Genomic DNA, 144179 nt, shown 5'->3' with positions numbered 1-144179 from the left:
AAGACTACAAAATAGGGCTGTGGGTGTAACTCGGAGGTAGAATGCCCCTGGGTTCCATCCCCGGTACCGCAAAAAAAAAAAAAAAAAAAAAGTTTCAAAGCAAAGGAAACAAGGGCATAAATAAAAGTTTTATACCTGGGGCTCTTTGCTTTACCAGTTCTCCCCATAAACTCCTTTCCTGGAGTGAGTTTCCTTTAAAACTAAAGAGACAAAAATAGAGAGCCATAAAGCACTGTACAAACCCGGCACTTTGTGTCTTGCCGTGAAAAGCGGACCTCCCTCCAATCGGATGTATTTGCCACCAGGCAACATGGAGGCTGGGCCCAGGCCAGCCCTTGGAGGTGCCGGTTGCCACATCTCAGGGGCTAAGCGCTAGCACCGGGAAGCCCCCGCGCTGTGGTACCGGCCTCCGAGTGTGCACCTGGCTGTCCTCCACCACCGACGCCCGGGCCCTGTGTGTCTTATGGGAGGGTGACACCCAAGTGCACCAGACATTTCTGGGGGATGCGTGGTTTTGCACACACGGGGGTGATGTGCCCTGTGTTCGTTCCACTTCTACTCCAATGGTACCCAACATCGCACTGGCCTTCGGGGTCTGTAACAGAGCATGTATGGAGCCCTGTGATGAACGAGGTATGTGGTCACCTAAGATCTCATCCAAGCCTCGAGAAACTTCCTGTGCAGGGAGGATGGAATTTAAAAACTGGTCTTACAAGGTTGCTGAGATGGTTCTACAATCCTCCTGTCTCAGCCTCCAAAGTACTGGGATAACAGGCATGAGCTGCCAGGCGAAATTATGAAATTCTAAGGACTTGACTCAAAGGAAAATACTAACTTCTCCAATCTTCAAAGATCTGTGTTTTGTTATAAAAAAAAAATCAAAAGAATGGCACCGGATGTGGTGGCACATGCTTGTAATCCCAGCATTTGGGAGGCTGAGACAGGAGGGTCACGGTTTGCAGACAGCCTCGGCTATTTAGTGAGGCCCTTTGCAACTCAGTGTTTCAAAATAAATGAGAAATAGGGTTGGGAGTGTTATTCAGAAGTTGAGATGAAGACCCAGGGAGGGAAGGTGGGCGGCCCAAAGCCGGGCAGCTGGAACCCTCTAGAATGGCTGCTCTCTTTCACACACCCACACACACACACCTGTGGCCGTTCTGCCTCGGTCCATGTGTCCCCTGAGAAACATCTATGCTGAGCCTGACTGATCCTGATGGCAACAGGTTGTTTCAAAAACATTCAGAAACCAGGTATGGTGATACACACCTGGATACAATCCCACTGCTTGGAGGCTAAAAGAGGATGGCAAGTTTGAAAGCAGCCTCAGCAGGTTAACAAGATCTTAGCAACCTAGCAAGACTCCGTTTCAAGATAAAAAATAAAAAAAAATTAGCTGGGCATGGTGGCTCACACTTGTAATCCCAGCATTGGGGGGGCAGAGACCAGAGGATGGCAGTTTTTGGACAGCCTCAGCTACTTAGTGAGGCTCTTCACAACTCAATGAGACCCTGTTTCAAAAATAAAGAGCCTAAAAAAAAAAAAATAGGTCTGGGGATGTAGCTCAGAGGTACAATGCCCATGGATTTCATCCCAAAATATTTATTTCATGCAAAATAAATAAATAAATAATAAAAAATAAAAAAAGGGCCAAGATGTAGCTCTGAGGTAGAATGTCCCTGGGTCCAATCCCCAATACCACACAAAAAAATTTTTTTCAGAAGATTTGATTCCAAATATTTTTGTTTGTTTGTTATTGTTGTTGGTAGGGGGATGGACTGGGCGCTTCATAACTTCAAACCTTCATGTACAAAAGGGAATCCATGAGGCTACCGTGAAGATTAATTGAAATCACTGGTCAACGGCAAACAGCAAGTGCTCAGTAGCTGTCATTCTTCTGTTCCACCCCGAGTCCACACGGAAACACTTGGCCTCTGATCTGTCTCAACGCTGCCCATCTGCAGGCCTCAGTTCAAGGGTACCTCTTACAAGAGGCCTTCCTTCCCTGAGCACCGCTGCAGCCCTGGCCACGTGACCTCGCTGGTCTTTATTGGCTGTGTGGGTTTTGGGTTAATAACTAAACTTGAGGGATGACATCTTTTCCTAGATGTCACCTCAATCATGGCTCATGGCTGGGTTTGTAAGTGCTTAATAAACACATGGTTCAACCTTCCCCTTTTCTTGTCCCTATTGCGTTTCCTGTTTCCAGGAGTACATCAGCACCCTCCCACCCCTGCACCTTGGTGTTTACTGGACACAGGAATGAGTTATGGAGAGGTTCTCGCAGGCACAGTGGCGGACACCTGAAATATCAGCTACTCCGGAGGTTGAAACAGGAGGATTGCAAGTTCAAGGCCAGTCTGGACAACTCAGGGAGACCCTGTCTTCAAATTAAATATAAAAAGGGCTGGGAATGGCGTTCAGGAGCAGAGCACCCCTAGGCTTAATCCCCAGTGCCGCCACCACCCAAAAAAGAGGGATTCTTAGACCTTGGAGCTTTCCAAAAAGATATGCTCAAGTCCTAACTTCCAGCAGCCCCAAATATGCTCTCATTTGGAAGCTGGGTCCTTGCACATGCCATTAGTTGCAATGCGGTCATCCTGGAGCAGTGTGGTCCCGTGTGACCAGAGTCCTGATAGCAAGAGGAGACTCCCGAGACACAGACACCCCAGAGCAAGAGACGGCCATGTGACAGCAGAGATTGAAGCCCAGGGACATCAAAGACGATCTGCACACATCAGCAGCCAGCGGAAGGGATGTGACGCATCCTCTCCCGATCCTTCACAGGGAGCGTGGCCCTGCCAACGCCTCGATCTTGGGCTTCTGGCCTTCAGAAGTGAGAGAGAATTCATTTCTGTCTTAGGCAACGGTACTTGGTGACGGCAGCCCTGGGACTTTGATGCACTGCTATAGGAGGCGGCTTCTGAGATGGTTTTCCCTAAGATCTCGTCTCTCCAGCTCCGGGAGAAATGGTGCCAGGACAGATGACAAACAGGCAGAACAAAAGAAAGATGACAGGCAGAACTAGGGCAGTGGGTTGGAGAAGTGACAGGGGGCCAGACGAGCCGTTGAGGCCCCAGCTCAGAGCGCCAGATGCAAACGGTCAGGCCGCGGAGTTTGACTGCATCAGAAGAGCCGGGCCCTAAAAATAGTCCATTGTGCTGCAGGAAGCTCACTCTGGACCAGGCTCCGAGGGGCTGGGGGTCAAGCCCCAGAATGAGCTGTTCCCATGGCAACGGGGGCCACCTCTGTCCCCCCAGTCATCTAAATGAGGTAGCCAGTGACCCTGGCACCCGGAGCCCAGGTAGACTCCACGCCCCAGCTCCTTCCGAGCCTGGGAGCACAGGGAGCCTTCAGATGGAGCAGCAGGGCCGTCCAGTCAGCGGGAAGGGGCGCCACGCGGCTGACCTTTCCACAACCACAGATCGCAGCTCTCGCCGCTGCTGGGATTCACATAATTGCAGTCTGTGCACAAAGAAAGATGCCAGCTCCAGGAGACGGGAAAGGACTTCAGTGAGTGGCGCCCAGTGTGCTGGGGCAGGGCAGGGGTTCTTGCCCTCACCAGCAGGGCTGGCCCTCCGCCCAGCTGTCTTCGTGATGAACATGAAAGCACCAACTCAATTATCTCAAAAGCCTTTTCCGCCTCAATTTTCTCTCGCTACGGGGACCTCGCACCCTGCCAGGGGCCTTGAACTCTCTTGCCTCCTCCCCGCTTCCAGCCCTGCATCCGTGCGCTCTAGACCTCCCATCCCAGAGTCCATGGTCAATAGTGACCACGCCCCCCGCCCCATCCCAGGCTCCACTCTGCTGAGCAACAGCCAGAAACCCCCCAAGCTCACCCACTGTTGAGAGGCGCTATGCGGAACACTCTCGTTAAGGTTTTGCAATTAAGGAGGAGGCAGGATGCTTTTGTTCTTCGTGGAATTCCTAGCCCCAACCACAGATCCGGGCAGCTCTAAGTTCTTGGGAACTGTTGGTTGAATGAAGGAACTGCTAATCAGTCACTTCAGCAATGGACAAGTCAAGAAAAGGGGATGCCTCTGAGGCTCCGATTTATTTTTGTACTTGGGTTGGAACCCAGAGACATTCTACCTCCAAGATATATCCCTAGCCCTCTCTCTTTTTCTTTTTTTATTTTTTTTTTATATTTTGAAACCAGATCTCGCTAAGTTGCTGAGGGCCTCACTCAGTGGCTGTGACTGGTCTCGAATCCGTGATCCTCCTGACTCAGCCTCTCAGGTACTGGGATTATTAGTGTATACCCACCACGCCCAATGCATGCTAATTCTTAATTCCCAAGAGTTCCCACCGTCTCGGCAATAGAAGGACGCTGGCCCAGCTCCCCCAAACAAGCTGCAAGACGTGTGGCTGCAGGCAATGCATATTTTCTCAACTGTCTGGGGCTAAATATAAAATAGCAAAAAATAAAAGGGGGATGGGGAAGGGAAGCAAGGACATCAAGAGACTCACCAAGACTGAAAGTCAAAGGAGACTCCATCACCGACTTGTGTTTGGCAATAGCAGGATACTCGTAAAGGAAATTAAAAGTAAGCTTTCTTGAAGGAGAAGAGAGGGGGATAAAAAAAACTCTTAATTGGTTCCCTCTGCTCCAGGGTCCTGGCACCTGCCCTCTTTCTGCACCCAGAAAAGTCGTAGGAGGTCAGGGGAGGGACTGATCTACAAAAACCCTTCCAGGCAGTCTGGATACGCAAACACACACATCTAGCATGTGTGATTCAGAACACACAGAATGTCAATATTGACAGGCCAGCGCTAGGATCCATCCTCCCATCCTGCAGTCACGTGGAAAGACAACTTGCGGGCAAGCTCGATGGCTTGTGCTATGCAGTGATGAGCCGTGAAGTGAGAGCGAAGAATTTGTTACTGACAATAAGGTGTCGGCGTGTATGCATGGCTTATTAACTGTATAAATCAGAGAGCATTCAGAGCTGTCTCTGGAAGGACGTCAGTCTCCATCCCATGCGCTCCCAGCTGCCTGGACACAGGAGAGTCAGGGGTGGGGTCAGCAGGCGGGACGCTGAGAATCTCACGCATGACCCACAGGAGGGAGCAGCCCCTGGCTGGACTCAGCCATGAGTGCATGGTAGAAAAATGTCCACACTCCCTGCTCTAAAACGTGGTCCCCAAAAAGCCGGGCCTGGTGGCACACGCTTGTAATCCCAGCATTCGAGAGGCTGAGACAGGAGGATCTCGGTTTGCATACAGCCTCAGCTACTTGGTGAGGTCCCTTGCAACTCAGTAAGACCCTGTTTCAAAACAAAGAATAAAAACATTGGGCTGGGAATGTCGCTCGGAGGTAGAATGCCCCTGGGTTCCATCCCTACTACCCCAAAATAATAAATAAATAATAAATAAATAAATAAATAAAGTAGCCTCCAGAAGCAGACAGAGTTAGAGGCACTCTGAGGTAGGGTCTGGCTCCTGAGGAAGCAGCAGCGTTGATTGAGTCTCTACCCGGGGCCTCTGCTGGTGCAATCAGATGTCCACACGTGAAGGCAGGCAGGCAGGCAGGCAGGCAGGACCAGAGGGTGAGAGAGACACAGAGAGAGAGGTTGCCTAGGCTCCCTGGCCTTTACAGAGTCTTTTTGCCCTTGGAAACTTCCCTCTGATCTCCCAATAAATTCACTTTTATTTTCCTTTTTGCTTAAATCTCATTAGGATCCTGACCTATAGGCAAAAAAGCTTCAACCAAGGCCTACTCCTAGGCTGACCAGCTGCAGGCTAAGGACAGGGCGGCACAGGGACGTCGTAGGGCAGCCACGGGACGTAGGGAGGATGCATGGAGCCAGCCGCGCTGCTCAGTGGCTTGCTACCTCTGTATCTGGAGAGGCCCCGGGGGCTGACCCATTTCTGTTCCAGATGGAACCGTTTTGATGGCTTTGTTTCTAAAACCCGCCAGGTTACAGCACAAGGCACCTACAGGAAGTGGAGCCTGGACGGTGTCTAGCTATTCACACATTCTCTCTTCATCCATTATAAGGTTTAGGGAAATCCCAATGAGAAATTATTTTCTGCACAGGGCGAGGGGAGCCCAAGCGAAAGGCTGCCACATTGCACAATCCAGGAGGTGCCAGGAGGTGCCAGGGTCTGTGTGGAAGATGTCCCGGGTTTACAGAGTGCTGGGTGCAGCCCAGAGGCTGGCTCTTCCTGTAAGCTCATGAGGACTCCTTACTGGAGTCCCTACTCCACTGAGGCTAGGTCCCTAGGGAATGAGGTGGGGGAAGACGCAGGTGCTGACCACGGTGGGTCCCAATGGAGGGGATCGGCTATTACTAGGTCCTTGCCAATGGACAAAGGTAAGATACAAGAAGACTTTTCACAGCACAAGTCGCCATCATCAGCCTTTGGAAATCAAAGTGGTCAAGTTTAGAGAAAGCCCTTTCTCTAAACAGCAACACAATTTTATTTCCTCAATGATGTCCGGAATGCTACTAACACAATATCTTTCTATGTCATAAAATTTGCCACCCTTTCTCAAAATGTAAGTTCTAGGTCTGGGGATACAGCTCGGTGGCAGAGCACTCGCCCCAGCATGGGTGAGTGTCGGGGCCCGCTCGGCTAGATGGGGATGGGGTGGTGGCTCAAGATGGCGCCTAGGCATGTTGCCAAGTCACGAGGCTCACGAGGCTGGCGGTGCCCCGAGCCTGCGCAGTGAGCCCTATCAGGCGCCCTACGGATGATCAGTGACGCAGCGCCTCGTGCTACCACCAGCCCGCCTATGAGAGGGTTAGAAATGCGCATGCCCTAGCTGTGGGAAGCTTGGGGTTGGTGGAGTGATGAGGGAGGGGTTATGAGACTGATATATATTTGCCTACTGTGAGCATTGAAGAGAAAGCATTAAAGAGGAAGCATCATCAACAGACTCAGCGTTTGTGTCTTCTTTCCCGGGGCTCTGCAGGTCAGAGCCTTAGGGACGGGACAGGTGAGACCCTAGGTTCAATCTCCGGTGACACTCACGCTCCCAAAGACAGGGAAGTTTGACTCAGGGCTCAGCTGTAAGGTATCAGTCATTCTAGTCTTGATCTAAGTTGGTTTCTTACCTCCAACAGCATCTGAGAATGGATTAACAGAGAATGTGTGTTTTTGCAAAGAAAAAAGAGTATTTAAAACCAGAGGGGAACACTTCAGGACAGCCAACAATAATGCAAAAAGTAATACTAGCATTTTTTAATTTTGTTTATTTATTTATTTTGTGTGAAGTGGGAGGAGTACTGGGGATAGAACCCAGGAACATTCTGCCTCTGAGCTACACACCCCAGCCCTATTTTTTTTTAATTTTGATTTTTGAAACAGTGTCTTACTAAGTTATAGAGGGCCTCACTAACTTGGTGAGGCTGGCCTTGAACCTGCATTCCTCCTATATCAGTCTCTCAAGTACTGAAATTACAAGCATGCACCACTACACCTGGTTGATATTAGTATTTTTGTGTGTGTGTGGTACTGGGGTTCCTGGAAGCCCTTCTAACTCCGGGCTACACTCCCAGACCTATTTTATATTTTTTATTTGGAAACAGGGTCTCTTAAGCCACCAGAGGCTGGCTCCGAACCAGCGCGATCCTCCTGTCTCCGCCTCCCAAGCGCGGGGATTACAAGCGGGCGCCACCACGCCCGGCTGATATTAGTAATTTTTAAGCATCTACCGGATCAGCTACTTTTAACTCAGTTGTTTGATTTAATTTTAAAAGTAACTTTATCAGAAAATTATTATCTTTTCCTTTCTAAAGATGAAAAACCAAATTCGCAGAACCTGAATTCAATACCCAGCAAAAGTATCTTCTAAGAACGAGATGATTTAATGACAGATTCTTTTAAACAAAACCAGGCATTTTGTCACCAATGAACTCTTGCTAAAGAAAAATCTACAGTTTGTACATTAGTCAGAATAAAAATAATCCCAAGTACAAGGTCAGATATGAAAATAATGAAAAGTAAAAAACATGATAAATATATAAAAATGTGTTATATTTTTGTTATTAAAAAACATATCTAGAGTTTTAGAAAGACAAAAGTTAATATGTGCTGATGGCTCAGGCCTGTAATCCCACTACTTGGTAGGCTAAGACAGGAGGATTGCAGGTTCCAGACAGCCTCAGCAACTCAGTGAGACCTTTTATTTCAAAACAAAAAATAAAGAGGGCTGGGAGTGTAGCTTGGAGATAGAATGCCTGTGGGTTCAGTCCCCAGTATGTATCAAAGTTAATCACCAATCAAGCATGGGATCGAGGGAAGGGGAGGGAATGGGATGGGAATTGGACAAAGGCTAATTGGGTGATGTGTGCTTGTATATCCTCACAAGTCTTGTATTCCATTGTGATGTATGACTACCATGCACCAATAAAAAAACATATATTTTAAAAAATAAGAAAAAAAAGCCACTCCTAAAGAGAAGCAGGGTGGGAGATAACAATGCTTATTCTAAAGTTCTAGTAAGCAAGACAATATGGTATAAATTCAGACACAGAAAAAAGGATACATTACAGTACTTTGGCTGATGGCCCAGGTGGCACGGTTAATCAGGAGAAAGATGGAACCAATGTTGCTGAGACAGTTGACTTTCCAAACAAAAGAAGAAGTTGAATCCCTATCTCATGTCATATATAAAAATTAGCTCCAGCCTGGCATGGTGACTCACACCTGTAATTCCAGTATTTGGGAAGCTGAGACTGGAGGACTGTAGGTTCAAGACCAGCCTCAGCAACCTAGTGGGACCCTGTTTCAAAAAATAAAAAATAGGCCGGGCATGGTGGCACACGCTTGTAATCCCCGCGCTTGGGAGGCTGAGACAGGAGGATCGCGCAGGTTCGAAGCCAGCCTCAGCTACTGAATGAGGCTCTCAGCAACTTAGTGAGACCCTGTTTCCAAACAAAATATAAAATGGGTCTGGGAGTATAGCTCGGAGGTAGAAAGCCTCTGGGTTCCACCCCCAGTACCACCAAAAAAAATTTTAATTTAATTTAATTTAATTTAAAAAATAAAAAATAGGGCTGAATGTGTAGCTTAGAGGTAGAATGCCCCCAGCTCAACTCTCAGTGCCGAAAAGGGAAGGGGGTTGGAGTATATTTAGCTAAGAGGTAGAATGCCCCTGGGTTCACCCTCCAGAACCCCCCCCCCCCCACACACACACACGCACACACACATTAGCTCAAGATGCATTCAAGACTCAAATACCCAAGCTGAAACTTCCTTTTAGTAGAAAGCACAACTGACTATATGTTGTACATGGCAGGGGAGAGATTTCTTAAATAGGACCTCAAAACATATTAAGTATGCCGGGCGTGGTGGCGCACGCTTGTAATCCCTGCACTTGTGAGGTGGAGACAGGAGGATCGCGCTGGTTTGAAGCCAGCCTCGCTGGCTTAAGAGACCCTGTTTCCAAATAAAAATATAAAATAGGTGTGGGAGTGTAGCCCAGAGGTAGAAGGGCTTCCAGGAACCCCAGTACCACAAAAGAAAAAATAAGTATGAAATATTGAAAATTATGCTAAAATGAAGACCTTTTTATCAAAATTCTCTAAAATGAAATATATAAGTTAGAGATTAGAGGAAACTAATTTAAAACATATAAATGACAAAAGATTAGTGTTGTAATATGTGGAGATTCAATAAATTGCTAGAAAAAGCACAAACGACCCAAGAAGAAAAATTGACAAAGATATAAAAAGAAAATACATTCAAGGCCAAAAAAAGAAACCATATAAAGAGATATTTAAGCCAGTGCAGTGACGCACAGTTGCAATCCCTGCTACTCAGGAGGCTGAGACAGGAGGATTGCAGGTTTGAGGCCAGTCCCAGCAACCTAGAGTGGTCCTCAGCAACTCAGCAAGACCCGTTTCAAAATAAAAAGGGCTGGGGTGTAGAGGTACAACACCCCCGAGCTCAATCTCCAGTACTAAGCGAAAAAGAACAAACGCGACAGACAGACAGACAGAAATGTTTAATGGCTCCAGAAGTCAGGGAAATGCGAGTCAAACCCACTCAAGAGATTTTACATCCAATTGGCAAAATTTCAGGCTGCCACGGCCAAGTGCAGTTGGGCTGCGTTGTTGAACCTCTCACGCTCCGCAGGTGGGAATCTAAGTTGGTGCCGCCGCCCTGTCAAACCGTTTGCCTTCATCTTGTGAAATGAACATTTGCATATCTGAAAGGCAACAGCAAACGTGTTCCGCGATAGACACTGTGAGATGATGTCAGCGCACCGTTCACAGGAGCGCAGGCCTGGCGGCGCCAGGGCTCGTCAACAGGAGGAGCAGCTGGGAAGTGCCCCGCTGTGATGGCGGCGACACCCAAACCCGCTGGCTGCGGGGGCTTCTTTCTGAGAAGCTGAAGAAGGTTCTAGAGATGGATGGTGACATTTTTGTACAACAGTGTGAATGCCACTGGCGCTTAAAAACAATCCAAATGGTGGCACTTATGTATTTCTTAACACAGCCCCCAAAATCAAAAAATCAAAAGCAAATCGTGTCAAACTTGATAATATAAATAAAGGTCATCATAATATTAAGTTGCAAAGAGAAAGGCTTTTTCAAAGATGCAATCCCAGGACTTGGGAGGCCGACACAGAAGGATTGCGGGTTCAAAGTCAGCCTCAGCGACTTAGGACTTGAGATTCTGTTTCAAAACAAAGAATTAAAAAAAAAAAATAGGGCTGGGAGTGTAGCTTGGAGGTAGGATGCCTCTGGATTCCATCTCCAGTCACACACACACACACACACACACACACACACACACACACAATGGCATATCTTAGTTTTGAGTTTTTCTTGTTTTGGTACTGGGGAATGAAAAAAGGGGCATTAACCTCTGAGCCACACCTCCAGTCCTTTTATTTTTCATTTGAAAGCAGAGTCTCGCTAGGTTGCTGACTGTCCTCAAACCTGCGATCCTCCTGTCTCAGCCTCCCAAGTACTGGGATTACAGTTGTGCGCCACCATGTGCAACCTTGATATAGTTTAAACAACTAAACTTTTTAAATACATTTTTTGGAGCTGGGCGTGGTGGCGCACGCTTGTAATCCCCGCGCTTGGGAGGCTGAGACAGGAGGATCGCGCAGGTTCGAACCCAGCCTCAGCTACTTAGTGAGGCTCTCAGCAACTTAGTGAGACCCTGTTTCCAAATAAAGTACAAAATAGGTCTGGGAGTGTAGCCCGGAGGTAGAAAAGCCCCTGGGTTCCATCCCCTGTACCACACACACACAAGAAGACTTTAAATACACTTTTTTTAGGAGTACTGGGGGATTGAATGCAGAGGCATTCTACATCTAAGCTACACTCCCAGCCTTTGTATTTCTACTTTTATTTTACTTTTATTTCTTTGTGGTACTGGGGATAGAACCCAGGGACATTCTACCTCCGAGCTATACCCCTAGTTCTATATTTTATTTTTTATATTGAAACAGAGTCTCACTGAGTTGTAGAGGGTCTCACTAAGTAGCTGAGGCTGTCCTCAAACCTGCCATCCTCCTGTCTCAGACTCCCAAGTGCTGGGATTACAAGTGTGCACCACCACACCCAGCTTTTATTTTTATTTTGAAATGGGATCTCGCTAAATTGCTGAGTCTGGCCTCAGAACTGTGATCCTCCTGTGTTGGCCTCCTAAGTACAGGTATGCACCGCCATGCTCAGCTTTAAATACATTTTTTGAGAAAATATATAAATATGATACAGCGGTATAATTAAGAGAACAAGAGGATGATGCTTAGTAAGCCCAGGACAGGTTCTCCACTCGGGGTCGAGCTTAATACGTGCAGCCATTAGGGTGGTGGAGTTAGGTGGTGAAGTTACAGATTTTAATTTTAATTAAAAATTTAAAATTAATTAATTAAAATTAATTTTAATTAAAATTAAAAATTTTATGTAATTTTATTATATTTAAAATAAATTAATAAACAAGAAGAAAAGACAACATGTAAAGAAGAATGACCGGAAGGGAGGAGGGCTGCGCGTGGGCCAAGTGTCATGAAGTACTCATTTTGATTAACACAGTTCTGGTCACCCGGAGTCTGTTTAGAAAATGCTAAATTGAACAACATATTGTTCAGCACTATGTGTACAAGTGAAAGTTATTTGTAAAAAGTAAAAGCCAGATGGATGCGAAGGTCAGGGGAGAGGCTGCCCTGTGCCCAGAAGGGAGGCATGTTTGGGTCTTCCGATGTCCTGGCACCGAATTTTTTCTAAATCAGCCGTGAGCGCATATCTGTGCACTCTTTATTACTCCTAACGCACACACATACTTTATGTGCACTCACTTGTGTGTATGATTTATTTCACAATTAGAGAGCAAAAAAAGAAGAAATGGGGCATAAATTAATTACATGGAAAACAAAGAAACCGAAGAGAGAATTTTTAGTATTCCCTAAAAAACACAAATAACCAATGCTCTGACAAATTTGATCAGAAACAAATTGGGAAGGCACATATATTCAGAATGAAAGCGAGGGTGTGACTGCAGAGACAGTTTGGGTTTCTTAACCCTTAAGGAATCCTATGAACCATCCTACGCTAATAAACCTGAGAGCAGACAAAATAAGTCACACCCCAGAAAAATGTGGAACCTAATATTAAAAGGGGACTTTTTCCAGCTCAGCTTCAGCCAGGGATCCAGAGACCAAGAACAAGACAAGTCGCTAGATGTTTCTCCATCCCTAAACAAGATGCCGAGCCTACTTGAAGAAACCACTTCTGCCCACACTGGCCAGCTCCTAGGTCCACCACTTAAAGGGTGCAAAATGGGAGCAGAGTGGGAAAAAGGAAAATGACCCCAAACCCAGGGATAGGGGACAGAGGAGGGGCACGCAGGGAGCTTGGCGCCCATGAAGGCTTGCCTGTGCCCAAAGACCTAAGGCAATCCGCAGTGTGGAGAGCGAGGGGACAGGGCTGTCTTAGTGGCTGCCGAACTCTTAATGACAGCAGGCCAGAGGGCAGGAGGGACGGGGACATGGGGATGGGACCAATCAGAGAGGGTCTGATAGAGAAGACCAGACCTGATGGCTCACTGGAGTCCAGACATCACCAGGCAGTCCATGCCAAACAGGGAAGGCCAGCGTCAGACCTCCACAAGCCTAGCTAGCACCAGCCCTCATACGTGCATGCATCTTATGGGACTGTTCCCCTAGCTGGGCACAGTGGTGCATGCCTGTAATCCCAGTCCTTGGGAGGCTGAGACAAGAGGATTGCAGGTTCAAGGCCAGCCTCAGCAACTTGGCAAGGCTCTCAGCAACCTATCACGATCTTGTTTCAAAAGAACAAAATTAAAAGGACTGGGAGTAGAGCTCTGAGGTAGAATGCCCATAGCTTCAATCCCCAATACTGAAGAAAGAGGGAGAGATAAGGAGGGAGGGAGGGAGGGAAAAAGGAAGGAAGGAAGGAAAGAATTTTTTAAAAGGAATGTACCCTTTCCCTTGCAATATAAAACAATTGATCTATCCTAGTCAAGTAATATCCCAGAAAGGCAAAAAAGCTTTACCTGCAGAAAAACAACTACTATAATTCACCAAAGTAAAAAACAAAGAGAAACTTTATTTTAAAAACTTTTAGAGAAACTAGGGATGTGTTTCAGTGGTAGAGAACTTGCCTGGCATGTACAAGACCACAGAGTCAATATCCAGTACCATAAAAATAAAATAAAATAAAAACTTCTTTTGGGACCAGATGTGGTGGCCCACATCCATGGTCTCAGCACTGGGGAGGCTGAGACAAAAGAGTGGCTTGATCTCACCAGTTTCAGATTAACCTGGGCAACATGGAGAGACTCCATTTCATAAACAAAATAAACAAACAAAAAAACACCTTTTTTGCGAGGTGTGGTGGCGCATACTTGTAATCCCAGCATTTGGGAGGCTGAGACAGGAGGATCGCAGTTCACAGATAGCCTCAGCTTCTTAGTGAGGCCCTTTGTAACTCAGTGAGACCCTGTTTCAAAATAAAGAATAAAAAATTGGGCTGGAGGTGTAGCTCAGAAGTATTGGGTTCCATCCCCAGTACCGCAAAAAAAAAAAGACTTTTTGATAAAATTTACATGGATTCATATTTAATTCAAATCTTCTTACTAAAAACAACCCCACCCTAAAAAATATTAAAGAACTAGGGATACTGGATCCTTTCTTAACCTGATAAATGCTATCTTCAAAAATTATTGCCGGAGCCTGGCGTGGCGGCACACTTGTAATCCCAGCACTCGAGAGGCTGAGACAGGAGGATTGCGGTTCCTGGCCAGCCTCAGCTACTTAGTGAGGCCCTCCACAACTTAGTGAGACCCTGTTTCAAAATAAAGAATAAAAAATAGGGCAGAGAGTATAGCTCGGAGGTCAAATGCCCCTGGGTTATATCCCTAGATCCTGAAAAAAAAATTTATTTCAGCATATAATATACAAACTGGTGAAACACTAGACATATTTTCTTTAAAATGAGAACTCATGTTATCTAGAATTAAACTTAACCAAAAAAAAAAAAAATGCACAGACCTTTATAAGGAGAAAAAAGTAAAACTACTGAAAGACATAAAAGAAAAATACTAAGGTATATCATATCTACAATTGGGAAGAGTTCATATCTTAAAAATTATAGTCACCAAAGTATGTCTATGAATTCAATTTCATTCCCACCCAAATTTTAGATAAGTTTTTATAGAACCTGATAGATTGATCTTAAAATTAATACAGAAGGAAAGAGGGCCAAGAAAATTCAAGGAGATTTTGAAATAAAAGAACCAAAATTATAAATTTATTATAATTAAAATGATGAAATTACTCCATGAATAGACAAATAAACCATGAAATTGAATATAAAGTTCAGAAATAAGCCTGCAGACATAGCTAATATATACAACAGAGGTTGAATTACAAATCAATGTTTTGAAATATAATTTAAGTAATGAATATAAATAATGAAGAAGTGAATTATCCTGTAAGTAGTCATTAAAAATTGGCTAATCAGCTGCATGTAGGGTACATGCCTGTAATCCCAGTTCTTGGGAGGCTGAGACAAGAGGATCACAGGCTTGAGGACAGCCTCAGCACTCTAACTAGATTCTCAATGAACTAATGAGTCTCTGTTTCAAAATAAAATGTAGCCGGGCGTGGTGGTGCACGCTTGTAATCCCCTTGCTTGGGAGGCGGAGACAAGAGGATCGCGCAGGGTTGAAGCCAGCCGCGCTGGCTTAAGAGACCCTGCTTCCAAAAAAAAATTATAAAAATAGGTCTGTGAGTGTAGCCCGGAGGTAGAAGGGTTTCCAGGAACCCCAAAATATAAGATACCACCAAAAAATAAATAAATAAATAAATACCACCTAAATAAATAAATAAATAAAATGTAAAATAGGGGTAGAGACGTAGCTCAGAGGTAGAATACCCCTGGGTTCATTAACAAAAAACTGATGAACCATTTGAAAATAAAGATAAAATTAGGTCTTTTATCACACTGGACACACACACACACACACACACACACAATATCCGGGGAGATTAAAGATCTAACTGTAAAAACAAAAATACAGTAACTGCCAACTATAAAGGGAAAGAAATTGGAGTGTTGGAATATACTGAAACTTAAAACGTCTGCCTGACAAAGATTTTTGTAAATGAAATGGAAAAGATAAGGCACAGATTGAGCATAGATATTTTAACTACCAAAGGATTAGTATCAAAAATATATGACAAACTACAAAAAATCAGCCAGAAAAAATGCAACTCAGGAGGCGGAGACCCGAGGATTGTGGACAGCCTCAGCTACTTAGGGAAGCACTTTGCAATTCATTGAGACCCTGTTTCAAAAACAAAAGGACTAAAAAAAATAGGGCTGGGGGTGTAGCCTGCAGGTACAATGCCCCTGGGTTCCATCCCAAGTATCACTCACACACACACACACACACACACACACACACACACACACACACAGCAACTCAACAGAGGGCTGGGCAAGGCAGATGAACAGGCAATTAATTTGCAACGAAAGAAAAGTGGTGGCAAAAGATCATGTAAAATGGGCGCCACCTCACAGGAAACACAGCTTCCGTTTCACAACAATCAGATGGGCAAAACTGCAGATTAGATAACAGGCTTGAAAGCGGCTTGGTGGGAGAGTGTGGTGGGAGTCGCTCTGAGCAGGAACTTGAGAATATCTAGTAGGTTTGTAGATGTGGAGACCTCATATTGTAGCAAAACCAATCCTAAATAACCACACTAAAGACGGATTCTCACATACACGCAGTGACCGGTGCAGAGCCGTTCGCTGCAACCCTGCTTATACTGGAAAGAAAGCGGGGAACATCATTAGAGCAGAAATCTAAAATCTGGTTGATTCACGCAGCCTAAGAGTATGCACGGTTGAGATGAATCGGGTGAGCACCCATTACCTCTCAGGTGCACGGACGATGCTGTGCTCTGCAGCGTCTACCCCTTCTGTCCTCGGGCTCTACGCCGTCCCCTCCGCTCCGCCCATGCACTGCCATCATTTTTGCTTGGATGGTATAACAGATTCAGATCCCGCCTCTCTACTCCACGTGGGCCCCTGGGAGCCATCCAGCAGTCAACAGGATCTTTCCAAAGTTATGTGTCAGCCAAGATCCCCGGCCTGCTTGGAACCCTCCCATGACCGTCTATGGCTTACAAGACAAAACCCAAATGCTTTAACAGAGTTTATCAAAGCCCCGCTTTTCACCCAACAACACTTCCACCCAGCTTTATGGGATCATCTGTGGTCTACCAGTCAGGCCAGATGCTCAGCCGACATGCCTGGACCCATGCTGGACCAGGAAGAGTGATCTTTCTTTCTTTCTTTCTTTCTTCCCTTCTTTTTTTTTTTTTGGTGGTGGTGATATTGGGGGATTGATCCCAGAGGCATTCTACCTCTGAGCAATACCCTCAGCTCTGTTTTATTTTTTTATTTTGAAACAGGGCCTCTCTCAATTGCTGAGACTGTCCATGAACCTGCGATCCTCCTGTCTCAGCCTCCCAAGTAGTGGGCTTACCGGTGTGCTCCACCACACCTGGTGATGGGTTTTCCTCTTCTCAGCCCCTTCTCACCCAGATTTATCCACCCGTCAAAGTGGGCCATCGTGGCAAGTGTCCACACTCGCCTCCCAAGGCCTGGTTCTAGCATCGCTAGGAAGAATTCACAAAGTGCCTGCACACGACCACACCACACTCCTCCCTCTTCCTATGCCTCTGTTTTATCCTGGAGTCCAGCCAGCCACTGCTCCAAGTATCACACCAGGTCCTCTTCTGTTAGAACCAGGGAAAGCAGCTTTCCACTCAGAGCCGAAGGCCGCCCCGCACAACAGTCCTCGTTCCCCAGCCTTTCCTGTGGGCCAGTGCACGCCGAGGGCGCTCCAGCTGGGCGGGGGCTGCTCCTATCACCCTGTCCAATTGCATCGCCTTCCCTCCTCTGTCCTCCATCCTCGTCAAGACCACACTCTGGGACCAGCTCGGCAGACTCACCAGTGGAGCCCAAAGATACATCGTGTGAGAGATTCCGCAGGAGAGAGCTGCGCCCAGGCCCCCCAGGAGGAGCCGATGAACACAGGCTCCAAGCTGGGCTCCTGGTCCTCCTTCACTTCCCCCTGCACGTGGCACAGAGGACCTCAGAGGAGGAGGAGGCGGACAAGGTGCCATCGCGGAGGACAGAGGGAAAACACGAGGTTGGACAACCGCCGGGGAAAAAAGAGCCATGTCCGATGCTCCAGAATGTTCTCACAGGTGAGCCTGTCCAAAGACAGCACAAGACAGCCTTGGAGGCCATGAATCAGGAATGGGATCGTCACGCCAAGCCCCAACCAAGAGGCTTCAGGGCTATATCCTATGGGACTACTTTTCTTTTAATCAACAACTCCTTTCTGTCCTATAAGTAGAGTCTTTGTGCCTGGCGAGCATCTTACCACGTTGGCCTGTGCGCTTGCAGGTTGGAGCGGCGGAGAGCCTGCAGAGTAGAAGGAAAGGAATCTGGACATCCCAGGAGAGGAGAGGGAGGGCTAGTAAAGTGTGGAGCATCGGTCAGGGAGGAAGGCGAGGACCAGAAAGCCCCTGCGTGCCCGGCAGTACTCACGGGGCGCCTTCCCAAGCGGCCACGGAGTCGCCCACACGGGGCTCCTCGGGTGCCTGTGTTTCTTGGGGTGGAGAGAGCAAAGTGCTGATTTCAACTCTGGGCCATGAGGGGTGGAGAAAGAGAGGGTTCCTTGTCTGCACCTTGAGAGTATGGGGCTGCTCTGTGCATAGCAAAACTCTGCAGGAACAACGGGGCTTTGGATTAGAGGTTCAGGACCTTCTGGTATAGATCTTAAGCATGCCCAACTGACATCTGACGAGGGGTGTTCAGCATCTAATAAACTTAGAGAAAACTGTCCACCTTTCCAAAGCTCGCCGAAGCTCTCTAGCATTTCACTCCCCCCGCAGCAAATGAATGAGTGCACACGTCTACAGCCCCCACGGGTAGTGTTTAACACTTTTTCCTTGTATTCAACCACAGACCATAACCACCCAGAGTTGGAAGTATTCACAGAGAATACCCAGGTGCGAACCCACTTACAGACAGGAAAACTGAGGCACAGAAAGGGGAAACGACTTTCTTGAGACCACATAGTCAATGACTATACAGCTCAATTCATGTTTCTTCTTTCTTGCTTTCTCTTTTTCTTTATTTTTCTTTCTTTTTTTTTCATACTGGGGATTAAACCTAGAGGTGTTGGCCGGGCATGGTGGTGCACACTTATAATCCCAGCATTTGGGAGGCTGAGACAGGAGGATCGCAGGTTCATGGCCAGCCTCAGCTATTTAATGAGGCCCTCTGCAACTCAGTGAGACCCTGTTTCAAAATAAAGAATAAGCCGGGCGTGGTGGTGCACGCTTGTAATCCCCGCGCTTGGGAGGCTGAGACAGGAGGATCTCACAGGTCCGAAGCCAGCCTCAGCTACTTAGGCTCTCAGCAACTTAGTGAGACCCTGTTTCCGAATAAAATATAAAAAAGGTCTGGGAGTATAGCCCAGAGGTAGAAAGCCTTGGGGTTCCACCCCCAGTACCACCAAAATAAAAATAATAAAAATTAAAATTAAAAAAAAAGAATAAAAAAAGTAGGGCTGGAGGTCTCAGGGATAGAATGCCCCTGGTTCTATCCCCAGTACTGCAAAAATAAAAAAATAAATAAACAAACAAACTCAGGGGTGTTCTAGCCCCAAGCTATGCTCCCATCCCTATTTTTTTAATACTTTATTTTGAAACAGGGTCTCATTAAGTGAGCCTGCGATCCCCGTCTCAGTCCCCCAAGTTCTAGGATGACAAGCATGCGCCACCACATTCAGCTCCACTGCACATTTCCTAACCTCGGGTCTCAGTGTTTCCCCCACAGCGCTGGATTGCTGCAAGTTAGGCCCAGACCAGTGTGGGTGTGAGGACATTTCCCCTGAGCATCCTGCAAGTCAGAAAGGGAGACAAGGTGGCCTTGTTTTCTAAGTGACTCTCCCAGGGCTCAGAGCTCCAAGCAAACACATTCCTGAATCTTTGCCACCACATTTAACGCCAGACTAGAAAAGTTATAAATGGGCTTTTTCTCTCTACAGATAAGAGCCCCACAGAATGTTAAGTCTGCAAGAGAGGAGAGACCAGCGGGTGTTTCCCTGCCCAGACTCCCAGCAGCCTAAATCCGAATTCGCTGCCAGGCACCTTTGAAGTCACACAGGCAGATGATAGGCAAGCGACTTCATGAACAACTTCAACAAACACTGAAAATATCTTAAAATCTTTTCTACTTCTTTACCAGAGAAAAACAAGGGTAGGTATTAAATGAACTACCGTAGATGTTTTGCAAAAAATTAATTTATTCAACTCACGGGGCACCCTTCTTCAAGAATGGCAGAATGCTGGGGACTGAGGGTATAGTTCAGTGTCAGAGTGCCTGCCTGGCACGCGTGCGGCTCTGGGTTCCATCCTCAGCACTGCAAAAAAAAAAAAAGGCAGTGGCTCATGCCTGTAATCCCAATACATGGGAGGCTGAGATAAGAGGATTGCAGGTTCAAGGCCAGCCTCAGCAATTTGGCGAGGGCCTCAGAAACCTAGTGAGACCCCATTTCAAAGTAAAGGATAAAATAGGGCTGGGGGTGTAGCTCAGAGGTAGAATACCCCTGGGTTCAATACCCTGTACCAAAAAATCCTTCACCGCTAATCTGTCTGCCCCCTGCTCTCTGAGGTCCTTGAAGGCAAGGATGAGGTGGGCCTCTCTGGGGTTCTGGGCTTGGACAGACCATGCTCGGCTCCAAGAAGGATCTCCACAGACAAATGTTAGATGATTTAAAAGTCAAACCGCCAGGCGTGGTGGCACACGCTTGTAATCCCAGCATTCGGGAGGCTGAGACAGGAGGATCGCGGTTCGCAGACAGCCTCAGCTACTTTTCGAGGCCCTCTGCAACTCAGTGAGACCCTGTTTCAAAATAAAGAATAAAAAGTAGGGCTGGGGGTGTAACTTGGAGGTAGAATGCCCCTGGGTTTCATCCCCAGTACTGCAAAAAATAAAAATAAATAAATAAATAAATAAAAGTCAAGCTGGAGCCAGACATGGTGGTACGCACTTGTAATTTCAGCATTCAGGAGGCTGAGACTGGAGGATCGCGGTTCGCTGACAGCCTCAGCTGCTTAGTGAGGCCCTTGGCAACTCAGTTAAGACCCTATTTTAAAAATAAAAAGACAAAAATAAAATAAGGCTAGGGGTATAGCTCAGAGGTAGAATGTCCCAGGTTCCATCAGCAGAATCACACATACACACACACAAAAAAAAGTCAAGTTGGGGAGGGGGGCACCAAGTACTATGTGAATATATGCCATTGTCAACACGATCCTCATATGATGTGAGACTATAGTGCACGAATAAAAATTTAAAAAAATAAAAGTCAAGGTGTAGTGCATTCTGGGCTTGGAGTTGAGAGTAGGGAGGAAGACAGAAAAGAAGAGAAGGGATTAAGAAGTGGAGCAAGGCCTGCACCCCTCACTCCAGCGGCGCTGCACTGCCTTGAGCCCTCAGCCTCTCTACCATCAAAGTGGGAGCCGTGTACTTTGCAGAATGGGGTGAAGAGGAGAGATGAAGGGTGTATAGTGCTTGGCACATAGTAGGGCTAAATAAGAGACTGACTGGCCAAGATGCTGCTGCTGCTGCAATGAACGTGGCCCCCAGCACAGAGCGTAGAGTAAAGGTGTGTCCCACGCAGAGGCTGGGAGGGTTGCCAGGCTGGGCATTAGCTGAAAACCGAAAGGTCAAAGTCTTTGAATGCAAGTAGAGAATCAGGGAGGACGGCGAATCCACAGGTAGTTGGCGCTTTCCAGTGCTGTGTCTTTCACTAATCCTTTGCCAACCTGGGAGGTGGGTGTTTTCACAGGCTTCTCTATAGGAGGAAATGTTATCACCAACAGATTAAGCCTCTGCCCAAGTTCTCAGAGTGTCTACTGATGGAATTGCTGGCATCTGGTGCAGGAAGGCTTTCTGGGCTCCCAGGTACTCTCTCCATTCTCTTCTAGTGAAATCAAGTCCTGGAAGCCACTCAAAGCTCACCCTCTTTGGGACCCAGTCCTCTGCCTTTGTTTAACAACAAACACGGTTTCATTCCAGGCTGGCCTAGTTCACAGTTGACCTAGGCAGAGCTGTTGCTAGGGAAGCGGGAAGGCGGAGGTGTCCGGAGCCTCCCTGGGCCCATCAGAGGAGGAGGATGAGATCCTGTCCCTTCTCTGCTCCTATAAACCTGCCCCCTGGGGAGCAGAGAGCAGAGAGGAGCCTGGCCGGGCACTATCCAGGAAGGGAAAGGTGAGCCTTCTGCAAATCAAGGCTGCCTACCTCGACGGAGGGGTGATGAGACCCCACCTCGCCGAGCCTGCCTTCCCGCAGATAGCCTGAGAGGCTCTGGGAGGGCCCTTACATGGTCATGGCCAATGCCCGGGAAGTGTCCAGCCATCGCAGGCACCGAGCAGGCACCAGTTTCCCATTTGGTCTTCCGGAGCCCCACGCTTCCCTCGCCGTGACCTTTGGCGTTTCTGCGCACCACCAGCTTGAGCTGGAGAGCCTTCAATCGCTGGACTTGCTTTCCAACTCATCTCCCTTCCACAAAGCAAACCAGCCATACTTGAGAAGCATTTATGCTTTTGTAAGCCCAGGTCCTTACTGTCCTGACAGTGACCCGATGGCCCTCACAGAGCCATGAGACAGGCAAGAAACAGCCTGGGACATCGGCGATGACACGTGGTGAAGAGAGAGAAGCTGGCTTCAGTAGAGAGCCTGGGAGCTGAAACTCGGCCTCAGGGTGGAGCGAGAGGAAGGAAACGTACTTTGAAGCTTCGGAGGCCCTTCTCTGGCCCTTCTCTGTTCCATTGTAAATACTTCTGGACCAAATTTTGTGTTCACTATTGCGTGCTCTTTTTCCTAAAAGGCATGTTCAAAAATTATATAAGCCTCAACTCTCACGATGCCTGGCTGTCAGGAAGGGCCTCTCTGGGAGGGTGACATTTGAGCATAGATCTGAATAAATAGGAAGTCACCGTTAACATGAGCAAATTCAGATTCTTCACCTTGAGAGAGGGAACTGAGAGATTCTAAAAAGGGCCCTTTCTGCTCTCTTGAGTTGAAAGCTGCATTTGAACTTTTCTCTTGGGCCAGGTTCTGAAACCAGGTCGATGCTGAAGTTTCTTCATTTCTCTGGACCTTGTCACCAATGCTAAGGCTAAGCCAGGCCTGAGAAGAGGGGCTGGGAGAGGGTGGGAGACAAGGAGAAGGGACGAGAAACATGCCCTCAGGGGTGGACTCAGGAGGAGGAAGGGACTGGACAGACAGTAGCAAGTGTTGACAAGGATGTGGAGCACCCGGAACGCTCGGAGACCAGGCTGGTGTTTTCTTATAAAGTCAGACACATACTTGACACGTGACTCAGTGATCACCCTCGTTAGTATTTACCCTGGAGAAATGAAAACATATATTCACACCTCAAAATGTACACATTGAGGTGCACAGAAACTTGATTCATATCCCCAGAATGGAAACAAGCCAGAAACAACCCAAATGTTCAGTTTGCCCATGAATGAATTGTGATCTGCCCGTGCGATGGAATTACTTATCAGCATCACAACAGCACAAAGGAATGTACACCAGGCATGCAGGAGCCTCACGCACATTACATACACTGAGTGAAAGCGGGCAGACCCAAGAGAGTCCACCCCGCGACAGCATCGTGTCATAACATGCTAGCTACAGAGCAGAAAGCAGGGGGCAGGGCGGGGACTGCAAGGGGCACAGAGAACTTTCCAGGGAGGTCAAAATGTTCTACCCCTTGATTCTGAGATATATATATATCATGTGTGATGTCTGATATATATATACATATATATATATATCAGAATCATATATATATGTATGTATATCAGAATCATATATATATATGTATATCAGAATCATATATATGTATATGTATATATATATATATACTCACTGAAGTGTGTGTGTGTATGTGTGTGTGTGTGTGTGTGTGTGTGTGTGTGTTACTGAGGTTTGAACCCAGGGGCATTCTACCTCTGAAGCTACATCCCCAGTCCTATTTTTTTTTTTTTAATTTTGAAACAGAGTTGATTAAGTTGCTGAGGCTCTTGATAAATTGCTGTGGCTGGCCCCCAACCTGAGATCCTCCTGCCTCGGCCTCCCAAGTACTGGGATTATAGACATACACCACCACACCTAACTTGAACTGTATATACTTAAAATGGATACATTTTGATATCTGTAAATTAGACCTTGGTAAAATTGATATAAAAATGAATTCAAGCCGGACATAATGGTGTATACCTACAATCCCAGTATTTGGGAGGCTGAGACAGGAGGATCACAGGCTCAAGGCCAGCCTCAGAAACTTAGCCAGACCCTTAGCAACCAGACAGAACGCTGTTTCAAGATAAAAGATAAAAAGGGCTAGGGGTGTGGCTCAGAGGTAGAAGTCCCTGGGCTCATTACTTAGTAACACACACACACACACACACACACACACACACACACACACACCCCAGAAAGCTGGGTGGGATGGGGCAGACCTATCAGATACTCAGGTGACTAAGGCAAGAGAATTACTTGAGTCCATAAGTTCAAGGCCATCCAGGGAAACATGTAGAGACCTTAAATCAAAAGAAAAAAAGAAAAGCCTGGCGTGGCGGTGCTCACTTGAAATCCCAGCACTCGGGAGGCTGAGACAGGAGGATCGTGGTTCGCGGACAGCCTCAGCTACTTAGTGAGGCCCTTTGCAACTCAGTGAGCCCCTATTTCAAAATAAAGAATAAAAAATAGGGCAGGGCTGGGGGTGTAACTCGGAGGTATAATATCCCTGGGTTCCATCCCCAGTACCGCAAAAAGAAAAAAAAAAGAAAAAAAAAAGAATCGCACCACACTGACCACCAGAAAGCCCTCCCTGAGCTCAGCCATCTACTCCTTCATGTACACATCAGGAAACTGAGGCCCAGGGAGGGGGCTGGGTGCTGCAGGGTCAAGGTCACCCCGTGAGCAGGGCTGTGGGGAAGGAGCCCTTGCGTGGCCGAGAGGTCTAGAGCATCCCGTGGGAGCCGCAGCTGATCAATGGTGGGGTTACAGAGGCTGCTCTCAGCCCCCAGCCCTGGAGGACGTGGCCACGGTCACATAGCCAGCCTGTGGCAACCTACCCTGCCCAGGCAGCAGCTGGGAACGTGGGCACGCAAGCCCAGGCCTCTGCCCTCACAGTTCTTCCTCTTCCCCACCCCTCCTCCTCCAGGCGAAGGGGACATGAGCTGGGAGGCCCAGAGCCCACACCGCATGCCCCGCAAGGAAGGACGGGAGGGCCAGAAGAACTTGTGGGCTGTGACCGTGGGGCTGTGGCTGGCGCCTCTGTCGGCAGGTGCTTCTCCCCTGAGCCCGGCACACAGTAGCAGAGGGAGCTAATAGGGAGACAGCCCCGGCTTCACCCAGAAGGATCTGGTTTCCCCCTGGACACTTTTTCCGCATGGCCTGCCAGCAGAGATTAAGATCACGAAATGCAACCTTATGCTGCTGGAAGTGGAGATTAGTGGGTTCCGGGGTGCTTGTCTCCCTGACAGAAGCGGTTTGTTTGAGATCTGACTCCAGTCCACAGGACGAAACTGTGCCGGGTCCCACTGAACCTGGCAGGAGGAGAGAAGGCCTCTCCAGTAAAACCTATCAGGACCAGGGCTTGTGGAATCCTGGGAGGACCGTGGAGGAGGCTCTGCTCCCCCTGCCAGGGATGGGCCCTGGGTCTGCCAAGAGCCCAGGTGGCCCTGGTCCTGCACAACTCCTCTAAAACAGAAGGAACCTGGCTGGAGGGCAGGGCCCAAGAGGGGTGGGGACATTGGTCCTGTGGGAGGGGAAGGTAGGAGGATAGCGGGTACCATGGAGGCTGGCAGAATCTTAAAACAGCAAAATGTCAAACACAAAATGTTTCAGCCAGTGAGATGCCTCCTGGTGACCCAAGAACCTTCAGTAATGTCCCTGTCACCTGCATTGACATTGGAGTGGCCAGATCAAGAAGAAAGACCTGGGTCCTATGTTTGGGTCAACTCCAGAAAAGAAATGAAGGAAAACTTACAGGGAAAGGAAAATTAGAACCCAGAGAGAACAGGGCATGGGGGTGCACGTGTGTAATCCCAGCATTTGGGAGACTGAGACAGGAGGATTGCAGTTCAAGGCCTGTTTCAAAAAAAAAAAAAAATAGGGTTGGGAGTGTAGCTTAGAGGTAGAATGCCCCTGGGTTTCATACAGAACCCAGAGAGGCAGAAGTCCTGAGTCAAAGTGGACAGAAATAGGCCGGGTGTGGTGGCGCACGCTTGTAATCCCCGCACTTGGGAGGCAGAGACAGGAGGATTGTGCAGGTTCGAAGCCAGCTGCGCTGGCTTAAGAGACCCTGTTTCCAAATAAGAAAAGTATAAAAATAGGTCTGGGAGTATAGCCCGGAGGTAGAAGGGTTTCCAGGAATCCCAGTACCACCACCACCAAAAAAAAAAAAAAAAAAAAACGTGAACAGAAACTTTGCAAGAATTTGCATCTTATGAGAGGCTGAGACAGGAGGACCATAGGTTCAAGGCCAGCCCCAGTAACTTCATAAGACCCTCAGCAATGTAGTGAGACCCTGTTTCAAAATTAAAAACACAAAGGGCTGGGGGCATAGGTCAGAGGTAGAATGCCCCTAGGTTCAATCCCCAGTACAAAAATAAACAAAAACCAAATTTGCTGCTGGGTGTGATGGCGCATGCTTGTAATCCCTGTGCTTGGGAGGCTGAGACAGGAGGATCAGGTGGGTTCAAAGCCAGCCTCAGCTACTTAGTGAGGCTCTCAGCAACTTAGTGAGACCCTGTTTCCAAATAAATATAAAATAGGTCTGGGAGGATAGCCCAGAGGTAGAAAGTCCCTGGGTTCCACCCCCAGTACCACCAAAAATCAAACAAACAAACAAATTTGCATCTCAGAGGCTTCGGGTTGCCCCCGTGCAAGGAAAGACGGTTTCAGCCCCTCTCCTTAGGTGTTGGGCTGGTCCATGTGCTGGGGCCAGGTACCTGCACAGGAGAGACGATGCAAAAATGGATGTGGTGTGTCTTCTGTGTGATTCAGCAGGTAAACTCACACATAGAAAGCTGAGAGCAGAGGGTGTATGGAGAAGAGAGGGAGAGGGCAGAGGGCAGAGGTCTGAGCCATCACAGGGGGACAGAATAGAACCTTCCTGAACTTGAAGTCCACTTTCTCCTCACCCCCTCCCTTTGCACAGGACACAGTCTGGAATCCAGGCTCCTCTCACTGCTAATTGGCTCTTGGGTTCCACCCCTCCAGCCACACACCAGTGGCCTCCTGGCACCGCTTCAAACCCCCGCAGCTTCCCTCACGGCTGGCCTGCGGCTGCCTGCCCTACACATCTCGCTCAGAGTCCTGAGGCGCATTCTGCCTGGGTCTCCTGTCCTGACTCCTCTGCCTCCCTATCCTGCCCAGGCTGTCCCTGTCTGAGAGGCCAGGCTGCCTGCAGGACCTGGCGCTCACACGAATGCGACATGACATAAAGTCTCGTGGGTTCCCTGGATCAAAGGGATGGATAAATGGCACCCATCCTACCCCAGGCGGGCAGATCTGGGAGAAGTTTCAGAAGGTGGCCCAGAGCAGTCAGCTCCATCATGCACCCCTGTGGTGGGCGCCCACTTCCTGCCCCCCGACCCCGCTTCCCCACTTCCTGGGAATGCTCTCAGAGAAACTCATAGCACAGAAGGCTTTGACCTGGGCTCTGTTTTGGAGAACCCCAGCTAAGATGGCTCCCAGCAAGATGAAGCTGCATCGCTGCCCGGGAAGCCACCCTGAGACCATAAGTGTGGCTTTCACAGAAGTGGGGCTGCCCCGATCTCCCCACGCACGTCCAGCAACACGTGCACAGACAGGCTTTGCAGACCCTGGCCCCCAACCTCCCAGCCACTCTGCTTGCCCCCACATCCTGACCAGACCAAGCTGGAATGGCCAGTCTGGTCCCCAGGCTGAGCCGTCAATAGCGGGCTGGAGTGTTCGCTGAGACTCGCGATCCCCACAGCAGGAACGAGACAATCCATCAGCTACTGAGGTTTGTAAGCTGCTTTGTTCAACTGCAGTGAGATGGAGCCCCCAAGCTGTCTGGTGACCTCTGTTTTCATGGGCTGCTCCCATGCCAGCCGGAGGCCCTGGTGCAGAGCCCAGAGCCACCAGCCCATGCCAGGAGCCCAGGCTCCCAGATGGATTCAGCCACAAGTACTGCGTGACTCTGGACAAGTCCCCAAGCCTCTTATCTGAATAAGCATATCACATTCTCCAACGTCCTTCAAGCTCAGACCAAAGCAGAGGCTCACACTCCCTCAAACAGTGGTGCATGCCTGTAATCCCAGGACTTGGGAGGCTGAGACAAGAAGATCGCAAGTTCAAGGCCAATGCATGGTACTTAACAAGACCCTGTTTGTTTGTTTGTTTGTTTATTCTGTTTTTATGGTTCTGGGGATGGAACACAGGGGCATTTGACCTCTGAGCTACACCCCCAGCCCTATTTTTTATTCTTTATTTTGAAAAAGGGTCTCACTAAACTGTCGAGGGCCTCACTAAGTAGCTGAGGCTGTCTGTGAACCGCGATCCTCCGGTCTCAGCCTCCAATGCTGGGATTACTAGCATGCGCCACCACGCCCGACTAGCAAGACCCTGTTTAAAAAAAATAAAAAGAACTGGGTATGGTGGTGCATGCTTGTAATCCTAGCATTTGAGAAGCTGAGACTGGAGGATCGCGATTCACAGCCTCAGCTACTTAGTGAGACCCTCCGCAACTCAGTGAGACCTGGTTTCAAAATAAAGAATAAAAAATAGGGCAGGGGTGTAGCTCAGAGGTCAAATGCCCCTGGGTTCCATCCCCAGACCCGCAAATAAATAAATAAATAAATAAATAAATAAATAAATAAATAAGTAAATAAATAAAGTTCCTGCTACAGTCACTAAAATGTCTGAATCAAGTGGTGTTCTGAAAAGTAAGAAAGTAGGAATGAAGTAGACAGTGGCTTGTGGCCATTGCTGGCATTACTTAATAAGTACATTCTTATTAATTACTTAATAATTAATTACTTAATAATTATTATTTTATTAATTATTATTCTAACCATCAGGATGGGTATGAAGCAGTACCTTGCTGTGGTTTTACTTGGTATTTCCCTAATGACCAATGATGTCACACTCCTTTCCTGTGCTCTTAGGGCACCGTATATCTTCTTTGGGAAAATGTAAGTCTTTTGCCCATCTTTAAATTGGGTTGAGCTGGGCATGATAGTTCATGTGTGTAATCCCAGCAACTTCAGAGGCTAAGACAGGACAATCACAAGCTCAAGGCCAGCTAGGGCAACTTGGTGAGAACATATCTCAAAATAAAAAATGAAAAAGGCTGGGAACACAGCTCAGAGGTAGAGCATCCCTGGGTTCAATATCCAGTGCCAGAGTACATATATACATATATACATAAACTGGGTTATTTGTCTTTTTGTTGCTGGATTTTAAATGTTCTTTATATATTTTGGATATAAGATGCTCACCAGATATATGATTTGCAAATATGTTCTCCTCTCCCATGGGAGAATCTTTAATTTTCTTAATGGTGCCCTTTGAAGACAAGTTTATATGTGTGTGTGTGTGTGTGTGTGTGTGTGTGTGTGTGTGGGGGGCAGTACTGGGGATGGAACCCAGGGGCATTCTACCTCTGAGCTACACCTTAACCCTATTTTTTTTATTCTTTGTTTTGAAACAGGGTTTCACTGAGCTGCAAAGGACCTCACTAAGTAGCTGAGGCTGTGTGCAAACCCGGATCCTCCTGTCTCAGCCTCCCAAGTGCTGGGGTTATAAGTGTGCGCCACCACTCCTAGCTAGTTTTTAAATTTATTTATTTATTTACTTATTTACTTATTTATTTATTGGTGTGTGTGTGTGTGTGTGTGTATGTGTGGTACTGGGGGTGGAACCCGGGGGATTTTCAACCTCCAGGCTATACTCCCAGACCTATTTTATACTTTATTTGGAAACAGGGTCTCACTAAGTTGCTGAGAGCCTCACTAAATAGCTGAGGCTGGCTTTGAACCTGCACTCTCCTCCTGTCTCAGCCTCCCAAGTGCTAGGATTACAAGAGTGTGCCACCATGCCCGGCTATTTTTTTAATTTTGATGAAGTCCAATGTATCTATTTTCTGTCATTGCTCTGTGCCATGGGCTTCCCAACCAGGTGCCTAGCAGCCCCACCTCAAGAAGAGACTGCAGGGTGCCATGATCTGGAGTGGGGGAGCCACCTTTCTGACTCCAAAGCCTCCTGCTGAGGTTCCATAGAGTTTAGTATCTCTGGATTAAAAACTCTACCCCTGCCCAAGTTCAAATTCCCTCAGAGTGGGTAGCACCAGCCCTACCAGTCACCTGTGCCTTAGGGACAACTATCCCATCAACCCTTTCCTAATAGCAGGCCAGGCGGGGTGGTGTGCAGTATGGGGACCCTGCACCCCAGAGATGATGACTCTGGGGGCCAGCACGTGGGCAGAGCTCAGCGGCGGGAAGGCCAATGCCAGCTCTCTGTGCAGGTGGCCAATCGCAGGCTGCGTCCTCTGCAGGTCTTAGCTGGACCACGCCAAGAGCTCAGATCACACTTCTGACTTTAGGAGCCAAAGGGTCCTATTCAAACCTTCACACGTTTCATGATGGGGACATGTTCTCAGATTGCAAATGCTAAACTAAGAGGGACCTCACTCTTTATCTCTTGCAACCCCTGTTAGCTGGAGACATCAAGGCCTCGAGAGGGCAAGAGACTTACTCCAGGCCACACAGGCCCCAGGGAGCTCATGGCAGAGAAAGGAGCACGCTGTGCTCCTGCTGGGCTGCACAGCCCTCAGGAGTGGGAGAGTCAGCTGGGCAGGAGGAGGCTCGGATGGGTCAGTGTCCCAGCAGGGAAGCGTCATAACTGGCCAAAGCAGCACGAGGTCCAAAGCCGTGGCCGGCAGGGACTCACCTCTTTGGGATGGCCCCGCGAACCACGTGACCCTTGATCACAATAGCAGTTGCCGCTCAGCGAGTGCTCACAGGTGCAGGGCGCCACGCCAAGAAACTCCCAGGCGTCCTCACCTCGCTCCTCCTGACAGCCCCAGGAGACAGGTGTTAAGTGTTGTTCAAGAGGCCGCCTAGGCTCCAAGAGATTAGATGACTTACCCAGGGTCACGGAGCCAGAAAGAGCTGCGGGAGTTTCCAAATCCAAGTCCACAGAAGGCGGTGCTCACGATGTCCACGACCGACCCTGACTGCAGGAGACTCCCCGGCTCTCGGCTCTCAGGCTGAAGCTTCCTGAGAGGCCCACGGGCCTGCACTGGCCTAAGCCAGGCTGAGTTTTGCTGGGGAGAGTCAGGTCCCCGAGGAAACCATGTCTCTCTGCAAGGTCACAGTGCCCCCTGCTGCTCACTCCCACTCCCTCCTGCAGGATCCCTTAATGTTAGAGGGATGGTAGCTACAAGACACTCCAAGCTTCCCGGAGGAGAGCCCCTCCTTCTCACTAACACCTTGATCCTCTTGAAAGACTTCCTCCGAGTAAAAAAGTGTGTTTCTTTCTGGCCTTCTAGGTATATACCTACAAGGTTAATGAAACACACACACACACACACACACACACACACACACACACACACACCTTCTTACCCTCCTGTTACAAACCAGGCAAAGAAGAACTCTGGACTTTGTATCAGACACCGCAGGACCCAGCCAAAACGAGACAGTGTCTGCCTTTCTGCGGGGGAGGAGGGGGACGGAAGGTGATCTGCGCGTCTAGGCCCAGCTCCTTGGCTTCCCCCTTCCTGAGCCTCGGTTTCCTCACTCGCTGATGCTTATTGGGTGCCCACTCAGTGAAGGCACCTGGCCTTCACCTGCATTCCTTCACTCAACTATCACAGTAAGGTGTGGGCAACAATAGGGAAACCTGGGTTCAGGAGAGTCAAGCAACTTACCCAAAGCCACATAGCGGGCAAGATGGAGCCAGGATTCCAGCTCAGGTCTGCTGGCTCCGGGTGCCATTGAAATGATAATGTCTCACTAATAATAAGATATAATAATTATAGCCAGGCGTGGTGGCGCACGCTTGTAATCCCCGCGCTTGGGAGGTGGAGACAGGAGGATCACGCAGGTTCGAAGCCAGCCGTGCGCGCTGGCTTAGGAGACCCTGTTTCCAAACAAAAATGTAAAAATAGGTCTGGGAGTGTAGCCCGGAGGTAGAAGGGCTTCCAGGAACCCCAGTACCACCAAAAAAAAGATATAATAATTATATAATAAATAAAATATAATATAAAATATATTTTATATAAATATAAATATATAATATAAAATATAAGAATAAATATATATAAATATATAATATATAATATAGCATATAATATTATATAATATATAAAATAATATATAATATATAAATATAAATATATAAATATAAAATATAAAAATTAAAAATTACCAAAAGAAATGATAATGCCTCACATACCCTGAAATGGGCCGAGTCCGCACAGGACTGGCAAGTTGTGGAGTAAGAAGATGCCAGAACAATTACAGAACAGTCTTTCGTGCGCATGTCGTATTGGGTATGGAATCCAGGGGCATTCGACACCCAGCTATCCCTCAGCTTGCTTTCTTTCTTTTATCTATTTTCTTTTGAAACAAGGTCTTGCTAAATTACTGAGGGTGTCGCTAAAGTTGCCAAGGCTAACCTAGAACCCGTGACCCTCCTTCCTCGGCCTCCCAAGCACTGGGATTACAGGTATGCGCCACCATGCCTGGCGCGAGTCAGTCATTTGAAACACGAGGCCAAAACTAAAAATAAATAAATCATGAGGCCACCGCGAGAAAGCTCTTCGGTCCATCTTGGAAGACTTCCTGGAGGAGCCAAATCTCACCATGCCACAGGGTCTGGTCTGGCAGGCAGGATGACTGGAACTGGCCCTCAGGAAAAGTATCTGTCTGGAAAGGGTGGCATTCCCTGACATAACAGGAGCCTAGAGAAAGCAAGGTAGGGTCAGGGCCGTTTCAGGAGTGAACATGTTGCTGGGGTGTCCCCACAGGCCAGGCACAGCACCCCGTGCTCTCTCCGGACTGTCTGCTGGCTTCTGTTAGCGTGCCCTCTTTATGCCTGAGGAAACCAGGATTGAATGCTGGCTCTCCCAAGGCCTCACAGAAACTGAAGAAGGAGCCAGGATCCAAAGCCCAGCAGCAAGAATTGGAGCCTCTTCTGCACACCCAAGCTGCAAAGCTGTACTTCCCCCACAAGCAGGAGCGAGGCCCTGGCCGGGATCCTGCCTCCTGTCATCTCCTGGTGGAGAGCCCTTCTGGACACTCTCCCTGGAGACTTTGCTCTCAGCTGAGGCGAAACAAGAAGAAAGCAAAGCTGGCTTCGCCTGCGTCTTCTCTGCATCCCCGGCATCCAGAAGGTGCCAACTGGAGGATGCTTGGAGCAGCTGGGCTGCTCAGAAAGCCCATTACTTGTGTCTCTGCTGCCCTCTACTGTCTAGAGGGAGAACATCACGGGACACCACCTCCTGGAGCACCCGGTGCCCACCACAGCTACTTGTGAAAGGGGCCCAGGTTACCTTGGCAGTTTTGTTGTGTTTGCTTGTATTTGTTGTTTATTTTTAAATGAAAAAAACATAATTTTATAAATTTGTTAGGTACCATGTGATATTTGATAACTGTATATGACATGGAATATCATCTTTCACGGCGAGCACATTTCAAATTCACACTTTTAGGGACTTTAAAACATATAATACATTCTTTTTTTTTTGGTGGTGATACTGGGGGTGAAACCCAGAGGCTTTCTACCTCTGGGCTATACTCTCAGACCTATTTTTATATTTTATTTGGAAACAGGGTCTAAGTTGCTGAGAGCCTCACTAAGTAGCTGAGGCTGACTTCGAACCTGTGCGATCCTCCTGTCTCAGCCTCCCAAGCGCGGGGATTACAAGCGTGCGCCACCACACCTGGCCAATAATACATTCTTTTTTTTTTCTTTTTTTTTTTTATTGGTGCACTGTATTCATACATCATAGTAGGATACATACTTTTGTAAATACATTCTTATTTTCTGTAGTCACTGTGCTGTGGAGTAAACCTCAGGAAACTCGTTCCTGCTCTCTAATAGATTGTTAACCAACCTCTCCCCGCCTCTAGCCCCCACCCCTTAGCCTCTGGCAGTCTTCCCTCTCTGAGTTCAGTTGGGCTTTCTGTTTGTTTGGTGCTGAAGATTGAACCCAAGGCCTCACGTGTGCTCAGTACGAGCTCCACCACGGAGCTCCTCCCCCGGCCCAGTTCAACATATAAGCACCATATTCAGTGTTGTCCTTCTGGGGCCAACTTATTTCTCAGCATGACATCCTCCAGGCCCACCCAGGCTGTTGCAACAGCATTCCCTTCTTTTGAAGACTGAATAGTGTCCCGGGGGGGGAAAAATAGTATCTCATAATATACAACTGCTATTGTCACTCAATCTTGAGGACCAACACTTTTTATAAAATTCAATCAAAATGAGTTAATGAAAGAGGGAAAGAGAAATGCTGTCTGAATGGTGCAGGGATGTCAAAGTGTGACAAAAGCTCCTCAGAGCTTATTCTTTCATACTTGGTAAGTTCTTACTGCTCCCGTCTCCACACACACACAGCTAACGATGTCTTGGGAGCCAGCCTGGGTCCACGGACCACACTTTGAGTGGCCCTGGTCCAAGAGGTGCCCCTGCCGGTCACACGGAGTCTGCTTCACCAGATGCTGCCTCCGCGCACAGCAAGAACTCCTGTGCGGATTCTGAGACTTGGGTGCCGTTGAGACTCAGGGTACAGCTCCAGACCTGCAGCTGGTGCTGAGGAGTAGCTGAGCCCAGAGACAGAGCCCCAGCGACAGGGTCCTAACAGTGGTGCCCAGAATCCAGCCCTCGGACTCAGCCAGTCATGAGATGGAGACATCCTGTGGAAACAGAGGCTCCCAACACCAGCAAGCTGAGAAGCTGGGCCGGGTCTGAACCTGGCTCTGAGCGGAGGGTGGTCAGCGCCTCACAGTTGAGGGCAGACTTGAGGGTGTGCTAGTGTTGAACCTGAGGGCATGCTACCTCCAAGCTACACCCTCAGCCCTATTTTATTTATTATTTTGAAACAGAGTTTCCCTAAATTGGTCTAGGTCTTGAACCTGTGATCCAACTAGTTTAATCTCCCAAGTACTGGTATTATAGGGGTGAATATATATTATGTAAAATATATGAATATATGTGACTATATAAATATATTATATGAATATATATCATATACATTATATGAATATATATTATGGGGTGAATATATATTATATGAAATATATGAATATATGTGACTATATGAATATATTATATGAATATATATATATATGGTGGTACTGGGATGAAACTCAGAGGCCTACTACCTCTGGGCTATACCCTCAGATCTATTTTGTTTCAGATCTATTTTGTTTTTTATTTGGAAACAAGTTGCTAAGAACAATTAAATCTCACTAATTTTGCTGAGAGCCTCACTAAATTGCTGAGGTTGACTTTGAACCTGCAATCTCCCTATCTCAGCCTTCCAAGTACTAAGATTACAAGCGCACATCACCAGGCCTGGGTCCAGCACCATAATTTTTTAATGGTTTTTATTTATTTATTATTTATTTTGTGGTACTGGGGATGGAACCCAGGGGCATTGTACCTCCGAGCTACAACCCCAGCCCTAGTTTTTAGTCTTTTTATTTTGAAACAGGGTCTCACTGACTTGCGGAGGGCCTCGCTAAGTAGCTAAGGCTGTCCATGAACCGCGATCCTCTGGTCTCTGCCTCCTGAATGCTGGGATTACAAGCATGCACCACCACGCCCAGCCATAATTTTTTTTTAAAAAAAGCAAAAAATCTAGACTTTTTTGTAATGTTTCCCAGTTTCTAAGCTGCATTGCACTCCTCAAAATTTACTCAAAGGAGATGAACATTTTGCATACACTAAACCTGTGCACAGATATTAAAAGAGGCTCTACTCACAACTGTCAAAGCTTACAAGAAAGCCCAGCATGGTGGACACGCTTGTCATCCCAGTACTTGGGAGGCTGAGACAGGAGGACCACAGGTTTGCTGCCAGCCTCAGCTACTTAGTGAGGCCCTCTGCAACTTAGTGAGACCCTGTTTTAAAATAAAGAATAAAAAATAGGGTTGGGGGTATAGCTCAGAGGTAGACTGTCCCTGGATTAAATCCCCAGTACCGAAAAACAAACCACCACAACAAATAACTTACAAGCAACCAAAATACCCCTCAGTAGGTGGTAGATGGCAAACTGGCAATCCAAACAATGAGATTTCACTCAGCGCTAAAAGAAATGAGGTATTGAGCCACAAAAAGACACGGAAGACCATCAAATGCATATTTCTAAGCGAGAGACGCCAATCTGAAAAGGCTAACCAGATGACATCATAGAAAATGTCAACACTAAAATAAATAAATAAATAAATAGATGCGTGTATCAGTGTTGCCAGGGGTCGGGGGAAGTGGAGCCCGGGGTGTTTCAGGGCAGTGACACGGTTCTGCATGAAATTTTAACGATGGTTGCCGGGAGTGGTGGAGCACACTTGTAATCCCCGCGCTTGGGAGGCTGAGACAGGAGGATCGCGCAGGTTCAAAGCCAGCCTCTGCTGGTTTAAGAGACCCTGTTTCCAAATAAAATATAAAATAGGTCTGGGAGTGTAGCCTGGAGGTAGCCCCTGGGTTCCATCCCCAGTACCACCAAAAAAAAAAAAAAAAAAAGAAATTGTAATGATGGCCTATGTTACTATAGAATGTTTAACACCAAGAGCAAACTTTAATAAAAACTATGGGCGTTGAGTGTCGGTAGAGGTTCATCGACTATAACAAATGCGCCCTATGATGCGGGTTCCTGTTGTCCTTTTTCTTTTAAAAGTCTCCCTTGGTTGCTCAAGCCACCTCCTGCCTGGGCCTCCTGAGTAGATGCCTTTGCCAGCACCACCACTCCCCTCTGCAGGCCTTCCCCTCGAGGCACACCTGGAGTCGGGGCTGCAGAGATGATGTCTCAGGGAATCCCAGTGAGTCTTTTGCTCTCCTGCCCCAGGCACAGCTCAGCCTTTGAGGGTGATCTAAGACCTGACCAGGGCCAGGAAGCCTGCAGGATGCGCAGGTAGCCTGAGACTGAGGGACCCCCACACTGGGCCAGCTGCTCCTTCATGGCCAGAGTTCTCATTTGCTGGACACACTGGGGACCCTCCCTCCCAGAAAGACTCATGTGCTCCCGGGGTGAAGGGTAACAGCCAAGCCCTGCAATCTGTCCCACCTCACAAAGCTCTCGCCGTTTGAAAGCTTCTTTCTCAGTGGCTCCCCGCTCCTCCCTGATGAGGCACCAAGGCCCCATGCCCCCTGGGGAAACTCCCAGGCCCTCTGTCCACTCTGACCCTATCCCATCCCTTGGGCATTTGCCATCCCTGGCTTTCAGGGACATGCTAAATAGATAAGATTGATATTCACTGATGGGGAGTCAAGATGCCAAGTTCTGTCACCCTCAGCTGTGTGGACACAGTCACGTCACCTGTCCTCTCTGAGCTTCCTCTCTCTCTCTAGGGTAAAGGACAAAAGGGCTGAAGGTCCCTTCATCCAGCATGCGGTGCTAGGTTCTCTGAGGTGCTGCCCGTGGGGAGGGGCACCCAGGTACTTACTGACAGCCAAGACAAAGAAGGCAAAACAGAGTGGAAGTGGTGGTGACTGGCTATCACAGGCTGTCCCCAGGACTGCCTGAAGTACAGGAGGGCCAGGGCAGGCAGGAAGGGTGCTGCGGAGGGGACAGGAGCTGTGGGCTCCCCGGGCAGCAGCATCTGCTGGAACTGCAGGAGCCCAGGGATTGCAAAGGCCTCGGACAAGCTCAACGCAAGCACTGCCTCTGGGCCCTGCCCGGCCTCTATCCAAAGCAAACTCAACTGCCTGAAAGAGTAAACAGCAGTGGGGCCTGGAGCCCGGCCTCCCGCCCAGCCCAGCCAAGGTGATCAGGCCCACGCTGTTGACAGAGGAAAAGGAATCAATTTTTCATTACCCAGAGAAGGCAACAGAATGTCTCAGATGTCAACAGTTTCTAGGCAACAAAGACAAATCAAATATACAGTCCCTCCCCTGAGGAGATACTTCCCCTACAAGCACCCGCTGGGCTGGGTGGAGGGGGAGGAGCAGAGGCAGCCTCTGAGTCAGACCTGGGCCCTGGGTGTCACGCTGACCCTGCTGGGAGATCTCACCCTGGGACTTGAGGCTCTGAGCTGCTGCCGGGGAGAATTCAGGCACAAGATGTCAGAGCAAGACCGGAGACAGGCGGCGTGGCTTATTCATTTATTCAATAGACACTTTTGAGCACTCTTAGGATAGACCTGGGCTCACCCCTGAGCGCCAGCCTAGCTGGGGAAATGTGCAGGAGACAACTTCCCCTTACATTCTGGGTGGAAACAGGAAGCCAGACAGGAAGTGACTGTCCGGAGACCACAGGGCCCTGTAGGGCCCCATGGGACTGCGCTGCCCAGCCCTGGCCCCCAGGGTGCTGCAGACTGAAGAGGTGGGAGGAGGCTCATGAAGGAGCCGCCACAGGTCTCGCCCTGAAAACACATAGGGAGCTTTTGAGAGACCTTCAGCCAAAGTTCTATTCCTGAATTCAAAAACATAAAGACCAGCCAGGCGTGGTGGCGCACGCTTGTAATCCCTGCGCTTGGGAGGTGGAGACAGGAGGATCACGCAGGTTCCAAGCCAGCCTCTCTGGCCTAAGAGACCCTGTTTCCAAATAAAAATATAAAAATAGGTCTGGGAGTGTAGCCCGGAGGTAAAGGGGTTTCCAGGAACCCCAGTAACACACACGCACACACACAAAAAAACCATAAAGATGGTTAGAATCTCTTCTGGTGCATATATTATTGTTATTCTTAACTCTCAAGGTGATCCCAACCAAAACAGAAAGAATGGCCCTTTCCAGACTCGGGCCCCACCCGGCCGGTGTCAGCCTCCAGCTCCCAGGATGTCTCTTGTGTTTGTGTTAACATTTCCCAGTGAATGTCAATGGAGGCTCAAGAATAAGTCAACACAGGTCTCACCATAAATGCCAAGGCTTGTTAGCAGAGTAAACCGTGTGCTTAGCCTGTCTTAAAAGAATCTTTGCTGAGTAAACAGAAGGAAGGCTTTACTTGAGAGTAAACAGAGCAGAGCTGAGGCAGCCCCAAGGCTGGAAGGTGATGCCATTGGCGCAGGCCAGAGAAGGAAGCCGGGACCGGCCGTGCGTGAGCCCAAGAGTCCATGAAGGCCCTTCATGCCAAGGCAGGAGAGCGGCCCAGAGAGCCCGGGCCTATGTAGCATCACACAGCTCACTGAAGCAGAGCCAGGCCTCCCTGCTGACAGCCTCTCCCTCCCTCCCTCTCTTGGCAAGGAGGCAGAAACCCTGACCCACAGAAAGGAGGACCTGGGGATCATCTCATTTGCTTTTGAAGCTTTAAGAAACTGATCTCTAGACCTCTCTCGGGCAATTTTTGTATTTGAAGAAGACTAGCTAGGTGTGGTGGCGCTTGTCTATAATTCCAGTACTTGAGAGGCTGAGACAGAAGGATTGACAGCTTCAGCAACTTAGCAAGACCCTGATTCAAAATAATAAAAAAAACAGAAGCCAGGCGTGGTGGTACACGCTTGCAATTCCAGCATTCTGGAGGCTGAGACAGGAGGATCGCAGTTCGTGGACAGCCTCAGCTTCTTAGGGAGGCCCTCTGCAACTCAGTGAGACCCTGAAAATTAACAAAACAGAGAAATAAAAATAGGGCTGGGGGTGTAGCTCGGAGGTAGAATGCCCCTGGGTTCCATCCCCAGTACCGCAAAATAAACAAATAAATAAAAATAAAAATAAAAAATAAAAAAGGAAAGAAAACAGGACTGGGGCGTAGCTCAAAAGCAGAGTGTCCTGGGAAGAAGAAAAAAGGAAGCAGCCACAACTAAAGGAAATGAAGCCTGGCGTGGTGCGTCCAAAACGACAGCTGTGGGGAAGGATCTGGGTTCCAGCAGGTCACCAGCTTTCTGCCTCTAGAGGTTTGCATTGATTTTCTATCATCCTGGTGGTGGTGGAGGAGGAAAGAGGCCTTAGTAGGGTCTGATCTTCTAACACACCACACACTTCTGTGATGGTTCTTTACAGACGGTTCTCATTTTCCCAAGTAAAGAAACATCATGGTCTGAAATCTTTGACCCATAAACTTGTTAGTCTCAAAGCTAACTTGAGTACAACCACTAACTTAAAACCATCTCCAATAACGTTTTGCCACACACACACCCTTCAAATATTCCACTTTTGATTTAATTTAGGGATTTCTTTCCTTTCTCAAAAGGAGTCAAGACAGAAGATCAAAGTATACATAGGCAGTAAAGTTAATTAAAAAGCCAAATAATATTTTGTTTTGTTTTTACTTAATTAATTTTTTGCTGGTACTGAGGAACAAATCCAGGAGCATTCTACCTCCAAACTCTTTTTTTTATTTTGAAACAAGGTCTCAGTAAGTTACTGAGAGTCTCCCTACTAAGGCTGAGGCAGACCTTGAACCTGCGATCCTCCTGTCTCAGTCCCCAAGTACTGGGATTACGAGCATGCACCACCACAATTGGCTCCACAAGTTTTTTTTTTTTTTTTTTTTTTTTTTTTTGCGGATCTGGGGATGGAACCCAGGGGCATTTGACCTCCGAGCTACACCCCCTGCCCTATTTTTTATTCTTTATTTTGAAACCGGGTCTCACTGAGTTGCAGAGGGCCTCACTAAGTAGCTGAGGCTGTCCGCGAACCGCGATCCTCCAGGTCTCAGCCTCCCGAATGCTGGGATTACAAGCGTGCGCCACCACGCCCGGCTTCCACAAGTTGTTTTTGTGTGGCCCTGGGGATGGAACCCAGGGCATTCTACCTCTGAGCTACACCCCCAGCCCTAATTTTTATTCTGTACTTTGAAATAGGGTCTAAGTTGCAGAGGGCCTCACTAAGGAACAGAGGCTGGCCTGGAATCTGTGATGTCCCTGTCTCAGGCCTCCAAGTACTGGGATTACAAGCGTGCGCCACCACGCCTGGCTCCACAAGTTTTAAAGTAAAAGCAAAAGCAGTGTCAGGTGTCTCTTCCAACAACATTGGAGAAAAGCCAAGGGTACACCAGAATGCACAATCGCTCAGGGACATTCTTCCTTGCTTTTAGTAAAAAAAAAGAACTCGAGGGTATTAAGAGGGAAAGTCAAGTGTGCTTAGTAAATTACAAAGGAAGTGAGGCCATGTTAAATAAAGTGTGCTTGGCTTCCTCTTGGCCGGCTTGCAGATGAACACACAAGCATGCCCTTCCCTCCCAAGGTGTGGACAGACTCACTTCCAGCCCACGAGGCCACACAGTCCTAACTGGGGACCCACACCCAGCCCAGGAGCACTCTGCCTTGGGGAAGCCAATGACAGGAGCCATTCTCAGGACTGGCCAGTGTGGGGCAGCACTGAGCCGCCATCTAGAAGGCGGAAATCCCTTTGTAAGCAAAGCCATTCAGCAAGTAGGCAATTCTACCCATCTATTAATTTCACTAATCCTGAAAATCCAATATTTGATCTTCCCCATAAATACTGAAAAGACGTAAAAACAAAACAGCAGTTTTAATACTAGAATTACTTCCCTAATTCCCTGTCTAAAACCTCAATCCATCATTTGAAAGAGCAAAAATTTGCTAACAAGAAAAAATTTTTTTCTTTTTTTGAAACAGAGCATTGCTAGACATGATGGGACACACTTGAAGTCCCCGAGGCAGGAGGATGGCCTGAGCCCAGGAGCTGAAGACCAGTCTGGGCAACACTGAGACCCCCATCTCACAAAACCAAAACTAAACAGAGAGGAAGAAAATCTATTTATTTATTGCGGGTCTGGAAATGGAACCTAGGGGCATTCGACCTCCGAGCTACACCCCCTGCCCTATTTTTTATTCTTTATTTTGAAACTGGGTCTCACTGAGTTGCAGAGGGCCTCACTAAATAGCTTAGGCTGTCCATGAACCACGATCCTCCTGTCTCAGCTTCCCAAATGCTGGGATTACAAGCGTGCACCACCACGCCCAGCTGAGAGAAAGTTTAAAAATTCAAAAGAGACGATGTCTCATTATATTGTTCAAGCTGGTCTTAATCTGGTGCACTGAAGTAATCCTCAAACCTCAGCCTCCCAAGTCACTGGGGCTATAAGCATGTGCCATCTGGCTATAACAGTTTTGGAACAACAACCGTGTAAATGCCAGTCGCAGTGGTGCATGCCTGTAATTCCTACCAATCAGGAGGCCGAGGCAGAAGGATGGTGAGTTTAAGGCCAGCCTAAGCAACACCTCCAGCCCTTTTCATTTTTAAAACAGGGTCTCACTAAATTCTTGAAGGTCTCCCTAAATTGCTGAGGTTGACCTCGAACCTGAGATCTTTCTATCTCACCCTCCCAAGTACTGGGATTACAGGCGTGCTCCACCACACCCAGCAGCGACAATTTTGAGAGGGCCAAATTATTCTCCTTAAAAAGTAATTTAGCTGGGCATGGTGGCGCACGCTTGTAATCCCAGCATTAGGGAGGCTGAGACCTGGAGGATCGCGGTTCCAGGACAGCCTCAGCTACTTAGTGAGGCCCTCTGCAACTCAGTGAGACCCAGTTTCAAAATAAAGAATAAAAAATTGGGCAGGGGGTATAGCTCAGAGGTCAAACGCACCTGGGTTCCATCCCCAAACCCGCAAAACAAACAAACAAAAAAAAGTAATTTACATTCAAACCAACCGTCCATCTCCCGTTTAGTCAACATGGCTAAGTATCCAACTTAAATTTTCCTTTAACATTTGAAGAACAGCACCTGAAACCACTACTCAACTAGTTTTGCTCAACTAGACCTCGCAATTATTACTCAAGGTACGAGCGGTAAAGAGCATGCGTCAAAGACGAAAGGTCTAAACCGGGTGTGGTGGCACACGCTGGTAATCCCAGCATTTGGGAGGCTGAGACAGGAGAATCACGGTTCGGGTACAGCCTCAGCTATTTAGTGAGTCCCTCTGCAACTCAGTGAGATCCTGTTTCAAAATAAAGAATAAAGAAAATAGGGCTGGGTTCTAGCTAGGAGGTAGAATGCCCCTGGGTTCCATACCCAGGACCGAAAAAAGAAAAAAGAAAAAAAGAAAGAAAAAGACGGAAGGTCTGCGAGCGCCCCTAGCGGCTCACAGACTTCTGCGCAATTGAGAAGTTTGGCTTCCCCAGGCCACTCTCGGCTTCTAGACCGCCCCTTCCTCCCAGGATCGACGCTGATTGGTGAGCTGAGAGCTACAAAAACCCGGGAGATGCGCCTGGTTCTTTGGAAGAGAAACTAAAAATACGTCATCGGATGCCCTCTGAACTTTCACGGATCTTCCCCTTCCTCCTAGGCACAGTTCAGGTGCACAACTCCATTTCCAAAAGTTTGCCAGCTCCTAGAAGCCATGCCTTTCCATCTCAAAGAATTCTTGTTCCTCTCCAAAAGCCTAGCCTGGCCATCACCGGGGGAAATCTTTCCTGAGACCCATAGGCTCTGGACTTCTAAGATCTCACGGTACAGTCAACGAGCCAGCTTTCTGGTTGGAGATGAAGGGATGTATAAAGCCAGACCTGGTACCAGGATCTCGACCTTCCAGCTTCATCTGAGAGTGACTTCCCACCTCAGGGCCTCATTACCAACCCCTGGACTTGGCAAGCTAGAAGACGCCTACTGGGAAATGAAGTAGATGAGGCTTCCGATGGGTGGCAGGCCTGGGTTTTGCCTCTACACAGCTGCTACAGCACAAAGCTCTTCTATTGGGGCCCTAACTTCTTCACGTTAGAGAACTGAATTCTGTGATAATTTGGAGGCCAACATGAGCCAAGCACCGCGGTGACTTATTGGAAATACAGGTGAGCACAGCAGCCAGCCCCAACTCCCAAAGCATATAGTGTAGAGGTGGATACTCCATCACCATATAGGTGTGAGTACACATGTACCTTAAGCTGCAATACAGGGAACTTAAAGCGGGAAATTTAGACTAGCCGAGGTGGGCTTCCTGAGGCCTAAAGGAGTAGTATTAACTGAGGTAAGTAGTCAGTGGTCAAGAGACAGGATAGCAAGTAGAAAGACTTGAAGAGTTAAATACACACCTCATCTTAATTATTATGACCCCCCCCAAAGCATACCAAGTCAAAATCGTGGAAGCTTCAGCAAGATAAACTGTACAGTGCTTGAGGGCCTGTAACTATCTGAGCAATCCTCAGAAATCCTATGAAAACCCGTTAAGACCCCTGACCCTGTTTTGACGCTAAGGGTTGAAGACTGCTGATGTGCCTTGAAGTTTACATTCTATCACGTATGCAGTGCAGTGTTCATGGTCTGACATTGAGCGACATCTCCTCGCTGTTTCAAAAGAAAAATATCCATATTCTCTTTAAAGCAATGATTATCTCAAGCGGAATTATCCAGGATCCATAAGAGAAGTAGCTTGTAACATAACCAAAAATTTAAAAAAAAAATCAAGGCTGGTCACTGAATCTTATAAAAAGGACGAGGGGTGGTGTCATGGTGCAAGAAATGCTGTATTGAGGCAATGAGGTGCCAGGCCTATATCCTGCACTATCTTTGTGAATTTGGCAGTAATATTTTCCCCAGAACAAAGGATCAAACACAGGGGGAATTTCTACCTTCACGATCCACCCCCCAGCCCTCTTTTCTTACCCCCCAGCTTCAGTAAATATCTTCATCTCAAGTGAGGCTAATCTTCCTGACATAGTAAAGCTCCAAATGAGGTCACATAAAAATGATTTCTAGTGTTACTCATCCCAAACCAATAATCAGTTGGATTAGAATTTTACTGTGTGCTCATCTGAATTATGGGAGAGATTTGACACATTCAAATCTGTAGCAATACATTTTGCTGCATAATCAAACTTTCATTTAATTTTTACCTTTTCCAGAAGTTTTAAATTTTCATGTGGTTCTTTCCTTTGTTTTCAAGTAAGAAGCAAAAATGCTGGGAGTATACTTGGGAAGAATACCCTGGAGTCCCATCTTCAGTAGCCATTTTTTTGTTCTTTGCAACACTCAGGATGGAACTCAGGGGTCTGAGCTACACCTCCAGCTCTATTTTTTAAAACAAGGTCTAAACTGCAGAAGGCTTAAGTAGCAGCGGCTGTATGGGAACCACAATCTTCCATTCTCAGCCTCCCAAGTACTGGGATTCCAAACAAGCCAGGATACCCAGGTAGTAGCAAACATTTTTAAAAAGAAATGGGATGTAGCTCAGTAGGTAAGGTTTTATCTCCAGTAAAACAAAAAGAACTTAAAGAGGTAGGACAGTGGGAGGGTGAGGTAGAATGTTTAAATTCTGATTATATAGTTCAGTGTTAAAGGTCCCCTGGGTTTGATCTCCAGTACTGCAAAATAATAAGAAAAGCAACACTCAAGAGCTGGGCGTGCTGGCACAGCTGACAGCATTTGTGAGGCTGAGACCAGAGGATTGCAGTTCGCGGACAGCCTCAGCTACTTAGGCCCTCTGCAACTCAGTGAGACCTGGTTTCAAAATATATATTAGGGCAGGGGGTGTAGCTCGGAAGTCGAATGCCCCTGGGTTCCATCCCCAGACCGGCAAAAAAACCCCACATACTCAAGCTTGATCGCAAGTAAAATAATGTAAAAAACCCAAACCAGCCTGACTGCAAAGGGCAGAGTGAAGACTGAGCAGCACAGATCTACTGAACCTGGTAACAGGAATACCAGCTGCATTCCTAGCACACACAAGTAGAATTTGTGTGCCAACACTTGGGCATGTTCATTTCTGCTGCTCATTCCAAGTATGAAGTAGAAGTTCCTGTTTTGTAGGAATCTGAAGCTCAAAACTAGGAAGTGGGTAGAACTGGGAACATATTAACTGAATATTTCTACATGTTAAGTCCAATCTTTTTGCACTGGGGACTGAATCCAGGGGCTAGAAAGCTATACCCCCAGCTCTTATTCTGCTAAATTATGGCCTCCAACCTGCAAGGGGTACTGAGATCACAGATGTGGCCATCACACCAGTGACTCTAATTTGACTTTTTTTCAGTACTGGGGATGGAACCCAGGAGCATTTGTTACAAAGGACACAAACTGCAATCCTCAGTCTTAGCCTCCCAAATGCATGCGCCACCACATCCAGCTTGACTTCAACCAACTGCCTACTTAAGCCTTGATTACTCTTGACACAATCACTGGCCTTTTTAGCATATGAAAAGCAGAACACCGATGGTATTAACTTCCCTCATTACAATCCCATTTCAAAGCCTTTCCCTAGTTTTAATTATAGAGTACGCAGCACAAAGCCAAGGGTTTAACTCCCAGGACTACAAAAACTAAAAACCTAACCTTCTATTGGTAAAAAAAAAAAAAAAAAATCCTTGGCCCTTCTCACCTGTGACTCCAGTATTTGGAAAGGCGAGACAGGGTAACAGGTTCCAGGACAGCCTCAGCAAAGAGACTTTCATCAACCTAGGGAGACCCTGCTTCAAAATAAAACTGAGTTAGAGGTGTAGCTCAGAGGCAGAATGTCCCTGGGTTTCATCCCCCAAATTGGGGAGAAAAAAATTCTTGCGTTTTACACTCCAAGATGTATCATGCCTAATCTTGTTGACATAATCAGTTATCTTCCCAAGTGGTTGGAATCCTGTACATTCAAGTAAAGGCTATCAAGGCTTGGGAGTTCTTTTTTACAAGTGATTTCCTGTCTTCCAACTAGTAAATGGGTGACGGGAGGTCAAGTTTTAAAACAAACCCTGTAATTCTGAAATACAAAGGAAATGCAGACTAGGATTCTGCTCGGATCCTTTCTCTCACATCTAGTTAAGTTTTCAATGCTTTAATTATGCACCTTACTAAGTTAAGACTTGAGTTAAGATTTTATACAGGAAGTTGGGCATGATGGCACACTCCTGTAATCCCAGTACTTGGAAGGCTGAGACTGGAGGATCACAAGTTCAATAGCCTCAGCTACTTAGCTAGAACCTGTTTCAAAATAAAGAATAACAGGGCTGAGGGAAGAGCTCAGAGGTAGAATGCCTCTGGGTTCAATCCCCAGAAGTGTAAGAAAAAAGATTTTCTAGAGATAATACTAGTCTGTGTTGTGGCAGAAGCAAAAGGTAAAAGCCAATATAAAACATTACAGAAGCAAGACCAACTTTGCAGAGCAGATCCCCAAACTATCTGCAAAATCCAGCTTTTTATTGGATATGTTACATACAAGAGCTTTAGTCAAAGAGACCAAAGCCCATGTCATCATCAGACTCCTCAGATTCTTCTTTCTTGGCTTCCACTTTCTTCTCCTCGGCTGGAGCAGCAGCAGAGGGGGCAGGACCTCCTGCGGGGGCAGCACCAGCTGCAGGAGCAGGTCCACCAGCCCCTACATTGCAAATGAGGCTCCCGATGTTGACGTTGGCCAGGGCCTGCAACACACACCAGTTACGAGTAAGGCCAAGTTCTGCTTTCTATAGCAAGCACCCAGCTAAAAAGTGCCCCCTTTCCAATGTAGTGACTGACTGCTAACATATTCCTCTTTACACTTTTATCAGTGATATCAAACACACTCAAATGAGGATTCTTTACAATCCCACATTCCTTTTAACAGTGAATTCAAGTTTTAAGACTACTAAGCAAATTTAGGACGATTGTTGTTTTAATTCTTTTTTTTTTTTGGTGGTACTAGGGATGGAACCCAGGGGCCTTCTACCTACAGGCTACAGTCCCAGACCTATTTTATTTATTTGGAAACAGTATCTCTTAAACCAGATAAGACTGGCTTCGAACATGCTCCTGTCTCAGCCTCCCAAGCGCCACCACGCCCAGCTAGGACTGTTTTCAAAGTAACCTGTTGGTAAGTAAAGTGACTTCAACCTTTTCACAAGCTCTTTGAAGGACACAGCAGTAAGAGTTAGGTACTACTATTAGCTCCACTTGCCAACCTCTGATCAAAGAGAGCTAGTGCAAGTTCCTTAGACAGAAACCACGCCTTCATTAGTATTTACATCCCAACAGAGTAGTCAGCAAAAGGCTACTAAATTTAATTCCCACGAGATGTATTTTTTCTACTGGAAGGATTTGCTTGTACTCTACTCCTGGAAAACCCCTTGGAGAATGAACTGATTAACAACTCCTGTTGTTCCAAAACAGAAAGATTAGGAAACAAATTAAGATAAAACCATCCAAAGCACCACCAAACGAAACCTCATTAACTCCCAGAGATATAAATACAGGACATACTTAGGAGGTCCAGTGGAATAGGTACATTTGACCTAAAAAATTAAGGATTTCCCAAACCATTTTGCCACCTTCACCTTACCTTTGCAAACAAGCCAGGCCAAAAAGGTTCAACATTTACACCAGCTGCTTTAATGAGGGCATTGATTTTATCCTCCTGAAACAAACAAAATGCCAATCCATCAGAGAGCAAAGTGTAGCTTTCCTAAAATGTCTCTAGAGTACTGCCAAAGTCACTGTGTACATAATCATGCTTATCCGGTTAGGGTAAGTTGACCCGTACTTTGTCAACCCTTATCCTAGAAAACCTTTCCTTACACTATTTATAGTTGGAGCAAGAAGCGAGTCCAGGGCGTATCGCCATGAAGCGAGCCCAAGGCCACAGCTCTCAGTCTGAGACCTGCCCGAGTCACAGGTTATTTTGAGTCGGGAGACCAGGAAGGTGGAGCAGAGCTCTTGCGCCTTCCCGGGACAATGTGGCGTCGCCGAACAGATTAAGACCAAAAGAATTCAAAGCGAAGGCAAACGCCTAATAGAGAAATGACTTAAGTGTGCCGGAAAGTAGCTGGGCTCCGGGCGCCCGCGCGTGCGGAAGCGCTGCTGTAAGTTAAGGTTCTCAAAGGCAGAGCGCTCGAGCGCAGGCGCACTGACGCCCGCCCGGCCGCACGTGGACCCGCCGCCGATCGCCGCGCCGCCGGCCCCGGGGAACGGCCCCGCCCCGCCCGCTGACCGCCCGCCAGGCCGGGGACCGCCGCCCTCCCCGCCGCCCCGGCCGGAGCGCCAGGCCTGGCCGCGTGGGGAGCCGGGAGCAGGCCGCCCGCCGCGGGTCCGCACTCACCGTGACGGTCACCTCGTCGTCGTGCAGGATGAGGGCGGAGTAGATGCAGGCGAGCTCGGAGACGGAGGCCATGGTGCGGGCTGCCGGACGCGGTGCTAGTCGCCGGATGAAGTGAGGGCCTCACCCCAACGCGGCCTTAGCTTCCTCGGAAGAACCGAGCACCTTGGCGGCAGCTGGGGAAAGAAGGCCGTGCGCCTGCGTGCAGCTTCTTATGCAGCCACGCCGACCAATCCGCGCGGGCGCCGGGCGGAAGAGGCGGGGACAACGACGTCCGCTGGCGCCTGCGCACCACAAGCGACTCTGCGCGTTGAGTTGCCAGCACCTGTAAATGAGGCTAGTTTGAGTTAAACTGTTGAGGTCGCGAATATTAGAAATACTTTTAGGAAAAGGCTACTAGGAAACCCAGTTGGCTCAATATGCTACTTGACTTGTCAGGAGCTCCCTGACGTGACGCTATTTGGACAATCACCTAATTCCTGGCCTGTAGTGACATCCTGTACAGCGTAGGAGCTAACTCACTTCTTGGGGGCGACAGTGCCTAACACAGAATCTCTGATGAGGTAGGTAAAATATAGGAAGAAGGAACCAACGTGAAAATTAGGTCTATTCCAGAGTTGTATATAAAAAACACGGTAACTGCTTGGGAAGCTGAGTCAGGAGTATCACAAATTCCAGGCCAGCCTGGGCAATTTAGCGAGACCCTGTTTCAAAAATAACACTGGGCATGTAGCCCAGTGGTTCAGTCCTGGGTTCAGTCCCCAATGCCACTTTAAATAATAAATTACAGCGGAAAATCTAGAGTTCTTACAGATTCAGAAAACCACTTGATAAAGTGTAACTCTGAGTCTACTCAAAACGAATAGAAGGTAACTTCCATATCCTGAAAGAGTATCTATCAAAAAAAATAAAGAAAATATACTTACTGATGAAACTTTTGAGACATTCTTTTAAAATCTGGAACAAGAATGCCCCCTTTCTGTTTCAATTACTGCTTTAGAGTTAAGCCATTTCTTTAAGACAAGAAAAAGAAAAGTATTAAAATTAGAAAGAGGCCCGACTTGGTGCTCACGCTTGTAATCCCAGCATTTGGGAGACTGAGAAAGAGGATCGCGGTTCGCGGACAGCCTCAGTTATTTAATGAGGCCCTTTGCAACTCAGTAATATCCTGCTTTAAAATTTAAAAAAAATAGATATGAACTTTTATAGATATTGTTCACTCAGAAATTCCAAGAGAACTCACAAACAATTCAAATGTCAAAGTGATCCAGCAAGACTGATAAACAAACCCAGCAGCACACCTGTATGTACTCAGCCAGTCAATGCTAATGTGCAATATTTAAAAATATACCTCAGCTTGGGAGTATAACTCAGTAATAGAGCACTTGCCCAGCATGTGTGAGGTGTTGAGTTTGATCCTCAAGATTAAAAACAAAACAAAAAAAACAAAAAAAAAAACCTCACACAGCTTCTAGAAATGTCTAGCAACAAGACTATTTTTTTCCTTCTTCACTGAGCTATACTTCCAGGAGTGATCATTATTTTTAAATTTATAAGACCATATGAGCCAGGTGTGGTGGCGCACGCTTGTAATTCCCGCGCTTGGGAGGCAGAGACAGGAGGATCGCGCAGGTTTGAAGCCAGCCATGCGCTGGCTTAGGAGACCGTTTCCAAATTTTAAAAAATGTAAAAATAGGTCTGGGAGGGAGGTAGAAGGGCTTCCAGGAACCCCAGTACCACCAAAAAACAAAACAAAACAAAACAAAAAAAAAGACCATATGGAACATCAAAATTTAGTGATATGCTGTGTTTACAGATTAGAAGACTCTAAAGTGAATAATTCTTTCCAAATTATTTCAATCAAGATTTCATTAGAGTTTTTAATAGAACTTGACAAGATAGTGAGGTTTTTGTACACCTACAATCCCAGCTACTCAGGAGACTGAGGCAGGATTGTAAATTTGAGACCCGTTCTGGGCAATTTAGTGAAACCCTGTCTCAAAATTAAAATTAAAAAGGCCTGGGATGTAGCTGAGTGGGAGAGTTTTTGCCTAGCATATACAAAGCCCTGGATTCAATTCCACATTACCATCAAAAATTTTTTTAAAAAGTTTTTTACAGGTTGATCTTACAGTTTGTAAAAGGAAAAAGTCCTAAAGGATTTTTTAAAATATAAGTTCCATTGAGGACACAAACTTTTTTAACTTACTACTGCATTCTACTGCATTCTTTGTCTCCCAGAGCCTGGCACATAGAAGGCATACAAATAAATATGTACTGGATAAAATTTTAAAAGTGTTACTGTCATGCAAATAGATACAAAGACCCAACAGAACAGAAAACCAATGCATAGACCCTCATATTATACAGGTACTTGTAATGTCAGAAGTAGTGCCTTACAAATCCAAGGTGAATAGCTTTTCAAAAATCTGTACCAGACAACCTGGGGGGTAGGACTCAGTGGTAGAAGACTTAGCTAGCATGTGTGAGGCCTGCCAATAAATGAACCATAACCAAAATAGGCAAGTCATAGATTGGGAGACCTGAAATTTAAAATATACAAAAATACATAAGGAAGTCCTACATACCAAAAAGTAAAAGATGAGTTACAATGCAAAGATAACCAGGAAACAATTCAGAGAAACAAAAATAGCCATTGGCCAGAGAACAAGGTGAACCAAGCTCACCGCTAACAACCAAGAAATCTACACCAAGTCCCCATCACTTCACATGCATCAAATTTTCAAAATAGTTCTCATGACATCTGGTGTAGAAGTTGCGAGGACAGTGTTATGTTGCTAGTGGACATGTTATATTGGCAAGTCACTGGGGAGCCAATTTGTAAAATGTGGCTTTACACATAGAAATATGAATATAGGCTGAGTGTGTACATAGTCTACACCCAGCAACTTCAGCTGTGATTCTATCCTAGAGATGCTCTGGATCGTGTGCATAAGGGTCCAAGTGCAAGGACATTCCCTGCAGCAGCAGGTATATAAGAAGTTGGAAACAGTCCCCAGAGGGTTAGGGATAGAAGCATGGAATAACATGAAGCACTGGATGTGAGCTGTGAGCTATGCCACTGTGAAGTCTCAAAATCAAAACTGAGTTATAAGGCAAGCCAAACAAGCAATCCAGTTAGCCCTGGCTCCATTCCTGTGTGACTTTTCAAATAACAATATATCCTTGGTTACTGAAAATACTCTTGTAACTGAGATTTTTGAGTTGAATATTGATGTGTGGAAAAGCACGATACATACTACGATCTTGATCACACAAATGGCATGTCGTGTACGTGTACATAGGAGTGGAAGGCCACAGCCAACCCAGCTGCTCGTGACTGGATGACTTTGTTCTTTGCTTCTTGTGTTTTTGTTTCCTGTAATGCATATATAAACTTTAAAAAATAAAAGTTATTTTATGAACCTTAAAAAAAAAAAAATAGCACTTTGCTTCCCTGGACCCATATCCTTGTGTTTGGAACGTACAAATCAAATTAAGTTTAGAATGAGAACATTAAAATTTCATCTAAATTACCAATCTCAAACTAAGAAATGTTTAGTCAAGCTGTGTAATCAAATGATTAGCATGTTAAAGTAGTTGAAAGCTCTGATGTCAGACTCGGGCTTACACAAGCAGATTTTGAGGTCACTGAACAAATAAATATATTTCTTTCCCTATAAATGTTAGCACTTCTATAGGATATCCTTGACCACCCAATTAACCAAAGCTATTTTTCAAAACTATATAAAATAACTTTTAGGCAAAACATCAATTACCCATATTATTTCTTTTTGTTGTACAGAGATTTAGGGGACTCAGTGTTATTTCAAACTGCACTACCCTGCATTTTTATCATAGTAAAAGCCTCCTATTAAATATACTTTCATAGGACTATGCAATATGCTATTAAAAATCAGGAAAGATTAAATTCCATAAATGGGAGTGTAGTACATACCTATAACCCCAGTAAATGGGAGGCTGAAAGAAGAGGATCACAAGTTCAAGGCTGGCCTCAGCAATTTACAGAGGCTCTCAGCAACTTAGACCGTTTCAGACTAAAAAGTAAAATGAGGCTACAGGCGTAGCTCAGAGGTAGGATGTCTTTGAGTTCAATCCTAAGTGCCTCAAAAGAAGGAAAAAAAGAAGAGAAAACAGCCCACAGCATCTACCTAAACAGGATTTTACCTTTAGATCTAAAAGTAAATATGTCCCATTGTTTACCACTATACTCAACGACAGGTAAATTTTGTTTTTCTTCATCTTTGGCCAGAACTAGTATCACATCCTCACTATTGAAACATATACACAAACACATTGTTATTTTATTTTAAAAGAAAAAACTCAGTCTCAAAAGAAATCCAGATTTAATGAGATAAAGATGCATATTCACCCAAACAAGAATGGAGACTTGTTTCAGATGTACTTGCAATCTGTTGTCCCCAAGTCATGTTTCTTGCTTAAATGTCTAGATGGGCATACTTAATTTGTAGACGTTACATGCCTCACACTAAAAAGGTATGGCCTATTTAACGGCAAATTACTATCTATTTACTAGTGCGTTTTTATTCATCCCACAAATAATGAATGTCAGGCACTTAAATGCATAGCTCTGTGCTAAGTGCTGGGAATGTACTGAACGAATGACCATCATACAACTTTGTATTTCTTAGTGCTTTTTATTTCAATTCTTTTGGCATTTCTAAATGGCAAAAAGTGAATATATAATACAAAATTCTAAACATCCTAAAATGGTTTTATCATTGGCCGATTACTGACATCTTTAATTTGAAAAGTTTGAATTGTCAAATGTCTAAAGTGCATTCTTGCAGCTAATCAAGAGCAGCATTTGTTTTGTCTATAAAACCTTAAGAAGAGGTGGAAGTCACAATAAAAATAAAATGTGATCTAGATATATTCTTCCTTAATTACCCAAGACAAACATTTGCTTGAATTAGTTTATAAGTATACAAGAAATATACAAAAAATAGCATTATAAAAAAAGTTCATACAGCAATAAGAAAATGGGGGAGGGGGTCCTTCCTCTACTATTATATTTAAATATGGCAAGGCATATGATACACAAAGTTTACGGAATCCTAGATTTCTTTGGAAGCAAAGGGGAAGCTTTGTTCTAGGCCAGTGTATATGCTATAGCTGAGGTCTGATGTTCACAAAGCTGGCGTCCTACAGGATGGAAGACTGCTTCTGGAGTGGCTCCGGAGAAGCCACCAACACCAATGGCAATGTTCCTTCACTACTGGGACTGTCCACTCATGGCTTCTTGCGCCTAAAACAGAAATAAGCATTGAGTGTTAAATTTTGCAATTAGTGACACATTTGAGGTGAATGACTCTTCAAGAGAGCTTTTCCAATTGCTGCTTTAAAAAACTTCACGTCCTCCTTACCTTGTAACAGTTTTCTAAATTGCATAGAAACCCACATATTACAAATATTATAGATGGATATTTGTAAAGAAGGGAGCTTTACTAAATATGGGGGGAAAAGGTCAGACATCTGAGTATGAGGTTAATAGAAGAGGAAAAGGGTCCTTCTCTACTATGAATTCTGTCATCAGGTTTTATTAGGTGAATACTTACTCCTATACCAAAACCAAGAGGCCAGTCTGGAGAGAATGGACCACACAAAGCCATCATTCCCAACTAAGGCCTCTAGCCCTTCCTCCTTCCAGGTGTGCAGCTCGGCCTCAGAGCTTCAGGGGTGGAGGCAGAACGTGAACAAGGACCACCAGTCTTCCGTCACCTGCCCACACAGCTGTGACGGTGCCCACCAAGCCCTGTCGGCACTGTGGATGCCTACTGCTGATTGCTAGGAGGGCCTACATAGTGGCAGGGGAAACCAAAAGCCAACATTTGTTCTTGACAAGGGGATGTCGGGAGAAGCAGTGTGTGGGATACTAGAGGAAGAACACACGGGGCTGGCTGCAGTGCTCACTTGGGCTGTGCATGGTGCTGATACCCAGGTCCCAGCTGAGATCCTGCTCTCATCTCCACAGCCACCGAACACTAAGAGGAAAGGGACAGAAGAGAAAAAGTCAGTGCCTCTCAACGGCCTACAAACACACCTGTTTAGACGAGCACTACTAAAGCAAAAGGCAACACTGCGCTCTAGCTCAGCACACTTAGGTTAGACACCAGGCAGCCAGACACCTGCAATTTATGTCTTGCGTAGACAACAAATGTTGGGAGCAGGAAGGGCCTCTGGAGGTCATCCAGGCAACTTCTCTCATTTTAGACAAGGAGCATTCTTGAGAAGCTAGAGGCCAGGGCCACAGCGGGGCCTCCTGACCCCCACACCAAGTCTTTCCCTTAGAGTTTCTCCTCAGGAATTAGTCACCTGGTGAGGGGAGCTGTGTAACCTGTCTGCCATTGTCTGTTTTTCTTTCTTTTTTTTTTTTCCCCCTGTACTGGGGATGGAACCCAGGGGCATTCTACCTTCAAGTTACACCCCCAGCCCAATTTTTTATTCTTTACTTTGAAACAGGGTCTCACTGAGTTGCAAAGGGCCTCACTAAGTAGTGAGGCTGTCCACAAACCGTGATCCTCCTGTCTCAGCTTCCCAAATGCTGGGATTACAAGCATGTGCCACCATCCCCTGCTTGTTGTTATTATTTCTGAGTACTCTGGCTTCCAGGTAGCTGGGGTTACAGGTATTTGCCATGGTGACCAGCTTGCCTAGACTTTTGAGTTCTGTCCCACCACACTGAAAAACAGGGACTCAATTTAGGAGCTCTAGTAAGATGGAAGTAAAGAAATAGAAATGCTCTACAGGTGTGCTAGGAACAGGTCTCCAGGCTACACTGACGACATGAGATGTGCCTTCGCATCTTCAAAAAGCAGAGCTACAGCTGCAGAGTTCAAAATGTGCCGCACCTAACTTTCAGCGAGCAAATATTTAATTGTTACCCCTACCCTTGTTTCTACATCGGTCCATTCAGACTCTGTACCATCTGGTTGGGCAGGTGCTATTGTGGACGATCTTCGTTTTCGACTACTGAAAAAGGGGAAATACGATGCAACAATTATTTTTGCATCTAAGAATAAGAAAAATCTTAGAAACAGGGAAAGCCATTTGTACCCCTTTGGAGAATTAGTGATAAACTTCCTACGATATTCTGCTCAAGAAGGAGCAGCCAAGAAAACAGCCCTTTAAAGAGGCATCTTTGTGGATCACTCACCCACTTGGTGATTCTTGTTTTAACGTCTCAATATCAGTAAACTGAACAGATTGTCCACCACCCCTTGTTTTATAAACATCGCCCTAAAGCCAAGAGAAAAGGTCACTGTTACACTTTGATACATCAAATGATAAACACACATATATATTTAAATCGATTTCTTTCATGGAAACTCCCTCCCACAAAACCAGATGGTGCCTGGACTGCCGAGTCTGTACTAATCAAAACACTTTAGAAATCTGAACACATCTCTCACACTAAACAAAAGAAGTACCATACAATATGGTCAGTAACATTCCTAATGGAGGAAGTCCTCCTTTTTGTTTCACCTGGAATTTAAATACCTAACTGCACTAAATATCAAGAAGTCTGCCAGAAATGTCTAGTGTCCTACAGCAGCATACCTTCTCCTCCCTGGTGTTTCCCCTTATAATAAAAGTAGTCCTGTTTATAACTAATTATAAGAACAATCCTTAAGCTAAATTTGAAATGAAAGGGTTTTCCCCATCTTTTGTCTTTTACTTTCCTGATTATTCACTGACCTCACAATCAAAATTCCCCTACAGGCAGGCAAGTCTCTCCTTTCCAGGAAAGGGCTTTGGATGGCTCAATACCAAGTAATTTTCATAGGTCAATTTTTTTTTTCTTTTCAGTAGTGGGGATGGAGCCCAAGGGCATTCTACCTCTGGGCTACACCTCCAGCCCTGTTATTTACTCTTTATTTGGAAACAGGGTCTCACTGAGTTGCAAAGGGCCTCACTAAGTAGCTGAGGCTGTCCGCGAACTGCTATCCTCCTGTCTCAGCCTCCCAAATGCTGGGATTACAAGCATGTGCCACCATGCCCAGCTTATTTTTTTTAGGTCAAATTTTAAGTATGCTTTTTATCTTGAACTGACAGCAAAGATGTAAAGGTAGTTCTTTGTTTAGGTTTGCTTTTATAGAAATTAAAGCTAAATATACAGTAATTCAAGTTCTTGTCTGGGTTTCTAAGAAAACTAAGACTCTTAAGCTTTTTAATCAGATTTAGTCCCAGTTTAGCAGATTCACAAGCAGTTACTTTAATTTTCTGCTAAGAAAAAGACTACATCAAACACCTATTCGTGTTCCTTTTGACACTGTGGGCACCAGTAGGTAGCAGGGCAAATGGTTTCTTGCTAGGTTAATTTTTAGTGTATTGTTTCCTCCTGTGTAAGTTCATTTTTACCTTAATTAGTTTAGTTTCAATCTCCCCATCGGAGGCTAGTTCCTGGTGGGTCAGCATGTACTTCTCACACTTAGCTAGTGCCTTTTCATTTGCAACAGACACTGTGATGGCGTGAGGGACATGTGGCTGCATGACTGTCTCAGTCTGCACGTTAGAGGCGGGCTTATGATCTACCCATCTGTCCCCTGCAGAGCGTGATCGTCTGTGTCGGAGACGAATTGGTGGTGCGTTCTGATCAGGTTGAAAGAGGGATTGAGAAACAAGCACAACCCAGAATTAATTTCAGGGCATTGTTAGAAGTGCAGCAGGTCTGGCTATGTTCATGATGACAAATCAAATCAAACCTTTTCAAAACCTAAATGTTACCTAAGTAATTTAAACACTCTTTTGGAATTTAAACACAGAACCAACAAAGATCTTCTAATAGCAGCTTATGTAATATCTAACTGGGAGTTTCCATTCCAGCAGAGGAGAAGAAGAAAAAATAAGATAATGCTGGCTAGTTCTTCTTGTTTAAGACAAATAACTCATTTTTCATTCTTGATAAAAAATCAGTACTTATGATTATTTCTGAGACAGTCAATTACACTTGATCTTAGCCAAAAGGCCGAGAAGCGGTTTTGAGACAGTCTATTAGATCAGTAACTCTGTAAGAGCACCAACAAGATCAGTAAAAGCCCTAAACATGGACAAGAGAAAACACTCCTTAAACAAAGACAGAAATAAGATAATAAAAGCTGATGAAGTACAAGAATGCTAAAAAAAGAATAAGGCATAATAACCCCATGAATAACATTAAAACAATGTAAACTTGAACACTTTCAGTTAAGATTTTTACATCTCAAAATGACTTCATGAAAAATTCAAATACAAATAATGACTAAAACATACCAATTGATTTTAACCTAAAATACTTCTAAAGGTTACAAAAATCAAAGAATATAGTGTCAAATCAGTATGATCCAATAAAAAACTAGTAGCTTCCATTCAAATGCCACATAAATTTGGAAAGTTAAATTTGGCATATTTAACTTAAGAAAAGATAGTTCATATACCTTACAGTTAAAAGCTTAAAGCAATATTGTGGTTATCTCCTGTTTATAGAACTGAAAGCAAATGAAAAAAGTCTACCACAGGCCAAACCCTTCAAAGCTGATCAATTATACAGATCCCAATTTCAAAAGTGGGATCTGCTGAACTAAATCACTTCCCTATAGAGTTAAAAGAAACAAATGAGGCAGTCATGCCAGCTCAAATCATTTCTACCATATGTAAAACATGGTCAGTATAATTTGCCACTGAAGCCGCTGGGCCTCAATTCAGGCAGAACGCTTCCCCCTTGAAATGGTCAGATAAAGCCTGGCTCTTAGGACCTGCCACCGAGCAGAAGTTCTCTTGAATACATTTAGCAGTTACATTCCGAAACAAGGTTTGGAAATACAGTCATCTACATAATTCGCTAGCAGTCTTGACAAATAATTTTTTCCTCACTCAATCATAAAATTTAGTCTACTGAAAACGTTTGACCAGCAAACTCAGACACACAGATACTAGCCTTATAACTTCTGCTGCACTTCTAAAGAGATTTTGATTTTTTTTTGGGGGGGGGGGGTTACAAAGAAACAAAATAAAGCGAGATGTGAAAGTATCTCTAGTCAATCCTCTTAAATATCTCAGCCAAATTAGGTATTACTACTGCTGACCAAGTATAAACAGGCCTAGAATGGTTTTGTCTATAAACACTCATGAAATAAGGGGACTGACTAGAGTTGATCAGAAAGACCATTCACCATGATTTGCTTTCTATACAGGCTTAAAGCAAAATTTGCAAAGAACTCTAGAGACAAGGATTATCTATTGCCTTGGTCAATATCCCAGGATTTATCACCACTCATTAGCAATCAGGAAGGCCACTTCTATACTCATAACTGTATGATACGAAATCTAAACAGGTATTTACTATGAGGTTAAGTTGCTTAGAAGGAAATTCTAAGGGAGCTTTGGTCTATTTAATTAAATTCAAAGGAAACTTTACCATAATCTTTAAGAAAAATATAGAAGCGAATTTTTATTTTATTTTATTTTTGGGGGGTACAAGAGGCTAAACCCAGGGGCATTCTACCTCTGAGCTAACCCTGACTCCTATTTTTTTTTTTTTTTTTTTTTTTTTTTTGGTACTAGGGATGGAACCCAGGGGCTTTCTACCCCCAGGCTACACTCCAGACCTATTTTTTATATTTTATTTGGAAACAGGGTCTAAGTTGCTGAGAGCCTCATTGTAGCTGAGGCTGGCTATGAACCTATTCAATCCTCCTGTCTCAGCCTCCCAAGTGCTGGGATTACAAGCGTGCACCACCACGCCGGTCTTCTATTTTTTTTTTTTTTTTAATTATTTGGAAACAGGGTCTCACTAAGCTGCTGAGGCTGGCCTCAAATCTGTTATCCTCCTGTCTCAGCCTGCCAAATACTGGATTACAGGCCCAACTAAAAGTGAATTTATCTGAACACCTTTGAATAAAGCAAAGCCCTTGTAACTTAAGATTAAAGGCATCAAGATTAAAAGCAAATTATTAGACATCATAATTGTAATTTCAGAACAAGTGAATTAGACCATTCAAAACAGCCAATGTCATTTAAAAAGGGGAGATATTTTAAGAGCGCTAAAGAGATATCATCACCACATTCAATATATTTACTTTGGTAAGATCATGGATTGAAAAGAAAAGCCATCATTGTGACAACTGAGGAAATCGGAGGATATTTATTCTATTACTGTTAACTTCCTTAGATGGGGTGAAGATTATAGTTATGAAGGACAACCTCCTTATTTTTAGGGATGAAATGTCACAAAGTCTACTGCTTATTTTCAAAACGTTCAGGGGAAAAGAGTTTACACAAAGTAACAAATTAAAATCGGAAGAAAAGCAGCTTTAAATATTAGAGCAACAAAAAATTTAATTTAGGGGAGAGAAACCAAAAATTAAATAATGATGATGTCCCTCGGTTCCCAAGCACCACAAAAAAAAAAAAAAAAAAAAAAAAAAACCCACCAGAAATGTGCCCCAGACACTCATATTTGGGCCGGAGATGCAGCTCAGTGGTAGAGCATGGGTTCAGCATGTGTAAAGCCCTGGGTTCAATCCTTAACATTGGAAGAAAGAAGAAAAAAAAAAGACACCCCTGTTTACCATTCTGTGCAAAGTTTGGTACCTCATGCAGCTGCAAAGCGCAGACTATTCTGGGATGTGCCAAACTGGCCTGTATCTAATGAACTCACAAGGCATCGCTTCTGTTGACAGGTGTGTTTGGGCTTTTTCAGATGCAGGGCTGAACCTCAGTTTCAGAGCGGTTCGATCTTTCAACTTAACTGACATAAAAACGAGACCTTTTTCATGCTGGAAGCACTCCCATCTTCCCAATGAACTTGCGCAACAGTCACCAAAAGCAAATAAATAAGATCTACTACTACAGTGCTTTAAAATAACGCTGGCACTAACCCTGCAGCAGGGATCCTCTTCTACTTCTACCTCATTTCTGAACGTAGGAACCACCTCCCTGCCTTCAGTCCAGTACATCCCCCGCCTTCTGTCTGACACGATACAAGCTTTACTTTGTCCTGGCTCCTGCTGCCTACGCCTGGCAATAGAGGTGACATGGACAGGTGTGCTGTACGGAGGAATTTTCTGCTCCCATTCCGAGATGCAGGAAGCTACAGAAATGCTGCTGCAAGAGTTAGAGCGCCTATGTAGCTGTGGCTGGCTCAGGAGCTGCTGGCCGTTGGGAATCTGAGCAATATAGTTACTAGAAAGCTAGAAAAATTGGAGAAAAATGAATGAGTAAGACTGAAAAACAAACAATTCACTACTTTTCTATAATTTTAGCACAAGACAACATTGTATTTTTACAAAGTTATTAAATTGTATTGAATGTGTTTATGCTAGATACATAAGAAATTTAAATAGAAGTTTAAGAAATATAATAAATAATATAAAACAAATCAACTCTCATAGAAACAATTCTCAATTCTTTGAACAAATTCTTTCTAGTACCAAGCTACGACAGCACTGCTGGTCACTTACCGGCACTGGTGATGGGGAGACAGATCTTTGGGTGACTCTCTCTCGATCCCGCTCCCGAGAGGGCCTCTCTGGCTTTTCCGTCTTGGGCTCAGTGACAATAGCCTTTAGCTGCTTCAGCTTTTCGTCTTTGACCCAGAGTTTATTTTGCATCTCCAGCTGGGTGGCTGCCACCCGACGCTCCTACAGCATCAAGGGCAATTTATATTCCAATTAAGTTACGCCAAACAAACACACCAAATCACCCAATCCCTCTATTTCCTAAAATGAGTGTTTCAATACTTCCCAAGTTGAACAAATACCAGACTCCACCACAAGTACAGTAATTAAAAGCATTTAAATTCGTTTCTAAATCACCAGCAGCTCTGGGTAAGTACTGCAAGAACGGCACTCACACACTCCTTCTGCCACTTCATGGACGTCTCCGTCACCATGCCTTGCAGCCTGGCTTCTAACCTGCGCTTGTCAGAAAACTGTCGCTGAAGTTTCTGGTTCTGGGTTTCGAGCTCCTGCTGCAGATTGCGTTTATCCTCTTCATAGATGGTAGTTGTTTTCTCTAAAATTTCAATCTGGGGAAGTAGACGATCATGCTCTATATGTATCGTGTAACACTCCTTATAGCCCTAAAATGATCTTTCCTATTTGCTCAAAGAAGCAATTATCACAGAGAAGCCCTAGGCGAAGTACTTTTCTCCTTTAAAGTTTCATCTGAATTCCCACTTTCATTCCCAGGAGTAAGAATTTATTAAACAAACTCTTCAGTCAAAACAAAATTATACCTAACTTAATGTGAAAATTCCTTTCCCCTAAAATTAAGACCTAAAACTTTAATTTCTTAGGCTATTTTCAGAACAGAGAAATTGTGCAGGTTGAGACTGGCTTCTGTCAGGTATGAATGAGGGCCCCTCTGCCCCGAACCCGGACGACGCTCTGTAAATGAGAAGAGCGATCACACGCCGCTCCCAGCGAGGCGGTGTCTCCTTCCATCCACAGGAGTCACCTGAGCTGCACTCTCGTGAACATGATGTCCAAACCAAATGCAGGCCATTTAACTGCTGAGTATGTTACACACACGGCGCTATCCTGGTGCTTTTATGTCACTATCTCATTTAGTCATTTTTTTCATATAATTGTTATAAAAGGCCTATGGAGGAAATATTTCCCTTCCTCCCTTCCTTTTCACTTAAGTGGCACTGGGATTGAATCCAGGGACATCCTACCGCTGAGCTACACCTCCAGCTCTATTTTATTTTTAATTCTGAAACAGAGCCTCACTAAACTGTGAAGGGTCTCGCTAAATTGCTGAAGCTAGTCTTGAATCTGCTATCCTCCAATCTCAGCCTCCCAAGTACTGAGATTACAAGTATATAGCCTGTACCCAGCTGGAGGAATATTTGATTTTATCTATTTATTTTTTTGCAGTACTGTAGATGGAACCCAGCGGCATTCTACCTCCAAGCTACACCCCCAGCCTCAGTTTTTAGTCCTTTTATGTTTGAAACAGGGTCTCACTGAGTTGCGAGGGGCCTAAGTAGTAGCTGAGGCTGTCCGCGAACCGCGATTCTCCCGTCTCTGCTTCCCAACTGCTGGGATTACAAGAGTGCGGCACCACACCTGGCAGAATATTTTAAATAAATAAATATAACACCAGCAGAGCATGGCGACACACATCTCCAATCCTAGTACCTAGGAGTCTAAGACAGAAGGATCACATGTTTGAACCAGCCTCAGCAACTTATAGAGTCCCTGTTTCCAAGTAAAAAAATAAAGGACTTGGGGTACAGCTTGGTTGTAGCATGTCCCTGGTTCAATTCCCATTTTGCACCACACACAAAACTACTAACATTAAAATTAAACTGTAAGTCGTCTACAAACTAAACCATAGAACTTTATCTTCCATTGCTAACCTCTAACTCATAAAATTACATACCACACTATCTCTTTTCTCCCACGTATGCTTTTCACTCATATTTTCCCTCTCTGGGGGTCAGATGAAGATAGTCAATAACAAGTGTTAAGTCAACAAGCAGGAGTAACAGGTGCGTGGAACAGAGCAGTCAATCACAGACCAGTGCTAGCTACATAGCCAGCACTTTGTAATAACACCAACACAAACCTTATATTCTAAAGTTTTGTTTTTCTTTTCTAGTCGTTCTATTTCCATCTTTTGTCCTGAGATCAACTTTTCCTTTTCACTCAGCTTTCCTTGAATGTAGTTTTCTTTATTTAAAATTCCATTCTCAAATTCTTGTAATAAAGCTTTAAAAGTATTAGCTGAAACAAAAGCATGCAGGCCAATCTTTACTCTAATTGAAAACAACCAACGAAATCAACTTCAATTAGCAGACAGTAAATAAAACGTAGGTATTCAGCAAATCTGCAAGAATTAGTCTATAAGAAGAAAATAAGTTGGGAAAGAAATCACGAGCTTGATACTCAAATCTGTAAGAGGCACAGAAACTGTTTAGCACCAAGAAAGCACTCGGCTGTTCCTCCTGCACTATGGTATCTGCCCCCTACGTACAAATGCAAAAGCAAAACTAACATGAGATTTGAAGTGAGCCCCCTGGGACGCCCTCCCCGGTTGACTGAGGCTGGCTTCCACACGAGCTCCCTTCTCCCTGTGCCAGGCTGCTCACTGCTCTACAGGACGTCCACAGCATTAGCCCACGTCTCCTCACGACCTCCTGAGTTAGAAACAATTACAATCCCTATTTTGTTGACGAGGAAACCATAAGAAATATTCCTTTGTATCTGTCATGGTTAGTAAAATAGGGAGAGGAACACACCAACTTTTTCTTATTTGACTTTCTTGGAATATAAAAAAGAGCTCTAGGGAAAAAACACCCTTTAATTCTAATTAAACAATGCTTTAAGTACTACAAAGGATAAGAAAGACTAACTCTTCCTTAAAAATGCGTCCTATCACAGGACTAGGATTCATTCAAATTCATATACAAATTCTTTCCATTTCTGAAGTGACAACGACTGGACAGTTTGCTCTTACATTGTTTGTTAAACTCATCAACCATCATTTGTCGTAGACGATGCCGTTTCTCTAAGGCTTCTATCAGCCTCGGAAGGGTCTGCTCATCATTGATATCCAAAAGTTCACACGATGGCAAAGGTGGAAAACTTTGTAAAACTATGTCGGTAACCATTGGTTCTGTATTAAATTATAAAAAGTTTAAAAGTTACACAAGAGAGAAAGAGCTTGAATAAACTTAACACTATGATTATAGCCCCCAAAACAGCTAGCCATGGTCACAAGTTGGCATAATCTTGCTTCCTTAAAAATGAGTTATAAACTGGTGTTGTGGCTCACGCTTGTAATCCCAGTACTTGCGAGGCTGAGATGCCGGCAGGATAAATGATGGCACGGCTAGTCTCAGCCACTTAGTGAAGCCCTTTTAATACCAAGTACCAGGAAGAAGAAAAAAAAGGCATCTCACTAAGCTGCAAAGGCTGTCTTTAAACCTGCAATCCTCTTTCTCAGCCTCCACATACTGGAATTACAAGTGCGCATACCACACTCAGCTTTCAAACTTTTTTAATTTGGTTCTTCAGAAGACATAACAAATAATTGTTTTATATTAGGTGTTTTAAGTTAGTAACAGACCACTCGGGGTGAATGACAGAGCACTAAGTCATACCATCTCCAACTGGGCCTCCTCGAGCCTGGTTTCTGTACCGCCTCCCGGGCGTTAGGCCACATATCGCCTTGTCTACTGGTCTCGCCACTTCAACTTCTTGGGTCACTTCTGCAAATCTCATGACTTGCTAAAATACAAGTGGAGTTTGCAAGCAATAAGCATATCCAATTACTCAAGAAATTACTAAATAAACCAACAACACATTAGTTATTAGTCTACTTCTATATCCAATGGGTCTGTATCAACTTATAAAATTCTAAAATTCTTCACATTGAAACAGATGCTTTCCTTAGAGAAGCTCAATTTTTATAAGACAAATTAAAATTACCAAACTTTCTTCATAATCTTCAGCCTTTGGATTCACACACACGATCATTCGCACTTTTCCTTCCCCGTCAAAATAGTTCTTAAACAGATGGGTCAACTTTGAATCTCGATATGGAACCATCTATAAAAATATTCACATGTAAGTTTATAAAGGAAAACACACACAGATCTACACAAGTGCGTAGCTAGGGCGGCTGCTTACCTTGTTAGTTCCATACATTTGGTTCTCTCTCAGAACTTCCATACACGTTCTTAGTGTCATCAATGACTGATTAATGTTACCTGACCAAAAAATATACAGAGAAGATAATTAAAAACCACATAGTGGCTAGGGCATGTTCTCCATGCCGATAAAATCTCCACATAACTATTGGATGGGAACTACAAGCAGATTTTCATGGTTCAATTTAAAGAGCAGCCCATACAGGGCCCAGGCTATCTTCCAATAGTATTATGTCTAGATACATTAAGCAGACATACTTCATGGTCTCTATTAAAAGGATTCTCCATCAAGTGCAATATTACACTTAATGATCCATAAAGCTTCTGCCAAATCTTAAAATTCTGTGAAGGAGTATTTTATATACAGGTGTTTAATATCCTCCTGTTAAAATATTTTCTCTAAGGCATAACCATTTCAGGCTCCAGCTGGCTCTGTCTAGAGTCTAACCTCCTCCCTGTACCCCTAGGGTACATTTCTAATGATCCATGCAACTCTGTCCCCTCTAAGTCTCAACAAGGACTTCTTAAATGTCCATACTCATTTCTTATCACCAGTCAGTCTTGTTTGGACTGGCCAAGACAAACGTGATAAACTAATCACACCTCCCAGCACACAGATTTCACCTCAGTGGACCCTCAGAGTGCAAGAGGCTAGCTGCACCATGTTTTCATCTTTGGCCTACCAAATAAACGATTTAGCTAATTCAAAAGCTAAGTTTAATGGCCAATGCTATTTCATTAGCTATGATGGCTTGGTATCAATCTAAATTATCTAAACTGAAGATGATTATATTTAAACCACCCACTAATAAGTAAATAAGCCAGCACCGCAAATTTTTGAAAGCTTGCAATGTCGCAGTAAATAAACACTCCACTTCTACTTACCAGCTTCACGCAATCTGTTCCCTTCTGCTTTGGTCCGATTAGTTCGTTCACTTCCAGCAAGATCCACCAAGGACAATTGGCTTATAGTGATTTGTTCTTTTTCCTGAAGGGATCACAAAGCCAGTAACCTAAAATAAGTTCTAACTGGTTTACCATGATCTTTAAACAGAATCCAGTCAGAGGTTACACGATTTAATGAACACATTACTGGCATGAGACAAAGTGCACAGGAGAGGTAGAGGATACATGTTTTACAGAGAACTTTATAAAAGCATATGCTGAATATCCTCCTGACTTTAAGTGACCACTTGTCTGTTGTCTAGTCTTCTTTCCACATCAGACTGTAAGCTCCCGGAGGAAAGGCACTCTCTGCCTTGTTTCTCCACTTTATCTCCAGAACCCTATAGTGCTGAGCACTCCATGGGAACTCCATGAATATTTGCTGAAAAAAGAGCGAGTCTAGAGAAGGTGTGTGTGTGTGTGTGTGTGTGTGTGTGTGTGTGCGCGCGTGTACACTCCTGTGTGTGTGTGTGTGTGTGTGTGTGTGTACACTCCCAGACCTATTTTCCTATTTTATATTTTATTTGGAAACAGGGTCCCTTAAGCCAGCGAGGCTGGCTTCAAACCTGCGCGATCCTCCTGTCTCCACCTCCCAAGCGCGGGGATTAGAAGCGTGCGCCACCACGCCCGGCTAGAGAAGGGCTATCTTAAAACTCATGTATTTAATAACTTGAGTTTGGGGATGCAACGTAATGGTAGGACATTTGCACAGCATGTACGAGGCCCTGGGTTCCATTCTCATTACCACACACAAAAAAAGTAACAGATATTTAATAATTTTACAATCCATTAAGAAATTCTGTGTGTGTGATACTGGGGATTGAACCCAGGGGTATTCTACCTCTGAGCTACATGCCCAGCCCTATTTTTTATTCTTTATTTAGAAACAAGGTCTTAAGAAGTTGTAGAGAGCCTCACTAAGTAGCTGAGGCTGGCCAGGAACTGCGATCCTCCTGTCTCAGTCTTTTAAGTACTGGGATAACAAGCGTGTGCCACCATGCCCAGCTTTACATTAAGAAATTTTTATAAAAAAAGTCGAGAGGTACCTAACCAATATAATTTTAGAATCCCCAACAGACACACAAAAAAATAATTCAAAGAAAATCAAATGTATATGGAAGGTTGATTTATGAGCATTTTCTGGCTAATATTTCTTGAGCTTTTACTAGCCAAGCACTGAACTAAGAACTTTACATGCATTATATTTCCTTGAATTCTCACAACCTTCTGAGGAATTTCTATTTTAGTTAGGCCAGACAGCTAATAAAACAGAAATCAGAATTCAAATCCTGGTGGTCTTCAGTACCATCTCCTCTTGTCACTCATAAACCCTTATTTTTATTTAGGTATTTTTAAATATTTTTTGTAGTACTGAGGACTGAACCCAGGGGGATTCTACCTCCAAGCTATATCCCCAGCCCTATTTATTTAATTAATTTATTTATTTATTGTGGTGCTGGGGATTGAACCCAGGGGCATTCATTCTACCTCTGAGCTACAGCCCATGCTCTATTTTATTTTGAAATAGGGTCTATCTTTATTTTGAAATAGGGTCTCATTAAGTTGCAGAGGGCCTCACAAATTGCTAACAGCTGGCCAGGAACCTATGGTACTCCTGTTTCAGCCTCCCAAATACTGGGATTACATATGTGTGCCACCACTCCTGGCTTACTGTTACCTTATACATGGACAAACTTTTGCCCACCCCCAGCTTTGATAGCAAGCAGCCAGTTATGTAATTTGTTAAAATCAGCAGTTGCTTTGAACCTGTCTCAGCCTCCCAAGTATAGGGATTACAAGCGTGTTCCACCATACCCAGCTTATCCATAAACCTTTAAAATGCCACAATTTTATAATATAGTTTGAACATGATTATAGTTTAATAGCTTAAAGTTATTAAATTATGCACAATGCCGGGCGTGGTGGCGCACGCTTGTAATCCCTGCGCTTGGGATATGGAGACAGGAGGATCGCACAGGTTTGAAGCCAGCCGCGCTGGCATAAGAGACCCTGTTTCAAAAATATAAAATAGGTCTGGGAGTGGGAGTGTAGCCCGGAAGTAGAAGGGCTTCCAGGAACCCCAGTACCACCAAAAAAAAAAAAAAACCAAAAAAAAAACCAAATTATGCACAATCAGGCTCAAACACTGTTAAAAGTTGATATAAGCCTCAGAGCACAACAGGTCCAGTGGTAGAGTGATCAACCAGTGGGGGCCCTACTGGCCTATCTGCCAAGATGAACAATTCAGAACACCAGCCTCCCAAACTACACCTACCCTACAAAGTGAACTGCCAACATCTAAAAGCCATTAGCTGAAATTTTACAAAGAAAATGAGTTGCCAGATATAAAGCAATAAATCACACATTCTTAATTTAAGATACTTTCAAACACTTGTAAACCATCACAACAAAATTCCAAATTCAATAGGCAGCTTCCCAAAACTACATTAATGGGGAAAAAATAGTCTTAATGTCATCAGCAACATAAATATTAACTCTGCAGCAATCTTCATTTGCGATGACACTTCCCTAATTTAGCTCTAATTCCAAAAGCTGAGGACTGAGTTAGAAGAAGACAAACGCCACACATTATAACTTTACCTGTAGGACATTGTCTCCATCTGCATCCAGAGGAGCCTGAACTAATTTTATGTTGAACACGCTATGGGAGCGGCTGGACTCCCGATTCAAATGGGTGTTAGCAATACGTCTCTTTTTCTGGCCTAGGATGACAGAGAAATCACCGATTATACCTGAATTCAATAATTTCATCATACATCCCTTCCATGTATCGAAAAGAACTGTAGTCAAATTATAGCAATCACTCTCAGGGCTAAACCCATCATTTTACATTTTTCTTTCCTTTCTGTTTTTTCTTTCCAGTACAGGGCCTTGTGCCTGCTCACCAAGTGCTCTACTACAGAGCTACATTCCCAGCCCCCATTTTATATTTTCCTAATTATGGTTCTGTTCCTTACCTCTCCAAAACACTTCAAAGGCCTCCTCAGTAGATTTTACTTCTATTTCTGTACATCCTGCAACATACATGTTATGGTTCTTATCTTCTCGAAGCATTTTAGATTGTGGGAGTCTGTGGGAATAAAAGGGATAATTTCCTAAATTATGTGGTAGTATTTTCTCCACTTAAGAACTAAAATGCAAAGCAGATGATATCCATTCTTTAACAGAGATAAGTTTATGTAAAAAACGCTGAAAAATATTAAACTTGAATAAGGTTATAAAGCTATAGTCAAGATTAGTTACATAATAGGAGTCAATTTTGTTTCAAAAGCTGAGCTCTAGCTTACCCCAACAAGCACATGAAACAATACTTATAAATAATTAGAGACCACGGTACTATCAAAGCAGTATCACATGCACAGGTTAAACATCACAATTTAGCATCTTCTGAATTTTAAAAGATGGGCAGACAGAACTGGTCTGATATTTGCAGCAATAGCAGAAAACAAATTCAAAGAGCTTGGTATATACCAGAAGTGGCAATCCTCTCAAAGTGGCTTTACTGAGTTTGTCTGGATGGTAGGATAAAGGCTGGGTAAAGGCAGACTGTTGGGCTTTAGTCTCATGAATGGTGAAGGCAGAGACATTCACCAGCCATCGTCACTGAGAGTCAATGGCACATTTTTCTAGAAGCAAGGAAGGATAGAGATCGCAGCCAGCCCAGTGCCAATAAAAAAAAACTGACATGCAAACATGCCATGAATGCCAACCACTGGTATAACTGCACCCTTCTCTAGGAGCCAACCCCATCACATACACAAAATCTGTGTTCCTCAAGGGTGTGCTGCAACTGTTCCACCTACCAAAGGAATAAGGAAGACATTACTACCTCTCCAGCAGCCATCTCACAGCAATCCATTCAGCCCAGACTACCTGACAGTCACGAATCATATCTTAAAAATCCTCCATTTGCCGGGCGTGGTGGCGCATGCTTATAATCCCTGCGCTTAGGAGGCAGAGACAGGAAGATTGCGCACGTTCAGAGCCAGCCGCACTGGCTTAAGAGACCCATTGTTTCCAAATTTAAAAAAGTATAAAAGTAGGTCTGGGAGTGTAACCCGGTGGTAGAAGCATTTTCAGGAACCCCAGTACCACCAAAAAATAAAAATAAAAAATAAAAAATGAATCCTCCATTTGTAGTATTTCTTCATTGTATTAAAAACCACTAGAAAAGCCAGGCATGGTGGTATATGCCTACAATCCCAGTACTTGAAAGGTTGGGACAGGATGACCACAGGTTCAAGGACAGCCTCAGCAAGTAGTGAGACTCTCAACAACTAAGCAAAACCCTGTTCAAAATAAAGATAAAAAGGCCGGGGGTGTAGCTCAGAGGTAGAATGTCCCTGGGTTCAACCCCCAGTACCACACACACACACAAAAAAATTACTAGAAGTTAACTACTCAAAAAAGCAGACCTGTCAGCATAGTGGCGTACACTTGTAATCTTACTACTTGGGAGGCTGAGACAGGAGAATCAAGCAGGTTTGAAACCAGCCTCAGCTACTTAGGCTCTCAGCAACCTAAGTGAGACCCTGCTTCCAAATAAAATATAAAATAGGGCTGGGAGTATAGCCCAGAGGTAGGAAACCCCCTGGGTCCCAATAAAAGAAACAAAGAGTAGACTTAACACCGGGCATGGTGGCATATGCTTGTAATCCCAGCATTTGGGAGCCTGAGACAGGAGGATCGATCATAGTTTGAGGACAGCCTCAGCTACTACTTAGCGAGGCCCTTTGCAACTCAGTGAGACCGTTTCAAAATAAAGAACAAGCCAGGCATGGTGGTGCACGCTTGTAATCCCAGCGCTTGGGAGGCTGAGACAGGCAAATCGCACAGGTTCGAAGCCAGCCCTCAGCTACTTAGTGAGACCCTGTTTCCAAAAAATATCTAAAATAGGTCTGGGAGTATAGCCCAGAGGTAGAAAGCCCCTGGGTTCCACCACTAGTACAAAATAATTAATAATAATAATAATAATAATAATAATAAATTGGGCTGGGAGTGTACCTCGCAAGTAGAATGCCCCTGGGTTCCAACTCCAGTACCCCAAACAAAACAAAACACACACACACACACACACACACACACACACACACACACACAAAAAAAAAAAAAACCCCCACATGTTATAACACACAGGTTCTATAATACTTATCTAGTTGATAATAAAAATACTCAGAGTATTAATTATATAAGCAAGTTATTTCTTTTCCTTCTGAAAACAAGTGCAAACATTATCCTATTTGCAAATGAAAAAACAAAGGCTCCCAGGAGTAAATGACTTTCCCAAGGTTAACATTTGAGAAGGGATTCTGTTCACTACTTACTTGGGCTTTATAGGATCAAATGGGACCTCTTCCAAGAGATCATATATGTAATTATTATATATTTCAATATAAGAAACAAATACACCATAGACACTGTCTTCATCAACTTCTCCTGCTTTGCAGAATTCTTGGACATTTATCATATCTGCAAATTCTGGATCTACTTGTCGTCTAAAAAAACAAAACAAAATATTCTATTTTAAGTCATTATCAAAAGCAGACAATCCCATGGGGCAACTAAAAGGTCTAACTCAAACAATCTGCCATTAAAGCAGAAATGCACAGATCATATTCAGGACCTGCAAACAATATCCCTGGGTCCTCCCAGATTCACAGCACAGGCTTTGATCCCTGGAGAGAGGTACCTTCTCCAACAACAACAGTGTGCTAGAAACCAGAGGGAACATCTGAGCATTCCTTACCTTTGACCTCACAAAAGTCAACTGTCAGCCCAGCTTTTCTACTTTGTATTCACCATTCCCCAGGCCTGCAAAAACCACAGGACAGAATCCTGTGCCCCTGGGCCCAGTGCTACACCACATACCAATGTAATAACTTACTTGCTAGAGGGGGTCTTTGGATTGGGCATGGCTTCTCGCTTCTGACGTTCTAACAGGGCATCAACCTCACACTGTATATCCATGCTATTCCTATCATTAGATTTAAAAACCTGAAGTAGAAACAAAAATTAGACCATGTAGTTTAGAATTCGGCTGTAATAGTAAGAAGCACATTTAAAAATTAGAAACATTTGCCGGGCGTGGTGGCACACGCTTGTAATCCGCGCGCTTGGGAGGCAGAGACAGGAGGATCCCGCAGGTTCGAAGCCAGCCGCGCTGGCTTAAGAGACCCTGTTTCCAAATAAAAAACTATAAGAATAGGTCTGGGAGTGTAACCCGGAGGTAAAGGGTTTCCAGGAACCCCAGTACCACCAAAATAAATAAATAAATAAATAAATAAATAAATAAATAAAAATTAGAAACACTTGATGTTTCAAAATGGCTCTGATTTTTGGTTCTCTTTTAATACTACTATACCCAGAGGTATCTTAATCCTATGTTTGCAGTGATAGTTATAACACAAAGGAATTATACTCACATATCGTTTAGCTTGAAATGATCCAATACTGTTAAAGATCATGTCCAAACAACGAGGGAGCAGCCCTCCTTCCCCTGTAGAACCAGTCATTGTGTGAGTTTTTCCACTTCCAGTCACACCGTACGTAAAAAGAAGACCTACAGAATAGCAAGTCACAATGAGTCCTCTGCTTATAACATTTCGTGTTAAAAACACTAAAATTAATCAGCTCAAAAAAATAAAACCAAGTTTAACATCACTTTAACCAATTATATCTGATATCACTTCCAAACATAACCCAAATGCATAAAATGTAAACAGTTTTATAAGAGAAAAAAGGAAAATCCAACCACACTGCAGTAGTCATACCATTTTTGCCATGAATGAGGTCATCTACCAAAGGATTAGCCACAACATCAAAAAGTTCCTTCTGGGTGGTGTGAATGCCAAACACCTGCTTAAATGAATACTGAGTCTAGAGAGAGAGAGAAAAGAAAATGTACTTAAATGGAATTCCTCTATCTAGGCTAGAAATAAATCTATTATGCTTAGGGTGTTACTTTTTTTATTTTTTATTGGTGCATTATATTCATACATCATATTGGGGTAAAAGACTTGTGTGTACATACATGAATACATTACTGATTTAACCCCTATCCAATTCCCACCCCATTCCCTCCCCACTTGCTTGGCTTAGTGGTTGACTTCGATATGCTTAGGGTGTTTCTGTATGAACATTTCAGATCTACAGAAAAATAAGAATGGTCTTTAAATTAGGAACCCTTAGTACCTTAGCAACCCACTAAAATACCATGACATACTAAATTAAAAGGCTGAGGACACAGCTCAGTGGTAGAGCACTTGCCTAGCTTGCATGAGGCCCTGAGCTCCATCCCCAGGTACAATAAACACAAAAACAAAACATACTTAAATTATAGCAATTACAAGCCGGTCTCAGACTCCAAAAACGTAGGAAACAAGAATTGACAAATGGGACTGCATCAAATTAAAAAACTTTTGCCAAGCATGGTAGTGTATGTCTATAATCCCAGTTACTAGGGTGGTGGCTGAGGCAGGAGGATTCAGGAGGCACAAAAGTCCACGCCAGCCTCAGAAAGTTAGCAAGACCCTGCTCAAATTTCTCTTTTGAATGTAACTCAGTGGTAAAGTTCCTTGGGTTAATTCCTAGTACCAGGCACTGAAACAGGAGTGTCACAGGTTGAAGACCAGCTTCAGCAAGTTAGTAAGACTCAGCAACCTAAAAAGACCCTGTTTCAAAAGGGGTTGGAGGTGTAGCTCAGAGTAAAATGCTCCTGGGGTCAATCCCCAATTAAAAGGGGAAAGAAAGGGCGGGGTGGGGGTGAGAAAATCTCACTTATGTTTTACAAGATCATCTGGCTACTCTATGGAAATGAATTAGAAGAGTCAGGCAGAAGCACGCAGTCCAGTGAGGCTTCAGCAGCCACGTGGATTAGCTCAAAGCAGAGGCAGCAAACCAATGCCTGCCTGAGAATGTTAGTCTACCTAAACTTTCAGAGGTTTCTCCAGCCATCTGGCATTGCTGCAACATCTCAGCCTATGTTTGATAAACCTGTCTTATCAAACAGATTGTGAAGAAACTCTCCATCATGGAATTCATTCAATTAGTCCCAAAAGCTGAACTAAGTATCCACTACCATGCACCAAAGTAAAAAAAAAAAAATGGGCTGTCAATGTAGCTCAGTGATAGGGTACTTGCCTAGCACACAAGAGTGCTGGGTTCAATCCTCAGCACCTCAAAAACAACAGAATTTCTTCACTACAGACAGTTTGAGAAGCACTGGTGACAGTGATTAACAACTTGGTTCAGAATAAGGTAGTGGCCGTGAAGAAGGCCGTGAAAGGCCAGCTCCCAGGCACACTTGGAGTGGAGCTGACGGGATCCCCTAGTGACTGCAATACAGCAGAGGCTACTGAAAGGCAGGCTCCGGGTTTCTGGCCTAAGGAACTGGACAGTGACAGCACCCACTTGAGAAGATAAGAGCAAGTCATTTAGAGAGGAAAAAAGAAAGATTCAAGAGTAAGAACTTTAGATGCCTTTGTGACACTCAGCAGAGATACCAAGTAAGTGAAGGATGTCTATAGTTTAGAGTAAGAGAAAAGGTTTAGGCTGAAGATAAAAATTCCAGAGCTTTTACCATTTAAAACCACGGGAAATGAGCTGGGCATGGTGGTGCACACTTGTAATCCCCGCGCTTGGGAGGCGGAGACAGGAGGATCGCACAGGTTCGAAGCCAGCCTCGCTGGCTTAAGAGACCCTGTTTCCAAATAAAAAATATAAAATAGATCTGGGAGTGTAGCCTGGAGGTAGAAGGCCCCTGGGTTCCATCCCCAGTACCAAAAAAAAAAAAAAAAAAAAAAAAGCATGGGAATGCCAGGTGTGGTGGTTCAAGCTTGTAATCCCAGAACTTGGGAGGCTGAGGCAGGAGGATCACACAGGTTTGAAGCCAGCCTCAGCTATTTAGTGAGACTCTCAGCAATTTAGTGAGACCCTGTTTCCAAATAAAGTATAAAAATAGGTCTGGGAATATAGTCTAGAGGTAGAAAAGTCCCTGGCTTCCAACCCCAGTACCACAAAAAAAATAAAAAAATAAAAAAAATAAAACCATGGGAAAGGTAAATAGAAAACAGAGCCCTGGCATAGACCAACTCAATATTAAGAGGTTGGGCAAGGAGAAGCCAGCAAAGGGTGGCCAGTGAGAAAAAAGAACAGAGAGCTGGCGGGGGAAAGAGGAGAGCGATTCAAGGAGGGTGTCACTGAGAGGTTATAAAGGAGCACAGAGGTGTGCTCAAATCCAGTAGCAAAGAGCCCATGCAGAGTCTTCTGGACAGCAATGTCACTGCAGCAGTGTGCCTGCCCAAGAGTGAACTGCAGAGGAGGCAGAGCCAGATCTCTCCCCTCCACACTGCCAGGGTCCTACGTCTCTAGCTCACAGCACTCCTGCCTTGCTTGTCTACCACTTTCCCTAAGCTGTGAAGTCCATAAAGGCAGGGACTTACACATTTGCAAAAATCTCCTCCAGCCCCACACTGAGCACACTTGTTTGACTGAATTGAACTCAGTATTTTTGAGTTTGCTCAATATTTACTACATATAAAAAACACTTCATAAGAGGCTGATATAATCTAGTACTACAAAAAATAAAGAAAAAATAAAGGATGATTCAAATGCTAAATGCCAGCCAGGCCTGTGGCGCACGCTTGTAATCCCAGTCCTTGGGAGGCTGAGACAGGAGGATCTGAGTTCGCGGCCAGCTTCAGCTACTTAGTGAGGCCCTCCACAACTTACTGAGACCCTGTTTCAAAATAAAGAATAAAAAATTGGGCTGGGGGGCGTAGCTCGGAGGTAGAATGACCTTGGGTTCAATCTCCAGCACAAAATAAAATAAAAAAATAAAGATGCCTATTAATAAATGTTACTTTCATCTTCACACATGAAATTATATATGTAAAATTGCCTGGCATAGTCATGTCATTCCACATTAAACTATCCCTAATATCTTCTCTAAAAAACAATAAATAGTCAGGCGTGGTGGCGCACGCTTGTAATCCCTATGGTTGAGAGGTGGAGACAAGAGGATCGCACAGGTTCGAAGCCAGCCTGGCTGGCTTAAGAGACCCTGTTTCCAAATTAAAAAAATATAAAAAATAGGTCTGGGAGTGTAACCCAGAAGTAGAAGGGTTTCCAGGAACCCCAGTACCACCAGAAAAATAAAAAATAAAAAAAATATATCTAGTAAAAGTGAAAGTAACCCTTTAACTCGAGCTTATCAAAAGTGTATCTGTGTATCACAGAAATCAAAAACACTTTAGAAATGGTGATAATTGTGTGTTTCAAAAAAGCGGGATCATATGAACTTTGTTAAACTTAAAAATGAAAAAGCCATTCAGGAAACAACATATCAAAACCACTTGGTTCCAGCAGGAATTACCTCTTTGTAGTCTCCATTTCTGTTGAGCCTGTAGCCCTCAGGAGTATGGAGCTGGACGGTTGTGTTATTGATCACTTCTATGCAGCACTCTTGATCAGGAAAGCTCAGTGGGCGCACCCTACAGTATACCTACAAAACAGGCAGGCACGTAAAAGACAGCTCACTTTCTGCCTGATTTTACTTAAGCTTCTCATTCATTCATTCAACAAACAGTTGGTCTCTCATTTTATGAAACCTACACAGACTTAGAGCACAATCTACTCTCTCTTCAAATACAGATATATTAGATATGAGAAGAGATTTAAAGCACAGCCAAAATCAATGAACTTGGTAACAAAAGTAGCAAACGGCACTGCTTCTCTTCACTATTATATAGCATACACACGATACAGTTATACTATTATATAAAAAAGCTCTCTCCCGGTTGTGGTGGCACACAGCTGTAATCCCAGCTACTCTGAGGCTGAGGTTGGAGGATGGCAAACTGGAGGCCAGTCTCAGCAAACCTAGTGAGACTCTGCCTCAGAGAGGGGGTAAAAAAAAAAAAAAAGAAAGAGCTGGGATGCAGCTCAGTGGTAGAGAACTTGTCTGGCATGTGTGAGGCCCGGGGTTCAATCTTCAGTAAACATATAAATAGATAACTCTCTAAATGGCAAATAAAAGCTGCTAGAATTTTTTGGAATCAGATATCAATTCAAACGTTGCCAGCTTGACCTAACACTTAACATCTAATGAAGTGTCTAGCTTTTTGCACACTCCATTGGCAGGGAAAGGGATTTTAAATACCCTAGGGCAAAGCAACCCTCTTTTAGTTGCCACTTCAGCTTAAACGCAAGTCCTAAGCCTGAAAGCAGTAAAGTACTTGCAATGAGGAGAAGGCGATAACTTAAATTATGGGAGTCTATGCAACTTCGAGTTCGGGGCTCTCTTAGGGAAATGTGTTATCAATTAACCTTTGCACACAGGAGAGGAGGATTTTCTGAGCACCCCCCATCCCAAAGAATATGCAACGAAATCCAGCTGAAGATTTTTGATTATCTAACTTTCAAATTATAATTAAAGGTATGCAGTTAACAACCAAAGACTTCATTTTCCTGGACAGAGAAGCAATTTCATAGCAGGAACCAGTTTTATACAATTTTAAAAAATCATTTAGTTAACTAAATGTTCTTTGGCTTCACTTCTACATCTCTTCTTTTTTCCTTTCCAAACATATACATAAGACAGAAAAAGACTGAAGAATGACTACACACACACACACACACACACACACACACACACCCGCAAGGAGACCTTACCCCAACTGGGTCTTTAAGGTTCGTTTGGGATCCTTTTTTCACTACTGGTTTTCTGGGTGTTTTAGCCCTCCTGCTCATAAATTTAAAAAAATTTTTTTTTTTTAGTTAAACATTAACACAAAAACTTCACATATAATTCATAAAGAAAACCTTCCTCTGGATTATAAAATTATTCCTTAGCAGTTCTAAATACACCGCACCCCAAGTACTCTAAATAATAATAAACCACATCAACAGAAGAATGTGACATATGCAATCCAAGTTATTAAAATTGGTTTAGAACATATTTTTGGCACCAAATGTACCTAGTTTTTTTTTTTTTTAATTAGTTCTATATTTTAAAAAGCGTGAGTATTTTAAAGCAACATTTTACAGGGACACTATGAATTTGAAGTCTCTACAAATAACTGGCCAAACTTATCAGGAGACAACTTTTATCTGTTTACAAGCACACACACATTGCCAATAATCATTACCGAGGCCTTCTGACATGTTATCCAAATTAATAAACTGACAAACTATTAAAATGCACACAGAAGGCTCCATTCTTCTATCAAGATTTATGTCTACATGCACTTTCAAGAAACAACTGGTTGTTGAATGCTCAAAACTATTACCCTTTGTCCCAACCTGACAATATCTTGCTCTAAGACTTTTTGATTTATTTCACCACTTCTCTATCATATCACTTTTTTCCCTTCACAGTTATCCATAGGTTAAATGAATAATACTAAAATCAATGAAATTATTGGCTTGGGCTGTACATTATTAAAATACTTTTCTAGAAATTTTGCCAGATAAGGCAGAAACAAATCAGCGGTCTTAAGTGCAAGATACTTTGGTAGTTTTATATAAACCCAATATAATCCTTTTTAAAATCTGAATATTTTAGCTGGGTGTGGTGGCCCAAACCTATAATCCCAGTAATTTGAGAGGCTAAAACAGGAGGATCGCAGGTTCGCAGTCAGCCTCAGCAACTCAGTGAAACCCTCAGCAACCTCAGGAGGACCTGTTTCAAAGTTAAAAAAAAAAAAAAAAAAAATACAGGGCTGGGGATGTAGCTCAGAGGTAGTTTCCCTGGGTTCAATCCCCAGCACCAAAAAACAAGTGAATAAAGATCTTGACTTTGGCCTCTTGCTAAAACAAGCTGCCTTCTGCAAAGGGCTCGCTAAAGCGTAATGATCACAAAACCACCCGTCTTTGCAGAAGCGCTTCTTTGACCAGGAAGGCGCGGCGCTCGCAGGGCGCCTCCGCCGGGGCTGGAATGTGGGCGTGGGCGCCGGGCGCGGGAGGGCGGCGGCGGACGGTGACGGCTCGCCCGGGAGCGGTACTCCCGGGGGTCGGGGCGCCCCTGGCCCTCTCAGGGCCAGGATGCCCGACGCCCCAGCCAGCCCCAGGTGCCAGCGCGCCCGGCCGGCTGCACGCGCGGGCGGCCCCGACCGCGGGCTGCAGGGAGCGGCAGGGGCTCCGCCGAGGGGCCGCGGCCCCGCGCCGGAGCCGGGTGGCGGCAGGACCCCGACTTGGGGCCGGGCGGTGGGCTGCGGGCATCCCTCCCGCCGCCCGGTACTCACGCCGGCTTCATGGCTGCAGGCTCCGCGGGGCCGGGCGGGCTGGGGCACCGGGACGCAGAGACAAACCGCGGGAACCGGGACGCGGCGGCTCCGGCGAGCGGCGGAAAGCCCGGCGGCCCGCGGGAGCCAGGTGAGCGCCGCCCGGCGCAGTTCAAACGGGCCAATCAGCGCCCGCCCGCCGGGAGGGGCGGGGCCTCGGCGAGCCTGCGCTCCCGGAAGCGGCGCCCGTCTCCTAGGCGACCAGGAGGCGCCGCGAGCGGGGTCTGGGTGTCCCCGCGGAAGCTAGACCTGGAACCCGAAATCCAAGCACTTCCCTTCTCACGTCACGGGGAGAAGCTCAATGGAAGTACTGTCGTTCCGGCCCAGGAGTGATGTGTTCTTGAGCTGCGCCCTGCTTGAAGTCTCACGTGGTCCCTCTGGCTTCAAAGCCACCACAGCATTTTGGTTTCCTTTCTTTGATTCGCCTTTCCTGCGTTTCCCAATCTGAATCCCCCAGCGCGCGCGCGCGTGTGTGTGTGTGTGTGTGTATCAACCTATTAAATTCTTTTTTGTGTGATGCTGAGGATTGAACCCTGGGCATTCTACCTCTGAGTTGCCCCCCCCCCGCCGCCCTATTTTTTTGTTTGGAAACAGTCTCGCGAAGTTGCTGAGAGCGCTGCTAATGCTAAGTTGATGAGGCTGGCCCCGAACCTGCTACCTCCCTGTCTCAACTTTCCAAGTACTGGCATTACAGGAGTGTGCCGCGATGCATGGCTGGCCTATCAGATTCTTGTTTGTGCTTCATCCTGCATATACAGAAACGAGTAAAATGTGGCCCTCGCCCTTGAGGAGCAATCACCAGAAGCTACTCTTGTCTAACAAGGACCGATTCTCTCTCACTTCAGCTTTTGCTCCTAAGCTGATCGATAGGCACGGCCATCTGTGCTCTCCTAGACCTCTAGCCCCTTCTCAGCTTCTTCCAGGACCACCACTGGTAAGCATAATTACAGTTTAATATCCTTGACTTAGGCATCAGGCTGGTTCCAATATTTGCTATTACAAACATAGCTACAGAAAATGCACTTGAAAATACATCTTTATATAGTGCAGGTAATCTGTAGGGCAAATTCCTAGAAACAGGATTGGCTGGATGATAACAGCAGACTCCCAGCAGGCCTTGCTGCTGCCATTGCCTCATCCATTTTCTATTTCTTCAGCCCACTCTTCTCAAAATCACAGGTATGGTCACATTCCTCCCCTCCGTGACATCCTACAATGGGTCCCCTTAGCTCCATCACCTCAGTGGGATCTTGAGATTATTCCTTTCTGGGCACATTACTTATCCTAACCACCCACCCCCTTTGTTTGCTCAGTAGCCTAGAAAACATTGCCTCACATTCCCAGGCAAAGGAATCTCTCCCTAGCCCATCTGCAAAACCAACGCTTAGATATTTTATTTTTGGTGGGTCTGGAGATAGAACCCAGGAGATACATCCCCTGCCCTTTTTTTTTTTTTTTTTTTTTTTTTTTTTTTTGAAACAGGGTCTCACTGAGTTGCGGAGGGCCTCACTAAGTAGCTGAGGCTGTCCTCGAACCGCGATCCTCCCGTCCCGAATGCTGGGATTACAAGCATGCACCACCACGCCTGGCAGATGTTTTTATTTTTAAATACTCAAAATAACAAATTTATAAAATCAATTAGGTTGGGACTATCAAACTCAAAAAGAAACAAGTGAGCTGAACCATATTTCAAATGAATAACATATATAGAAAAGGGAAATAACTACCTGCAAGTGGTTTCAGCTATTTACATTATCTGCCCTCAGGCTCCAGACAAAAAGAATTTGAAACATATACTGAATTATAACTAGTAGGCTTCTTTTTCACTTCTAATTTCAGATGTAATTCTGAAATTTAGTACATTCTAGGATCAAGCAAGTAAGTTAATATATTGTGCCTAATGAGAGCTCCAGTGTCTCACTGTTGACAAGAATTATATGAAAAGGTAGAAGGGTGAAGTATACTTGGAAAGTATGTAATATTTTACATTTTTTAAGTCTGAAATTATGTTTTTTTTTAAATGGGTAGACTATATCAATACTTCTTAAATTCCCTTATCTTAAAAATCACCTGGGACTTCTGTTAAAATTTTCAAACTCCAGGCCCTTTACCTTCTTGGACATTGTGTGTTGTTAGCATGTTTGAGCCTGGCTATGTGCATTCTACACCACTGGGCAAATTTTATTTATTTTGCGGTACTGGAGATGGAACCCTGGGGGCATTTTACCTCCGAGCTACACCCCCAGCCATATGTTTTATTCTTTATTTTGAAACAGGGTCTCACTAAGTTGCTGAGAACCTAAGTAGCTGAGGCTGTCCGCGAACCATGATCCTCCTGTCTCAGCCTCCCAAATGCTCAATGGGCAAATTTTAGACAGGCTGGATTAAATGAACTTTGAGATCCTTCTGCTTTGAGCTCTAGAGCTGGCAAAAGCTGAGCCAGTTGTAGTAGCCAGTTGCTTGACATGAAGACGACAGGTCTGTGAATCATCTTGCCTGAAGAACAGGATTGTTGAGCACTTCTTACAAGTACAGAGGGCAGAGGAAAAGCATTTGGCAGCTTCTCAGGAAGAAACTTCAGAAAAAAATTACAAAATTCTTCAAAAGTCAAGTCATCCGGATGTCTTGACTTTTCAGGAACCAGTAGCCGGGGACCTTGTTACTGACTGCTGCCTCCACCCGAAGTGCCTCCCAGCTCCCAGTGCTGGCCAGCCGGGCTCCTTCTGGCCTGGAGCCTCTGCAACCCCTTTTCCCTAATCTTTCACCTTGCTTTCTTGCTTTTTCTTTTCTTTCTTTCTTTTTTTTTTTCTTTTTTCCTGAACTGGGAATAAACCCAGGGCACTCTACCACTGAGCTACATTCTCATCTCTTTTTATTTTTTAAACAGTATCTTCCTAAGTTGCCCAGGCTAGTCTCAAACTTGTGATCCTCCTGCCTCAGCCTCCTGAGTCGCTGGGATTACCCATGTGCACCAAGTCGCCTGACCACCATGTTCATATCCTTTATAGCACTTACCATCTTCTGAATTGATATGCTTTGTCTGCCCCACCAGAATACTAGTTCCATGAGCAAGAATGGCATAGTTTTACACCGATAAGCTGACCCTAGATATTTCCCATAGGTTTTCTTCACTTCACAGTTCCCAGAATTGTGTTGGTCCTGAGCACACCAAGCACTACCTGTTGAATGACTTACTGGTGCACGTGTGTACAGGAATCTATTTCTCATGATGAATGAACACGTTTGCAGTGTGCAGGTGAAATATGACCAAATCAAGTGAGAAACAGGACAACGTTGTGATAATAAATACATTCTTTATTTTTTCTCTCATACAGATCAAGAAACCAGACAGTAAGTTGGAATGTGTCTGAGCTGGGACTGGGTGTTTTCCATGGTGGACTGTTTAGAATATCAGGGATGCCATTCAACTAATAGATAAAAGTGTTATTATAAGGTAATACTAGGTATTTCACATGAAAAGGATTCACACAAAGGGCTTCCTGAGCATATCTGATGGTACCAGTCTATCCCACCCTACCTCCCTCAGAGCCACTCAGATGAGCAGGTTCTACAAAAAAACAAACAAACAAACAAACAAAAAAACATGGAGGAAGACTGCAGGAGACCAAATATTTAGGTCACTTGTACTCAGAAGACCTCTAAATTTCCCACACATTCTTAAGAAAAAGATGGAGAGTTATTCTCTCAAAACTGAGCAACAGAAAATGAGACCTTCCTCGAGTGAAGGGAGATAAAGTTGACTAAGTGGCCTCATTCAAGGACACCCAGGCTCTACTGCAAAGGAATGTCTGGTAAATTCCAGAGTTTCTCAGGTAAGGGCAGAGGAAGAGGTACATCCCTCAGTAGCACTGTGTCTCCCCTTTCTGGTTACTTTTGAGACAGTCTCCTGGTGAGCAGTTGTTACTAGTGGAATTATGTCATGCTTCCTAGCTTCCTAAGAATACTGAGATATTTTTCAGAAATTGAGAACTGCTACATTAAAAGACAACTTTCCAGAGCCAAGTGTGGTGGTAGATGCCTGTTATCCCAGGACTTGGGAAGCTAAGATAGGAGGATCACAGGTTTGAGGACAGCCTCAGCAATATAATGAGACTTTCAGCAACCTAGCAAGTCCCTGTTTCAAACACAAAATATAAAAAAGTGCTGGGAGTGTAGCTCAGAGGTAGAATGCCTCTAAATTCAATCTCCTTTAATGCGCGTGCGTGCGCGCACACACACACACACACACACACACACACACACACACACACACACACATCTTTCCAGTAAGGTCTTCAACTAACTCCCTGACAACATTTTCACTTTCTGAGAGGGCTCAGGTGAAGATACACCCACACTAGATATCTAATGTTTATTTACTTAATATTTCATGATAATATATGTGAGCCAGTTCTCATCCCACATTAGAATCTTCTAACCCATTGTACTACAAAACTGTTATAAAGTTGTAATTGATAACACTGTCCAAATGTATATAATAAAGCTAAAGTTTACTAAATTTATTAAAACGTCATTTCATAATGTTCGGTCTTATTCTGCTAATTTAATATTTCATTTTCACCATTATTTATGATTAGAAACAACATAAGCAAAGATCGCACGATCTAAAAGTCCTTCATACTGATCACCCATAATCGTCTACACCTAAGCTTTAATAGAAATCATTATTTTGTTACCTCTAAATAAGAGATTTTTTAAATACTTTGTCTTTGACATTACTTAAAAAGTTTATTTAAACTTTATATCATTTTTCACTATAAAATTGAAGCCACAGTAAGAAAAACTGGAAGCCTGCCGACCCTGCTGGTGTGGGATTCCATTAACAATATCAGATTGTTGCCAAGAATAAATTTATCATGCAGCTTGCAATTAATGTACCCCAAATTTACCAGCCCATATAGTCTTATCATTCTGCCTTTCCCAGAGGGAGTAAACAGATAATAAAACTAATGAAATCCTACTTCTTGACCACTCTCATTCTATATAAATTGTTACTTGTCCTTGGAGGATTAGAACTATTTACAAGGCCACTGAAGCGTCTGGACCTGCTGAGCATGGAGGCAGTACTTTAGGATACAGGGGTATTCTTGAGTCAGAGAGGATCCAGCATTTTGAGGGAAGGCCCCGAGTCATTACCAAGTACAGAGCCGGCCTTGATAGGTCTCTGTTGGGATTGTTTGGCATCAACATTTCTGTACTTTAATACTCTAAAATACTGAGCTTTAATAATGCAAAAGATGAGAAAATGCTCAGTTTCAGTCTCATCAACCTAAGTAACAAGAGATTCTCCAAAGATCTAGTCAAGAAGGGCACTGCTGATGCCATAGTAAATTACATGCATATCCAAGCAGGTGGAGGCAAGAGGACATTTTAAAAGGCAAAATGAAAGGATTATAGAAGTTGTTTTCAAAACAAACTTTAGCGGGCGTGGTGGCCCAGGCTTGTGATCTCAGCATTGGGGGCTGAGACAGGAGGATCACGGTTTGCAGCCAGCCTCAGCTACGTAGTGAGGCCCTTTGCAACTCAGTGAGATCCTGTTTCAAAAATAAAGAATAAAAAATAGGGCAGGGGGTGTAGCTTGGAGGTAGAATGCCCCTGGGTTCCATGCCCAGTACCGCAAAAACCATCATCATCATCATCATCATCATCATCACCATCATCACCATCATCATCACCATCATCATCACCATCATCATCATCATCACCATCATCACCATCATCATCATCACCATCACCATCACCATCTTTGGCTACAGGATCAAGAACAAGGGTGGCATCATCCAAGACTGGACAGACATCCTGGCAGAAGTTTTTTCCAAATAAGGCTGGGGTGGTCTTTGGGGAAGGCTGCGGCTCTGGCGAAGTATTTTGTGATGGTTATCAGGGGCATGCATGCGTGAGATCCCCTCTATAGCCTCCTGGCCCTATGTGTTAATATTTTTTGGTTAAAGTGTGACACATGAGACTCCAGTTTTATTCTGACAACTCTCATAGTACTATTAGCATAGAAAATTCTGGAACGTGTGTGATATGTCCTTACACGGTGAGTTGCTGAAACCTAGATCAACCAAACAAAGCTGCTTGGGCTAATGCCTTCGGGTGTGCGTGTGTGACAGGAGCCTTTCCTCAAGTTTGGTCCCTGGCACTCTCACATTAGAATCATCTGAGGGACTCGCTCTGTGCAAAGCTCCTCTACACAACCTTTATTTACCTAGTAGAGCAGATCCCCTAGTTCACCCCAGGAATCGACGTTTGCCACAAGCTTACTCAGTATCCCTGATTCACAGTAAAGCTTGAGAACACCACCTCTGACCATCCCATTGGCAAAGTCTCCAACGTCCTCTGCACGTGAATACTAAATCAGGCAGCATACTTGAGATGCTAAAGCAATATGGGATGTATGTTCCCTCTAAATATAGCACTTTCATCGCTCTGAAAGGTGACAGATGCGCACCACCCATTTGAATTAACTCTCCAGCTCCATGGTTTAGCACATTTTACCTGCGCTGCATAATACTTTGCAGTTTAAATTGGCAATAAGAGAACAGGAAATAACACACTGACGCCAGCTCTAGGCTGTAACTTAAAAATTAATCTTCTAAGAACTCCAAATCCACAGTGACCTGGAAATTTGCACCTTGATGGCAGAATGGACTTGTAGGTAAAGAGGACTCTCTAGTTCATTTCCTCCTCGAGGTGGGAAGTGTCCTCATTCTGGAATGTTTATCGGAGATCTCCAGGGCTCCATAAACCAACTTCCTCCTTCTCGGGTCCTCCTAGGAACCTTTCCTGCTTATTCTTCCAAAGTAGTTGACAGGCTGCTACAGGGCTCTTGGAAGAAGTTTTGCTACATGAAACTCCTCAAATGAAGCCAGTTCCAGTGTGTGTGTGTGTGTGTGTGTGTGTGTGTGTGTGTGTGTGTGTGTGTGATGGGGATTGAACCCAAGGGCATTCTACCTCCGAGCTACACCCCTAGCCCAATTTTTTATACTTTTATTTTGTAACAGGGTTTCACTAAATTGCAGAGGGCCTCACCAAGTAACTGAGGCTGGCCACACACCCGGATTACAAGCATGCGCCACCACGCCCGGCTCAGTTCCACTTTTAAAGAATTATACAAGCTGGGCGCGGTGGCGCACGCTTGTAATCCCAGCATTTGGGAGGCTGAGACTGGAGGATCGCGGTTCTTGGACAGCCTCAGCTATTTAGCGAGACCCTCTGCAACTTAGTAAGACCCTGTTTCAAAATAAAGAATAAAAAATAGGGCAGTAGGTGTAGCTTGGAGGTTGAATGCCCCTGGGTTCCATCCCCAGACCCACAAAAAAAAAAAAAAAAAAAAAAAGAATTATACAAAACTACAAGGGCAATGTGCTCAGTCCAGTTGTTGAAACAGAATTGAAAGCTTCATTCTCAACACATTTACAAATGAGATATCAGTAATTTGATTTACCAAGGATTTGCTCAAGTCCATGTTCCCCCTTTAAAATCACACATGTAGAATCAGTACACATTTAGAGAAATCGCCCGGTTAAGTACCTTTTTGACAGGAGCTCATTAAAAAATACCAAGACACCAACAATTATATTTCTGGCCATCAGTAGCTAGCACCACGCCACCAGCGTAGGGCCGTTGGGGTGTTGCGGATTAATATCAACACCTGGCACAGAAAGCTTGTGATCTGAATCATGTTTCTTTTTTATGTAATTCTGGCTCGGGAATCCGATACAGCACTGCAGAGAAATAAAGTATGTTGCTGAGGCTGAAGATGATACACAGCAGTATGGCTCCAGCTATCTGAGAGAAAGAGAAGGGCCTGGAGTTGGCCAGGAGCCACTCCTTCCTCAGAGTCTTGTCCAGGAGTATGGATTCCATCTGTATGTGGGTGGCCAGGATCACGCACACATGAAACAGCTGGTGACTGTGACCTACAGCAAACACACGAAAGGCCGTGGAGGTCACTGAGCAAAAGGGAGGACTGGCACAGGCGCGGCACATGTGCCAGACGAGAGGCCACGCGCCTGATCCCTTTTACAGGAAACACCCAGAATAGGCAAATCCATAGACATGGAGAGGAAGTTAGTGCTTGCCTAGGGATGGGGATTCATAGTACATAGACACGAGGGTCATATTGGAGTGATGAAAATGTCCGAAAAGTGATTTATGGTAATGTTTGTACAACTTGGAAATTTTACTAAAAATAGCATTTAATTGTATACCTGACATTGGGAGATTATTTAATACTTTAAGTGTATATTGTGTGTGTGTATGTGTGTGTGTGGTACTATTGTGGAACCCAGGGGCTTTTCTACCTCCGGACTACACTCCCAGACCTATTTTATACTTTATTTGGAAACAGGGTCTCACTGAGTTGCTGAGAGCCTCACTCAGTAGGTGAGGCTGGCTTCGAACCTGCGCAATCCTCCTGTCTCACCCTCCCAAGCGCTGGGATTACAAGCGTGCGCCACCATGCCCAACTTGTGTGTTTTTAAAAAGCAATGTGCGAGGACTGGATGTGTAGCTCAGTGGCAGGATGGATATGTGCTTAGCTTGAGCAAGATCCTGGGCCTAATCTCCAGTATGACACACATACTAAAAGGCAATATGAGAAAAATTGTAAGGGCATCAGAGCAAAAATTCATTTTTAAAACAACTTACTGGCCGGGCATGGTGGCACACGCTTGTAATCCCCGCGCTTAGGAGGCGGAGAAAGGAGGACCGCGCAGGTTCAAAGCCCGCCGCACTGGCTTAAGAGACCCTGTTTCCAAATAAAAAAGTATGAAAATAGGTCTGGGAGTGTAGCCTGGAGGGAGAAGGGCTTCCAGGAACCCCAGTACCACCAAAAAATAAATAAAAATAAATAAATAAATAAAACAACTTATTGCCAGTCATGGTGGCGCACACTTGTAATCCCAGAATTCGGGAGGCAGAGACCAGAGAATCACAATTCACATACAGCCTCAGCTACTTAGTAAGACCCTTCGCAACTCAGTGAGACCCTGTTTCAAAAAACAAAAAGACTAGCCAGGCATGGTGGCACATGCTTGTAATCCCAGCATTCAGGAGGCTGAGAGAGACTGGAGGATCGCAGTTTGCGGACAGCCTCAGCTATGTAGTGAGGCCCTCCATAACTTAGTGAGATAAAGTTGTTTTCAAAATAAAGAATAAAAATTAGGGCAGGGGGTGTAGCTCGGAGGTCAAATGCCCCTGGGTTCTATCCCCAGACCTGCAAATTAAAAAATTTTTTTAATAAAAAGACTAAAAAATAGGGCTGGGGGTATAGCTCAGAGGTAGAATGCCCCTGGGTTCCATCCCAGTGCCTCAAAAACAATTTAAATAAATAAATAAATAAATAATAAATAAATAAAAACTTATCTACCAATGTCATTTTCCAGATGACAAAGTGAGATGACATGTTCTGCCAAAGGTCCTCTCTTAGAGCTGGCGTTAATCAGCTCAGATTCTGACTTCAGTGCCGGTGGAGAAGCCAGGAGAATTTTCTGTTGGCCATTTACCAAGCGTCCTCTCCCTACTGCTAGCCAATCAGAGACATGACCAGGTGCTCCTCTTCCCAGTTCACCTATCTCATGCACAGCACAGAGCAGTAAGGGCGTTAGGGATGTGCTGATTTGGCATTGGTGAGGAGTCCAACGCCCAGGGATAACTCAGACACCAGGAATAGGATGAGAAGACCACACGTGTTGTGGGTCAATCTGTGTTCCTAAAAAATTCATATGCTGAAGTCCTAACCCCTAGGACCTCAGAATGGGACTATATTTAAAGAAATATCTATCTAGAAAAATAAGTAATAGCAGCCGGGCGTGGTGGCGCACGCTTGTAATCCCCGCGCTTGGGAGGCGGAGACAGGAGGATCGCGCAGGTTCGAAGCCAGCCGCGCGCGCTGGCTTAGGCGACCCTGTTTCCAAATAAAAATATAAAAATAGGTCTGGGAGTGTAGCCCGGAGATAGAAGGGCTTCCAGGAACCCCAGTACCACCAAAAGAAAAAGAGAAGTTATAGCAAGTTCACTAGGGTTGGCCCTCTCTCACTGGCTAGAGTTATAAAAAAATATTGGGGGACAGACATGTACCTACACAGAAAAAAAAAGATCCTATGAAGACAGGTGGAAAAGATGGCCATCTTCAAGCCAAGGAGAGCGGCTTCTGAAGACACCAATCCTGCCCACACCTTGCTCTCAAGACATCCAGCCTCCAGAATGTGAGAAAATAATTTTTCATTATAGGGGTCACCCAGCCAGTGGTATTAATATGGCAGCCCCATCAGGCTAATATATAACATGAGAGTCTGAAAAACTATCCTTCAGTTAAAAAAAAAAAATTCAGAAAGCTCAGATAAAGTATTCCACAAGTGTGCCGGCGACGAGAGCATTGGAGCATTGGCGATTTGCAGACAGAGTCCGAGTTCTTCAAGGTCCCAGCCTGTCCCCAGAAGGAAGGTGTTGGAAGTGCCACCTCGGCCTTCCTCAAGCTGGACACGTGGGTTGTGTACGGTTCTAGGTGTGCGTGTGATTCGGCAGAGAGACTTCTGCAGCTGAGAGCCATGGGCACAGCCAAGAGAGAGTGGTGGCCTGCTGCCCCATCACCAGAGGCTCCAGCCTATGAGGGCTCGAGGATGAAAGACAGAAGGAGCCGCCAGCATTGGATGCTCCCCAAATGTGGCCACAGAGCAGGAAGTGACTTCAACAATCCCTCCTCATAGGAATCAGAGTGGCTTCCTGCCTGCCAGAGCTAACCAGTCCTGCAAGTCCCACCCAGGCTGGGCTCCGGCGCTGGAGGGGAGCCCCACCTCGGGCAGGGTCAACTACTGAGGGACTGAACATCTTGTTGATGGTCTGTTATAAAATGTTGCCTGGCTAGTTCCTCCCACCAGGGGAGTTTTTCTGCTCTGTACCCTTAGGTCCAAGAGGACAGAGAAGAGGTGGACAACATGCAGAGAAGCCAGGGCGCTGCACGGTAGTGCCCCAGGCAGTTTCCTTTCTTTCTTTTGTGTTCCTCAAGACTTCAGGCACCCACCTCTGCCTCCTCAAGGTGGGGCTGGGGAGTGGACCTGGTATGCAGGGGCATGGTGCCCCCGGCCCCTGCCCTCTGGTCCTCATCCCTTTTGGAAACCTGTCTTCTAGGCATTTTGCCAGATGCAACCCCTTCTGGCAGGACAAAAGGAGGAAAGGATGAAACTGGAAAAGCACATCCGGCCCCAGCTCTTAAGTGGGATGAGGTAGAAATCCAACCAGGGACAAAATGGGCTTGGGAGGACCTCTGTGCTTGCCGCGCGCGGGGGGGGGGGGGGGGGGGGCAGTGACTGGCGCTTTGATTCCCATGGTGCTTATCTAAGGGACTCGCATCCCAGAGTAGCCCGAGTGCCTTCCTCCAGCCAGTCTTAGAACCGGGGTGGGGCACAGTCTGCAGAGCCCCTCCTGCCTCCTCAGTGCCATTTGCACCCCGTCTCCCCTCTTCTTCCCCATGGCTTCCCCCAGTGTATGTCTGAAGATGAGACCCCGGGTCCTAGGTACCAGTAGGGCCATCCCTCCCTGGAATGCCTCAGGCCCGCCAGCTTCCATCCCCTGCAGCCTGGCAGTGCACCTGCAAGCCCTGCCTGGCTGCCGTCACCCTGCGGTGCATCCCTTGGCCTGAGCCTGGAGAGTGGCTCAGGAGTCACTCTCCCTGCTCCTCTCCCTGCTCCCACCCCAGCCCCTGCGCTGGTCAGGGCTGGGCCCTCCTTGGCACACTCACCAATGTAGTCAAAGCGCCCAGGGGCCAGGCGCTCAGGCAGATGTGCAGAGTACAGGAAGGAGGCCAGCAGGGTCATGATGACGTGCTTCTGGTGGTACAAGGTGGCTTCAGTTTGCTCGCTCTCCCTCGGAAACAGGATGAGCTACAGGTGTTTAAAGAAGCAGTTCCTGAGAGGAGGTCAGGGCCCAGGCCGGGCCCCCTTCCTTCCTTCCTCTCTTCCTTCCCAGCGCCTGCAGCAGAGACCCATTCATCTGAGCACCAGGCAGGATTCATCCCTCTGCTCCCTGGGTCTGTGGCCTGGAGGACGGACCCTCAGGGTCTGTGAGACAGAACTCCCACTCTGAGTGGGATTGAGTGAGACCCACTTTAATCCCTTACATGCTTATGAGAGCATTTGGGTTCTTCAGTTACAGAAAAAGAAAAGAAAAAAGGAAAATGAGATGAGGAAAGGTTTGGAGAAGAAAAATCTCATCAGTTATATTGTTAATTTTGGGGGGATATAAAATTAACCATAGTACAAAGTAACCTACCCACACCTGAGCTCACTTAAGCCCACGCAGCCACTGAATTGATGCTCCTAATTGAGGTTTTAGGGCCTGGGAGGCCTTCTGAGTCACTGAAACTTATTAAGCATGACCATTATACTGCTTAACTATAGCTTTTGTATTGGTAGCTACCACTCACTGAGGCCTCTTGTGTGCGTCATTTCCTCTGACCCTCAACAATAACCATAAGGAAAACTCCATTTCCCCATTTGCAGAAGAGAGAGTTGGGCCAGAAAGGGGCTTGCAAAGCACTAGTAAGCAGCAAAGTCAAGATCCCAGTCCCAGCAGGCTGGTGCTAGGATCAGCACCGCTGCTTGGCTCAGACCCCCTGGCCACTGCCTGGCCGTCCGCACTTGCAGCACTGACGAGGGCGTGGAGCCTCTGCGGCAGGGCCTGGGCGCCGGCAGGGCAGTGGCTGGCTCACTCTGCTCTGCTTTCCTGTGGTCCGCACCCTTCGTCACCCTCAGATTGGGCTTCCCCAAGACCACACTGTGTGGGGAGCATGCACTCTGCCCCAGCTGGCAGGTGGAGCTCCCGCTCCCACCCCTTGCAGGCCTCTCCATCACACAGAGACGCCGCCTCAGGGAGAGCCCTGCTTGCGGGCCAAGGCCTCATGCCAAGCAGTGCTAAGCCCATCAGATCCGCTATTATGCTATTATTAGTATTCGGTGCTATTGATGAACCCAGGGGCGCTCCACTCCTGAGCTACGCCCCCAGCCCCATTTTATTTTTTATTTTGAAACAGGGTCTTGCTAAGTTACTGAAGGGTCTCACTAAGTTGCCGAGGCTGGCCTCAAGCCCCCAGTCTTCCTGTCTCAGCCTCCCAAGTCCTGATAATTCAGGCATGCACCACCACCCCTGGCCAGATCTTTTACTTTCTTTTACTTTGATTCCTATGGGGGAGAAACTGCCAGCCTCATTTACAAATGAATAAAAAGAGGCTCAGAGGGGCCTTGTTTACTGTCCTAAGATCACACAGCCAGCTAGCAGTGGGAGGAGAATTTGAACTCAGGCCCATGTGGTGTGGGAGTGCATGGACCTTCCCTTTCTTGTCCTTGCTGTCCCGCCTAACCCTCCCCTGTGCTTTCTGCCTAGTTCCCTTCGATCCCTTAAGAATCTCATCCATACCTCGTCCTTAAATATTAACAAGAATACACTAACTTAGCCGGGAGTGGTGGCGCACACTTATAATCCCAGCATTCAGGAAATGGAGACTGGAGGATCGTAGTTCCTGGACAGCCTCAGTTACTTAGTGAGGCCCTTCGCAACTCAGTGAGACCCTGTTTCAAAAATTAAAGACTAAAAAATAGGACTGGGGGTGTAGCTCGGAGGTAGAATGCCCCTGGGCTCCATCCCCAGCACAGCAAAAAAAAAAAAAAAAAAAAAAAAAAAAAAAATCCCTAACTTATGGCAGCATACAATAGTGCATCTCTTGGGTTCCTGCCCCCAGCCAGAGCTGTCTTCAGCCTCACATGATCCTCCTCCAGCCCCACAGGTGGTACTAACATCGTACCCATTTTATAGATGAGGGCACCGAGGAATAGAGAGCCTGCCCAGGACTGGCAGCAAGGATCAGAGATCTGTCTCCGCGGCCCACTCTCTGGTTCACTCTGGCAAACCCAGGTGCCTGTGTTCAGTTCCTCTGCTCCTGGTCTCTCTACCCAGCCATAAGGGCAGCACCTAGGTCTTGACTCCTGTGTGTTGTGTGGTGCCCACTGTGCTGTTTGACCCTCAGAGCTCAGGAAACAGCTAACTCTGAGGTGCTCCCAACAGCCCAAGAAGTGCAGCCCGCCTTACCCTGTAGAAGATGGGGAGGGAGTCCCAGGTGTAGGGGTAAGCAAAGGCAAGGACTCGAAGCACCTTGCAGAGCCTGGGCTTCTGGATTTCAAGAAACCTAAATTGGGGAAGGAAAGGAAAAAGAAATAGAAATGAAAGGCATTTCAGGAAATTATACACGTGCACACATGAAGATAACCGGGGGCTTAGTCAACAAGGACGAGCCTTTTCTCACCACGTCCTGTGGCCAGAGGCTTCTGCAGCAGCCTCTCCATTCCCACCCAAGGGAGCAACCAAACCGCAGACTCAGAACGACATCGGGAGCCACTTGTCCTAACGCCAGGAGAAACAGTGGTACCCAGGCCAGGCTGGGCCAGGGAGGGGGCACCAGGCAGGGCCCTCCAAGTGCCTGCAAGTTATTTAACTGCAGGACCTTTCAAAAGTGCTGTTACCACCAGGACTGGCAAGTGGCGGGAGGACACTGGCACAGGCCTGTGGAGCGTGCTCTGCCAAGACCCAGATGCAACTGACTGGTGAGAGCCACCCGGAGAAGGACCATGGGAAGACCTGGGCTCAAGTGGGCGTGTGACCATCTGGAGAGGTTCCCGGAATGTTTACACTCCACACAGGGATGCTGGCCTGGGGAAACTGGCCATGAGGTCTTCTCTATCTCCATTCCCACACCCCTCCATTCCAAAGATGGATGAAGCAGATACGGACTGTTGTGGCCAGGCAGATCCTCCTAGACAGAGCATGACAGGCTCGGCTGGTCTGGGAGGGGCAGCAGCTAAGGGAGTGGGAGCTGGGTCCACAGATGGCAGGCTGCGCACTGGACGGCACAGATGGGCCAGGGGACTCTGCACAGAACCGCAGCCCCCAAACAAGGCTTGGTAAGGAAGCATTTGATGCCCTTCCTGAGCCACGGAGGCCAGGCGCCAGGGGGCAGGTACCCACTTCAGGACTGCGGTGTATTGTGGAGGGCTGGGCTTCTACCCGGGGCCGCAGATGAGTGGTGGGCAGAGGTTAGGCACTGAGCTTTAGGGGGTGGTCTCCCCACAGTCTGAGGAGGGCCTGGAAGCAGGAGGGACCCTCCCCCCCCAACACTGACAGCTGCACCCTTATCCTGTGCACTGCTGGGATGGGGCCTGCATCCTGCTACCATCCCCATCTCTGTTCCTCAGACCCTCTGTCCCAACCCATAAGCCTGCCCTTTCTCCTTCAAACACCACCTGAGCCCAGCCTACCTCCCCTCCACAGTTTGCTGAGGTTGCTTATGAGCCAAGACCACTGCCTGCTGTCCGCCTCACCACCATCCAAGTCCCTGGGCATGGGGTCTGGAAGAGACTTGCATCTGGATGGCTGGGGAATCTCTGCAAGGGCAGACACTGGGGCTGGTCATGTCCAGAAGTGTGTCTGCAGAGCTGTCTCCAGGCTGCCTTGTATTGCCCAGAGAGCGGCTGGCCGGCCCCAGGAGCCCTGTTCCCAGGTAAGAGGCGGCCACTGTAGCCCTTGAGAAGTCCACAGCTGCAGAGACAACCTCCAACTTCACTCAAACCCAAGACCCATCTCTTCTTTCCTCCCTTGCCCCGTAAGTCAGGAGCACATGGCAGGTGCCAGGTACAGAAGGGTGGATGCTCAGGGAGGAGGCAACGCAGCACCGTGTCCTCCTAGGGACACATGGGTTCCAGCTCTGACTCTGCCCTTCAAGTCCTCGGCTGCACAGGTTACCTGACCTCTGCGTGCCCTCGGAGCATTGTGCGTAACCCAGGGCCAGTGACTTTCTCTCTGACAGCACCATTTAGGGATTTGATGACACGATGTTCCAAAGGTGTTTAGAACAGCAGAGCACAGTAGCTAAATGCAGCCACTTTGGAAAAAAAAAAAAATACATGCGTGTAGGTCCAACCCTACCGCCTTCCCAAAAAACAGGAACCAGAGAAACATCCAGGCCTAAGTCAGACGTGTTAACAGGACAAAGCAGAACTCAGCCCAGGGCTGCCCGCCTGCCCAGAAAGCCCAGCTTTCTCTCTTCCCTACGGCCCTCCCCAGAAGCCAAAGGAGCCCAGAGCCAGGACATGCTGCCCCACTGAGGCAGGCCCTGCCAGTTCTGGAGAGAGGCTAGCTCTGAAAGCGCGCTCCTCACCGCCGCTTACGAAGAAATCTGGCTCTGGTTGACGAGGGCTATCCCCCAAAGGGTGGATTTCCTGAGACTTGAGACATTTTGCCCGGCCTGATAAAGTGCTTCCATAGGGACAAACAGACCAGTCTCTCCAGCTGCAAATCCAAGTCTACAGAGGAAAAAAAGCAGGGGAAACAGAGGAGAAAAAGAGAGACCACAACAGAGAAAAAAGAAGAGCCAATAGCCAGAGGTGCCTCCTGTTGGCAAGGTGCAATTCCACAAACGGCCACTAAGTGTCGCCACAGCCAGAGATTCCAGGAGTTTATCACCAGGGCCACAGACTCCTCCAAAGCACCCAGACCCTCAAAGCCCAGCCTGCATCTCTGCATCCTAGGGTTGTGAGTTTCTAGAAAGCCAGGTATCCTCTGTCCCAAATGAAGCTAGCGGGAAACACTGGTTTGGGGAAGAAGCCTCCCTTATGAAAGGGTTGGTTCAATAATATTTATAACAAAGCTGGATCGGCAACAGGAATTTTGGAACTAGAGCTTTAGCCTTGGAAAGATCATCCTATTGCAGATGTGCACACGTGTGTGTTGGGCCAGGGAGGGTCTGGTTGCTTGGTTACTGTGTGGGGGTTGCGTCTGATCCTGAAGTGTCGCAGGGAGGGGGACACTTCCAAGTGTTGGTCTCTGGGCCTGGCAGTGCCTTGCCCTCTGACTGAGGCTCCTGGGACTTCCGAAGTGCCTGAGGACACGTCTGCAGAGCCTCCGCCTCCTCCAGCTCGCAGTACCTGGCCTGAAGACCAAGCTCCCTCACAGTGAGCACTGGCCAGGTGGTGTTTCACTCACTTTGTCAAAAAGATCAAGGGCTAGGCGTGCTGGATGGATGATTTGCCCATGGCAAACATGGCATAAGTAACATTCCTAAGCAAGCGAGGCCTCCTTGCTGGGCTTCTGAGAGGGGGCAGTCACCAGCAGGCTGGGGTCTCAGTCAGCCCCGCTGCATGGAATAGGCACGAGTGCTCATCACCCTCAAACACTACAGGAAGAAAAGGCCAGCTTCTAGAGCAAGTGCGTTTGAACTAAATTCCTTAATAAGAACCAAAATACCACTAGGGGGATAGCTTGAAGATAGAACAAACAAACAAACAAACAAACAAAGACAAAAACAAACCCTAGAGACTATAGAGCTTTTCAGGTTAAGATGGACCTTAGCAGTCTGTGCCCCACTGGAGCTAAAGCCATTTAAACTGCGATTGCCTGGTCAGCCCAAGCACATGGAGCTTCCTGGTCCCCCGCAGTGCTGTAGGAGGGAAGGGCCCTGCTAAACCCGAGGAGAGGCAGGGCAAGGCCTGGAGAGGATGTCACCCCAGCACAGCACTGCAGGACACCAGAGCCAGAGGGAACCGTAGGACATCTCAGAGCTCAGGTTGCAGGCAAGGCCACTTGAAGCCCAGAGACGGCAGGCAGGGACTGGCCTGAGGCCACACAGCAAGTCTGCAGAAGGCGGGAGGGATCCAGGGCCTCCTGTCTACCTCCCTCTCTTAAGATCGCTCAGGGCAGGTGCTTATCACCCCCAACACCACAAGTCATCCTTCTGACTCCCCAGACACTGATGCAGAGGGAGAGAATGGAAACAGAGGTGGAGGGGGGCTGGTGAGAGCTGGGAACAACCATGGGGGGCACGGGGACCATCCCACCTTACTCTTCCCGCACAACCCCGCAGTCCCCTCCAGCAGCTGGAAGCTGAGCCGTGGAAGTCTCTTCCTGGATCACCGTCCTTCATGAGCAAAAGGCCAGTCCCCAGGGGATGCAGGGCATTTCCACCCCAGCCCCCAGCCTGCCCTCGGGCCCCTGCATGGTTAATGGCCACCTTTTCCACCCCAGCCAGGGACTCGACTTCCTTGTTCCACCATCTGTACAGTCCTTGGAGCTCCCAACCCGGCACAGAGGCTGCGCTTCGTGCAGAGGTTTATTGCCAGGGTCCTCCAGGAATTAGAAGGGAGTGACAACCCGATGCAAGACAGCTGATTTTATTTTCTACCCTTATGCATGGGCCAGGTCTTCTCACAGCTTTAGGGGGGTTCTGTGATTTCCAGAAAGAGAGGAGCGCTTACCCCACACACATACACTTATGTCCCCAGGAGTTCTCCAGGGGTGAAGCCACACAAAACCCAGTGTCCAGCCGGCGCCAGCACAGCGTTTCTGCTACCTTGCCAAGAAAAGGCACACCTCTGCCGAGCCTCAGGAAGGCAAGCAGCAGGCACCCGGGTGAGCATTTCCGCTGCTGTTTAAGAATCTATAACTCCACATCTTCGACAAACCCGTTCGTCAGGTTCGTGAACTTTGTCTGCTCTCCACTGGCCCCACAAAACCTAAGCATCACCCATAGGAACCAGGAGCTCAAAGCTTGCAGGGGAAGGTGTGCGGCACACCTGGCCTCCCCTGCTTTTCCTGGGAAAGGGACAGTGGCGGCTGCGGCACCCCGTAGGGAGCATGCTGGCTCCTGCAATCGCAGTGAAGGGGACCAAGATCCCAGGGGCAGCCTGCAACCCTACCTGGGTGCCTTTTCCCACCTGCCACGGCCTGTCGGGCACTGACCTGGACAGCGCAGTTCCCCTGACACAACCCCTTGGAAGGCTTAAGTTGACTTAGGGAACCTGAGCTTCCAACCAGTTCACTTTTGCCAAGAGCTCCTCTCACACTCACGCCCCAAGGAGTGTTCGTGAGCGAAAGGGAAACACACGGTGGGAATTGGACACAGTGCCCTGGGCGTGACTCATGGTCATGGGGATGAGCCGGGTATCTGAACAGCAGCGCTCAAGCATCACATCCCTGGAGGCAGGGCCGCTCGGTCCCCAGAGGGCGCGTCGCCTGTTCCTGAGGCCCTTCCTCTGCCCAGGCTTGTACACGGAGCCTTGGGCTCATTACCTGCGATCATGGGCCCCAATTCACAGAGGAGCATACTGAGGAGGCTTCAGCTTGAGTTCAAGGAGGCTAAGTGACTCCCTATCAGGAGGGCCAGCCTCAGAACTGCCGGGGCCAGTACAGAATCAAAGAGCGGGGCCCTCCTGTCCAAACAGTATTCAGAATTTCTGAGCAGCTGCAGAGGTGTACTCCCGCAACGCCCGGCAATAGTGGGTCCACCTGGAGCTTGTTCTCAGGCCCCCATGCCCTTTCTGCCAAGCCGCTCTCTTCTGCTGACCCCCTAAAGGCCCCAGAGCTGCATGCTAAGCCCTCCTCTGCTCTCGTCCCGGCTGAGGCCAGAGAGCCTTGTACCTGGAGTAGCAGGAGAGGCCGGTGCTGAGGATGGTGTTCAGCACGGCCAGGACCACGTAGTAGTCATGGAAGGTGGTGCACACCAGCACGTCGGGGAACGTGTACGCAGAGTAGGCGATGGCTGAGCCTGGGGAAGAAAGGCCAGATTGGGAACTGAGCGAGGCCTTCGCATTGTGCGGGTCCCGGGAGACTCCCCAGCATCTGTCTCCACCCTCCCCACCCTCACCATCCTCTGCAGCCTCCTGGAATGTGCTCCCTCCCTCCTCTGCCTGCCCAAGCCCCATCCTGAGAATTAATTATGTTCCTCCAGGTTTTTTTTTTTTTTTTTTTTTTTTTTTTTGCGGGTCTGGGGATGGAACCCAGGGGCATTCGACGTTCAACCTACACTCCTTGTCCTATTTTTTATTCTTTATTTTGAAACAGGGTCTCACCAAGTTGCAGAGGGCCTCACTAAGTAGCTGAGGCTGTCTGTGAACTGCGATCCTCTGGTCTCAACCTCCTGAATGCTGGGATCACAAGCGTGCGCCACCACGCCCGGCCTCCAGTTTTATTTATATTAACTCAATCCTTACCACCACCCTCCCACATAAAGCTAATGTTACCCTCAATCCTCAATCGACAGATGAGGAAATAAAAGGCACAGAGGGGTTTAGTAACTTGTCCAGGATTGTACAGCTAGAAAACAGCAAAGCCAAGTGTCAAAGCCAGGCAGCTTAGCGGGAGTCCCTGACTTTTTTTTTTTTTTAAATCAGTACTGGGGATTGAGCCAAGAGTTTCACACGTGGTAGGCAAGTGCTGTACCACTGAGCTACATCCCCCCACACCCCAGCCCTTTAAATTTTATATTGAGACAGGGGTTCTCTAAGTTGCCCAGGCTGGCCTTAAACTTGCAATCCTCCTGCCTCAGCCTCCCCAGGGCCTGGCTCAGAGTTCCTGCTTTTAGGCTTGTGCTGTCTCCCATGGGGACAGGCGGGTAGAGGGCCTGCCTCACCTGCCTGAGACTAGGCACTCCTGTGAAACCAGAGTCAGAGGGGTGGGCCTCACCCGGAGGGGAGAGGCAGGCGGGTAGCCAGCCTGCTGAAGGCTGGGTGTGGTGTTTGGTTTTCGGTGTGGAGTCTGTGAGAGCAGGCCACTCAAGGACCTTCCATAGGGGAAGTTCCTTCAAGAGAGGGCCAGGACCTGTACTCACCTGCAAGGGCCCCTGGGAGAAGGGGCCGTGGGCTGCTCAGTCTAGGTCTGAGGACTGGGCCCAAGATCACCTTTCATTCCAAGTCTTTGAGAACCTTGGAATCCTAGCTTGAGGCAGAAACAGGCTCAGACACACAGGTTCAACCTCTGCCTCTTACCCCATCTGACAAATGCAGGTGGTGACACTGGTCACGAAGGCAAAAGGGGCGGAACCCTCCTGGTACCACGCTCCCCGGGGCAGCAGGCCGCGGGGTTACTGCTCCAGGGGGGCAGACAAGCGCCTCTCCGGGTCCGGTGCTCTGGGGAGGCGCCTCCTGGAGCAGGATGTTCTCTCCTGGACGCTGACTGAGGCTGAGAGTGTGCCCAGGGCTGTGTGCAATGCAGGAGTCAGGGGCCTCAGACCCTGCGCAGCAACTGGAAGTGAACCTGGCCAGAGCCACGAGACAGATTCTATGGGAGGTGGGCTTCCTGCAGCAGAGTTCAAGCAAAGGGCCGACCCTGCCCTCCACTGTCCCCATGGCACTGAGCAAGTGTCTCTGACAGGTGCCTGAGGGCAGGGAGAGCTGTCCAGGGGAGGATGTCAGCCTAAGGAGGGGAACTTCCTCTCAAAGGCAACAGGAAGCCACAGAAGGTTTTTGGTTGGTTGGTTGGTTGGTTGGTACTGGGGATATTCTGTTTCCAAGCTATATTCCTAGCCCTTTTTATTTTGAAACAGAGTCTTGCTAAATTGTTGAGGCTGGCCTCAAACCTGTGATCCTCCTGTCTCAGCCTCCCAAGTACCACGATTACAGGCATGTATCACCACTCCCAACTCACAGAACATTATTAAATAAGGGAAGAGGAGCTGGGCGTGGTGGTGCACACTTATAATCCCTGCATTTGGGGGGCTAAGACAGGAGGATCACAGTTCATGGGCAGCCTCAGCTACTTAGTGAGGCCCTGTTTCAAAATAAATGAAACATAGGGCAGGGGGTGTAGCTCAGAGGTAGAATGCCCCTGGGTTCCATCCCCAGTACCGCAAGAAGAAGAAGAAAAAGAAAAGAAAATAGAAGGCGAGGATGGCCAAAAACTAGTCAAAGTACACAGGAGCCCAGAGGGAAGAAGAGCTGGAGACCAGGGAAGAAGCAGGCCACTGCCGTCCTCAAGGGCCCAAGGTGGAGTGGGGATCCTGGGGAGGGTGGAGCTGTGGAAGATGGAACTGGGGCCCATGGTGGAACCAGCGGGCTCCCTCCACAGCCTGGACCATCTTTCCATGTTATCTGAGCACGTCTCCATGTTCCATACTGGACTGCGGGCCAGAACAGGAGTTAACAGTGAGTTGGCCCCTGCGAGGGGCAGGAGTGATGGAATGTTAGCAAGCTGCACATCCAAGCCGTGATGGAGGAGGTTCCCAGGGCAGGGGCTGGAAGACCCTGTGGGAAGGGAAGGGGAGCTCTAACAGGGGCGCCCACAGGCAGCTGTGAGCTGGGGCAGAGGAAGACGGCACAGGTGCTGCCGGCTGCAGGCTTCCATCTTGACCCTGGCCTGCATCTTCCAGTGGGTAGCCTTGGCAACCGGCCTTCGCTGTGCCCCTCTGTCCTCACCTGCAGCGTAGGCAGGATCATCACGCCTGCCTCGGCGCCCCCTGGGCGCCACACTCCACGTCAGCGGGTTGATCGTGGTAATGGCGAGCTTGTGAGGTGGGCCAAGAACCAGGCACTGTCCCCGGGGCTTCACTTAAAAGCATTTAATCATCATAACACACCTACGAGGGAGATATTATGCCAACATTCTGGATGAGAGAATTGAGGCTTGGAGAGATTAAGAAACTTGCCCTAGAGCATATACCTATTAGGGAGAGGTGGAAGCTGGCTCCAGAACCCAGGCCATTAAGCTCCCTGCGATGATGTGTGTCGGTGCTGGGCACCGAGCAGGCCTCGCAGCAATTACTCAAAATGCTGGCTCTCATCAGAAATGCGTCCCAGGGAAACCGCCAGGATGAGGAGCTTGGACTGCATCCCAGGTAATGGAGGGCCTGAAAGCTTTCAGTGGGAGGTGTTGCAGAAACCTCCAGGGGCAACTGGGTGGAGCTGGAGGGTGGGGCCGATGAGGCTGCTGGGAGCTGCAGGTGGGAGGCTGGGGCTGAGCCAAGATACAGGGGGCAACGGCTCCAGGAAGAGTCCAGAAGAGACACTCTGCTGAACTGCCAGCCAATCAGGATGGTGCAGGTGGAGAGACGGTGGGAGCGGGAGGGCGGGGCCAGTTCTGACTTCAGTGAGCTGGAGGGGAGACCTAGCTAGGGCCCGAGGGAGGGGCGGATGTGGGGCCCATGGGAGGAGGATGCAGACTGTCTGGGTTTCAAGCTTAGAGGCGGCAGGGACCTCAGGTCCACAGTTTAGAGTAAAGTTTGGAAGCACCTTCTCCAGAGCGCTAAGGACCACTGTGGGCAGCGGTCACCCAGGAACGGGGCCATGTCAAAAAATAAGAGGCTCCAGGGCCAATTCTGAGCATGCCCATTAATGGAGGAAAACAGAGGCCTGGGGCTAGAGGAAGAGTAAGAACAAGGAGGGCGGGGGGAGAAATGGGAAAGGCAGGTGGCCAGGAAGCCCAACCGGAGGAAGATGGGCCTCCTTAGAAACCCGTTTTAGCGAGTGGTGGGGGCCAGACAGCCAAGTGCCAGGAGTGGCAGGGCGGGGGTGGGACTGTGCACAAGATCAAGGGACAGAGAGGAGGGAAGCACGAGGAAGGGTAGAGGTTCCTCCGGCACAAGCTCTTGAGAAGTCAGCGATTGGCGTTCACACCTAGAGCAGGGCCAGGAAAGGAAGAGGCCAGAGGCAGGATCCTGGGGGACGATGGAGGCCCACGAGTGGAGGAGGAGGAGGCAGGAGGGGCACCTAGGTCATGAAGGCAAGGAGGTGGGAAGGTCAACGCCCAATTCACCAACAGGTTTGGCCCCCTGCTCTATTCCTGTGGCACTCTGAGCAGATCTCTACTCAAAACCTCAGGACAAATGGGGTTCAAGACCCCACCCTCTCTTCCCAGTCATGAGAGAGAGAGAGAAAGAGAGAGCAGCCCCGAAGCTCTGGAGTCGGACCCTGCTGGCCTGCTAGAGCCGATTTTTAAAGTAGCACAGTTCTTGCAAGCTGATTGTTAAATCCAGCCATCATTAAAAATCAAACTACATAAGCGTACAACGAGATAAATCATGTTAACCAGAGTCCTACGTCCTCAGTGCACACATCTGGTACATCTGCACAGAGGCACCACAGTGCGCTCCAGCGCATCTCCTCCCATCTTTGCATCTCGGTGACGTCACCTGGGAGCCGGAAGTCAGCCTTAGTGAGACGTTTGCACCCCAGGGCTTCGTAAGCAGTACTGATCAGCGCAGCCTTGCTCACTGAACCAGCACGCCTACGAGCTCGTCTTATGAAACCCTCATTAGGAGCCTGGACAGGGGCCTGGCATTCCCCTGACTTCTCTGCAAACCCATCAAAACCCTGTGGTGACCCGGCTCACAGGAGAAGGACGGGATCAGGGGAGGAGGAGGGGAGACAAGGGCAGGGCCTCACGTACCCAGGCTGAAGAGGTTCACGGCGCCATAGTCCAGGAAGTAGCAGATGTGCCGGGCGTTCTTAGACATAGAGCTGAAAGTGTGTGCACAGCTGGATGCGAGGGGATACACACAGCTGGTGCACATGTACACAAGCAAAGGCCACGAGTAGCTGTCATTCCAGATGTCCGTCATACACAGTGCGGTCACAAACCTCCACACAAAGAACCTGGAACACAGCACAAGCGCTCATCTTCTCTGGCGGGGGAGCCTCTAAACGCCCCCCTCGACTCTCTTCCATCTCCCCATGCCCCGGGACAACCAATCCCTATGAGTTCTCACTTTGGGGAAGTACCACATACTGGGGAGAGGCCTTTTTTTTTTTTTTTGCAGTACGGGGGATGGAACCCAGGGGCATTCTACCTCCAAGCTACACTCCCAGCCCTAGTTTTTATTCTTTATTTTGAAACATGGTCTCACTGAGTTGCAAAGGGCCTCCCTAGCTGAGGCTGGCTATAAACCACAATCCTCCTGACTCAGCCTCCCAATTGCTGAAATAACACGTGTGTGCCACCATACCCAGCTTAAGGGGGCCTTTTCTGGGGCAATAAAACAGAAATGAGCAGGCGGGGTTATAACAAAGCATTTAGATTTATCTAATCCAATCCCCTCCCAACAATGTGGATCCCAGGGAAGCTTGCCCCTCTGGCTCTCCCGCCTTGGCTTGCATGCTTCCCAGGATGGAGGGCTCACCACCTCCCATGGCAATTTTGAGTTTTGGAAAATTCAGAGATACTGCACAGTTCTGCATCAGATCTGCCTGACCTGCAAGCCACACACGGGTTCCCTCCTGCACAGCACCTCGCCTTCACAAACCACTCCTGGAGAGCCAGCTCACTTTCCTATTACGGAGATGCCACAGTTTTTCACCAGGATCAGAAGGAACGTCTCTAAACCCTTCTGGCTACACCTGTGATCTTTTCCACCTTCGCAGAAATCAAACTTAAGCCATTTTCTATTTCCCAAAACAATTTTTTTGGACCATGTGGAGATCATTGCATAGCTCCATATTTTTTGTATGTGTGTGTGTGGTGCTCGGGATTGAACCCAGGGGCATTCTACCTCCAAGCTACAGCCCCAGCCCAATTTTTTATTCTTTATTTTGAAACAGAGTCTCACTAAGTTGCAGAGGGCCTCACTAAGTAGCTGAGGCTGGCCGAGAACCCTGATCTTCCTATCTCAGCCTTCCAAGTACTGGGATTACAAGAGTGTACCACCACACCCAGCTCACAGCTCCATTTTTTAAAGACATGTGGACACAGGCTTCCCAGGCCCTTCATGATGTCTGCATGGTCTCTGAGAGCCTGCTTGGCTTGACACAGTGGAGAGGAGCCATATGTGATGAGACAGCTCAGTCAGGTTGGCTCAGCTGTAAAATAGCTAGAAAGTTCTCCCACAAGACCTGTGCATGGATCTCAAGAATCATGAGCAAGGGTGGATACATTGTAGTGGCACAGATCTCAAAAAATAAATAAATAAATAAATAAATAAATAAAAGCCTAAATCAGCTGGAGTTCATCCAAAAATTGGCAGAAGCCAAAGACTTGGGTACAGACATCTCCACAGCAGATAGGCAGGGGAACCATGGCAGAAAGAACACAGAGGTTGGGGGCACACATCCCAGCCACTCAGGCTCCCTACGAGAGCTCAGTGAGTGCACAAGAAACAGGTGGTCCGTGGCTCCAGGAAGAACTGAGGCTGGAGGTAGAGCCCGACTCTACTGTCTTCTACAGTGTCAAAATTCAAGATCATAAATGGCCTCCTTGAGGAGTACCTTGCTGCTCCCCTGCCTGGTCTACAGGCCCCAGGGCATTCAGACTTTTCTACACCACACAGCTCCACCCTGGACAGAGTATTTATTCTCTCCCGCTGGGGTGGCTGCCATCCCCTGCTAGTTGGTCCTGGATCTGCTTCTGCCTCCTGGGCAGGCTGGCTGCCCGTGTGCAGGAGCACGGTGGCCTCCCTCTGGCCCAACCCTACTCTGCCTGCTTTGTGGTCCCTCTGACTCTCTTGGCTTCTCTTGACATGACTGGAGGAATCTGAGCCCAGCCTGTGCTCCAACTCCACTGTATGATAAAAATAAGCCAGCCATGCCGGGCGTGGTGGCACACGCTTGTAATCCCTGCACTTGGGAGGCGGATACAGGAGGATCGCACAGGTTCGAAGCCAGCCGCGTGCACTGGCTTAGGAGACCCTGTTTCCAAATAAAAATATGAAATAGGTCTGGGAGTGTAGCCCAGAGGTAGAAGGGCTTCCAGGAACCCCAGTACCACCAAAATAAATAAATAAATAAATAAATAGCCAGCCCTTCTCTAGCTGTCAGCAGACAGTGGCCCAAGTGACCTCTGGGGTCCTCCAAGCTCTGATATAGAGTGAAAACTCCATCTCTGTGGGTTCTGAACCTTTGGATGCAATCAAACACAAGTCAAAAATATCCAGGGGAGCCGGGCATGGTGGCGCACGCTTGTAATCCCAGCACTCGGGAGGCTGAGACAGGAGGATGGTGGTTCGCAGATAGCCTCAGCTACTTAATGAAGCCGTCTGCAACTCAGTGAGACCCTGCTTCAAAAATAAAGAATAAAAAAAAAAATAGGGCTGACGATAAAGCTCAGAGGTAGAATGGCCCAGAGTTTCATCTCCAGTACCAGAAAAAAATAAAAAAATCCAGAGGGAGAAAACTGACTGTATTGAGCAGGTATGGATTGTTTTCTTGTCATTATTCCTCAAGCGGTACAATATAATAATGGTTTCCATAACATCTATATTGAATTAGATATAAGCAATCTAGAGATGATTTAAAATACTGGGAAGATGTGCATAGGAGATATACCAAGCTACTTGATAGAAGGGTGCATCCATCTATAGATTCTGGGGTCTACAGGGCTCCCGGAGCCAATCCCCATAGATATGAGGGGAAGGGATGAATGCACTGTGGTTTTTAATGTGGCCCTGTCTCAGCGGTCCACTCACCAAGCAAAGGTAGGAGGTGTGAAGTTGGTCCTGGGCCACCTCCCTCGGAGAGTCCCTGCCCTGCCTTCCTGGCACTCCCTCCTCTGCCTGCACGCTTCCCAGACCCTTGCTCTTAGCTGGCTCCATTCGAGTGCTGCCCGGCCAAGGGCCTCCCATAGCTATGGTCCTCTGAGCAATTACGAGCACACTGCTCTGTGTCTGAAGACTTAACCAATGTCTTCTCTCCAGTCCTCCCGCAACCCTAAGAAACGTGCAGGCTATCATGCCTGCCTCACAGGTGGGGAAATGAGAGATTGAGTGGCTTGCTCAAACTAGTGACATTTTAACCAGGGTGCTGTAAGACCCTCAAAGCCTCCAAGACCGAAGGAGAAGAAGATAAATGCTAATCAAATCAGGGAAGGGCCTGGGAAGAGAAGACCTTAGAATCCCGCCGCAGTTCACACCCTGATGTTCATGTCATGGCAGACCCAACCTCTTCCCTTTCAGCTACACACCTTCCGACCCCATGAGGTATCCCCAAATTTCTACCCAGAGTTTCATTTCTTCTTTTGTTTTTGTTTTCTTTTTTGTCCTAGGGATGAACCCAGTGGCATCCTACCTCTGAGCTATACACGTAACCCCTTTTATTTTTTACTTTGAAACAGGGTCTTGCTAAGTTGTCGAGGCTGGCTTCAAACCTGCAATCTTCCTGTCTCAGCCTCCCAAATCTGCGATTACATGCATGCACCACTACCACCACATCCCAACCCTCTCACCCCCAGCTATGTTTTAAAGAAGCCCTGGATCCCCAGGGTTCCTGAATAAGATGGGCTGGTCAAGGGAGTCGGAAGGTACCAGAAGGGCAGCAAGTGAGTCCAGATGTTGAGGGTCTCATTTGTCATCTGGAAGAGGCTGAGGATGCAGGCAGTGGCGGAGCTCTGCGGGTGCCGGTAGCCAAAGAGGATGCCCTGCTCATGGAATACCTGCAGGGGAGACACAAAGGGGCACCGAGATGAGATGACAGGGCAGTGAGGGCCTCAGGTGGGACATCGAGTCGACATGGAGTTTTCTCCTAAGCTGTGCACTGTGTCCTGGGGATGGAACAATTCCCAACCTGTCAACCTGTTCGCCTCTCTCGCTTCTCCTCTCCTAAAACCCCATGCCCTCCAAGAAGTCTCCAGTCAGCTAGAGGAGAGAATTCAAGGGCCAGTCTCCCACCCCAAGCACAGCCTCTCTCTGCACTTTCGGATGTACTTACTCTTGGCATGAATGTTGCCTAAGATCCGGTTTTGCACCCTCTGCCTGGGGCCTATAGCCCAGTCTTGGGATGTCTTCGCATTTGGCTAACATATATGCTGCTTTTCTGAGCCAGCATGCCTCAGATGTCAGGGGCTACTGGGAAGATCTCTGCAGAAGATCCCCGGTGCCAGGAGATACTCATAAGGCGCTTCACAAAGGCCTTTTGATGATGAGGACTATGATGCTGGTACCTGGATTGTGGGCAGAGGAGGCTTGCCACAGCAGGGTCCACAGAGCCACCCCACGCCCCAGGCAGCTCATGTGGTGAGTTCCCCCTAAACGCCCAGACAGAAACTTGGACTGGTCAGGGAAAAAATGGGGGTATCAACCTCCCTTGAGTATTGTGTTACATCCATTAAAAATGGCAAGTGAACTGGGTGTGGTGGCGGCGCACGCTTGTAATCTCTGTACTTAGGAGGCAGAGACAGAAGGATCACAGGTTTATGGCCACTCTCGGGAAATGAATAAGACCCTGTTTCAAAATAAATTAATAAAATTGGGGTGGGGACATAGCTTGGAGGTATTCCATTTCCAGTAACACCCCCCCACATACACAACACACACAAAGGCAACTTAACTATGTGGTAGTGCACACCGATAATCCCAGTACTTAAGGCTGAAACAGGAGGATCACAGGTTCAAGACCAGCAACTTAGCAAGACCCTGTCTCAAAATAAAAAACCCAAAGGGCTGGGAATATAGCACAGAGGTAAAATCCTCCTGCATTCAATCCCCAGTACAAAAAGAAAAGAAAAAAAAGTAACTGGATACTGAGACAAGAAAAAAGTAACTGGATACTGAGATGAGAGGGCCAACAGCTCTGGATGCAGTAATAGGGAAAGAAAAGTGAATGCAAATGGTTTTCCGGCCATGATTAAAGAACCGTGGAAATGTAAGTCCTCACGGTGGGGTAGAGGCCAAGATCAACAAAGAAAAGTGGAGAGTCTAATGTGTCGAGGCAGTAGGATTATAGGTCACTTTTTCCTTCTTTGTGTTGACTTAGACCAAGGTTTTCAATCTTGTCCCTACTGGCATCTGGGGTTCAATAGTTCTGCGCTGGGTGGGGGGGCTATGCATCATCCAGCAGTAGGAGGCATGGCCTCTAAGAGATACCAATGGCTCCCACTGTGCTCCACACACACGCCAAGACGCTACAAGAAAAATGTCTGCAGATATTGCTGAATGTCCCCTGCGGTGACATCTCTTCCAGTGATGAACCGCTGATTTAAATGAATGTTGTCATAACTTCTGAAAAGTAAATCATAAAGGAGTGGGTTGATTGAGGCAATTGAGAATGAAGGTAATACTAGTCATCAAGATGTAAGTCAGATCAGGCATTTCAAAGCTTCCCCTTTGCTTCTGCAAAAGCAGGAGGAAGGAAAGGCTGGAAGAACTCCCACGCCGCCTGCCCGTGTCTCTCACTTGGTCACCAACCTCTTCCTGTGGAGAGGCATCCATATGGAATGCATGGTACAGGCTGGGAGCGCATCTCCATGGTAGACCGTGTGCTTAGTGCCCCCAGGCCCTGGGTTCTGTCTCCTCCAGATGGAACACAGTAGGTGTTGGCTCTTGAGGTTCTCAGTCAAGAGGTCCTGCTGCAGTAAAGAAAGTGAGGAGCTACCAGAGGAGAGTCAGATCCCAGCCTCCGAGGTGCTATGTGACCTTGAGCTGGGCCACGGCTCTGGGACCTCAGCGTAACATGTATAGAGGGAAGGCAGGTGGCTAATGCGAGGTGTATCCCTTTCCGGGAGCAGCGCCAAGCTTTGGGAACTCTTAGCTCAGTGCTGGGTAAAACTGGTGAACCAGCAGGAGGGGAGATAGTTCAGTTGCTCATGGTCCCATGAAGAAATAAATGAGGTTGGGGTCTTAGCTAATAGAATGATCCATTCTGTTTTTTTGTTTTGTTTTGCGGTACTAGGGGTGGAAGCCAGAGGCACTGTATCTCAGAGCTACACCCACAGCCCTATTTTTTTATTCTTTATTTTGAAACAGGGGCTCACTGAGTGAGGATGTCCGCGAACTGTGATCCTCCTGTCTCAGCCTCCCAAATGCTGGGATTACAAGTGTGTGCCGCTACGCCCAGCTTCATTCTGATTTTTGATTCACTCACTGTTCGCTTCTGCTGATGTTCCTGGTTTACAGTGGACACTTGTATAATGGATGGCAGGAATCCTGACTCACAGCTTCCTACTCCACCAGAGCTAACCACAAGGAGCCAATGGTCCTGGGCCCTCAGCCCTCCACCCACGAGGAGGAGGAGGCGTGGTGCTCAGTGTATGTTCTGCAGGCCTGCCAGCAGAAAGCATGCCCCTGGGGGCTCTTCACTGGTCCTACCATTCCACCTTTAAAGTTCTTTACTTTCTTCCTTAAACATTTTTCTGAATGAATCAAAGCACTGGCTACTTATTAAAATGCAAGGACTCCAGAAAGGAACAACTATTATTAATTATTTACTTTTTCATATGAAGTAGCCAAGGAGAATCTTGTTTAAAAAAAGTTATTCAATGGTATATGGAAGGCTGAGACAGAAGGATTGCAGATTTGAGGTTGGCCTCCACAACTTAGTGAGACCCTCAATAACTTAGCAACATCTTGTTTCAAAATAAAAAGGTCTGGGGGTATAGCTCAGAGGTATTTTTTACTGGGAATTTTTTAGTGGGGTGGCTTATGAGGAGGAGGCAGACAGGGCTGAGGAGATCTCAGATATGGGGACGGCCATTGCGGATGGTGGCTGAGCAGGAAACCCCCATGTTCTGCCCAGGGTGACTCAGCAGGTGACTGCTCTCCCCCTACAACCTCTGTTTACTGGAACAAACCGCTGTCTCTGGCTTGTAGGCCTGCTCCTTCTCTGCGCCCAGGATCCTGGAATTCTGGCTGCCAAAAGGGGGTGCCGACATAGTTCAAAGCCAGAGGGTTCTAACAGGATGGGACAGTTTGGCCAAATGTAGGAATCTGCTCCCGGACCTGGAAGAGGAGATTTTGCCACCAAAGTCAGAGCTGGACACAGATTAAAAAGAACCTTCCATCCTGACCCCAGATGTGGGCAGCGAGGCAGTGGCAGCTGGATAAAGAAGACATAAAAGACAGGGATCCAGCTGGGCATGGTGGCGCACGCTTATAATCCCAGTACTTGGGAGGCTTTGACAGGAAGATCGCGGGTTTTCGGCAAGCCTCAACTACTTAGTGAGGCCCTCTGCAACTTAGTGAGACCCTGTTTCAAAATCAAGAATAAAAAACAGGGATGAGGTGTAGCTCAGAGGTAGAATGCCCCTGGGTTCCATCCCCAGTACCACACACACACACACACACACACACACACACACACACACAGACAGGGATCCCTCTTACCCAGGACAGAGACATCCCAGCTTAGAACAGGAAGCTGATCTGTCTCTGTCCTCTCCAACTTCAACCTCTGTTTTCTGGAACAAACCGCTGTCTCTGGCTTGTAAGCCTGCTCCTTCTCTGAGCCCAGGAAAAGGAGACAAGTTCTCTCCCTCTTGCCGCCTACATCACATCAGCAAATGAAACATTCCAAACAATTTTGTATTCCAAACCCAGTTTGATCCCTGCAGGCAAATTACAATCATTGCTTCGGCGCTCTGAAGCCTGGCTTCATTTCTGGGCACCCCAAGGCAGCAGGCACCTGCTTATTTGCACAGCGGAATTGATTTGTAGGACTCCACTTTGCATCCCTGGCTACAGGCTGGGCAATTTAGAGCAAAATGAAATCAAGTGTGTGCAGCCTATTATTTAGAAGTGAGAATCCCCAGGCACCCAGGGTGGAAGGCCACGGCAGCGCGTGTTCCCTTTCAGAGCTTGCCACGGGCTCCAAATCTGAGAAGGCTACTGGTGTGCCAAGAACCCTGCACACTTTGCTAGCTGATACCTGAAATTCTGCGGCGACAGCTTGAAATCCTTTGGTTTTTTGAGCTATTAAGTTGTAAAGCACCCGGGGAAAGGATCGGGGGTTCTTGGCAAGTGGCAAATGAGAGAAGATTTTGATAGTGGAAGAGAGGTGGGCGGTGTGGGACGGGGAAGAGGGCAAGCGCCCTTCATGAGCACTCTGTACTTTGCCCAGTGCTCATCGGATCCTTACAACCACCTTGTAAGGGAAAGTCTTATACTGTCCTCATTTTGCAGAAAAGGAGACCGAGGCCTGGGAAGGTTAGGGCATTTACCCAGATCCTTAGTCTCCTTCCCTGGTCTCTTGTGTGTTATCCCTCACTGTTGCTGCTGAGAAGTGCTCAGTGTAGAGATGGAACACTCATCCCGTGGCTTGTGGGGGAGTCTCAGTATCTGAGCCTCTTTTTCTTCTCCTTCTATGTGCAATACTGGGGCCTCACATATACTAGGCAAGTATTCTACTATGGAGCTATGTCCCCAGTCCCCTTTCTTTCTTTCTCTCTCTCTTTCTTTCTTTCTTTCTCTCTCTTTCTCTCTCTCTCTTTCTTTCTCTCTCTCTCTCTCTCTCTCTCTCTCTCTTTCTTTCTTTTTGCGGGTCTGGGGATGGAACCTAGGGGCATTCTACCTCAGAGCTACACCCCCAGCCCTATTTTTTTTCTTTATTTTGAAACAAGGTCTCATTAAGTTGCAGAAGGCCTCACTAAATAGCTGCGTCAGTGTGCGAACCAGGATCCTCCTGTCTCAGCCTCCCAAATGCTGGGATTACAAGCGTGCGCCACCACACTCAGCTTTTATTTCTTATTTTGAGACAGGGTCTTGCTAAGTTACACAGGCTAAGCCTCAAACTTATGATCCTCCTGGCTCAGCCTCTGGAGTCAGTGAAATTACGGATTACAGGTATGCACTCTGAGAGCTGCTGGTTTCTTCTTTAGAGAGCTGTTGTAGACTGGGGAGTGTCCCCTCAAATTCCTGTGTTGGAGTGCTAACTTCGGGGCAGAACCGAGTTTAGAGATAAGGGGTGACTGATGAAAAGGAGGTCGTTAGCTTGGGTCCTGATCCAAAAGCACTGGTGTCTCTGATAAAAGGAAATGTGGTCTCCAGAGACACCCAAGGGTGTTTGTTTACAGAGGAGATCTGGGGGAAGAGGCGGTAAGAGCCCAGTTGTGTGAGCTGACGGAGAGGCCTCAGGAGAAACTAACCTTGCCAACACCTTAATCTTGGACTTCCAGCACCCAGAAATGGGAAAAAATAACCGCCTGTGGTTTAGGCCACCCGGCCTGGGGGACTTTATCATGGCAGCTCTAGAAAATGAATAACAGTGTGGAAGTTGGACCTCACACTCCCTAAGCCTGCGCCTCTAGAACTGTCCTCTGCCAGCGTCCACAGGTCACCTGAGGGTCTTGCTGCACTTGGGTGGCTGGCAGGAGAGTTTGCCACTGTAGCTGCACTGGGCTCCAAGCCAGCTCCCTACCCAGCACCCAGATCAGAGAAGGGGAGGCTCGCCCTAAGCAAGAAGGTCAAGAGGAACCCAAAGACACGGCCAGAAAAGAGAGACCAGTGGCTCATCTGGTGAGGCGTTAGCAGGCAGAGGGCAGGTCAGAGAGATGCACTGCCGCGGGCTGTAAGGAGGGAGGAAGTGAGCCAGCACGCTGGTGCACATCTGTCATCCCAGTACTTGGGAGGCTGAGTCAGGAGAATCACAGGTTCAAAGCTGGCCTCAGCAACTTAGTGAGACCCTGTTTCAAAACGTAAAATAGGGCTGGGGGTAGAGCTTGGAGGTAGAATGCCTCTCACTTCAACCTCCAGTACCAATTGGAGAGGGCAAGGACCAGGCAGCAGCACTGTGATGTCAGCCCAGTGGGAGCCGTGTCAGACTTGCAACCTATAGAACTGTACAAAACAAAAGTTCGTTATCTTGGTAGTGGGGGTGGAGGTGGGGGAGGCACATGCTGGGATGGCACCCACAGCAATGCACATTCTAGGCTACGCTCCGCCACTGAGCTACGACCCCCAGCTGTGTTAACTTTCTTTTGTAAGCCATCAAATTTGTGATAATTTGTTATGACAACAACAGAAAATTAATAAAAAGTCAGAATTTGACCAAGTATCCAGAAGCATTCCTAGTGCTGGGCATGGCAGAACATATTTGAATTGTTTACTGGGGAAAATGATGGCTTTCTTTGGAACAATTTGAAGATTATGTACCACATTCTCCAATATGAGGCATCTTGCTGAAATGTCAATTGTTTATATTATTATTATTATTATTCTTTAGGAGAGGGTACTGGAGCTTTAACTCAGACACATTCTATCACTGAGCTACTTTCCCTCAGTTCTTTTTATTTTTTATTTCGAAACAGAGTCTTACTACGTTACCCTGGCTAGCCTGAATCTGCGGGTCTTCCTGTTTCAATCTCCCAAATGGTATTATAGGCATGTGCCCCCCACCTATCCACACATCAAATTTAACCTTAAACTATTCTCAATCACTCAATGAGAATGCCAAATAAGTGGATTAAACACTTCATCCAGGTATGGTGGCGCATCCCTGTAACTGCAATACTTGGAAAGCTGAGATAGAAGGATCACAGGTTCAAAGCCAGCCTCAGCAGTTTAGTGAGGGTCTCAGAAATCTAGCAAGCCTGTTTCTAAATAAAAGTGGTCTGAGGGTATAGCTTCAAGGTAAAATGCCTCTGGGTTCAATCCCCAGTATAGGAAGAAAGAAAGAAAGAAAGAAAGAAAGAAAGAAAGAAAGAAAGAAAGAAAGAAGAATCGTATACAAATAACTGAATTAGGAGTTGTTTTTTCTGAACATTGTAGATGCTATGCTTTTGATAAATAGAAAATAACAAAATCCTGCTTCTTTTTGCTTTTCTTTATAATATCTTTTTCTTTTATTGTGGTATTAGAGAATGAACCCAGGGGCATTCTACCTCTGAGCTATATACCCCGATGCTATTTTATTCTTTATTTTGAAACAAGGTCTCGTTAAATTGCAGGGGTCTTCACTAAGTTGCTGAGGCTGGCTGCAAATCTGTAATCTTCTTATCTGTCTCCCAAGTACTAGAATTACAAGTGTGTGCCACTATGCCCAGCATAATATCTTTTTTCTTAGCAAAATAAACAAAGACTGCATTAATCTAGCTGTTGTTTTGAGAGAACAAAATATAGCAATATGAGATGGTGACTTATATGAAATTAAAATATTCAATATTTTTCTGCTTAATATAATTATCATATGCAGCCTCACTGCAATGTTTGGATTTGAATATGTAAAATGTATGGTACATTTTTTATTCTAAATGTGAATTTAAGGATATCTTTGGTAATTCCAATTGTTTTACCTCAGCAGAACTGAGTGGAAGCTCAGCAGAAGTTTCTCCCAAAGGAATTTACTTCTCAATTTCTTTTCTTTTTGTCTTCCTCCCTCCCTCCCTCCTTTCTTTCTTTCTTTCTTTCTTTCTTTCTTTCTTTCTTTCTTTCTTTCTTTCTTTCTCTCTCTCTCTCTCTCTTTCTTTCTTTCTTTCTTTCTTTCTTTCTTTCTTTCTTTCTTTCTTTTTCTGGCACCAGAGATTAAACCCACAGGCATTTTACCTCTGAGTTAAACTTTCAGCCTGATTTTAGTTCTTATTTGGAACAGGGTCTCACTAAGGGTCGGAAGGCCTCGTTAAGTTGCTGAGGCTGGCTCTGAACCTGTGATCCTCCTATCTCAGCCTCCCAAGTACTGAGATTATAGGCATGAGCCACCACACCCGGCTAAACTTCTCAATTCCTTATTTAGAAACTACACTGACTCAAGAACAATGGTTTAATTTGGCATCACTGTCAACAGAACAGAAATTATAGGATAATTCTGATTATAACACTATAACTCATATTTTACCGAAATGAAAGCAAGAAATGCAAATTTATGTAATGAATGGAGTAATTTATGGATTATGCAGGTTATTCTTTGGTTATTTCTTTCAAAGATCACTAATCCATCAACATAACATCCATATACGTACAATAATAATTAAATTCAGTTGTCTTTGGTCTTTTGCTGACTTTAGCTACAAAAAAAAGAGATCAGAGCTTCACAGTTTTCTTGTTATTATGAGGAGACATTTGTCAGGATACATAGCTACTTGCTGGCTTTGTAACTTTTAAGTATTTAGACATATGGTCTATGACCTGCATCTATTTTTCTGCCTTGGATTCAGCACATGTCAGGGCAGGTCTGGTTTCACTTGAATACTGTGAGATCGTTGCAAGGTAAGGATTGCCACCCCCACTTTACAGATGAGAAAACTAAAGCTCAGTGCAATGATGTCTCCAAGGCTGTAAGTAGCCGTTAGGGAAGTTTTCAGAAGGAAGAGATCACTGGACTCAGAATGATGAAGGAAGGATATAAAAAATGGCTGGGGGACTCGGCATCATTCTCACAGAACGATGGTCAATTAGATGTCAGAAAAGATCCTTTGAACTAAAATAATATGCTGGAAAACATTTGTATTTAATACCAGATAAATATATCAGCAAGATGACACAGAGTAAAGAAGTCACAAAGCCTCAGAACGAAGGGGAACTGGGAAGCCTAGGTAAGTTGCTCTCACCATCAAAGTTTCTGCTGCCAGACTTGTCAGCAAGAGATGAAACTCGAGGCCCATCACAAGCAGGGAATCCAATAGGAGACCTGGCCAGAAAAGCTAGGATTCTAAAGATACATGACCGTGAAGTAAATCCAGGCAGGCAGAATAGACAATATGGAAGGATACTGGAAAAACCAAGTAAAATTAAAAGAAGCAAAATATGTCCCAGGAACTCAGCACCATGAACTAGTCTTCATATGGGTCTGTGGTCCAAATGCATACTACCACTGTCACCTGAGAGTAGAAAAAGTCATCACAAATAGAGGGCAAAGTTGTGCAGTTCTTTCAGGTAAGTCACAAAAGCAAGTACAAAACCTCTCCGAAGGAAGGCTCTTCTAATACAACCATGCACACCTGGGAACAGAACACCATGAGGGAGAAGCAGCACAATCGGTGGACAGCTTAAAGGACAAGGTACTGAAATACAAAATGACTGTGTTCAGTATGTTTAAGAAAATAGCTTAGTAATATGAACAGGAACACACTGATTTAAAAAGAACCTACCATAACTTCTAGAAGTTAAAAAAAGAAATCTAAATGACATTTAACCTGGTGATGCATGCTAATATAATATAATCCCAGTGCCTTGGGAACTGAGGTAGGAGGATAGAAAGTTCAAGGCCGGCCTCAGCAACTTAGGCAGACCCTGCCTCAAGATGAAAATAAAAAGGGCTGGGGAGCTGGGCGTGGTGGCGCAGGCTTGTAATCCCAGCATTCGGGAGGCTGAGACCAGAGGATCTCGGTTCGCGGACAGCCTCAGCTACTTAGTGAGGCCCTCCACAACTCAGTGAGACCCTGTTTCAAAATAAAGAATAAAAAATAAGGCAGGGGGTGTAGCTCGGAGGTCAAATGCCCCTGGGTTCCATCCCCAGACCTGCAAAAATAAAATAAAATAAAATAAAAGGACTGGGGATGTATCTCAGTGGTAGAGCATGTGGGAGGCCCTAGGTTCAATGCTTGCCTACCATGTGCAAGGCCCTGGGTTCAATCCCCATTACCTTCAAAAACAGATACAGAAAGCATAAATTGAAGAGTAAGCCTGTCTGAAGAGAAAATTCGTCAACTGAAAGTAGATCCAAACAAAGTATCCAGAATGCAGCCCAGAAAGATGAAGAGATAGAAAAAAATGAAAAAGAAAGAAAGAGGCACCGAGAGTATATCTCCAGAAGGAGAAAATGTAATGTTGTGATACGGTTTTTGTAGACATAGCTAATAAACTTCTATAACTGTTGGAAGTCCTCCGATCCAAGAGGTCAAGTTAGGAGTGACAGAGATGTTGGTGTTCACCCACCTTTCATGCACTTTCCCATGTTTTCCAGACTTTTTTGCAGTTAGGTTAGAGCCCTGAGACCATTTCTAGTTAAGGTTACTTCTAGCTCAGAACAGTTAAAAGCAGTCCGCCTTCTTGTAGTAGAAATCTGGATGTACTTCTGAGGGGCTCCTCCCCACTGTGACCTCAAAGGCTCTTGGCTCTAACTAAAGGGTGATACCTTGCCTGCCTTGCCCTCCTTCTAGTCCCTCCTCGGGGCAGTCCGCATCTGCTGAGGAGGGTGACAAAGTTCCAGCCTCCTCTCTCACTTAGACTTTGGAAGGCCAGCCCGCCTCCCCAGCTCCTGTGTGAGGGTGGAGGCCCCTGATACAACTTCCCCTCCTGCCCCATCCTGGCCCCTCACCTCCTCACAAGGGTCATTCTTGAGAGTAGCCCCTGTCAACTCCCAGCATACAAATCTTCATCTCAGAGCCTATTTCTAGGGAAACCACTCCAAGACAGCTCCTTCTCTCTTCCCCTTTTGTGGGACCTTGGAGGCCACATGTACCAGACAGATGGTATAGCTTGAACATGGTGGATCTTCCATCCATCTGGGTCTCTCAGTCCCATGGACCACTATGTAAGGTAAAGCAAAATACACCTTTTCTATGTTGTCACTGAGGGGTCTCATGTAATTCTGAACCTCAACATAGCTTACCCCTTTCTGCCTAATACAGCTATTCATGTTAAAATAGTTGAAGTAAGCTGGGCGTGTTGGCACATACCTGTAAACTCAGAACTTGTGAAGCTGAGACAGGGGTTTGCAGGTTTGAGGCGAATCAACCTCAGCAAGCTAGCAAAACTCTCAACAACCTAGTAATATCCTGTTTCAAAACAAAAATAAAGAGGGGTGCTAGCTTAGAGGTAGAATGCCCCTGGGTTCAATCCCCAGAACCACATACACGCAAAGTTAAAGTATCCACTAAACTAATAGATATAAAATGAGGAGAGAAATAGAATGTAAAAAAGGAAAAGAAAAAAAAAAAGAAAAGAATGTAAAAATTCATAGCAAGCAAGGAAAGAAGTTACAAATAGAAATCAGGACAAATAAATTCAAGTAAGATAATTGAAGTAGATGTAAGTATATCAACAGTCATTATAAATATAAATAAACTGAACTGTCTAACTAAAGACAAATACTACCAAACTAAGAATCCAACCATAGGCTATTTATACAAGACACAGTTAAAATATTACGACAGGGAAGAATTAAAAGTCAAAGGAGAGAGAGATAAACCAAACAAATGGTAATAAAAAAACAAAGCTGGAATTGCTACATTGATATCAGATGGATTCTAAGACAAAAAACAATACTAGATATAAATATCATTATAAAATAATAGGAACTTCACCAGGAGGATACAATAAGGCTTTAAATACATAAAGCAAAAATTAACTTTGCCAACACGGTAGAAGACTTTAACACACTGGATTAAACACATATTCAGATATGGACAAATCGAACTAGGTGAACAGTAAAAATATGACACTATTTGACCTTGAGCTGGGTGCAGTGGTGCATACCTGTAGTCACAGTTACTTGGGAGGATTGCTCGAGCTCACAAGTTTGAGACCAGCCTGAGCTTTATAGAGGTACTTCATCTAGAAAGGAAAGAAGAAAGGAAGGAGGGAGGGAGAGAGGGAGGGATATGATGGACATAAATGGAATACTGAGCCTAACAATGAAGGCTATATTGCTTTAAAAGATACTTAGATTTATGAAAATTGATCATGCATTAAGCCATAAAGCTAGTTTGAATAAATTTCAAGAATTAGAATAGTGCCTGAAGCAATTTCAGCCCATAATCAATTAGGTTAAAGCCAATAACATATAAACTCCATAGAGGGCCGAGGATGCAGCTCAGAGAAGGTAGCTCAGCTTCCCTGGCAAGTGAGAGGCCTCTGGATTCAATCCCCAGAACTTAAAACAAAACAGTGCAAAACAAAACACCACTCCATTCACTTGGAAGCATGCATTACCATGTGATCCAGCAATTCCACTCCTAACTATAAGCCCAAGAGCATGCAAGACATGCTCACCCAAAAACTCGTATATGAATGCTAATAGCAGCATTCCTTATAACAGCCCAAAATGGAAATAACTGTCTATCAACTGATGAATGGATAAACAAATTGTGGTATGTCCATTCAATAGGATATCATTTAGCCATAAAAGTAAATGAAGTGCTGATATATGCTGATGGATTTTGAAAACTCTGTGCTAAGGAAAAGAAGGCAATCGAAAGAGGCCATGAATTATATGATTCCATTTATATAAAATACTAATAGGCAAAGCTATATAGACAAAAACTAGATCAGTAATTGCCAGGACCTAGGAAGGAGACAAGCGGAAAATAGTAGTTTCTTTCTGGGGTAATAAAAATGTTCTAAAACTAATAGGGGAGATGGTCTTGTGCAATGTACTCTGTGTGTGTCAATATGCTAGAACTCACTGCATGCACACTTTTAAAGGGTGAACTTTATGATGTGATTTATATCTCAACATAGCTATTACTGAAAGAAAATCTTTCCACAGAGAAAATTCAGCTGTAGGGCTAGGTTGTTCCCGGGATAACTCTGCAAGTTGCCTTTCTTGTAAAACAAAAGATATATGGTGGGGCTAGGGATGTGGCTTGATGGTAGAGTGTTTGCCTAGCATGTGTGAGGGCCTGGGTTCCATCCTCGGAACCTCGAGAAAAAAAGAGGTAAATGGAGCTTCTTTGTGGTTGGGTAATATGGTGGCTTTGCCCAGGCAACTTTGCCAAAGACTCAGGAATGTATAATTCTGATATGATCTGATTTTTTTTCATAGAATAAATAAGCACCAATCTCCAACTTACTTGTGGTTGGTATAACCTGAATCCCAAGTCCAGCCAAGGATACAAAAAGAAGGAAGAATTATAGGCCAACTCTAACAAGGAAAAACTGCTATCTAATTTCATTAAATAGATGTAAGAATCCTAAACAAAATATTAGCTAACTGATTCCAGTAATAGATTAAAAGTTATTACATCATAACCCAGCTATATTTAGACCAGGAACAAAAAGGTTGGTTTAACCTTTGGGAATCAAACAATGTAGTTTATGACATTAGCAACTTGAGTAAGTCATAGATGATTGTCCCAAAAGATATATTAATAGAGAAAGGGGTTTGTCAAATTCATAATTAAAAGAAAAAACCCTAGCAAACCAGGACTATCAAGAATATCCTTAACCTTCTATAGATTATTTACACACACATACACAAATACATTCCATGGTAAAATGCTGAAAGCATTCCTTTTCATTAAAGTCAAGATGCCTGCAGTCATGATTGCAATCATGTCTGCAATCATGACTCCCACCACACTTTAAATTTCTAGCCCATTCTGATATTGATGATCCAAGCTCCCAATTTGAGAAATTCCGGGCTGGAGAAACCATTTTCCTCTTGAGGTGGTCCTTTGTTCTGGACGCCTGAGCCCACCCACCTAGCACTACCACCAGCCACTTATCCAGCTATGCCTCTGCCTCCTAAAAATCCATTGTTCTATTTTACTTTCTTTGAATTTTTACAGTAGCCCTCTGAGACTAACAACATATATTACCTTACAGATAAGGAAATCAAGGCTCAGAGAGGTTCTGAGCGGCAACGAATCTGAAAGAGGCACTGCTTTCCCTGTAGACACACGGCGTCCTCCTGCTCGGCTCCTGCTTGCCGGCTAAGACATCAGGGACCAGGGGATGCGTTCACCTGTAGCCCATGGCTTAAGGCCTTAGTTAACAAAAGATTCCCCGTACTTGAAAGCTGTGTGGGACAGGAAGATCACAGGTTCAGGGACAGTCTCAGCATCTTGGCAAGACCCTCTGCAATTCAGTGAGACCCTGTTTCAAAAATAGAGAATAAAAAATAGGGCTGGGGTTGTAGTTCGGAGATAGAATGCTCTTGGGTTCAATTCCTGGTACTGGAAAAAAATAGAAAGAAAGAAAAAGAAAAAGAAAGAAGGAAGGAAGGAAGGAAGGAGGAAAGAAAAGGTGCTGAGAATATAACTCTGTGGTAGAATGCCTCTGGGTCCAATCCCTAGTACTAAAAAATATTTTTTCTCAATTTGGCACAAAAACAGCCTTTTTTCTTAGCTGAGTGTCCTGTAATGTTGCCTATGAACACAAGTGTGTTTAGACCTCAATGTTTTGTCTCTAAATTAAATCTGTGTAGGAATCAACACTTAGATATTTATTTCATATCTTAAAATGCTTGTTCAAGCCAGGCATGAAGGTACATGCCTTACATTCAGTATTTGGAGGCAGAGACAGGAGAATTGTAGGTTCAAGAACAGTCTCAGCAAACTAGCAAGACTCAGCAACCTAGTGAGATCCTGGGGTTTTTTTTTTTTTTTGGGGGGGGGGGTCTGGGGATGGAACCCAGGAGCATTCGACCTCCGAGCTACAGCCCCTGCCCTATTTTTATTCTTTTTTTTTTTTTTTGAAACAGGGTCTCACTAAGTTATGGAGGGCCTCACTAAGTAGCCGAGGCTGTCCATGAACCGCGGTCCTCCGGTCTCAGCCTCCCAAATGCTGGGATTACAAGCGTGCGTGACTACGCTCGGTGAGATCCTGCTTTAAAATAAAAAAATAAAAAGGACTGAGGGTGTAGCTCAGAGGTAGACTGTCTACTGGGTTCAATCCCCAATACAAAAAAGAAAAAGAAAAAAAAGCAAAAGATGACGAGGAGGAGGAAGAAGAGGAGAAAGAAAGGAGGAGGAGGAGGAGGAGGAGGAGGAGGAGGAGGAGGAGGAGGAGGAGGAGGAGGAGGAGGAGAAAGATGTCTATTCAAATCTTTTATAATTTCCTAATATACTCAGGCCTATTTGTGGTGCAAGGGAGACAAAACGTTGAAGCATACATCCAAGCCCTGCCTTCTAAGAAACTGCACTCCCCTGTGAACAATCTACTGGCCAGGAATGTCCCAGGATTGTAGCCCTGTAGCCCTGGTGATGCTGACAGATGACCACACTGCCTCCTGCTGATGGATGAACCCAGAGAGGGTGAGCAAGTGGTCTAGAGCACACAGCTGAATCACATGCAAAAGGAGAGGCAGCCGTGCAGGGCAGCCTGCGGAGGTCCACCCGGTAGCTAATGGAGCTCAGGGAAGGGAGAACTCAAGGTGGAATCCAGAAAGAAAGACTGGAGGGAGGGTGGGAGAGGAGAGCCTTCTTCAAACAGAAGTTGGGAGAATCTGGCAGGGGACTACAGATGCCGTGGTGTGGCTAGACAAGAGACCTGTGGATGGAGGGGGTGGGGAAGGCCAGGATGGGGGACCAGGGTTCAAGACTGGGGCACAGCCTTTCAAAGCTTTACCTCTCAAAGTGCCCTGGGAGCACAGGACAGCCGTAACAGTGCCAGCAGACGCCGCTGACAAGTGCAGCCGGACACATGCTGCACACTGGATTATATACCAGGCACTTTACAAGGTTGCCTCGTTTACTCCAAACCCGGACCCTAAGAAGCAGACACGGTCATCATCCCATTTCACAGATGCAGAGACTGAGGAGAGAGATCACCTTGCCAGAGGTCGCTCTGCCAACCAAGTACTGGAACACACCAAAAGTAAGCTTGACATGTGTAAGAAGTCTCCTATGTTAAGCGTTCATAAGAATTGTGTAGTTTTTAGCCTTAATGTATTTGAATCTGTTTTCATTTTTTTAAAAAATGCCTTTTTCAAGCCAGGCGTGGTGGCGCACGCTTGCAATCCCCCGCGCTTGGGAGGTGGAGACAGGAGGATCGAGCAGGTTCGAAGCCAGCGGCGCTGGCTTAAGAGACCCTGTTTCCAAATAAAAAAGCATTTTAAAAAATAGGTCTGGGAGTGTAGCCCGGAGGTAGAAGGGTTTCCAGGAACCCCAGTACTACACACACAAAAAAGCCTTTTCTCCCAAATGCTCAAGTGAAACGCCCCTCCAAGCAGGCGGAGGCTCCGTTATCTCTGTGGCTTCAAGACGCCTGGGCATGGTACTTAGAAGCCCAATAGTGAATGCTGGAGCCAGGGAAGTTTTGAAGCAAACAGGGAAAGCAGGGTGTGATGTGGCTTCTCTGCCTTCTCTGTAATGACTGGCATCTCACCAAAAGGGAAAACTGTCACCCTATCATCTATATACAACCAGACAGAGGACACGGTCATCTTCAGCCTGTCCCCACCCTGACCTAAACACCCAGGGAGACACCCACAGTCCCCACCCCGAGTCCCAGACCTGCTCCATCACCCTCATCTCCTAAATCCTATCCACTCCTCAGACTCATCTCAAAGCTTACACCCTCCCCGAAGCTGCCCTCATCCATCCTCCCTCACGAGAGAAGTGGCCCAAACCCCTCTGCTCTACCATTTGTCCCTAACTGGCTTTACAAAACCCTGGCGCACATTTTAACATCTTTCCCACTCACATCTATGCCCCTTAAGAACAGTACTCATATGAGGTTCTTCTCTGAATCCTGTAGCCTGTCTCGCACACAGTAAGCAGTCAATACAAGTCATAAATGCATAGATAAAAAAAAAATCCCACCGGGCGTGGGGCTTGTAATCCCCGCGCTTGGGAGGCAGAGACAGGAGAATCACGCAGGCTTGAAGCCAGTCAAGCTGGCTTAAGAGACCCTGTTTCCACATAAAAAAAAAGTATAAAAATAGGTCTGGGAGTGTAGCCCGAGGGAGTGTAGCTGGAGGTAGAAGGGCTATCAGGAACCCCAGTACCACACACACACACACACCAAAAAAATCCCACTGCATCCCTGCCAGTCACGGCTGCTGACACTCTGCGGGTGGAATCATGCTGAGGAGAGACGGCGACGGCCCTGTGTGGACAGAGCTGCGTTCTGCTCTGCAGTGTGGGGGAGCCGGCCTCCCGAGTTTGCCTGTTCCCTGCCTTCCTCATCTGTCCCACCAAACAGCTCCTCCTCTCCATCTTGATAGTTCTCCAGCACCTTCCAGGAGTTCCATGGCTTCCCAGATCGGGGTCGTGTCTGGCAGGTGATGCTTCTTCATCTTCCATTGGTGACTCTGGGTTTGTTCAGGAATTATTTTTCAGGGGACAATTTTGAGTGCTGGGTGATCGGTTGAGTAGGAAGAGGCCCTTGTCCTCTGTGACATCCTCCAAATGAACTTTCTCACCAGGAAATAACATCGACCCTTCTTCAGCCCAAGAGGAAGGAAATCTGACCCTGGGACATGCGTGCGGTGACATGTTTTCTTTGCAAGGGAACAGGGTGGGTACACCATTTTGTCCAGCACACAACCAGAATGTTGTCCCCTGTCTTGTGTGTGTATGTGTGCACACGAGTATATGCATACTCATTGTGGATTGAACACAGGGCCTTGTACATGCTAAGCAAGCACTCTACCACTGAGCTATACCTCCATCCCTTTTTATCTTTTTATTTTGAGACAGAGTCTTGCTAAACGACCCAGGCTGGCCTCAAACTTGCATTCCTCCTATCTCATCCTCTCATGTACTGGGATTACAAGTGTGCAACACCACACCCAGCTCCCAAAACTATTTTTAATTTTTGAGACAGGGTGTCACTAAGTTGCCCAGGCTGGCCTTGAACTTGTGATCTTCATGCCTCAGCCTCTAGAGTTGCTGGGATTACAGATATGTGCCACTACATCCTGTTCTTTCTTTCTTTCTTTCTTTCTTTCTTTCTTTTGTTTTGGTGGTGCTGGGGATGGAACCCAGGGGCATTCTACCTCGGAGCTATACCCTCAGCCCAATTATATAATTTTATTTTGACACAAAGTCTCACTAAGTAGCTGAGGCTGTCCTCGAACCCAGATCTTCCCATCTCAGTCTCCCAAGTTCTGGGATTATAAGCATGTGCCACCATGCCCAGCTCTGTTTTTCTGTCTTATTAAAGCAGATTACCCACGAGTCCAATGTATGTCAGGATGGCTTCCCAGGCCCCGGTGTCCATGAGAGGATAGTGTTAAGGCCCGCTCAGCAACAATCTCCATCTCCCCAGGTCTGGCCTGGGCCTCTGGCAGGAGGTAACAGCAGAGCCACACCGAGGTGACCGCCTGGCTGACCTGCAGTCAAGCACGCACAGCAGCATCCAGAAAAAACTTCTGCCAGCCAGCTGCTGCCAGCTTCCTCCCGTTAGCCTCAGCCTGTAACCTTGATGACTTTGCTTCTGGACAGCACACAGATGTCGCAGGGCAGGCCTACGGCTCCAAGTCTGGGGATCACTTCCATCTCCAGGTTTGGTGCCACACATAAGGCAGGGTGCTAATTTCCCCTTGGAGGGCTCTGGAGGGGAGCTTTGAGGAGAGGGGTCTACGCAGAACAGACCAGTTGGAGACAAACAGTCTCCAACTCCAAACTCGTCCACTGGGACAACAGAGCGCATACCTGGGGCACCTGGTCGATGCGGAACAGCCTGGGGAGCTTCAGGCTCAGCATCTTCACGTCCGGCTGGCCTCCGGGGACAGGCCCTGCCTCTCGCCAGGCTCGCTCAAAGTCCAGACATGCCTGGGGTGGCCGGGCTGCTTCCCTGCAAGAAGACAGCAGAGAGAAATCAAGTCAGTCTCCCTACCCAACTACCCAGATAGGGAGATCAACCATGGGACTCATGCTTACTAGCAAAAGCAAAAACCCTGAGCCTTCCTGGGACCTTTTGGAGTACCAGAGGGCGGCGATCAGATCCTGGGATCTGAATGTCTTGTCCGGCAAAACCCATATGCTGAAATCACACCAATCCCTGACGGAGTGTGATGACACCGGGCCCTGGGAAGATTAGTCACTCAGGCTCCAGCTTCATGAGTGGGACTAGTACCCTTATGTAAGAGACCCAAGGGCGCTTGCCACCAGTTCCACCATGGGAAGACACGGTGAGAAGGCAGCATCTGTGAGGACAGGCCCTCATCAGGCATCAAATCAACTGGCACCAGGATCTCAGACTTCCCAACCTCCAGGACTGTGAGCAATAAATTAATTTATGTTGTTTATAATTACCCAGTCTAAGGTATTTCGTTATAGCAGCCTGAACAGACTGAGACAGTGGTCAGAAAATCATGGAGCAGGAAAGGGCCCAAGAGGTCACCCGATGCCCTCGTGTTACACACGAGGGTCCACGGGGTGGAGTAACTTTCCCAGAGTTGCACAGCTGGGGATAAGAGAGCCATTCACTCTCCACCACACCACAGACTGTCCCAAGAAGGCAGCGGAACCTTAAGCCTGCGTCAATCCAGTGGGCAGAAGAGGAAGAGGGACTATGCTCTACATCATGAAAAGAGAAGAGAAGTGGCTCTTCCAGATGGCTGACCAGAGCTTGGCTGTCCTACACACGCAAGGAGCCAGGCCAGGCTGGTAAATCCAAGGCACGTGCTGGAGACAGAGCCACTTGGATTTTTTTGGTGGTTGTTGCCCCCGCAACCCTCCCCACACAGTACTGAGGATTGAACCGAGAGGCACTCTTCCACTGAGCTACGCTCTCAGCCCCTTGCTATTTTGAGACGTTGTCTTGTTAAGTTGCACAGATGGTCCTGGAACTTTCCATCTTTCTGCCTTGGTCTCTCAAGGAACAGGGATTACAGGTGTGCACCACCTCGCAAAGCAAGACAGAGCAAATGGGATCAAGAAATAGGTTGCTTACACACAGGATCTCAGCAGCTGTAAGCTAGGTGACCCAGAGAAATCTAAAGCTCTCAGGACAGGCCTGAGAAACAGAAAAACTCCAGTTGGTTTAGCAAAGAATGGCAGAGCTAAGACTTCATCAGTCACTGCCTCCTTGTCTCATCATCGTTGAGCCGAAGTCTACTGCCTCCAGAGGTCGCTCCTCAAATCCCCGTCAACCACAGGGGTTCTTTGCCTGCCCCTAAAGGCCTGGAGGCCATGACTGAGCCTCCCAGTGCGCCAACCAGTCTATCTTCTGGCAAAACTAACTTCCAGGGCTCATCCTTGCCCCTCAGGAGGAGCCTCCATGGTTGGATGGCCATGCCTGTCGTGCTGGGCAATGCCGCTCATCCTTGGCACCTAACGTTGTTTTTGTTTTTGTGACTTGCTTATTTCTGTTTATTATATTTCTTTATGTTCTCTTTGTTATCATCTGGAGCCATGTAGCAAAATACCATCTGTTTATGTTTTGCTATCATAAATATTATGCTTCTTTCTTAAAAATGCCGATGCAAGCACGACTCACAACAGGCAAATGTGGAAACAACAAAGTGTCCACCAGTTGAGGAATGGACGCACAAAATGTAGCAAGCGCACACACACACACACAGAGTGAATTATCATTTGACTTTATAGGGAGGATATTCTGCTGTGCTTCAACACAAATGAACCTTGAAGACCTTCAGCTCAGCTCAGTGAAGCAGTTACTAAAGGATAAATAATGTACAATTCCACTCCACAGGGTACACAGAGTAGTCAGGTCCCTAGGAACAGGAAGTAGAATCATGATTACCAGGGTCAGTCGGAGGGGGCGGTGCCAAGTAAGTGTTTCATGGGATCAGAGTTTCTATTTGTTTTTTGTTTTTGCAGGTCTGGGGTTGTAACTCAGGGGCATTCAACCTCTGAGCTACACCCCCTGCCCTATTTTTTATTCTTTATTTTGAAACAGGGTCTCACTGAGTTGCAGAGGGCCTCACTAAGTAGCTGAGGCTGGCTGTGAACCACAATCCTACAGTCTCAGTCTCCCGAATGCTGGGATTACAAGCGTGCGCCACCACAGCCAGCTTCAGAGTTTTTATTTGAAACGATGAGAAAATCTTTGGAGGTGAATGTTGGTGATGGTTGTATAACAATGTGAATATGCTTAATGCCACTGAACTATATGATTAAAATGGTAAATTTTATGTTATATATATAGTGATAATAAAATAGTTATGTCATATTTCAAAATTAGAGAATAAAGAAAAAATATATTTTAATACTGTGGATTGGACCCTGAGGCATTCTGCCTCTAAGCACCCTAGACCTATTTTATTTTATTTTGTTTTGTTGTGGTACTGGGAATGAAACCTAGGGGTGTTCCCCAAGCTACGCCTCCAGACCTATTTTTTTTTATTCTTTATTTTGAAACAAGGTCTCACTAAATTGCAGAGGGCCTCACTAAGTGTCCATGAACCACAATCCTCCTGTCTCAGCCTCCCAAGTACTGGGATTAAAAGCGTGTACCACCACGCCTGGCCCCATTTTATTTTTTATTTTGAACCTGCAATCCTTCCTGTCTTGGCCTTCCAAGTACTGGGATTATAGATATGTGCCACCATGCCCAGCAGAAATAATTGTTTAAAAGTTCAGGTGCATTTTACTTAGGTTAAAAAATCAAAATGAACCCTTTCCAAACAGCACTGATGTGTAAATGGGCCACAGTACACCTTTGGTTCTATGTCTAAATCACAAGCTTCTCACTCTCAGAAGTACCACTTATTTCCCAGTGGGAAGACAAAGGCTTGGGACGAGGGGAAACTCCAGCTCATCAGAAAAAGGCCAAACAAGCCGGGCGTGGTGGCGCACGCTTGTAATCCCAGCATTTGGGAGGCTGAGACCCAGAGGATTGCCGTTCACCGACAGCCTCAGCTACTTAGTGAGGTCGTTTGCAACTCAGTGAGACCCGGTTTCAAAATAAAGAGTAAAAAATAGGGCAGGGGGTGTAGCTCAGAGGTCAAATGTCCCTGGGTTCCATCCCCAGACCCTCAAAAAAAAAAAAAAAAAAAAGCCAAACCATCCTGGGAACCAGGGCTGGGGCCCTAAGTTGTCCCTGGATTTGACTCAGTGTCATGGGCAAAAAAAAGACAGTGCACATCACTACCATCTCATAGTGCACACCGCCTCGATCAGATAACCAGGCGGACCGTGCGGAGGGGCATGCCATCCATTCATTCCTTCTTCTCTGCTGTACACTGCTCTTTTGGTACTAGGAACTGAGTCCAGGGACAATCAACTTCTGAGCTACACTCACCAGCCCTTTTTATTTTTCATTTTGAAACAGAGTCTCACTAAGTTGCTTAGGCTGGCTTCAAACCTATAATCCTCCTGTATTAGTCTCCCAAGTACTGGGATTATAGGTGTGTGCCTCCATACCTGGCTTGTACACTGCATTTTAAGCATGTGTAAATAAGAGTAAGGGATAAAGAAACAGTTGTCTATTTTTTGTAGGCTGTGGCAGCTTTAAGGAAAAGCTGAGAATTTAACTGATATTAAATATAATTATATATATACATATATATAATTATATATATACAAATATTTGGGGGGGGTACTGGGGGTGGAGCCCAGAGGCTTTCTACCTCTGGGCTATACTCCCAGACCTATTTTATATTTTTTATTTGGAAACAAGGTCTCACTAAGTTGCTGAGAGCCCCACTAAGTAGCTGAGGCTAGCTTTGAACCTGCGCGATCCTCCTGTCTCAGCCTTCCAAGTACTGGGATTACAAGCATGCGCCACCACGCACGGCTCCGGAGAGTTCATTCCATGTTGCCTTCCTTCGATCAGAAATGTTTACAACAGGCGCAATCAATGGAACAGCAGCCGTTCTGTGACTTCCCAAGATTGGCATGTGTGTGTCACAATCCTTGACAAACATGAAAGTTTACATTTTAGATGTAAAATAGGAGCCTAATTAGTAGGCGAGGCCTCATGTCTTCAAATGGTAGGAAAACACACACAAAACATCTCCCACTCTCGAAAGGGCAGGATCCAGGCTGCCCTTACTGAGAATGTGTCCCCACCTCATCAGTTGGCGAGGAGGTTTCTCGCTCAGCCGCTGGGCTCTGAGCACCACTGCCAGCGTTCCAGGTGCTCCACCTTCTCTCAGGAGCAAGGAGAAATCAGGTCTCGGTACCTTGTGCTAGAACTCACTGCCTTTTATTCAAAACCATTTCTCTTTTTGAAAGGGAATATATTTCTCACATTGTCTTTCTCAAAAGGAGGGCTTGTGTTACTATGTTTTCACTACAACTCAAAAGATAAGTGAACATCCTGGATGACATAAGGGCAAAACTGACCTCTCTCTCCTCGTGCCATTGTGACTTCCATTGCTCTCTGCAACTTGGTGAGACCTCGTTTCAGAATAAAGATTTTTTTTAAAAAAAATAGGGCCGAGCCAGTCGTGGTGGCGCATGCTTGTAATCCCAGCATTCGGGAGGCTGAGACCAGAGGATCCCGGTTCGCGGACAGCCTCAGCTACTTAGTGAGGCCCTCTGCAACTTAGTGAGACCCTGTTTCAAAATAAAGAATAAAAAAAAGGGCAAGGGGCATAGCTCAGAGGTTGAATGCCCCTGGGTTCCATCCCCAGACCTGCAAAAAAAAAAAAAAAAAAAAAAATAGGGCTGAACGCCGGGCGTGGTGGCACACACTTGTAATCCCTGCACTTGGGAGATGGAGACAGGAGGATCGCACTGGTTTAAGATACCCTGTTTCCAAAAAAATAGGTCTGGGAGTGTAGCCCTAAGGTAGAAGGGCTTCCAGGAACCCCAGTACCACCAAAAAAAAAAAAAAAATAGGGCTGAAGGTATAGTTCAGAGGTAGAATGACCCTGGGTTCAGTCCCCAGTACTGCAAAAAATAAAAATAAATAAAATAACTTGCTGGTCATTTTTGCCTCCTCCATCAAAGCCAAGATTCTCATTTGATCGGCTCTATAAAAGCCAGAGAGTAATTTCCAGTATTTATAATAGTATCTTGGTTTGTGAACTCTTTCTGCAGAGGTATAGAATAAGCTTGAATAAAACTAACGGGCTCCCGAGATGAAGCCAAAACACAATAGAAAGATGGGCTAGTATTTCAACAGTAGGCTGGTGTTCCATAGAAGATTCCATTTAAAACAGGGTTCCCAAGATTTACAATATCTTTTAAAATAGCTAAAATAAAAAGGGGATAGGTGTTTTAATACACTGATAAGGACAGGCTGAATTATCCTGAAATAGCCTTTAAAAATGCAATCATGACCAAAAAAAAAAAAAAACAACAAAAAACCAGAAAAATAAAACCCTGCCACCAGGAGGTTTCAAGTTAGAATTCTTAGATTCAAGGGCAAGAAAAATGAATGAATAAAAGGTGAAATTTGTACTTGGCTATCTCATTCCTCTCAGGCTAAGGGTTCCATATGTATTCTTGCAGGGTTTTGCCCCAGTGAACTTCAGCCTATACCTAGTGAATCCCAGACCTTGAAGGACACAGTAGAAGACATTATAATGTATTAAATTTGTTGATACTATAGCCGGGCATGGTGGTACATGCCTGTAATCCCAATACTTAGGAAGCTGAGACAGGAGGCTTGAAGGTTCAAGGCCAGCCTCAGCAATTTAGTGAGACCCTATTTCAAACTAAAAAATAAAAAGGGCTGAACATACATGTAGCTCAGAGGTAGAATGCTCCTGGGTTCAATCCCCAGTCCCCTCCCCAGGAAAGGTTAACATATAAGGGAGCCAAACATAAGCTGAGGGGCTATTTTCCCAATAACAGGGTCCAAAATTTGTAATTCTAGGACTGCAAATGAATCATCAAAGAGTCTCTCTATAGTATATGTTTATTTATTTATTTATTTATTTTTATTTATTTTATTATTATTTTTTTGGTGGTACTGGGGTTCCTGGAAGCCCCTTCTACCTCCGGGCTACACTCCCAGACCTATTTTTTATACTTTTTTATTTGGAAACAGGGTCTCCTAAGCCAGCGCGTGGCTGGTTTCGAACCTGCGCGATCCTCCTGTCTCCGCCTCCCAAGCGCGGGGATTATAAGCGTGCGCCACCACGCCCAGCCTATAGTATATGTTTATTAATATAGTTGGACACACATATAAGAATCCTTAACTATAAATCCAAGATATTAATTTTAAAAGCTTTTCCACTCATCTTTTATAGAAATAAGTGTATTCAAAATCTTCATATGCACCTCCAAGCACTTCTTCATAACTACCACCACTTTGTACGTGTGTGTGTGTGTGTGTGTGTGTGTGTGTGTGTGTATGGTACCGGGGATCGAAACCAGTGGCATTCTACCTCTGAGCTACACCCTTAGCCCTATTTTATTTTATATTTTATTTTGAAAAGAACTCACTAAGTTACTAAGGACCTCAGTTAGTAGCTGAAGCCAGCCTTAAACTTGCGATTACAGATGTGCACCACCACGCCTGATTTACAGCTACTATTTTGCGTCACCTAATACAGTTCAAGGGAAAAATTATGTCACTTCCTTCTACACTGTGTCAGGGCTTAGAAGATAATACCCAAAGGATGGCACCTTGAACTGAAGGAGACTGGTAGGCCTTAGAAGCAAGGTCTTTCCTGACCCTTCCTGCCCTCCTGTCTCTCACTCCTCCTTCTCCCCTACAGCAAGTTAGAGAAACTAGAATTCCTGTTCCTGGAGGTTGATCTTGTAAACTAGAACCCCTGGCCCCCCAGAGCAATCAATAAAACCTAGAGATATCACTCTCTCTCCCTTCTTCCTGAAGACCCTCGTTCCAGAAGGACACTGCCCACATCTGAAGGGAAGGAATGCTGCAGAGAAGTCTAGAAGAATCTGGATAGACAGGCCTTGCTCCCCCCCCCCCACAGCCTGTTACCATGAGATCAGCCTCTTTTGTCCAATCACATTTCTACACAGACATCCATTCTCCATCAAGCCTAAGCATCAAATGGGCAGTTTTTCCTGAGTCTTTAGATCTTCACTTCTAAAGGCTCCTGTGTTTCGTAAAACTTTGGTTAAAGAAACGTATTCTAGTTTTCCTTGGCTACCCTGTCTTTTGCTACAGGGTGTTGGCCATGACTCTCATGATGGCTGAGGAAAGGGATCCCGCCCTTCTACAAGGATCGTTATAGTCCAGCTTTAGGGATAGTTGTTCAAAAAATACACGATTTGAAGTTCTGCTTCATGCCTGCTGCTCAAAAATGCCTTCCAAGTCACAGTTATTCATTTGTCTTTATTACATTGGCTGCAATTTGCGTAAATACTTCATACACAGAGTGTGATATGATGATGTTAGCTTTAACCCGTGCCCCTGGGCTGTGGTTAGTTTTTATCTGAAAGACAAGCTGTAAAGTCATGCTGCAGAGAGGGCAGCCTTGGTTCAGCTGGGGCTATTTTTGGTCTCTAGCAGAGGGTTTGCTTGTTAGCATAGAGAGTGTTGTTTCACTGGAGAAGCGAGTAGGGTTAGGATGTGAATGGTGAGAGGCACTGGGCAGGTGCCCACGAGCGGGACAGCTACAGTATGCCCCAGGAGGCTGCCGCTTTCAATTAGCCCAGACGAGCCCCCCAGGGAGGACTCAGTGGCTGGGATCCAACCAGAAGCTTTGGCCACTAGACTATGTCACCTCAACTTCAGAAGCTTTCAAGCAAAGTGCACAGGAGAGTCCCTAACAGGGTGGTAGCTCGCTGGGATGCTGGCTCCATCATTATCCTGTCCTTATCCCGTAAATTAACCTAATCAGGCTAGGTTAGCCTGATCGCTAACCTAGATGTGCATTGCAGGGACACAGCCTTTCTAGCCTGTGCCACCAGGCGCTGAGCCTGGAGGGTCCTCTAGTTCCCACGAACCTCCAAATACCGACGGAGCCTAGGACAGTGTCTCAGCAAATCTCAGATGCTTTTGTTTGGAAGTCACACTGACTTTCCAGGTACCACTAAGACAGAAAAAACTACTACCAACTGTAATCATGAGGCAACACAGATTAAAATTGAATCTGATTTCAGAGCTGGTAAGATATTAGAAAAAAAAGTGTGGGAATTGGATAGGGGTTAAATCAGTGATGTGTACATGTATGTACACACAAGTTTTTGACCCCAATATGATGTATAAATATAATGCTCCAATAAAAAATTTAAAAAGGAATGCAATATGAAAAAAATAAATAAAATAACAAAAAAAGAAAAAAGTGCACATTGGAATTGACTATGGCCTTCTCCTGGTGAATAAGCGGCAGGCTTGTGTGGGTGTGCAGGCGGGCAACCTTGCTCTCTGCACTTACTACTCTGCTTTTTAAAAATGTTTCATCTTAGCTGGGCATGGTGGCATGGTGGCACATACTTGTAATCCCAGCATTTGGGAGCATGTCGCGGTTCATGGACAGCCTCAGCTACTTAGCGAGGCTTTTCCCAACTCAGTGAGACCCTGTTTCAAAAAATAAAGACAGAAAAATAGGGCTGGGGGTGTAGCTTGGAGGTACAATGCCCCTGGGTTCTGAAAAAAAGAAGTTTAATTTTAGGCCAGGCGTGGTGGCGCATGCTTGTAATTCTAGTACTTGGGAGGCTGAGACAGGAGGATCCCAGGTTCATGGCCAGCCTCAGCTACTTAATAGTGAAGCCCTCTGCAACTTAATGAGACCCTGTTTCAAAAGAATAGGACTGGGGATCTAGATTGGAGGTCGAATTTCCCTAGTTTCAATCCCCAGTTCCACACATACACTAAAAAAGTCTTCGTCTTATTATTATCATTTTTTGTGGGGAAGGGGATTGGAGATTGAACCAGGGGTATTCTACTTCTGAGATATAATCCAGCCCTTTTTATTTTTGTTTTTTAAACAGGGTCTTGCTAAATTACTAGGTGCTGGCCTTGAACCTGTGATCCTCTTGTCTCAGACTCCCAAGTACTGGGATTATTTGTGCATCACCAGGCCTGCCCACTACTCTGCCCTTTAAAGGGGTCCTCAGCCGGGCGTATGCTTGGAATCCCAGCATTCGGGAGGCTGAGACCGGAGGATCGCGGTTCGCGGACAGCCTCAGCTACCTAGTGAGGCCCTCTGCAACTCAGTGAGACCCGGTTTCAAAATAAAGAATAAAAAAAAAAATGGGGCAGGGGTGTACCTCGGAGGTCAAATGCCCCTGGGTTCCACTCCCAGACCCGCAAAAAATAAATAAATAAATAAATAAATAGGTCCTCAACAGCTCCTTTATAGCAAAGCTGGCACTTGCAGCTGGAAGACCATAGTTCTTGGAGACAATCTTAATTCGAGTTACATTTTTTCCCTTTTGCCTCTCTCTCTTCCCCTCTCCCTCTGTCGATGGACCGCACTCACGTTTGAAAGGGTTCCCCGCCTGTGTTAACTGAGGGAGTATCAAGCTGTCCAGAGGTCTTCTCTAAATAGCTCCTTGCTCCAAGTAAAGGACCAGAGCAACCCTGGATAGGAAAGCTCTGGATGGGCTCGACTCTAATGCTGCTTCCTTACCGGAACATATGTCAGAAAACAAACACCAGGAGTGGTGGCACACACCTGTAATCCCAGTACTTGGGAGGCTGAGACTGGAGGATCCCAGGTTCAAGGCCAGTGTGCAGTGATTTAGTGAGACCTTGTTCAAAATCAAAATTTTTTTTTAAAAATGGAATGTAGCTCAAAAGTAGAATGCTTTGGGTTGGGTCCCCAGTACAAAACAAAGAGGAGGAGGAGGAAGAGGAGGAGGAGGAGGAGGAGGAGGAGGAGGAGGAGGAGGAGGAGGAGGAAGAGGAGGAAGAGAAAGAGGAGGAGGAGGAACACAGCAGCAAAAATACTCTATTCGTAGTTGGGCAACTCACTGTAAGGATAAAGGCTGCTGCTTCATAAGGGATTTTGCCTGGGCTTGCTTTCAGAATACTAAAAATGTAAGATCAGGAAGCTCCTGAGAGGCCATCTAGTCTAAATCTCTGCTGGGGGGCTGGACTTTGTTGGACATTTCAAACAAGAAGTCACACATCTGATCTGAAGAAACAATATAGATTGGGTATGGTGGCTGCACACCTGTAATGCCAGGGATTCAGGAGGCTGAGGTGGGAGGACTGAAAGTTCAAGGCCGGGCTGGACAACTTAGCAAGGTACTGTTTCAAAAAGAAAAAATAAAGAAAGAGAAAGAAAGAAAGAAAGGAAGGAAGGAAGAAAGAAAGGAAGAAAGAAAGAAAGAAAGAAAGAAAGAAAGAAAGAAAGAAAGAAAGAAAGAAAGAAAGGAGAAAAGGGCTGGGGGTGTATCTCAGTGCGAGTGCACCCTTGGGTTCAGTCCCCAGCACTGCAAAAATAAACAAAGAAGGGAGGTCAACAGAGGGATCTCAGATCCTGTGAGAAGGCCCAGGGGCCAGAGGCCAGCCTCAGCACTCCCCCTGCTTGCTTGGAGGCCAGTCTTAGGCTGCGAGCCACATGACTGGTCCCAGCCAGTGCAGGTGGGACACAGCGTGCAGCAACCACAGCAGGCGGGACTCAGCGTGGATCTCCAAGAAAAGAACTGGAGTGTGGTAGGTGCTGGCCTCACGGAGCCAGGCTCTGGCGTGGCCGCCTGCTGGTCCTCTCCCTCCTGCTGTCCAAGTCTTCTGTATATGGACAGAAAACAGCACAGAGCCCAGAGGAAGAGGCAGAGCCCTCCCAGCCATCCCAGCACAGCACTTCTCTGAGAAGCACGCACCCTGGGAAGGGGGGCAGTGGGGGACAAGGCCTAGGTACAGAGCCCCAGCTGCCTCCAGATTCCTGTTTCACCTTCAAAATTCATGTGATCGAGCTGAGTACGGTGGTACAGAACTGAAATCCTAGTACTTGAGAGGCTTAGACAGGAAGATTGCAAGGATCTAGACCAGCCTCAACAACCTAGTAAGACTCTGTCAAAACAAAAAATAGAGCCGGGCATGGTGGTGCACGCACGCTTGTAATCCCAGTACTTGGGAGGCTGAGACAGGAGGAGAGCAGGTTCGCAGCCAGCCTCAGCTACTCAGAGGCCCTCCACAACTTAGTGAGACCTGTTTCAAAATAAAGAATGAAAAATAGGGGTGAGGGTATAGCTTGGTGGTAGAATGCCCCTGGGTTCAATCCCTGGTACCACAAAAAATAAAAAAGGGAGGCCAGGGGTGTATAATGCCCCTGGGTTCATCCCCAGTATACACAACAAAAAACCTTTTGTGCAACAAACGACATAATCAAAAAGTGACAAGATGAAAGCCAGGTGTGGTGGCGCACGCTTATAATCCCAGCATTCAGGAGGATTGCGGTTCACAGCCAGCCTCAGCTACTTAGTGAGGCCCTTTGCAACTCAGTGAGACCTAGTTTCCAAATAAAGAATAAAAGATAGGGCTGGGGGTGTCGCTTGGAGGTAGAATGCCCCTGGGTTCCATCCCCAATACTGAAAAAAAAAAGTGACAAGATGAAAAGACAGTCCATGGAATGAAGGGGCTTGCAAATTATGTCTGATAAAAGATTAATGTCAAAATATATAAAGAATTCCTACACTCAACCGTTCCCCCCCCCAAAAAAAAAGCACTTAGACATTGAGTGCAGCAGGTGGAGACCAGCCTGGCAACCCTATCTCAAAAGTGAACAAATAAATGAGAGAGAGAGAGAGAGAGAGAGGAATAGACATTTCCCCAGAAGATATATAAATGGCACACGAAAAGATGCTCACCAGCTGGGCGTGGTGGCGCACACTTGTGATCCCCGCGCTTGGGAGGCAGAGACAGGAGGATCGTGCAGGTTCGAAGACAGTCACGCTGGCTTAAGAGACCCTGTTTCCAAATAAAAATATCAAATAGGTCTGGGAGTATAGCTCGGAGGTAGAAGGGCTTCCAGGAACCCCAGTACCACCAAAAAAAAAAAAAAAAAAAAATGGTGCTCACCAATAGCCATTAAGGAAATACATTTCAAAACCACAATGAGACACCACTTCACACCATAGGATGGCTATTATCAAGAAAACAAAACCCGAAAACACAAAAGATACGTTTTGGCAAGGACGAAGAGAAATAAAAATGTTGATGCATCGCTGGTGGGAATGTAACATGTTGAGGCTGCCAGGGGAACAGTATGGCAGCTTTTCAAAAAGTTAAAATATAGAGTTACCATATAATTCAGCAACTTCACCTCTAGGTCCACACCCAGAAGAAGTGAAGGGGCTCATGCAGATGCCTGTAAACTGATGCCACCGTGGTGCTAGTCCTAAGAGCCAAAAGGTAGACGCCCAAGTGTCCATCAGATGAACAGATAAAACGCGCTACACAGACCAGCATAATGTTATTCAGCTTTAGGAAGGGATGACCTTGAGTATTGCTATAACACGGCTAAGGCTGAAAACATTAGGAAAAACAAAATAAGACAGAAACCAAAGGATAACTACTGTACAATTCCACTTAGATGAGGTGCCTAGAATAGGCAAATTCCTAGGGAAAAGACAGAATAGAAGTGGGTGGACCGGGAGTTACCTAATGGTGCCATAGCTTCCAAAGTTGGAGGTAGATGGGCCGATGGCTGCACAAACTGGGAGCAGACTGACCTGTACACCTAATGATGGTTACGACAGCAAATTTTATGTTATATATTTTTACCACAATAAGGAAAATGTCTTAAAAAAAAAAGTATGGAGCCAGGTGTAGTGGCGCCTGCTTGTAATCCCAGCATTTGGGAGACTGAGACATGAGGATTGCAGTTTGAAGACAGCCTCAGCTACTTAGTGAGGCCCTTTGCAATTCAGTGAGAACCTGTTTTAAAATAAAGAATAAAAAATAGGGCTGGAGAGCCGGGTGTGGTGACACACACTTGTAATCCCCGTGCTTGGGAGGCTGAGACAGGAGAATCCTGCAGGTTCGAAGCCAGCCTCTGCTGGCTTAAGAGACCCTGTTTCCAAATAAAAAATATAAAATAGGTTTGGGAGTATAGCTGGAAGTAGAATGCCCCTGGGTTCCATCCCCAGTACCACCAAAAAAAAAAAAAAAAAAAAAAATAGGGCTGAGGGTATAGCTCAGAGGTAGAATACCCCTGGGTTCAATCTACACACACACACACACACACACACACACACACACAGAGCAAGGAAGTTTTGTCGTCTGCTCTATAATGTAGCTATGGTTGTCTTAATACACAAATTTATTTTCTTCAAATCATGGCTGCTAGTACCATATACAACCTGTGATGCAAAAAAATCTCCCTATATTGAGAAGCTCAGACCAACTCAACCACCCTTCTCCCTGTTTCAGAGATGAAGACTGCAGGTAGGAAAGGACCCGTCTGTGCCCCTCAGCAAAGACCTGGGGAAGTCGAAATTGAACATGGTCTCTAGCTAACAATGGGAACCTGTGCACCGACAAAGAGCAGAGCTTGAAAAGCTGCAGCCCCACCCTGCCAAGACAAGGCCTGACTCACCAAAGGGAGGAGAGAGCCAACCCACAGCACCAGGAGCTCAAGGTCCAGGCCACGACTGGCTGTGGCGGGGGCCCTGACTCCTCAGCAAAATCCAGGCCACTCAGTGTTCCTTAAAACCACGACTATTGGGTCTCTTCCCACAGTGTTGTTTAAACTGCAGGTCATAATCCATCAAGAGATGACAAAGTCAGTTTTCTGAGCCCCGATTGGGACTGGTAAAATGCCCCTGGGTTCCATCCCCAGTACCACACACACAAAAAAAAAAAAAAAGAAAGAAAGAGAGAGAGAAAGAAGGAAGGAAGAAAGGAAGGAAGGAAAGAAAGAAAGAAAGAAAGAAAGAAAGAAAGAAAGAAAGATTAAAATAGGCTGGGCATGGTGGCGCACGCTTGTAATCCCAGCATTTGGGAGGCTGAGACTGGAGGATCACAGTTTGTGGACAGCCTCAGCTACTTTGTGAGGCCCTTGCAACTTAGTGAGACCCTGTTTCAAAATAAAAAATAAAACTTTGGGCAGGGAGTGTAGCTCGGAGGTTGAATGCCCCTGGGTTCCATCCCCAGACCCCCCCACACACAAAATAAAATAAAAAATAGAGCTGGGGATGTAGCTCAGAGGTAGAATGCCCCTGGTTTCCATCTTCAGTACTGGGGGGGGGGGGGTTTAAAATAGAATGGAAAATAACAGGACAGAAAATAACAGTGTGTTGCAAAGAGCAAAGGTAGGCTTTGCTTTGTGATCTTAATGTATGTGGCTCATCGTTACGTATGACGACATGCATGTTATGGTGAAAGGTCCTTCATACTGAAGGTCACCGTCACAAAGATTTTTAAAAGTGTGGTCCTGTCACAGGTCGCCTGGACTGGTTACAGAGAGCCATAATCATCTAGAGTCACACACGCCATAGTACACGGAAGGAGTCTGGGGAACCAAGGCTCCAGGTACCCAGGCAAATGAATGGCAGGATAAGAGGCCCCTCCTAATTTTCCCTGGGGTACTCTACACAAGCACCTTGGTTGGAGAATGTCCAGTAGAAGTGTGACAGGCAGGAGGCAGGCGGGGCTTGAGACCCAGGGTAGCCAAGCTCAGGCCTCCCCTCTGCTGTCTTCTAGGTGTGAACTTTGCCAAACAAAGTAATTCCACCTGACTCTCATCACCGGTGAAATTGGGTATTAACGCTACCTGGTCAGACATGTGGGAAGCTAAAATGAGATATAACACATGTGAACACCATTAACTACAAGATGCTACAGAAAAGTCAGCAGTACTTACCACTGCTCCTGCTCTGTGCTGCAGGACCGCACAAATTCAGCTGCAGCAGCTCCTAGCATTGGGGTATAGGAGATGAAATCCATGGATGGGCCTCAGGGAGTTCATGAAATTATAGATAAAATTATGTACGTGTGTATGTGGACGTGCGCGTGCAAATGCATGTTGTGTGAACTTGTACATGTGAATGTGTATGTCACTGGTGACAGGCACCATGGCTGTCATCAATTGTGTGTGTGTGTGTGTGTGTGTGTGTGTGTGTGTGGTACTGGGGATGGAACCCAGGGGCATCCTACCTCCTATCTATACCCCAGTCCTAGTTTTTATTCTTTATTTTGAAACAGGATCTCACTGAGTTGCAAAGGACCTCACTAAATAGTAGCTGAAGCTGACCACGAAGATCCTTCTGTCTCAGCCTCCCAAATACTGGGATTACAAGCATGCACCACCAACTCTCGGTTTGTAATCAAATTTTCAGTGAAGTCTGTGAGCCAAAAAAGGTTCAGGACCCCCATCCCACACAGTGCCTGCTAAACAAGGGCTCCCAAATACTGGGATTACAAGCGTGCACCACCAACTCTCGGTTTGTAATCAAATTTTCAGTGAAGTCTGTGAGCCAAAAAAGGTTCAGGACCCCCATCCCACACAGTGCCTGCTAAACAAAAGTCACCGGGCGCGGTGGCGCGCGCTTGTAATCCCAGCATTCGGGAGGCTGAGACAGGAGGATCCCGGACAGGCTGAGACAGGAGGGGTTCACGGACAGCCTCAGCTACTTAGTGAGGCCCTTTGCAACTGAGTGAGACCCTGTTTCAAAATAAAGAATAAAAAATAGGGCTGGGGCTGTAGCTCGGAGGTAGAATGCCCCTGGGTTCTATCCCCAGTACAAGAAAGAAAAGAAAGAAAGAAAGAAGGAAAGAAAGAAAGAAAGAGGAAAGAAAGAGAGTAAAGCCAGTCCCGGGTACCTCAGTGCCTAGCAGAATGCCCAGCCAGGGCAGGGGTCGCTGGGCCGGTAGGTCCAGCAGTCCTTAGTACCTGCAGGTAAAGGGAGGCAGAAACCGGTGCAGCCCTGCCACACCCTGGGAACTGGCCCTACTGGCTGGGCGGGCGGTCCTTCAAGGCCTCTGGGGAGGGCGGGCCTTGCAGGCAGCACCAGCCTTGCTCTCAGAGACAGAAAAGTCAACACCTGGAAGCCCTGGGCTCCACTCTCACCAGCAGCCCGAGCTCCCTGTGGAGCTGAACGCTGTGGCCAGCAATGGCCCCCGCGACCTCTCCCCTGCTGCTCTCTGCAAGTCTGTCCATACAGCCAGGCTTCTTGCCTGTCCCCAAGCCTCAAATAACCTCCAACTGGGCTGCTCTCTGGCAGTCTCCTCCTGCAGGAGGGACCCCTGACTGCCCTCTCCCTCCAGCTGTAACAAGGCGGGTGGGATGAGACCTTCGGGCACACAGATGTGGGCTCCAGGCTCGGCTCCTCCCTTCTCCAGCTGACGCCCTGGATCACGCCAGCCACCTTGCTTTGCTTTCCCAGCCTCAGCCTCCTCTCTACCTCCTCTCTACCACCAAGCCACTTGAAATGATGCACGTTCGGCTCTCAGCCTGCAGCATGGCCTACAGCAGCCACGCAGGGATGGGAATTCGTATTACTGGTTTGAGGATTTCTCGTTCTCTGCGTCTTTTAGGTTGGTCATTGGGGAAGCCACAATTTTGGTGCCTTGAAGACAGGACTTGGGTCTATTTTTATAGGAGAGTAAATTTCGATTAAAAATTCACTGGCTGCTCTCCACGGAGGCTGTCCATTCAGGTGTCCATCCACATGGTGAGTTGGCCATGGGCCAGGCACTCTGCTGACCGCTGGGGACAAGGGCTATGAGCTGGGCCCAGGCCTCGGGAAGCTCCCTGCAGTGCAGGGACACCTCATGATGAGAGGAAGCCGGGGAGGGTTGGGTCAGATTTGCAGAGGACCTGGCTGCGGGAGCAAGGACCAGCATGCAGCAGGACCCCTCTGGCCTCTGTTAGCAGAATGGAAGCCCTGTATCCCCTCCTGGCTCTGTGGGGGCAGAACTGGGAGCCTGTGCAGGCAGTGATGAGCGAGAGCCCAGCGGCCCATGCCAGGTGCTGGGAGCAGCTTCACCAGGAAGTTTTTAGTTTATTTTCTTCTTCAAAAGCTCCTTCATGCTCGATGGCTCACCCCCTGCCTCTCTTTCAGAAGGTAGCTGCTGCCTCAGGTAGGCAGGGAAAGAGGCAGGCAAGCATGCAGCCCCACCCGTTTCTCTTCTTTTCTTCCTCCCTGTCAGGCCCTGCAGGCCACAGCCCCACCCTGGCCCTGTCTTTGTCTCCCTGGGGTGCCAGGCTGAGGCCCCGATTGTGCACTCCCCTCTCACAGGCCTGTCAAGAAGGTGGGGCAGGGCAGGCCTGCCTGCAGCTGAGAAGGTTGCAGGAGGCAGAGAGAGCACCGGGTCTGAGTCCTGTTCTGCTATAGTCCTGCTCTGGGTGCTGGGGTCTCAGTGCTTTCATGGGGAGGGGGTGGGCCCTGGGCCAGAGGACTTTGAGACCAGCGTTGCAGTCTACGGGAGGCTCCTCCCTTTGTCGCTGGAGACCTGGTCTCATTCGTCCAAGAATTCAATTATCCTACCATGGAGAGAGGAGTCTAAAACTCAGAGTTGCCTCTAAAACAGGCCCCCTCCTCCCTTTGCCACGGCCACTTGAGCTTTTCCTCTGCCACACGCTCCTTGCATCCAAAGCTTTGCCCCTGGAGCCCAGACCCCGAGGGACGCTCGTGCAGGAAACCCCAAAGGCACCTGAGGCCCTGCTTAGGCACTGGGGAGACCCAGACCCAGAGAGGGCAGGCGCTGTCCCTCTGCAGGGACAAGAGGCTCCCAGGAGGAAAGAGGGAGAGGAGCTGAAAACAGGGGT

General features: G+C 46.4%; 3 protein-coding genes across 4 annotated transcripts; all 3 read right to left on the bottom strand.

Moving 5' to 3' along the window:
• Positions 1-46792: 46792 nt before the first annotated feature.
• RPLP1 (ribosomal protein lateral stalk subunit P1) lies at positions 46793-48848 on the bottom strand. The gene is made up of 3 exons (XM_080693439.1): positions 48685-48848; positions 47929-48003; positions 46793-47035 (listed from the first exon to the last, which is right to left on the bottom strand). The coding sequence occupies exons 1-3, from the start codon at positions 48754-48756 to the stop codon at positions 46841-46843; spliced, it is 342 nt and encodes a 113-aa protein (XP_080549565.1). The 5' UTR covers positions 48757-48848; the 3' UTR covers positions 46793-46840.
• Positions 48849-54632: 5784 nt separating this feature from the next.
• Positions 54633-79546, bottom strand: KIF23 (kinesin family member 23; the record flags this gene model as incomplete). The annotated part of the gene is made up of 23 exons (XM_080691649.1): positions 54633-54707; positions 55614-55692; positions 55880-55962; positions 57085-57315; positions 60582-60893; positions 61164-61343; positions 61556-61729; positions 63277-63434; positions 64168-64326; positions 64814-64940; positions 65142-65261; positions 65343-65422; positions 66248-66350; positions 68909-69030; positions 69286-69398; positions 70086-70127; positions 71653-71823; positions 72213-72322; positions 72751-72887; positions 73099-73204; positions 76701-76829; positions 77999-78068; positions 79185-79546. 23 exons carry the CDS (start codon positions 79544-79546, stop codon positions 54633-54635), a joined length of 3243 nt encoding a protein of 1080 aa, XP_080547775.1.
• Positions 79547-87312: 7766 nt separating this feature from the next.
• PAQR5 (progestin and adipoQ receptor family member 5) lies at positions 87313-126396 on the bottom strand (the record flags this gene model as incomplete). 2 transcript variants are annotated; one of them, XM_080693445.1, is made up of 7 exons in its annotated part: positions 87313-87554; positions 91376-91517; positions 93718-93814; positions 99094-99220; positions 103834-104039; positions 107675-107802; positions 126334-126396. In XM_080693445.1, 7 exons carry the CDS (start codon positions 126382-126384, stop codon positions 87313-87315), a joined length of 993 nt encoding a protein of 330 aa, XP_080549571.1. The 2 variants fall into 2 exon arrangements, with proteins under 2 accessions (XP_080549571.1, XP_080549570.1); XM_080693444.1 differs by lacking the exons at positions 103834-104039; positions 126334-126396 and having other exon boundaries at positions 107675-107714.
• Between the last annotated feature and the right edge of the window lie 17783 nt (positions 126397-144179).

The sequence above is a fragment of the Muscardinus avellanarius genome (assembly GCF_963383645.1).
Source record: "Muscardinus avellanarius genome assembly, chromosome: 3".
Classification (NCBI taxonomy): Eukaryota; Metazoa; Chordata; class Mammalia; order Rodentia; family Gliridae; genus Muscardinus; species Muscardinus avellanarius.
This window is presented reverse-complemented; position numbering and strand designations above follow the sequence as displayed.

What these genes read in the sequence shown, in the direction of transcription:
- RPLP1 (XM_080693439.1), bottom strand. Translation starts at nt 48,756, where the DNA reads ATGGCCTCCGTCTCCGAGCTCGCCTGCATCTACTCCGCCCTCATCCTG. An exon ending in ACGACGAGGTGACCGTCACG is followed by an intron (nt 48,004 to 48,684) that starts GTGAGTGCGGAC and finishes TGTTTGTTTCAG; the next exon opens with GAGGATAAAATCAATGCCCT. An exon ending in GGCCTGGCTTGTTTGCAAAG is followed by an intron (nt 47,036 to 47,928) that starts GTAAGGTGAAGG and finishes TGTGTGTTGCAG; the next exon opens with GCCCTGGCCAACGTCAACAT.